General features: G+C 38.4%; 1 long non-coding RNA gene across 1 annotated transcript; it reads left to right on the top strand.

The window, feature by feature from the left end:
* Positions 1-61,657: 61,657 nt before the first annotated feature.
* Positions 61,658-120,824, top strand: LOC306642163. The gene is made up of 4 exons (XR_013758411.1): positions 61,658-61,791; positions 64,700-64,782; positions 70,814-70,928; positions 119,410-120,824. It is a non-coding gene; the product is annotated as an uncharacterized lncRNA (long non-coding RNA).
* The last annotated feature ends 23,355 nt before the right edge of the window (positions 120,825-144,179 follow it).

The following is a 144,179-nucleotide window of genomic DNA, read 5'->3' as shown; positions in this document are numbered from 1 at the left end:
GTATTAGGTTTCTAGTGAGAAAATTAAATGATGGGAATGCCTTTTATCTGTTAAAAATATCAAGCCTGCAATGAGGCCCTGCCCCTTGGCTCATCAAGAAGTACTCCTGAGCTGCAGCCTCCTGGGCTGATGGATAGAAAAGGCGTTTCTGCCCCTGGGCATCTCAAGGACACTGGTGCCCACCCCACGTGCAGCCTGGACTGTCCCACCTGCTTATCATTCCTGGGTGCTTGCCAGTTTTCTCTTCTGTAGTATGCACTGCAGTTAATTACTGAGGTGAGCAGAAAATACCCCCTCCCATGGAAATCATGGAAGTACTATCAGAAGTTAAAGAATTAATGAGTATGAACAGGTGTGAGATTAGATGCAGCTAACAAGGCACGGCTGCTTGGTACTTGTTAGAGTCATCGTTAAAGTTGCTAAAGCAAATCAAGAAATTCTATTTCTCAGGTAATTTTTCTAATTTTTTTCATATTTCCTAAGCATTTGCATTTCTTGCCCTTGTAGCAAACAATCTGATTCATCAGTGACTTTCCGCATCAGGCTCAGCTTCATCAACAGCAGCTTCGGAGAGGGTTAAATTGCTCACATACAGATTTCTGCACTGTCAATCCGAGATTATGTTAATTGGCATCATTAAAAACTGGGCCCACCAGCTTGAAGTAATTTACAATCTCATGTTTCCAATCAGTAATTTATTTATTTACAAATAAAAACTCACAGAAGTGGTGAGACTTTTTATGAAAATCTTGTCCTTTTCTACAAAACACATGCATCACTCAGAACTTTAGTGTGTGTGTGTGTGTGTGTGTGTGTGTGTTTTGTTTGTTTTTGTTGTTTTTGGTATTTGAATTCCCTCTCATCAGCTATAGAGTGACATTGTCCAATTTCAATTATGTGAATGACTTCAAAGCTGAAAAGTCGGTCACTATAAGATTGCTCACCTCAAAGGGTCATCCTCAAACAAATGAGGGGAGGTGGAGAGTGAAGAAATACTACCTTTGTACTTAGGTATATTTGACTAACTGTATGAAAGAAATCCATGTCGTGTACAAAGTGCTATGAACTTCTGGGGCAAGTGATTTATAGGAGTCATTCTTCCCTGAAGAGTTTGTGTTTGGAGTGGGGAGACAATGTTACAAATCCTAAATTTATTTTATCATCTTACTGTTGTCATAAGAACTCTGGGGTAGAGTGAGATCTGGCACCCATTGCTGGCATTCCCAGAGTTCCACTTGGGTGCTGGCCCTGAGATTAAGTAGGTTAAGGGGCTCACTTGGCAGTTCCTCCATGGGCAGTGTAAGCTTCTGCATCTACAGTTCAAGCTACCCAAATGCATAATGAAGTGGGGATTGATATATTTGGTGCTGAGTATTCCTTTATGCTGAGAAACTGAACTGCAAAGAGGATAGAGATGCCATTTAAAACAGCCTCCTATATAGACACTCTCATGGGAGGGTTCTTTCTGGGAAAAGAATGCATGCCTTTTTTATTTTATGTGTTTTTTAAAGAAACAGAGCCTTGCTATATATTGCCTAGCCTGGCTCCAAACGCAGAGACTCCAGCAATTTTCTTGCCTCAGCCTCCTAAGCAGCTGGGACTACAGGCTGTACCACCTCCCAGGCACAATGTATTTTCTATGCCACATTTCTCAAAAGGAAACATATCTCTTCAGGGTGCTGAGGATACTTCTGGACCACTGAGAATTGAAATCTGCATGCATTCAGTTGATTCCTGATGGGAGGGAAGAGGTGTGGAGGGGTGCTCAGGGGCTGAATGCCAGAATCTGGAAAATGTCCTTGACATTTGACATGGAGGAGGCTTTCCACAGCTGTAGCTGAGCAAGCTCTTAAAGCATCCATCTCTGGAAGGTGGGGAGGAGGAAGTTCTGGACACTCATTTTGAAATTAGCTTGACTACCCACATTTCTCTCAGTCTATTTAGTGAGATTTGAAACTCTTCCCAAAATTAGACAGAAGCTTGCATATGCAAATATTGGTGGAAGTGACACACTGAAATTTATGTCTAGTGAATTAAAATCGTGCTCCTGGTAAGTACGAATGAGTAAGAGCAGATTTACTTTATAAACTTTAATATAGGGAGGGTTTAGGGAGAGAGTTCTGGTCTGGGAATCTGAACACGGAGGTCCCCTGGAGGGGAAGTACAAGAGAAACCCCATTCCATGTGATGGTGGGACAGAAATGCTTGCTGGTTGATTAGTGCCAGACACAGCCTCAGTACTTAATTTTGCTTTGTTCTCCCAACACTACTATGAAGTAGGGATAATGCACACCCATTTTATGAATGAGGAAGTAGAAGCTTCAGTGGCTACACAGTGAAATTCCCTATACTTCCAGGAGGTTCCATGTAGCATTTGTCACACCAGCTGCAGGCCTTTGTAGAGTAACTTCAATAATTTATAATTTTTCTTATTATTCATGTACTTTGATACAGAGCATGAGCCCCAAATTAATGACTGACATATTCCTTTGTACTTGAGAAACCATGTGTTCATGGCAGTGAACACTAAATACCCAAAGAGAGTTGCTCATGATAAATTATAGAGATGCAGAAGTCAGAGACGTCAGCTCAGGCCACCTGGCTTGGGAGGTTCCTGGAAGCAGACAGGTATGAGTGGGGGCTAGGGAGAGAAGGCAGGACAGGGATAATTGTAATCCAGCAATTTGGGAGACTGAGGAAGGAGGATTCCAAGTTGGAGGCCAGCCTGGGGAACTTAGTGACACCCTGTCTCAAAGTAAAATAATAAAGGCTGAGGATGTAGCTCTGTGGTCAAGCACCCCTGCATTCAATTCCCAGAACCACAAAGGAGAAAGAAAAGGAATAAATCAAAGAAACTGGTGGCTACTCTGGTGTTCGCAGGGTTTGAGGAGAAGGAAAGGAGAGTATAGTATGACTAAAGAAAGTTCACACAGCCTCCTTTTCCTGATAGGAGTCAGAGTTAAGCTTCAAATCTGCCCTTTATCTGTGAGCATTGCCCCCACCTTAGGCACTCCTTTTCCATTACTTGCTTTACTTTCTTCCTCAGTACAACATGATACACTTATTTAGTTTGTTAACTGCCTTTCTCCACAAGACTGTACGGTCCACGGCAGGGGTACTTGTTATTTTGGATCCTGGCTGTATGCCTTTCTTTCTCATATGTGTATACACACATGAAGAGCATTTAGTTCTGCTCATGTAATATATATGTGTATGTGTGTGTATAAATATATAAAGGTATAAAATATAGGACTAAATGTTCTCTCTCTCATCTTAGTCCTGTTTCATATTTTACATAGTTTTTGAATTTTAAAGAAAGGGGGAAATTTCACACACTTGGTAATTGGATGATTTATTATGCTGATTATCAATAATTTTAAGTTGATATCTGGAAAAGGAGGAACAAGGGGAAATAAAAAGACTTAGGGCCTGGAGAATAGCAAAGCTCAACAAGTTCTCAGAAGTCCTTCTGGTGTGGGAGGTCCTGAGAAGTAGGAATTGAGTGATTTTGTGAAGGTTCTGGCAAAGACTGGGCCTGAGAACCCCAAGGAGCCAGGCAGGTGAAAAGTTGCTGAGCTGGTGAAACTAGCAGCTAGTGCCTGTGGCTACATGGTGGTGGAGTGCCAAAATCAGTCACTTCACCTGGCCTTGATGGAATGATGGAAAATAAACACTCCCAGGAACATATCTCTGCCAGGCTCCAGAACACAAATTAAGATCTTGGATAAGGAGAAACTGGGAAGGTGGTATGTTTCCTTAAATCTTCCTGCATTGAATTAAAGCTGCAGAGAAAAGCTTTCAGTACAAATAAGCTCTACACTTAGGTGGTATTTTTTGATCTCTCTTGTTTTCTGAGAACTGCATTTGGAATTATAAATTTCCTTTTGAGAATTGCATTTATCGCATGTTGAAAAAGTGTTTTTCTCATTGTTCATTTTTAAATATTTAGAAAATTTCTTAAGATTTCTTCTTCAAATAAGATGTATTTTGTTTGTTTCTGGACATATGGACTTTCTTTAAGCTAGCATTTTTGATAATAGTTTTACTTCTACTTCATTGTGATAAATGAACATAGTCCATGTGATGCTATTTTTTCCTATAATTTATTGAGGATTACTATATGGTCTGCACCTAGTCAGGTTTTATAAATACTACATATGTGCTTGGAAAGAACTTGTATTTTGTTTGGTGGGTATAAAATTCTATATTTCTATAATATTTGACTATTAGTCATGCAATTTAGGTCTATGTATGCTAATTTTAACAGCTTATCTATCTTTTCTGAGAGGAGTATATAAATCTAAATACATGGGAGATATATCAAATGCATCTATGTTCATGATTATTAAACATTTTTATCTACATTTTCCTTTAAAAGAGTATATGTCGTTTTATGCATATTTTGGTTTTCCTTCATTATGATTTTCATCTTGAATGTTTTTATCCAATGTTGAAAGTTATTCCATCATTTTCTACATATTCACCTGACTCTTCTTTTTCCTTTCTTTGTTTTTAACCTTTGTAGTTTGACATTTTAAGTAGAGAACATGAGTTTTGTCTCTCTAATCCAATCTGAATAACATGTTCTTTTGATTGGTGAGTTGAGCAAATCTATATTAATTACAATATTGAACAATTTTATAGTGCTTCCTGCACGGTAGGTGTGGTTCAGAGGGATTTGCATATAATAAGACATTTAACTCTCACTTTGAGAAAGATGTTATCTTCTTGTTACAAACCAAGAAACTGAGGCACAAATAGGTCAAGGAACTTGCTCAAGGTTACACAAGTAAATGGTAGAGTCAGGAGACAAGATTCAAGCACAGGCAACTGGGTTCTGTACTCACATTTAACAATATGCTCTGATACCCTGGGGTTGAAATTGAGGTCTGACTGGATTTAGTTCTTATTCATGTTTTTTACTTGTCATCCTCTTTTTAAAGCTTCCAGTCTGACATAAATTTTGTTCTCTAGTTTGATGATTGTATGTCATGTCCACCTCTTCTTGGTAACTTTAGTGTTGGCTTTAGGGTAAGAGCCAGGGGCCCAGGTTAATTTCTGTTTGGTAAGGATCCTTAACTTCTCTTCCCATTTTAATACTATCACTATTTAATATGAACCTTCTACTCTAGTCTCATTGATTACCCTATTTTCCATGTCTTTTGTTTCTTCCTTGCTTCTCCTCTCTCTCTCTCTTCTCTCTCTTTGAGTTGGCTGATTATGAAAATATTGAACAATATTTACCAGGAATTAATTCTATTAATTGCAAACACATTAAAGAACTGAATGCTTATTCAACACAAAGCACTGTGCTAAATGTTGAAAGGAGGGTGAGAAAGCTTCTTCTTTCAAGGAGCTTATAAACTAGTAAAAAAAAAAAAAGACTCTTAATCAAAAGCAATTATCTATTGACTGTAAAAGCAGACTCCTAGTCACTGTTTGACTCCCAAAACCGAGTCATAAAAGGCATTGCATCTTCTGCAAGAATTCTTTCATATTCTTCTTTTGGAAGGGGGAGAGCCAACCTTCTGCTAAGAGAACATTCTAGCAGCCCTCTGGGGAGGCCCATGTGGGAAGCACTAAGACCCTTGCCAACAGCCAGCACTAACTTGCCAGCGTGGTGTGTGAGCTACCTCAGAAGCAGATCCTCCAGCCCTAGTGGCGTCTTCAGATCCCTGCGGCCCCAGCCCACATCTGCTGCAACCTCAAGGGAGACGCAGAGCCAGAACCACCAGACGAGCTGCTTCTGAATCCCCGACCCACAGAAACTGTAAGTTGCAATTAGTGATTATTTTTGTTTTCAGTTGCCAAGTTTGGGGGGCTTTGTTATGCAACAATAGATAACTAATACATGGAGCATCTGGCATATGCCAGGTACTGTTCTGGTAGTCAGAATGGTAAGGTTAGCCAGGTCTGCAGCCTTCCAGAATTTATAATCTATTAGGGAGATAATCAGTTAAAAATAAATATGATGGTCAATGTTTATAACACCTCAACTCATAATAGCTAAATTATGTAACCAACCTATGTACCTTTCAACCATGAGTGGAAAAAGGAAATTGGTAAATATACACAATGGAATATTATTCAGCCTTAAAGAAGAATAAAATTATGCATTTGCTGATAAATGGATGGAGCTGGAGAATATTATGCTAAGCAGAAATAAACCGATCCCTAAAAACCAAAGGCTGAATGTTTACTCTGATATGTGGATGGATGCTAATTCACAATAAGGGTTTGGGGTGCAAGGGAAGAATACAAGTACTTTGAATTAGAGGGGAGTGAAGGGAAGTAGGGTACAGGGGTAGGAAGGATAATAGAACGAATCGACATTATTACCCTATGTGCATATATTATTACATGACTGGTGTGATTCTACATCATGTACACCACCAGAATGAGAAGTTACACTCTGTTTACGTTATGATGTGTCAAAATGTATTCTACTGTTATTATAACTAATTAGAGCGAAATAAAAAAATATGATAAGACCATATGTCCTATATTGACTAATAATTGAGACTGAATGTAAGAGCTTTCAAGTGAGTTCTGGCTGTCAGCTTTATGAGTCAAGAGGAGATGAGATACTGCTTGACAGGAGGAAGAAGGAGAACAACTCCTGGCCGGGGCTGGGTGGATTTGGAATGGGGTGTATGATTCAGATAGGCAAAGTACAGGAAGAGCATCTGACGCAGAGGAAGAAAAAAAGCAATGACAGAGAGTAGGAATTGCTGTCCCTGGTGGAGGGGGTGTGGTAAGTGGATCAAGCCAGAACAAGATCAGTGGTGGGGTGAGAAGAGCCTTGGGCACCCAAGAGTCAACTCCCTGGCTCAGGTAAGACCTGATCTGCAGATAACAGAAATCATTAGAGAATTTTAATTGGTATGTGGCATCATAAGAATTAAAATTGGCTTATCACTTCCATTAGCATTATTAATCGCCTACTGTGGTGCCTACCACTCTTCTAGATATTGTGAGGGACCAAATGAATAACAAAATACTACTGCCCTCAGGGAATGTAATCTCACTGGACTATACAGTCCAGGACATTGGAGATCAGAACCTCTACATGGAATAGAGTACAAGACAACAATTAAGCATTTGGAAGATCCAGGCAGTCAATAACAATGGCAAAAGCTTATCCTTGTGCTTGCCATGTGTTGAGGACTGTTCTAAGACAATTAATACAGCATCTACATGAGATAGTTAATAGTAGTATGACTGTTCGTAGATGAGGAACCGGAGACATGGAGGGTTTTAAGTAATGGCCCAACATTCCTAACCAGAGAGTAGAGAAAGGATTAACCCAGACCATCTGACTGCAGAGGCTGTGACCAGTCACCGTGCAATACCACCACTGCCAAATGATAGTTTATCACGTTAGATACAAGTGTAACTATCAGATTTTCAACAACAGGTAAAGAAGTATTATTTTTATTTTTCTTGGTTGTATCTCACAAAATTCTCTGAAGAAGATCAAAATGTCCAGGCTGCACTGAGAAAGTTCTGGAATACCACAGTAGGGCTTGTCTAGTGTTTTCTTTCCACCACCTTGTTTTGAAAGCAGAAGTACTGGAAATATTGCATAAAACCCCAGGCTGGCCAGATTACAAGGCTTATTTCTAGACCAGAGTGGTTTGGATCAGGTTGAATAAGATTCTGAACATTTGGATGTGGAGACAAAACTGAACCTCAGCAAACTGAGAAATGACAAACAAACCAAAGATTTTCAAATTATGGGATGGTTTAGGGGCTATGGGCAAATGTCCATTAGTAACTAGGATGCAATTATCAAGCTTGTTTTTAGCCTAGGTCCAAAGGGTCAGTTTTTGTTTTCAGTTGCTCTCCTCTGAAGTGCAATTCCTGCTTGCCTAGGACCTGGCAGCAACAGCAATTAGGAGAACAACTTATTTTCGTCAGTTTCCTGTTAAAATTTTGCCTAAAAATGATTACATTGGCACTAACTTGTGCTCCTTTCATCATTTTTATATCTTCCAAAATGTATAATGATGGAGGGGTTAATCATGAATAATTATAACAAAACAATGATTATATGAATTAATGAGTAATTAGAATAATTAAAATTATCTGTGATTATAATTGCCTCATAAAAGTTCTCTTGAATACCTTTCACAGGCCAGACACAGGTTGAGCACTGAGGGCAAAGGTGGTAAAGCACGGGCCCTGGCCTCAGGACCTTCCCTTGCAGCAGAGGAGACAAATTGGCAGTCTGTGGTGGTCTCAGATATGTGGTCTCAGATGGGACTGAGTACTGTCCCCACAGTGGGGATACCACAGGTCATGTATTTAGCATCAGTGAAGTGGCAGATGCTGTTCAATACACCTTCTCTCTGCCATTCTAATCCTTACCCTATAACTTTGTATTACAGTTGAGGAAACTGAGGCTCAGAGAAGTAAATGGCGAAACTGGGATGTGAATTCAAGGGTCTGTCTCCAGCTTTTCCCACTGACCATATTTCAAAGGTGTGTCTGTGAACCCAAGCCTTCCTTTTAATCTGGAACCACAAAAAAGAGAGTCTACTCACTTGCAAGACCCACTTGGGTCTTAGGAAGAGGTGTTGATTCTTTCTGCACAAAATGATGAACTGGGGAAAGCAGGAGGGTGGAGACAGGTGGGGAAGGTTTGCATTTCTCCTGGCAGGACAAACTCTGATTTCTGAAGCTGCTGGTATGTGTCAGCAGGCCAGTTTGTGCATCAGTGGTCACCTCTGTCCTGCGCAGGGAGCTCATGGGAGAGTAACATGTTACACAGTGCCATAAATTTTTAATGACTTGGACTTGAAAAGTCCTTTCAGGAGGTGAGCAAGATATGGAGTTAATTGAGCACCGCTGCTCAGCCTCCTTCTCCCAATGTAGTCTTCAAGTGAAATATGGCTGAAATATCAGCTGTCAGATGATGAATTTTTAAAGAAAATTCTATTATGCACCCAAGGTTCATTCAGCTCAGTAATGAGAGTAATGAACCTTTAGGGAAAGGAAGTGAGATCACTCTTGCCACTTACTGGGGGCTGGTGTGACAGGCATCTGCTCTGAACATGGGGCTATGTCTGGGGAAATCACAGCTGCTTGTCTTAACCTCACCCGGTAGGAAAAAGTCTACCTTACAGTGGTTTGGAGCTCTATCTGTGGCAGAGAGCTGGCTGCATACTATTTTTATTCCCTTGGCTGATTGTTGAGGTAGAATCCATCACCTGATGAATATTCAGTGGGTGCAGTTAAAAAAAAAAAAAAAAAAAAAGAACACGATTCCATCTCTCCTCTCCTGCAAAGCCCTCTGCGGCCCAAACAGAAAGAAACCACAAAGGCAAGAGGAAAGGCCAGACACATCCCCTTCCTCCTCAATATGAATGCTCCGCACAGATGCTTGGAAAGGTCTGACCCTGCGAAAGGCAAAAGGAAAGGGAATCTGTTTTCAAATTATTTCAGAGGAGTAGCCAGAGAGAAAAGAAGGTCACCTTGAAATCGGGAGGATGTAAAAAATGAGCAAGGTGAATTCCCATTTTCGCTGCTACCTCTGGTCGAATATGGGCTGTTGGGCTTTTTCCTTGAGTCTGGAATGGAGTTTGGGGCACCAAAGAAGAAAAAGGAGAACATCATGGTGCTCTAGGGGAAGGCAGCCCTGACAGCATCTGTCAGAGATCAGCAACCTTGGTGGCACCGTCTGGAGTAGGAAAATAGCACATGGTGCATTTTTACAAAGGATAAAAATAGAGAATAGTGATTTCTCTATGTGTCATGTTATAAAGTCAGTTTTGCTAGTTGTGCGACTATCTCTTGTCAGGCTAAAATGGAAATATTTGTTATTTTTCTTCATGCTGTTCCAGTAGGATCTGATGAGCAGCATGACTGTAACCAATCCCAGACAAAAGGCAGCATTCCTTGCTCTCATCATCCTGCCTGTGTTCTGATGTCCTTAGGCCAGTTGTCTTGTCCCATGCCATGCTTGTGGTACAGAAACTCCTGGTTGTTCTGGCAGGACCTCACATTTCTGGGTTCTGATGATTGGTTTGCTATGAGAACTGAGAAGTCAAGCACCCTTTGTGGATGAGTATGGAATATTTTTGATAATAAAAACCATCACAGATATTATGCTCTGTAGGTACCTGATATCCATCAGGCATATTACAGACTATTTAATTCTCAGTGGAAACAAATAGCATGTTATCATTTTCTTCATTTTATCCAATAAAGTAAATAAGGCTCAGAGAGGGTAAGTAGTTTGATCGAGATCACACAGCTTTAAAAGAAGCAGCTGGGATTTGAACCCAGACCAGTAACTCTACAATGCATGCTCTGCTTTTCTCTTTGTGGGAAACCATGTAGGTAGAAGGCAGTAATCTGGTCTTGGGGCTAGAGAGTGGGTGTCTTGCTGGGACTTCTCTCCACTTTCCTAGGACTGTTGGGGAGGTTGGAGGAAACCCTTTGTTTTCTGTCTTTGGCTTGTTGCTTCTTGGTCTTGGGTGGTCATAACCTGGTTCCTGGCAGCTATTTGTGGAATTTCAGCTGGCCAAACACACATAAGGGACAGGAAAAGGGTAGTGAATGAGGAATTTCTACAATAAAATCTACACTCATCCAGAAACAGGGTTGCAAATGGGGATGGCCAGTATGCTTTTGCAGGTCCTGGCATGCAAAAGCTGGAATGGAGGCACTGGCTGGTGGAAAAACCTGGCAATTTGATAATAGAAGCACAGAGGTTCTGTTTTCACCTAAAAATACTTAATGTAGTTTTTCTGGCCTCATAAAAATTTCTGGGTTTGTGATACAATGAAATAATGGCTAATGGAGGGAATTGAGTAACAACCATGGAGAGCAAAACGGTTTTTCCTGCCACCATGGCCCTACCCTGACAGTCTCTGCTGATGCAGCTTCTAAGAGCAGAGTGCGTGAGACCATCTGAATGGTAATTACAGGTACTCAGGAAGCAGCTACTAAGTGGCAGGCTCTTCACATGTATTCCTTCATTTCAGACACAAAACAATCCTGTAAAGTAAGAAATTTTCCTGCTTACAGAAGAGGGAACTGAAGCTCTAGAGTGTTTACTGACTTGCTACAAATAACACAGCTCCTAAGCAACAGGATAGGGACTTGAACTCACATCTGATTTCAGAGACTCCATTTCTGCTATTTTCTGATTTCTTTGCTAGGCCTGGGGATGCTGCTTTGTAGGACTCTTTATCATTTCAACCTAGGTATAAAAGTGGCACCACCATGTCTAACTCTCCATGGCTAGATTCCTACTCACCACTGTTGGGGTTCTCCCTATACACCTCCATTGCATCACAAGCTCCTCACCCCTATTTGGTGGGGCTTCCATACCTGTAGACAGGCGTTGCCTTTGGGTCCTTCCTAACATGCTCCCTATCTTCTTTGTACCAGAAGGCTTTTGTCTTCTCTATCCCATGGGGACTCCAAGTTTGCCCTCTGTGTGGCCCCTCCTCCTCTCTTCCCCAGTCACATCTTATCTAGTCCTGGAAGGGACATCTAGTTCAGCAAATGGCATGCAGTAAATCTTGCCTGAAACTTAGGATGCATTTTTCCCTGATCCTCTCCTGGGTCTGAGAAGGAAAAGTGGTTCTTGTAGTAGAAAGAAGAAAGGTAGGGGCAGAAGTGGGGTACCCTGGAGAACAATCAGATTATTACTTCTGGATAACAAGTGTGAGAACTGACTAAGCTTACTTAGTCATTCCCAAGTTCAGGATCTAGCCGTGGACTGTTGGACCTGCAAACATATTTAATTTGGGGGCCATTTTAGAGAGAGAGAGAGAAAAAAAAAAAACTCTGCAAAACGGTGTAGAAAATTAGATATTGAGTTTGGGAAGAGGTGTTCACAAGTGAGGGGGTTTGCAATAGAAACATCAGCAGCCTCAATGCACAGGTTTTAGCTGAAGTTTTGAAAAGATGTTTCAGATGGTGAGGGCTGGCCAATCCCTCATACCCTGTTACACCCCTTATAAACAGACATTTTAACCCAGGCATTGATTAGACAAATGTTCATCATAAGCAGGCACAAAATAGCTACACAACCAGATCTGCAACTCAGTGAAATCCCAGCCCCTGGTCTCTTCAGTGTTCCCACCATGGAGGGTCTAAGTAGGATTCTGGGCTTTATCAGCATCAGGCAGCCTGGCTACACTCTGTCCTGACTGCAGAGTGGTCTTCAAATGTTATCCTTTGGGTACCCGGGCCTGGCCAAATGCTCTTCTATGCCCAGTTCATGCAAGACTGAGGAGTATTTCTAAACAATTTTAGTGAATCTTTGTGCTTTAATTTCAACCATGAAAGACAAATGATATTCATCATGCTACTTAAAGTTCACTAGTTTCAGCAATGAAGATCCATTTTTGACATGCAATATACTCATTTGCAAAATGTTAGCTTTTCTATTGTTTATAAAATTGTGGTCAAGTTCATATGATACAAAATTTACCATTTTAACCATTTTTAGTGTGTAGTTCACTGATGTATACACTCATATATTGTACAACCATCACCACCATCCATGTCCAGGACTCTTCATCTCACAAAATGGAAACTTTGTATGGATTAAACACTTCCTCCCTGTTATCTCCTCCTCTGAGCCTCTGAAACCATCCTTCTACTTCCCGTCTTTATGACTAGTATAAGAACCTCATTAGGTGAAATCACATACTACTTGTTATTTTGTGACCTATTTCACTTAGTGCCATGTCCTCAAGGTTTATTCACATTGTGGCATATATCAGAATTTTCTACCTTTCTCAGATTGAAAAATATTCCATTGTCTCTATACACCCATCTTGTTTATCCATTCAGATTTGGACGGACACTGGGTTTCTGCCCCTTGGTTACCTTGAATAACAATGTTACAAACATGGGTGTTCAAATATCCCTTCAAGACCCAGCTTTAAATTATTTGGGGTACATGGCCAGAAGTGAGGTTGCTGGATCATCTAGTAATTTTATTTTTAATTTTTTGAGGAACCACCACACTGTTAAGCAAAATGTGTTTTTGGTGATAGTAATAATAACAGAAGATCTTATATTTGCTATTTCAGCAGATGGCCCTTTATGATAAAGTCCTGCCACCCCCTTCCAGACCAGGCATTCTAGAAAGCTCTTAGGAGCTGACCATTCCTAGAATGAATATGTAAACTCATTGCTTCTTCCCTAACATCAGAGTGTTTGTGCTAAGATATCACACCTTATAACTCACAGCTGTATAATATCCTGTATTCTTAAACTGAACAGGAAGTTCTTGAATGATAGAGATGGATTGAATTTAATATTTCTTCATTTTCCTTAACTTTGTGATAATCATTTGAGAAAGTTAGAGAGGTAAGAAAGCACTGATTTAAAGATGGAAAACCCAAATTCTGGTATTGTGTCTTCTCCTTCTCCTATGAGGCAATCTTGGGCAAGCTTACCATTTTCTTGGAACTGCAAAGGTCTCTTATGGGCCTCATGAGGATTTATGTGGTTCAAATGGGATAATGTGGCTGAAAGCACACATTTATCTGTAGTACACTGATACTGTCATTTATGACAGGTGGTTTTCTGAGGAAGGAGAAGATAGAACCATATGATCCTGTAAATTGCCTCCAGATGATACTGTTCCCCAGGCACCTGGGACCTATTGTTTTATGTAGTGGAAAGTGGAACCCAAGCTCTTTCCAGGGCTAAGGGAGAAGTCCTGACTCCACCCCTTGCCTTTATGTTCTTCCTTCTTTCTGAAGTCTGATCCTAAGATTTGATAAGGGGTGGGGGAGGGTAGAAAAGCAGAGGAATCAGAAGGTAGGTGGAGCCATCTTTTCTCTTTAGATTTTGAGACTGTCCCACTCTCCCTGTCTCAACTGCTTGGCTTCATCTTACTCTCTAATTAATATTGGCTCTAATCAGTGAATCAAGCTGTGTCAGATCAAGTAACAGAAATCTGAACACTATTCCTTGCTTGGCAGGCTGCAAGCTCACATTGAGGTTGGTTTACAGGGAGTTTGATTAGGGTTTTCTGGAGAGAGAGAAGAAGAAGAAGAAAAAAAAAAGATATCTTATCTTTGTTTTTAATTAATGCACTCACCAGTTTTTCATTCCAAAGCATCACATGCAGGAAATCAAAAAAGTTCTTGTGTAAATAATAATAGTAATAAAAGGTTCTATTAGTAACGGAAAACATTCTCAACAGAGTTCTGATAGACTTAACTTTCTTCAGGTGAAATCTCTCAAAAATCATAACATAAATTTTAAATTTGTCCAAGTATTTTCATGAGAATCTTGTTTTATTAGTGTCTTAAGTCAAAGAAAAAAATGCATATGAGTCTCTTATCTAGATCATAACATGAATCTTCTAATTCAAACAAAATGAGAAAAACTTTTAGTTTTTATAAAATTGGCTTTTGTTTTAGTTTAGTTACAGTCTTGAGAAGGATTCTATGAAAGATTATTCTAGGGATTTGTTTTTGTTCTCTCACCAGTTTCTCTGGAAAACTTGATCAGGGAGGTGTAAAGGATGATTTTGTTTCATTTGACCTGTCAGATCTGAATCCTCAGCTAGAGACGGGCTGGAATCACTGAATATCCTCCAGCAGTTTGCCATATTAACTGTCAGTCACATGGATGGAGAGCTATGAGCTGTGTTCCCTGTGGGGCTGGTTTCTTTCCTTTGGGTTTGTTGTGTTAAACCTACTGAAATGTGCTGGCTGGAGTACACCATCTTTAACTGCTGTTTTCACTGTGAAGTGTATCTCTAGGACTTGCAGAGGGAACAAAAACTGATATTTGCCTCAAAATGGCAATGTTGCCTGGTATAATAGTCAGCTTTCCATTGCTATGACAAAACACCTGAACTAATCAACTTAAAAAGAGAAAAGGTTTATTTTGGTTCATGTTTTCAGAGGTTTCAGTCCATGGTTACTTGGTCCCATTGCTTCAGGTCTGGGGTGGCACAGTATATCATGGTGGAAGTATGTGGCAGAGGAGGCCTGTTCATTTTATGGTAGCAGGAAAGCATAGAAAAGGTAAGAGGGAGGAGTAGGGTCCTAAGAGCACCTTCAAGAACATACTTTCAATGAGTTAACTTCCTTCCACTAGGCCCCACCTCTTAAGGGTTTGACTACTGCCCAATAGCACCATAGGTTGAGAAGACTTTAACACCCATGAGGAGGACATTTCATATCTAAACTATAGCCCCTGGGCAGTAGTTGTTATTTATCTTTTCATTATTCCAAAAGAGGTTTCTCCATGTCACCACCTCCCTTGGCTGGCCCAGGCAAACATGACTTCATTGAGTTCCTCACCTGCAACTCCTCCTTTACTTTAGCAGATTGAAGAGCAGATGAAGTGAATATGAGAGAGTGGCTTGTGGTCAAGCCATGAACCTACGGGAATGACCTTCTTTCTGCGGAGGTTATGTGTTGATCTGATGCCTTGTCATCTCATTACAGCCACGATGGGACTTGGCGAGGAGGGTGTATGCGTTTCACTCTTCTGACTTTATAGATGGAGGAGTTGCAAGACCAGCAGTAGTAAGCCAAATTTTGATGAGGAGAAATGTTCTGTTTCCTGGTCTGGGGTTGCTTCAGGCTGTGACACTACCTTTTGGAAACTGGTGTTAGAAGATATGGGGGCATACATAGGTTGGTATGAAAGCAAAAGGTCCAGGTTTGAGTGTGGATCTGGTCATTTATTATTGTGCAACCTGAGCATTTAAACACTCTGAGTCCCTGTTCCATTTTCTGTCATGTGATTCCTACTTCATTAGAATTCCTGGGGGGAATTGAATTAAAAAAAAAATAATGTTTAGTGACCCCTTATAAAGATCTCCCTACCCACCAATAAAAATTATAAGGCTATTAAAATTTTCAAGTTGACTGCATTTTGTATCTGACAAGTTCATTAATTAGGTATTCCTATGCACGGGGTCATTTAGAAGGGTGGAGGGAAGAAACCTGGGTCAAGAACTCTAAGAATACTGCTGCCTTGGTCTTGATCGTTATAGCGGTGACAAAAGAGCTATAGAAAACTGTCCATGAGGTCAGTTAGTTCCTTTATGTATAAATGAAGGGATTGAGTAATTAAAGAAAAATGACAACTGCTTTCTTAGAATGTGAGTTCACTGATTTACCCATAAATACTTATTGATTATGCAATATTTACCAGGCATGACTCCAGGGGCAAGTTATAGCAGGACAAACTTCCTTCCTCTTGTGGATCTTACAGTCCAGTGAAGACACAGAGATAATAAAAAAAAACAATGCACTAGTACACAAGAGATTACTGGTTTTATTGATGAAAACAAAGTAGGGCCGATGCTCATTAGAGGGGCTGGAAGGCTTCTTTGGGTTGGAATGTGAGAGAAGCCTTCTGTGGGAGATGGCAACTTGAACTTCATCCTGAATGATTGGAGCCAGTCATGCAGAGTATGGGGAAGAGCATAGCAGCCTGAGGGCTCAGAAAGCCTGCGGGTCTTTCAGATCTGTACCAATGGAGAGAGGCACTGAAATGAGCGTTCTGAAGCGGTGGTTAACCCAAATGTGATTAATATGTTCCCTTGAATATATTGCTCAAGATACAGCCCAGAAGGCAGGGACATTCCCTCTCAGTGTGGACTCACAGGGTGCACTCACGTCTTAGCTCAGATTTGCTCTACAGTTCTGGGTCCCGCCTGGGAAGGCAAAAGAGGTGTGAGAAGTGTGCAAACTGTTGTGTAGTAGGGGCAACCATAGTCCCCACTGTGTAGAGAATGGTGTGCTGTGACCAGGTGAGTTAGACTTCCTGAACAGGGACGATTACTGGTCTGTGTTTAGAAAGTGAAGGGCAGAGAGAAGTTGAGAAAGTAGCGTGGGCCCTGTGAAGACCCAAATCTGGCTGTAGTAAGAGGCTACAAGTTTGGGAGACAAACTGACTGAAGCAGAAGGTTTTGGAGGCACTAAAGAGATGGTCATAGTGAAGGTGTGGAAGGCATTGGAGCATGTGCTGAGGCACTTAGATTTTGTGGGATGTTTAGGGAAGAGGCTTGACAGCACTCAGAGGTGGATTTTATGTACAGAGGAAATCTCTGGAGGAGGAGACTCTGAGTGCTTGTTCCCTCTCTCCCTAGTTGTTACTCACACTTTGCACCCCCACCCCCATTCCAGTCTGCTCTGTCTGGAAGGGTGGACCTGTGCAGTTAAATATGCTCCTCCTTCGAGTTGTAACCAACCCTTTCCCTGAGCGTCCAGGTTTATAATATGAGGTTGCCATGGCAACGACATAGCAGAAATATTCCACAGAATTTAAACCCAGCCATGCTGGAAAAAGAGGTAGTTTAGAATGTCCATAAATTAGTGGAAACTAGGGACAAACCTCATGCTCCGGAAAGTCATGGAAGGTAATCAGAGTGCCCGTCTAACAGAATACCACAACACACACACACACACACACACACACACACACACACACACATGAACCAGAAACCAGAACCAGAAACTAGAAACCAGAAACCATCTAACCCTCTGCATTGGTGGACATTGGTCAGGAATCTGCTTCCTAGTTGACTTGGCCTCAGAAGTAAAGGTTGCTCTGCCCTCTTCCTTATTAGCTTTTCTCTGCTTTCTCATTTCTACACCACCTTGCACTTGTACACTGCTTTTCTGTTCTCTTTATCAATCTGTTATCCTGAGATTTTCCTGGGACAACTCAGTCTTGCTAAATTTCCAAGTCCCTCCCAACTTAAGCAGAAAAAGGAAGGGTCATTGAGCTTTCTTACTCTATTTACCCTTTTATCTGATTTTCTCTTTGCTTTTAAGCCTGAATGTTGAAATTTGGAATGAAAAAAAAAATAATGAACTATAATTACCACTTGCAAGTCACTTGGAAAATCCTGTTTCTCTCCTCTGCCATTCATTCATAAAAATAAGTGGATTGTTTTTAAAACTCTTTTGTCCTGCTGGCTCTACTCAGGAATTTGGGGGAAGGTTCTTAAAGTGAGAACAGCACATCTACATTCTACTTTGCCATGCTGTGCAACTGTGGTGACCCAATGATTATTTAGTAAAGAGGAATATGTAATATGTGAAGGCTGCTTAAGTTTTCTTAGCTATTGCGAGGGGAAATGCATGCCATAGTTCTTGGCTGTAATATGGGTCTACCTATGTGATTGTAATAGGCAGCTCCCAGTATACTAAACAATTATGAAAGGAACGGATGCTTGATTTCTGTTGATTTTAGGGAAAAGTAACTTCAAGTCAATTATATTCTATCTCAACAGTATCTAATTGTCCCATGTAAACATTTTGGTCTTAATCCCCTGACAAGACAAAATTACGAAGTAGGCTTATAATGTACCCCTCACATTTCCTTTTGTGTACTTTTCTGTCAGGTGCAGCAATTCTGTCTAAATATATCTAGTCAGAGGAATAAGTGACTCACTGATTATTCAACAAGTAGTAGAATGCATATTCCCAGTCAGGTGATCTGACCAGCCAATTCACCCAGAACTGAATATTGGTAACAAGTACATCTCTAGAGGATGGTTTGTATCCTATAAGTAGTGAAACAACAAAAATGACAAAAAAGGAAAACGGAAGGAAGAAAATGCATATATTCATAAGTGTAAACATTTGAGCATTATTTGCAGTAGTTGCAGAAACAACTCAAACTCCACGGACACAGGTGGGGATTAGTTGAAAATTATGATGCATCCACATAATAAACTAGTATAGCTATGAAAAGAAAGAAGAGTTAGTTTATATACTGTTTTGAATGATTCTTTAGGATATAGTAAGCACAATAAGGTTAAAAAAACCCCCACAACTGTGCTAGTATGTTACCTTAAAAATCCAAAAAGAAGAAAAAGAATACTACATATTCTAAAATATATATGTATACAATTATATATACCACATATACTAGTATATAATATTATATGTAAGGATACCACATTGCATAATATAACATGATATATATTTATATAATAAATCAAGAACCAACAAAAATTTACTGACTAGGGTAAGAAGGGCAGAAGGAAGAGGATAGAGAGAGAAACTGGATTTCCCTGAATATACTTGGTTTTGTAGCTGCAATTTTGAAGTCAGGTACTTGATCAAGCTATGAAACAAAATTAAATTTAGCAAGCAATTCCTAAAAGAAAATGAAAAAAAAAAAAAAAAAGTAAAAGAACAAGTGAGCCTGGCTTCATTTCAAATTGCTAGCATAACTACACAAAGAGAAATTATTTCAAATGGCTTTAAACAGAGTCATTGGTCTACACATGCCTTGGGGAAAAGAATAGTCCTAAAGGAAAACAACAGTAACAAAAACAAAAATAAACCCAATTAGAAAAAACACTTAAGTTTGTTTTTAGCACTCATATTGTTAGTACTAACGTTGGTGTTGCTAGTCTAAAGTTGATGAAGACGTTATCAGATATAGCCATTACATACTTCTGATAATTTCATTAGGAACCGTGTAAGAGAAAAGGCGTGCAGAAGTGGAGCATGGCAGCTAAGAGCCTCCGGCAGTCATCTCACAGACACACCAGTTTAGGCAGCTGTTCACACACCAAACTAACTTCACAACAGCTAAATTAGCCAGATGAGAAAGAGACTACATTGCCTGGTTTTAGTATAATAAAAATAAAAGCCTTGGAGAAGGCAGGAAGCAGCGTGTCTGCATCACTCCCCATCCCCCAACACACAACTCCTAGCGGCATAGTGTGGGGACGTGCTTCCCACTTGGGGGAGGAGGAGGGAATTAAGTTCAAGTTGAACACTTGAAAATTAGTTCTAGGTCCCTAAAATTGTAGAGGTTGAGTAAGACCGCATAATACCAACCTTGGGAGGAGCTCATGACCGATGAGTTCATTTTCACTGAGAAAGAAAGGATTCTATTTTCTTTGAGAAAGTGTAAGCCCTGGTTGTGTCTTAGGTCTAGGAACAATGATCAACTGATTATCAATGAGTGCCCCTAGTGGACAGATCGTGGTTCCTAATATCATTTCTCACATCAGGGAACTAGCATTTCTTAGATAAATGGCTGATTCCAGGTCTGGGTCAAGAAATATAAAGCAAGTAAATAAGATTTCTAAAATGACATCAAAAAGACAAGTGAGGCAACTGGAGGAGGCTACCATGAGTAAAAACTAGGACAATCTCAGTATCGATAAGAAGAGTAATTGCAATGAATTCAAATCTATCGAGTAAGTATAGATCAATGGGATCACAGTAATATTAATAGGATCTTTTATGCGTGCTGTGAACAACTAATTATTATGAAAGCTAAAAAACAAAGAAAAAGAACCAAGAACATTTGGTTTTCCAGAGGCACAAAATAAGAAGTACTTGATAAGGGGAAGTTTCTCTATGTAGAGAGAAATCGACATATACGAGAGAAATCATAGAATTAGAAGATGATTTGCAGGGCCCTGGAAATTGGCTGCGATGCCTTGATGACTGGGGTTCTGTTTGGAAATGTGGAGAAAAGTCTCCGTGCTGTATAGGAACTAGGAATGAACACCCAGAAGGACGTGCAACCCCCCAAAGCAGCAGTCAATGATATATATCTGCAGAGAATATTGCACAAAAAATTAAATAAAATCTAGGGATCCAATCAGATGCAGATGTGGATAGAGAATAATGTACAAGAAAAGAACCAAAAGATTGGTCAGTTTTGATACTCAATGAAACATAGGAATTCAGAGGCGTGTCTTCCTTTGTACTTGGATTTGACCCTTTAATGTTTCTTGGTTTCTCGCTATTGTATAGCTTTTCATTCAGCACACTTATCTTATGAATATAACTGTGTACATATGATTTCATTTTGTTTCATTTCCAAACCAAATTGTATTTAGGTATCAGTGATTTGTGTAAAGCTTTTTTGTTTAATTAAATGACTTGATTTAATTTTATTGTATTATGTGATCAGACACAAAATGAAGGTTAAAATTGCTTCCAAATCACACTTTTAATTAAAGACTTGTTAGAAATGCAGAATTCTAGAGTCCTATAAATTCTAATTAAATAAGTTCCTTGTAAATGTCAATTCTCTATTGTGAACTATTGGTAAACTCTCTAGCATTATTTGGTACAGATTAAACTGGTCTACTTGCTCTCAGTATAAAGATACAAAGAATTAAAAAATAATAGATAAAATCAGAAATGAATAGATACATAAAGGGATGCCTGAGAACTTGTGAAAACAAATTCTTTCTTCACATATACAGGGACGTATGCATGCCCACCCTTCTGAAATAAGTTCTGTGTAGAAAATTTGTCAAGGTGGAGTAGTTACTTTGAGTCAAAGACTGAAAGATTAGAAGTAGCATTACTGGAATTGGGAAAACAGCCTCTGTAAAAACTCTGGGGCAGAATGTGAACTTGTCTTGTTCCCACTTCAAAATGAAACCCGTGTGATTTAAACTTCGTCAACAGTGAGATAGGGGGAAAATATGAGGTTGCATTTTTGCCCGTGGATGCCACCAAGAAAGTGTTGTTAAAGTCTCTCTTCCTACTGCCATCACGTCTAAATCAGAGTCCCCTAAAGAGCCTGAACATCTGCAAAAACTATTCATCAAAGGGCCGAACTGAGACTGATGATAGTCCTCGAAACCCTTTTGAGTCATGGGGAACACTCATGGACTGTGTGGTAATGAGAGACCCAGACACCAAGTGCTCCAGGGGCTTTGGGTTTGTCACTTATGTCACTGTGGAGGAAGTGGATGCAGCCATGAATGCAAGACCATAAAAGGTGGATGGAAGAGTTGTAGAACCAAAGAGAGCTGTCCCAAGAGAAGATTCTCAAAGACCAGGGGCCCACTTAACTGTGAAAAAGATCTTTGTTGGTGGCATTACAGAAGACACTGAACAACGTCACATAATAGACTGTTATGAACAGTTTGGGAAAATTGAAGTTATTGAAATCATGACTGACTGAGAGTGGAAAGAAAAGGGGCTATACTTTTGTAACTTTTGGTGACCATGGCTCTGGATAAGATGGTCATTCAGAAATATCATACTGTGAATTGGCCACAATGTGAAGTAATGAAAGTCCTATTAAAGCAAGCGATGGCTAGTGCTTTGTCTAGCCAAAGAGGTTGAAATGGTTCTGGAAACTTTGTGGTGGTTGTGGAGGTGGTTTGGTGGAAATGACAATTTCAGTTGTGGAGAAAACTTGAGTGGTCGTGGTGGCTTTGATGGCAGCTGTGGTGGTGGTGGGTATGGTGGCAGCAGGATGGCTACAATGGATTTGGTAATCATGGAAACAGTTTTGGAGGTGGTAGAAGCTACAATGATTTGACAATTACAATAGTCAGTCATCAAATTTTGGACCCAGTAAGGTGGAAACTGGACTTTATGGTGCTAGAAGCCAGTAGTTTGCCAAAATGCAAAACCAAGGTAGCTCTGGAGGTTCCAGCAGCAGCAGCAGTAACTATGACAGAGGCAGAAGGTTTTTCTACTGCCAGGAAACAAAGCTCAGCAGGACAGGTGAGTCAGAGAAGTGACAGGGAAACTATAACTTGGCCCAGCCAAGCACAGTGGTGGCAGGGCCTAGCTGCTACAAAGAAGTCATGGTTTAGACAATACTCATGTGTATGGGCAAAAATACTCAAGGACTGTATTTGTGACTAATTGTATAACAGGTTATTTTAGTTTCTGTTCTGTGGAAAGTGTAAAGCATTCCAACAAAGGTTTTATATAGACTTTTTTTTTTTTTTTTTTTTTTTTGCGGTGCTGGGATCGAACCCAGGGCAGGGCCTTGTGCTTGCAAGGCAAGCACTCTACCAGCTGAGCTATCTCCCCAGCCAATATAGACTTTTTATATTTATTTTTTGCACCCATGCTATTAATTGCTAAATGTTAGTCTGATCATGATGCTGAATAAATGTGTCTTTAAAAAAAGAATATGATTTGCAACCCAAAATAAAGTAATGGATAAAAGACTATAATTGTCAATGACTGCTAATGGCAAAATATGAGAAACAAATGTCACATACTTCTTAGTGGAAGTATACACACCACCTAGAAACTATTTTTTGCCAAAAATGGATCTTGAACTTGCTCAAATATCTAGGTCTCATTACTAGTTTATAGGAAATACTGGGGACAGAAGAATACAGTAAATAAAAGCTTCAGGATGCAATCAGCAAACTCCAGAATTTGAGACATTTTACATGACACAAGATCCAACTTTTTCAATAAATCATTGCAAAAATAAATAAATAAAGAGAGGAAGGGAAAGCCTACAGACCTAAAAATGACTGAAAAGATGTACCAACCATTTGCCATGTGTGATCCTTATTTAAATCATGATTTCAAAAAATGTATACAATTATGAGATAATAAGGAAAACCTGAACACTATATCTTTGATGATATCAAAGAATTATTCAAAATTTAAAAAATAAACCTCATTTTTTAGAGCAGTTTTAGATTCACAGCAAAATTGGCAGAAAATAGAGAGGGTTCCCTTGTATCTATGTCCCCACTCATGTACAATCTCCTCCTCTACTATTGACATCAGGCACCAGAGTGGTACATTTGTTCCAATCCATGAACCTTCATTGACATATCATTATCACTCAATATCAATAATTTACATTGGGGTTTACTCTTGGTGTTGCGTATTCTATAGGTTTTGGCAAGTATTAAGTGACAGGCATCTGACATTGTAGTATTATATGGAGTAACATTGCTATAAAAATCCTTTTTACCTAATTAGTGTTCTTTTACCCTTAACATTTGTCACCCATTGATATTTTTACTATGTTGATAGTTTTGCCTTCAACCAAGGATACCTTGGTTGCTCTAAAATCTGGCAATTACGGAAAAGAAGCTGTTAGAAACATCTGTGTGCTACTTTTTGTGTAGACATGTTTTCAATTCATTTGGATAAACCAAAAGGAGAATAATTGCTGAAATTTATGGCAAGGGTTCCTTAATTTTGTAAGAAACTATCAAATTGTCTTCCAAAGTGATTGTGCATTTTGTATTCTCACCAGCAATAAATTAGAGTTCTATTACTCTCACAACATTTTCAGGATCTGTGTTTTTCAGTGATTTTGGGTTTTGGCCAGTCTGGTAAGTGTGTAGTGGTATCACATGATGGTTTGAATTCCCTATAGCATATAATGCTGAATATCTTTTCATACGCTTACTTGCCATCTGTGTATCTTCTTTGGTTATATGATATGACTGCTCAGGTCGTTTGACTTTTTAAAATCGGTTTGTTTCTTGTTGTGTTTTAATAGTTCTTTGTGTATTTTGAAAAACAGTCCTTTATCAGATATATCTTTTGTAAACATTTTTCCAAGTCTGTAGCTTGTCTTTGGATCTTTTTAATAGTGTCTTTTTCAGAAAAGTTTATAATTTTAATGATACCCAGTTTATGGATTATTTCTTCATTTCCTTATTTGATATTGTATCTAAAAGTTCTCTCTTATATCCAGAATCACATAGATTTTTCTTCTATGTTATCTTCTAGGAGTTTTATAGTTTTGTATTTTACATTTATGTCTTCGATCCATTTAGAGTCAATTTTTGTGAATGGTATAAGTCTTATTTTTATTGTGTGTGGATGTACACCTGTCCTAGCACCATTTATTGAAATGACTGTTTTTTGCTTCATGCACATTTGCTTGTTTGTCAAAGACCAGTTGGATATAGTTATGTGGATCTAGTTCTGAGCCCTCTATTCTGTTTCATTGATCTACTTGTCTATTCTATTACCTATACCAAACTGTCTTGATTATTATGGTTTTATAGTAAGTCTTGACATTAAATAATGTCAGCCCTCCAACTTTATTCTTCTCCATCAATATTGGGTTGGATATTCTGTACCTTTTGCTTCTCTATATGTGTCAGTCAGCCTTTTGTCACTATGACCAAAATACTCAACAAGAACAACTTAGAGTAGGAAAAATTTATTTTGGCTCATGATTTCAGAGGTTTAGAGGTTTAGTCCATGGTTGACTGAGTCCATTGTTCTGGGTCCAAGGTGAGGCAGCACATCATGGTGGAAAGGCATGGCAGCTGAGTAGTAGGGAGCCACAGGGAAGAAGAACTATTCCGAGGCACATCCCTAGTCACCCTCGTCCTCCAGCCATGCCCCTCCTGCCTACAGTTACCATCCAGTTATCCTTCAAACTAGGATAACTTACATCTCTCATAGTCCAATTACTTCTGAATATTCCTGCATTAACACAGGAGCTTTTGGGGGATGCTTCATATACAAACTTTAACACCATATAAAATTAGAATCAGGTTTCAAATCCATAAAATAACTTCCTGTGTTTCAGATGGGATTGTGTTGAATCTGTAACTCAAGTTGGGAAGAACTAATATCTTAACATTATTGAGTCTTCTTATCTGTGTACATGGAACTCTTCATTTCCTTATTTATTCTTTGATATCTTTCATCAGAGTTTTGTAGTTCCCTTCATTTATATCTTATACATATTTTGTTATATTTATATTTAAGTATTTCATTGTTTAGTGTGCTAATGACAACAGTATTACATTTTTAATTTCAAATGCCACTGGTTCAATTGCTGATATATAGGAAGAGATTGACTTTTGTGTTTTAACCTTATACCTAGTACTCTGGCTATAATCACTTATTAGTTTCAAAGTTTATTTTTTTTTCAGATTTTCTACACAGATGATTATGTCATCTGCAAAGACAGTTTTATTTCTTCCCTCACAATGTGTATGATTTTTATTTACTTTCCTTGACTTATTGCATTTCTAGGACTTCTAGTCAGATACTAAAAAGAATAGTAAGAGGGAATATTCATGCCTTACCCCTGATCTTAGCAGGAATACTTTTAGTTTCTCATTGTTATGTATTGGTGTCAGCTATACTTTTGTGTGTGTGTGTGGGGGGGGGGTAGGTATTCTTTTATACAAAGAGGAGGTTTTCCTTTAATTCTAGTATGTTGAATTTTTTTTTTTATCATGAATGAATGTTAGATTTTGTCAAATGCTTTTTCTGCACTGATATTATCATGTGACTTTAGCCATTGTTGTGATGGATTGCATTAATGAACTTTCAAGTATGAATCAATCTTGCGTCCTTGCATCCCCTGGGATAAATACCACTTATTCATGATGTGAAATTATTTTTATACCTTATTGTATTTGGTTTAGTAATACTGGTTGAGGATTTTTTAATGTATGTTCATGAGCAGTATTGTTGACAATTTTATTTTCTTATATCTTTGATTTTTGTATTAGGGTAATGCTGACCTCATAGAATAAGTTAGGGCTTATTTCCCCCACTTCTGGAAGAGAATGTGGAAGATTGGTATAAGTCCTTCCCTCAGTGTTTAGATGGATTCTCCAGTGAATTCACATGGGTCTACTGCTTTTTGTTTTGAAAGAGTATTTTTTTAATAGCTTTATTTTATACACACACACACACACACACACACACACATTATATATTTTCAGCTCTTTCTTTTTTTTTTAATGTGACTTTTGGTAAATCAAGTCTTTCGAGGAATTGACCCATTTTATCTAGGTTACCAAATTTGTGGACATAAAGCTATTTATAGTATTCCTTTTGTTTTTAATTTCTGTAGTGCCCATAGACTTTGTGGTGGTGTTCCTTTCTTCATTCATGCTATTAGTAATTTGGATTCTCTCTTTTTTTCTTAGTCTGGATGGAGGCTTATTGATTTTATTAATTTTTTCCCCAATAACCAGATTTTGGTTTTCTTCACTCTCCCTATTGATTTCCTCTTTTCAATTTCATTGATTTTCTGCTCTAACTTTTATTATTATTTTTATTTTTTTCTTCTAGTTTCTATATTCTGTCTATTTATATTAAAGATTTATGGTTTATAGTAAAATAAAATTTATAATCAAACAATAAGTGATTATCAGAGGGCTAGGGAATGTGTAGGGATAACCATGTGAACCTTTTTTGCAAGACATGTCTATTGGCAACAAATTTCATCAATTTTTATTTATCTGAGGAAGTGTTTACTTATCATTCACTTTTAATGGGAAATTTTATATAGAAAATATTTATATTGATATCTTTTCCCCCAGTTTCAACACTTTAAATATTTTGCTCCATTCTCTACTCACTTTGTTTTCGTGGGAGAAGTCAGGTATAATTCTTTATTCCTCTGGAGGTAAGACTTTTTCCCTTCTGAATTTTTTTTTAAATCTTTGGTTTTATGAAGTTTGAATATGATATGCCCATGTGTAGTTTTTTTGGCACTTATTCTACTTGATATTCTCTCAGCTTCCTGGATTTGTGACTGGTGTTTGAGATTAATTAGGGGAAGTTTCAGTCAGTACTTTCACTATTTCTTCGGTTCTTTTCTCTCTTTCCTTCCCTTGTAATGGTATTTCAATTATGGGTGTGTCATACATTTTGTAGCTGTGACACAGTTTTGTGTATTCTATTCTGTCATTTTAGTATTTCTTCCCTTTGCTCTTAAGTTATAAATTTTCTGTTGTCAAATCCTCAAGCTCAGGGATTCTTTCTTTAGCCAAGTCCAGTGGGTCCATTTGTGGGTCATTGTTGAACAATGATCCCATTGTTCAATTTATTTTTGGTGTGAAAATAGTATGGTATGTTTTAAAGATGAGTTTTTTTAGGGATTCTAACTGAAGTGTTCAAAAATTAAATTATATTATTATGTCTAGGATTTGCCCCATACAGTAGTGTATGTGGATATGGGGGTGGGGCAAGAATAGATGGAGATAGAGATGAACAAATTTGGGCATAATTTAATAAATGTTGAAGTTGGGTGATTCATCCATGGGGATTTATTATACTGTTTTCTCTGGTATTTGTATATATTTGAAATTTCCCATAATAAAACAGATAAAAAGAGGTTAACAGAGAGAAGGGAACAATTTAATTCAGAGAATATAGTGGTAGTTTCAGATCTCGCAGTACCTGGGAAGAATGTTTCCTGAACTCTTCAAATTATACATAAATGCCTAAAGTTGCCAGTAGAACTGCTCAGGAGCTATGCCTCCTGCAGACTGTTTTCATGGTACACTTCAGTGCTATTCTTCTGATTCTCTAAAAGCTGGTATCTGTGGCTGCGTGCACAGCCCAGGGCAAATTCCACGTGTGCTGTTAATCAAGTTTGCTAAACTGCCACCAAGTCTAGGGGTCACTGCTCCCCCTGGACTCTGCTCAGTGCTATTGATTCCTTCCTGCTGCCCTGTGGTCTCGTGACCTCTCTGAACGCCCCATGGCCTGTGTTTCCTGTCCCTCAAGGAGCACGTTTGCCTGTTCCATGGCTTCCCTTGCTGCAGGGAATACAGTGTGATGCCTAATAAAATCTACTGAGCAACAATAAAGTTCAAGGTTGGCTCTTCCTGCAGAGGAGTTTAGCCTTATCTGCTTTCAGCACCACTCTCCCTGTGGTACTAAGACTTGTTGAAGATTTTCAGAGCAATTGGTTTTCAAGCTGTCACTGCTAACCCTGACTCAAGCCTGGAGATGACCTTTCTCCAGGCTGGATTATTTATGTCTATCCTGCAGTCTCACTAGGGAAGTATGTTTTGGCCCCCAAACAAAGATGACTGTCTCCTACATGACCTCCAAATAGTTCCTGCACATGACCCTCCACTGGGATAATTTGCTGAAGTTTGCTGACTTATTTTAGTTGCTTAAGATTGTTTAATTTTTGAGATACCTGAGGCATTTGAGGATCTAGCGTACCCATTTCAAATAGGTTCAAAATACATCCCACAGATTGTGGGTATAATTTTCAGAAAGTTCCTGAAGACTTTGGGACAATGAATTATAGTGCTGACCAAGATGAAAAATACAAAATAAATTTTAGGTTTTGAAAGTAGCATGGCCTAGTGATTAACAGTATGGCCATTATCAAGCTGATGTGAGTTGAGATATTAGATCTATCATAGATGTGTAAATTTTAAATTCAATTTATTTTTTAATTGACAAATAATAATTGTATATATTCATGGGGTACAATGTGAAGTTTTGATATATGCATGCATTATGGAAAGATTAGATCAAACTAATTAACATGCCAATTACCTCACATGCTTATCATACTTGATGGTGGGAACATTTAAAACCTACTTTCTTTCTTTTTTTATTTTTTATTTTGAGACAGGGTCTCACTAAGTTGCTCAGGGCCTTGCTAAGCTATGAGGCTGGCTTTGAACTTGTGACCCTCCGATTATAGGCAGGTGTCACCACACCCAGCCTTAAAACTTACTTTTTTAGGAGTTTCAGAACATACTTTTGCATTGTTAATTATAGCAACAGTCGTGCAGTAGATCTCAAAAACTTATCCCTCCTGTCTAACTGAAACTTTGTACTTTTGACCACATTCTCCTCCCTTAGCCCCTGGTAACAAATTACTGGGTCATTTTGAAAAATCAACTAATATCCTGAAATTCTGTGCAATAGTTTGGATTTTGAATGTCCCCCAAAGGTCCATGGATTAAAAGGCTTGGTTCCCGGTGTGGTACTATCAGAAGCTGCTGGAATATTTAGGAAGTGGGGCACTGTGAGAGTTCCTTAGGCTACTGGGGACATGCCCTTGAAGGGAACTGTGGGATCGGAGTCTCTTCCCCTTCATCATTGTGTTTCTTGCCTCTTGATATAAATGGTTTTGTTTCACTGTATATTCCTACCATGATGTGCTGCCCTCACCATGGTATGCAAAGAATTGGGACTACTCAGTCTTGGATTGGAAACTTCAGAACTGTGAACTAAAATAAACCTTTTCTCTTTTTAAGTTAATTGGCTCAGGTATTTTGTTACAGTGGTGGAAAGCAACTACTCCACTTAGTTTCCTCAGCTTTACTGTGCTTCTTATCACAGGGTGGTGCTATGAAGAGTGAAAGACCGATTATGGGTATGCTCACCACATAGTGATTGTTCATTAAATGCTATTACCTATTATTTACAAAATTAACCATGAAATATAGTCATCATTCTTACAGTGACAGCATTCATAAAGTTAGGAAAAAACCTTCATAACTTTAAAACTCTCAGCTTTTCATACATTCATCTACTACAATGCTGAACATCTTTTACTGTAATTATTTTTTAAATTGTTTACAAACCTAGCCTAAATGACAGGAGCTCCACCCTGTTTATTTTTTCTTCCTAATATTTAGCAATACTGTGGTACTCATGTAGTACTCAATATTTTTTGCTCAATATTTTTCACTTGTTATCAGCATCAAATTAAATTACCTTTTTAAAGTCATAAAACAGTGTGCATACACATACTCATGTGCTTCCATATCTATGATCACAATATAGTCAGTTATGACATTGGATTCATTACCTACTTCTCACAGAAGTGGTTATTGAAGGCAGTTTCAGGAGAAGGCTGTTGAAGGCTCCTCCCTCCTCACACTGAACGGGCTGGAGTATGGAGTAAGGTCATTGCTCAGTGGGCAAGATGATGATGAGCTGTTGTTTTGTAGATGCTCATAGATGAAGGCTATTTGCCTGTGGTAGGATATTCATTTTGTGACCTTTCCTGTAAGTAGTATGCAGTTTCCAAACAATTACATTGACTAGGACTTCCCTGGATTTTTCTCTGATGCCTCTGAGTTCTGTGTTCGGTTCTTCAGGGTTATAAGAAATGGAGCTCACTAGGTTAGAACAATGCCATTTGCAGTGTAATGTAGGCAAATGGAGACACTTACATCTGGTTTAGATAACTGAGATGACTGACAGATAAAGATGCTTTGATTTAAGTTTTTTCTACCTAAGTATAACTCTGTTAAAATAGTATAACAATCAATCCTTAGTTAACTATAGTTACATAGTCATTCACTTATAATGATGACATTATTAGAAACAAGTTTTAGGGAAATTTACTCTTTCTTCTCACACTACAAGATTGTAAAGGCCTACTCACTGTATTTCCAGACCTCTCTGATTTTGTCATAAGCCTTTTGTTATCCAAGTTCCCTGATTTGACCTTGATTACCAGTCACTGAACAGCCTTCACTACACATGGGAGAAGTTCTTTGAGATGGGTTTGGGTCAAATATTTCTTCTATTTGCCATAAAAATGAAAACAACAAGGCGAAAATATTAAAACATAAAGAAAAAACCTTCATAACTTTAAGTTCCAGGCCCACTGAAAATTTTAAAGACTTATTGTCTCAACCTATTCCTCTGTCTGTAGTCATCTCCTTTAAATAATTTATCTTTCTGGAGGAAACTCAGTCTTCCTTGCAAATTCTTTCTTTGTGCATCTACATCTTTCAACATACACATGGGTCACACAACAATAAAATAGAGTCTCGAACGTTTTGACCATTTCTTGCTGATGCAAATCAGCAACTTGTTGGATAGAGACAGATTTTCTTAAAACCCAGGAAGTTGGCATCAATAGGTTCTTAGCTCTTTTCTTCTGAAGATATGAGCCTTATTAGTTTGTCACTTCTATATTTTCTACATAAATACTCCTGGTGTATGCTAAACATATGATTTTAAAAGTAATAATAAAAAAAAGAAGCTTCCCTACTGCTTTCTCCGAAGTGGGTGAGGAAATAGAACGTGCGCATGTAAACTATGATATAGATATAATCTTTATTCACAAGCCCAAGTTACTACTTTAAGACATTGGAAAGAACATCCAGGGACAATATCCTGATTAAACATACTCAACTGAAGTTAGAGTTCTCATAGCTTTATTAAATATATATTTATAGTATTGATTTTCTACTTTAATATAGATGAGAATAAATTACTTGCACTGTGTCTCATCCAGCCTTGAAATGGAATTCCCTTAGTGTAGGGAATACCAGAGTCAGGACGGCCATGACCCTGAAGAATTGTGAAGCTTATTTTTTTTGCTACCATCTTGCCTTCCCTCTCCTCCAATCCTGATTTCCTGCAGTTCTTCCTCAGGCTCTATCCTGTGTCCAATTCCCCAAGGCTTCCTTGCTGTCAGTTAATAATAGCTTTCAATGCTGTTATTCTCAGTTTTTGCATTTTAATAGGACCCCCAGGGATTAAAATGCTTCCAGAACCAAAAGAGTGAATCTCTAATGGTGAAATTCTAGGTACTAGTGACAGGTGTTGTGGGAAGTTTTATGGGGGGCTTCTCTCAGAAGACAAACACCCCAACAGCCTTCAACTGGACTGACTTGGTATAGTTGGCCCTTCCAAGGAACATGGAAATGTGAATTAATTAACAATGAAATACTGAACTTCTTTAGAAAAAATATCTTAGCCTTTGATGATTAAAACTTAATGTCTTATTTGGTTTTCCAGTTAATGAATATGTGGGAATATTGGAGGTATTTCCTGGCTGGGAAATTTATGCAATATCATAGAGGATATCCTCTGAAGTGATAACTCAATAGAGATTGTTGGGTTGGAAATGTTTTATAATCTGTGTTCCAGGTCTTATCCCCTTTCTGAGGGAAGCAATCACATTGATATAGAGGAGAAATGCTGGATTAACTCTTAGGTACAGGCATGAAATGAAAATAAGCCCCATACTGAACCGTTGTTTCCATATACATTTTGTACATGGACAAAAAAAGAAAAGAAGCCGAGATAGTCTTCTCACCATTGTTCAGCAAGAAAGGATGTCAAATTCCTGCACTTTATCTGGACCTCTCTATCGCTCTTTTTTTCTCTCCCCCTGCTAAGTAAACAGTGGAGCTTCATCCATTATTCAGCTATCAGAGACTGTCAGGATTTTCTGGCTGTGGAACTTGGGAGTTCTTACATTTCTTTAAAACTGTGGAAAAATGTATTTGCAAAACTGCTGGAAAGGGAAATGAAGAAAGATATCAACTCCTACAATATAATTAATCCTGTGAGCATCTCCCCCAGAGGGCTAACTTGAGTTTTTCTTTAGTAATGGGAATTAAATTTTATTTCTTTTTTTGGTTGTCATTATTCACACTTAACTACCTGTGGCAAGTACTGTGGAGGAGAAAGAGACTGTTGTAAACAGGTTTGGGGCACACAGGAAGGAAGGGCTTTGAAGTTGTGCCCCATGAGAAAATGCACAGAGCCGCTGTGCAAGGCTCCACTATAAAGCTAGTAAACACACAGCCCTCCCCACCAACCAACTGCTACAAATTCTACTTTAATAGCTCTTGGAAGGCTTTCTGCCATCTTTTCCATGTTGAATGCTGCAGTTAAAAGTCATCTTTTGGAGAGGTTTTCCATTTCAAAAGTTGCAGGTATAAAAATTTTGAAAGGCGTGTAAACTCTTGTGTATGTGTATAAATGTTTTGTAGCTTTCATCTTTTGAATCAAGGATGGTGACCTCTGCACTTGGAAGTAGAGTGCAAACAGTACAAGGAGGAAACAGACGGAAAGGCGAGGAGTTGATTGCAGGGCTGCCTGAACACTTAACATGGACTCCATTTCCTCTTCCAGATGATGGCATCTGTAGGCCTCCAAACAGACAGGAACTGAACTGTGGTCTTGCTTCTACTCTGCTGTGGTGGGGTGAAATGCACTTACATAAAAATGAAAGACCTGGTTCAAGTTCAGTAATTCCATTTACCTTTTTTTTTTTTTAAATTACAAAGTACTATTAGAGTACAAGGTATTAGAATGATGGAAATTCATCATGGTCCACATGAATCTGAGACTATGTGTTATTAAATGCGGTAGAGAGTGCTCAGGAGAGAAATGACTGATCCTTGTGATCCTACATTAGTGCATAATAAGAGGGTGTAAACTCAATTCCTTTCTTCTTTCTTTCATAATGTGATTACTGTTGGAGTAGTGTATTGCCATACCCTTTATGTAATTGTGATTTAAAAAATCATTTGAAAAGTTCTTTCATGGTAGAATGTAGGTGCTCAGGTAGAAAAAATGATAACAATGACAGCTGACACTTAGGAAGCACTTCTTATCTGTAGGAAGAAATGTTGAAAGAAGTAATCTAGTTAGAGAGATCCATAGCTTTTGGACAACTGTATATCAAAAGTCACCAATATTATCCTAAAGTAAAGAGAGTTGCAGGAGGAAGTTATAAAGCCTCTTATGTTCTAAAACATTTGTCAATGTCTGCATGGAGACAAAGAACAAATCTGCACAAATCCAATAGGAATAGCTAATAAGATTGAGGACTCTTTATGAAGGTTTAAAACAGAATATTGGGCTGGGAACGTAGCTTATTGGTAGAGTGCTTGCCTAGCATGCCCAAGGCTGCCCTGGTTCACCCTCAGTAACACACACACACACACACACACACACACACACACACACACACAGATTTAACACAGAATCCAATGAAAACAAATAAACATTCACAATTCAGATAATGGGAGGGTGTATAATGACAAACATATTGGGGATTCTCAAAATTTAACTGGGAGAAAAATAAACAACTAAAGTAAGTGGCATATAAAAGATGTGCACTTATGCCTGGAGTTGAATCCCTGTTTTCACATGAATTTGGGTAATATCAAGAAAGTTAACACTTAATCTCTAAAAATGTTGACATTATTATCTATAAAATCAGATAAAAAGTAGTACCCCTATAATTGGACTTCATAGGATAGTGCATGTCAAATACGTAGCATGTAGCATCCAATGCATTTTAGTCATTGTTATCATTACTATCTTCATAGTTATTATTTATAAAGATAAATACTATGATAGAGATATCTGGTCAGTAGATATTACAAATTTAGTGAAGAATAGTGATGAATTTTAATGCTTAGTTTAAATAATAATTTGTACAAGTAAGGATTGGCTAAGTTTTGTTTAGCAAATGTTTGTGTGAAATGGAGTTGAGGGTGTTTGTTAACACTAAAGCTTCATTTTTAGCAGTAGTGTAAATTGACTATTTAAAAAGACTGAACTGATTAAAGCATATCACTCAGGTCAAAGAAGTTGGAAGTCCCTTGGCATTCTAAAATAGTCAGATTCACCATGAAGGACTGCGCACAGTTCTGAACAGCTGATTCTGAGATGATGGGCTACAGATGCTGTGACAGTCTGGAGGGACATGATGAAAGATGTTAATGAAGGCCACAGAGCAAAGGTTTGGAAGGCGCAGGGTAACAGCTTTAAGTGGGTGGTCAAAGATTGCACACATCAGTTTTAATTTATAGAGCTGACTGAATGACAAGATGGAGAGGCTCATGTCACTGAAATAAAATTTTCATTAGTTATACTTCCAGGGAGGAAGGACAAGGCATGTCACACAGGACCATGTGAGGAAACACCAGTGTTGGTCAAGAGGCAGAGATCAGGTCACAGTCTGATCATATTTTCCATGGGATAGATAAGGCAAGCCAGGGGAAACTGTTTAGCATTGGCAAATTTAATAATTCCAGTGGATTTTGTGGACTGTTCCTAGTTGTCTGATACCTGATCCTGGGTTGATTTATGGCAGGAGAAAAATTTGGCATGATATGCAAGAGTTAGATGAGAGAGGTGATTGGAGTATGGTCTCAGGATTCATTTGGTTTATGTACAAAAGGCATTCGTGCAGGCAAGTTGTTCATTATCTTATGAATTAGCTACCCCAGGGAGGGGCAATCTCTCCCCATTCAGCTCGATTCCCCAAGATGCCAAAACAGAAAATGTAGAGAATAAAAATATGATTAATACATTAGGGTACAAGCTGTAGCTCCAGGGGAAGAGCTAAGAACCATGCGGAGAAATTTTAGGAAGGCAAATTTTGGGGGAATAAATCTTTTTATGAAATAGAGCCATCTTAAAGTGGATTGGATGCCTTTGTCATTCTGAGGATGCCTGAACTCATGAGTACTTGGGACGAGATAATCAAGTCATTAATGTTGTAGGTGGGATTCCTTCAATGACTAGGAGGTTAGAATAAGGTATAAGTCAGAGATCCCATTATTCTCTGGTTAATGGAATGCCTTGTGTGGGAAGGAAATCAAATGACAGTTATCTCTGTCTTCATTCTCTACTTCTCAACTTCTTAGGAGGAGAACCAACTAAGAATAAAATTCAGCACTGGGAATAAATGACCTTTTTTTTTTTTTTTTTTTTTTTTTACATAGTTATAATAACTGGGGGCTCTGACAGAGAGGATTGGAACCAAGCCACTGGAAAAAGAACCCCCCTATTTTAGTGTGAGTTAAGTGGACGCCAAGTGGCCAGATGCCTAAGTTAAAAACAATGGAACTGACCTTGAGTTCTCTTGAGAAACCAGGGACTTCTTGGTTTGTATTGGCAAAGTCTTTCTATGTAGTAATTCTTCCACCAGAAATACATTACTAGCATTTCCCTGTCCACTGGGGACTTAAGTGCGTCCTAGGACCACCTTTTAGAATCAGCTCATTTGTCAGTTATCATTTTGAGCCTGTGTTCCCATTAAGTACGAAAAGATCTTACTACTAGTAAGATGCTCAGTTTCCTATTCCTTAAAATGAAGGAACTATACCAGAATGATCTAAAGTTATTCGTCTGATCTTAAAACTCTTGGATTCTGTGATGGTATTCTTTATGGGATTCTAAAACTTTGCTTCTGGGATTGACTCAAGTCCCATGAGCTCTTCTTCATTGTTGGCAGTATGCTGTATGTCTGTCTAGTGTTATTCTGGGTGCCCCAACTGTTATCAGGAAGGTGTATACCCCCATTTTATAACCAAAGAAGCTTCAGACAGATTAAAAATTTGTCCAAGATTATGCAGCTAATGAGATGATTACAAAAACCCAGCCTGCCTATGTAATTCTTCCTGTTTTATTGATGAGTTCTGTATTATAATGCTGAGCATCAGTCAGAGAATTCATAAAATGATGGTGGGAATACCAGTCTTTGTTTCCCAGGAAAGTCATTGCTTTCTGGCTTGGCAGTATTTATTTCTGTATCTGAAATCTGAGATTTGAAGATGATAACTATGGTTCCTTTGCCTTCATCCCCAAACAAGAGTTTCTTTTTATTTCTGGTAGGGGGGTAAGGGAAGAAAAGCAAAAAGAAGAAAAAATATACTTGAAAAATTATGGAAATATTTTAATTTTTCTTTCATTGAGTTAAACTACATTTTTTTTCTTTACAGATTTCATACCAATTTTCATTGGCTCCAATTCTTCTTAAGGAAAGAAGAAAATTCACTTTCACTTAAAAAACTCTGTTTGGATATGCTAGAACAGGCACCTGCTTTGTTTATAAAATCTGCCTGACTCAGGATGTCTTTTAAAATGGGATATTTTATGGCTTCGAAGATTGTTTGAGAATCCTGGACATAAAGGACTCAACGAGGGCACTTGAACTCTCATCCAATGCTAGGAAAAAAAAAAAAAAACTATTAGCATTTCTGGATGCTTCTTCTTTTCTTTTTTCTTTTGGTAGCAACCCAGGAGTGCTTAACCACTGAGCCACATCCCCAGCCTTTTTTATTTTTTTATTTTGAGACAGGTATTTGTAAGTCACTTAGGACCTCGCTAAAGTGCTGAGGCTGTCTGAATTGGCAATCCTTCTGCCTCAGCCTCCGGAGTCACTGGGATTACAGGTGAGCACTGTGCTTAACTGAATGGCTTCTAAATGCTCATAGAAAACATGAAACAATCCTTCCTTCTCAAATATGGGTTGCAGGGTCCCCATTCATTTTAATCAACCATGTGGCCATTGTAACGGAAAAAGAGTTATTGCCATGAAAAACATCAATTCTACTTATTTTAATACAAACCAACTATTGGGGGTATGGTATTTTGTAATGCACAAAAAGTCGGGAGTGGGAAACTCTGTCAATGTTATAAATTCATAATGTTTAGACTCAAACATCTGTTGGGACTTTGTTGTCTGGATAAGAGATGCTAACCGACTGGGCTTAACAGTTGTGTGACCATCTGCTCAGAATCAAAACATGGAGGGAAGATTTAGATTTATCATTTTGCAACTTGGGGAATTAATATGTAGATCTGCTTTTACTGGGTATATCTCAAATATTTGGAAAAATTTTTCGCATCTAGTTTCCACTACATATTTGTGAAAATAAACTTTAAGGGGTTTGTATTTGTGGCATGTGGTGTGTGGCGTATGTTTGACACAATTTGGAAAGGGTCAGGGAATGGCAGGTGAGACTGTTGGCAAAGTGATAAAACATATAAGCTCTATAATTAGATAACTTTTGTGTGGAAATACCTCAGTTTTCTCAACTGTAAAATGGAGTAATAAAATTCCTTATTTAAAAGGTCTTATAAGGATTCCACAAGATAATTAATGCATGCTAAGTACTTAGTACAATACCTGGCACATAGTAAACACCCTCTTACTATTAGTTACTCTTCTTCATCAATAGTCATCATTATCATCATTGGGAGCATAATCATCTTTCTCATCTTATTTTGAAACACAAAATTGATTTTAAAACCTTCAGGAATACCTTTCTTTCTTAGATTTATCTTCTAATATGTATCCACTGCACCAGAAACAAATTAATTGGTGTGTGTATACAAGTGTGAGCATGAGTATTGGTGTTTTGTGTGTGTGTGTGTGTGTGTGTGTGTGTGTGTGTGTGTGCATTCCACTTTTTGAAAACTCTGTTTGATCCACTTTAATTAATTGCTTCATTCAGTGAACTAATGTCTGGAATTAACATAGAATTATTCCTTTCCCCCTTTTATGTATATGTACACACTATTGAGGATGTTGTTACAGCGAATGTTCAAATAATGACTAATACACAAGGGGCCAATTTAGCAGGAACCCTTAATCATGGCTTCCTGCAACCAGGCCCCTGATGGAAATATATAATTACAGATCAGTAATTGTAGATAACAGAACACTGGGAGATTGAGCACAGTCCAATAGAAACCAACCCCCAAGTTTTTTCAATATAGGTTTTAAGAAATTGGAGTTATCTTGTGTATAATCTTGCTTTGTCTTTGTCTTTCCTCCTCTACCTCTTGGCCTTCCCACTTCAACCTCACCATCCCCAACCACCAAGTCCTAATGGTAAGAATTATCCTTGTCTCCCTCACACTCCCTGCCTTGCTCCCACAACCCCTAACCCTTTCCTGTTTCTTCCCTCCACCACTTTCTCTTCCCTCCATTCTCTTCTTCCAGCACATAAACCAGGCATACACTATGCATCAAGCCTTGTGCTACATTAAGTGGTAAATAAAACCGGTAGGTATTTTCTTTGCTTTTGTGGAATTTACAGACCAGGTATAAAAAAATACTGGAGTGATTAACTTTAATGTTTATAAGGACTATGAAAAAGAAGTTCACAAGATATGAGAGTTTGTATCAGGAGCCTGATTTGTTCTCTGATGGATGGGCAAGAAAAATGGTTCCCATGCTTTGCAAGGCTTAAAATTTTGTATGATTAATATTACATATGACATTTGAGCATGACAGTGAAAGAGGAGTCTATTAACTGAAGGGGGCTAGGCAAGCATCCTTATTAGAGAGAAGCACAGATTTTACAAAGTCCGGGAGGAAGACCAAGTGAAAGACAGGAGGGCACTGAGAGTCTGGAAAGAAAGGAGCTGGGAAGAGAGTGGCTGATGTAGGTGAAGCTTGGTATTTTTATTTACATGCTAAGAACAGTGGACAGCAATGGAATGCTCTTCAATGGACTATGTTGAAATACAGTATTTAAAAATACCAAAAGTTAAAGAACAGAATAGAATAAACAAAGATCTCTGAATTTCTCACCCTGCTTTATTAGGTTTAAAATTGTGCCATAATTTCCTCCTTTTAAAAGTTATTCAACATTCTAGATATTCTTGGAGTCTTTGTGCTTAATCTTTCTAACTTCTTTCTCTTTTCAGAGATAACCATCCCATAGAATTTATATTCATCATTCACATTCAGGTTTTTATACTCACACTAAAGTTCTATGAAGCCATAAGCAATATACACCATTGCTTTGCAAGGTTTAAAATTTTATATAATTAATATTATATACTCTCTGTGATCTTGCAACTTGCTTTTTTCATAAAACTGTTTTTATTTTGGTTTTCACATTTTGGTATAGCAGGTTATTTTTAACTGCTACATAAAATTCAAGTGTGTGAATATAAAATCAATATAACAAAATTTGTTAACACATTTTCCATTTAAAAGTACATAATGGGCAGTTGCAGAGCGAGCTGGCAGGTGAGTCAGGCCACCTGCACCACGGTGGTAGCAGGTGGGCACCCAACCTGCCTGCCTTGTGGAGCTAGGCAGTGGGCAGCCTACCCACCCAACCATCAGCCCAAGCACAGATGCCATCACTGAGCGACCCCACCTGACCACTAGGCTGAGGTCTGTTGCAATCTCCAAGCAAGCCAGCAGACCAGCCAGCCTGCCTGCATGGCAGAACTAGCCAGAGGCTTCTTTATAGGCTGGTGCAGGCATTTCAAATTATCCCCGAGGGCGTGGCCATTTTCATTAGAAGGGCAGCCTCCCTTTCTGAGACACCTACAGGAGGCTGGAGGATCTTTGACAAGACCCAAGAGTCAAGGAGGTATTGAGAGACTTGGGACCAACTCAGAGCCACCGGGTGAGTCACTCCCACTGGTCAGGCTCCCTGGATGGGGCAGTAGTCCCGAAACACAGGGAACTTTGTGGAGTAGAGTGGCCCAGTGAGACTCCCCTGCTGGAGCCGAGAACCCAGTCAACCGGGAGCATTGCAGAGGAGGGCTGCACAGCGAGAGGCTTGACGCAGAGTGAGGGTGCGAGGCCCAGGCGGTAGCTCCGGTCCCCAGGGAACATAACAGAGGAGGGCTGCTCAGCAAGGGAATCCCTCACAGGGACAGGCTCCCCAGCCCAGGCGGTAGATCAAGACCCCTGGGAACATCACAGAGGAGGGCTTCCCAGTCCAGGTGGTAGTTCTGGACCAAAGGGAACTGCTCAGAGGAGAGCTGCCCAGCAAAACTTCCCCGCCGGGTGAGTCTTCCCTGCTGGGCAAGGCTTTCCCACCAGGGCAGTAGAACCAGAGACACAGGCCCAGATCAGATGTGCCCTAATCTGCAGTCTAGTCCCCCTTTGGCTGACCATCAGTCAACAAGTGGAGGTGCCTCTGCCCACTGACAGGGAATATACCACACCTGAACGTGCCACCACCCCTAGAGGGGCAGCTTCCTAGTGGAGCACCACATTATCAAGTTCCTCCAAGACTTCAGGTTACTGCAGGCTAAGAGATGAGTTATTGAAAATCTACAGAGACAATATTAGTCAATAGAGGAAATCTGCAATATCTCAGAGTTTCTCTACTAGAGGGGTAGATTCCTGAAAATATGAGAAAACAAGGGAAGAAAATGTCCCAAACAAACCTAGATGATATAGCAATAAAATCCAATGACACCATGGCAGAAGTAATGTCAGAAAGGGAGTTCAGAATGTACATAATTAAAATGATCAGGGAAGCAAACGAGGAGATGAAAGGGCAAATGCAGGCATTGAATGATCGCACCAATCGACAGTTAAAAGAGCAAATACAGGAAGCAAAACATCATTTCAATAAAGTTAGAGATATTGAAAAAAAACCAAACAGAAATCCTTGAAATGAAGGAAACAATAAACCAAATTAAAAACTCCATAGAAAGCATAACCAATAGGATAGAACACCTGGAAGACAGAACCTCAGACACTAAAGACAAAATATTTAATCTTGAAAACAAAGTTGACCAAACAGAGAAGATGGTAAGAAATCATGAACAGAATCTACAAGAACTATGGGATATTATGAAAAGGCCAAATTTAAGAATTATTGGGATTGAGGAAAGCACAGAGAAACAAACCAAAGGAATGAACAATCTATTCAATGAAATAATATCAGAAAATTTCCCACATCTGAAGAATGAAATGGAAAATCAAGTACAAGAGGCTTATGGGACTCCAAATACACAAAATTACAATAGACCCACACCAAGGCACATTATAATGAAAATACTTAACATACAAAATAAAGACAGAATTTTAAAGACCCCGAGAGAAAAGAATCAAATTACATTCAGGGGGAGAACAATACAGATATCAGCAGATTTTTCAATCCAGACCCTAAAAGCTAGAAGGGCCTGGAACAACATTTTTCAAACCCTAAAAGAAAACGGATGCCAACCAAGAATCTTATATCCAGCAAAACTTACCTTCAGATTTGACGATGAAATAAGATCCTTCCATGATAAACAAAAGCTAAAAGAATTTACAAAAAGAAAGCCGGCATTACATGGGGGAAGGAAGGACTGTATAGAGGGAAAAGAGGGGTGGGAGGGGTGGGAGGGAAAGGGAATAAAAAAAAGTAACAGAATGAATCAAACAACATTGCCCTATTTAAATTTATGATTTTTAATTAAAAAAATAAATAAAAAGAAAGCTGGCATTACAGAACATTCTCAGCAAAATATTCCATGAGGAAGAGATGAAAAACAACGATGTAAATCAGCAAAAGGAGGAACTACCCTAAAGGAACAGGAGAAACGAAGTTGTGTCAAAAAAAAAAAAAAAAAAAAAAAAAAGAGCCAAATGATCGGGAATACAAATCATATCTCAAAAATAACCCTGAATGTTAATGGCCTGAACTCATCAATCAAAAGACATAGACTAGCAGATTGGATTAAAAAGAAAGATCCAACAATTTGCTGCCTGCAAGAGACTCATCTCATAGGAAGAGATTCCCACAGACTAAAGGCAAAAGGATGGGAAAAAACATACTGTGCACATGGACACAGCAAAAAAGTTGGAGTATCCATCCTAATATCAGATAATGTGGACTTCAAGCCAAAGGTAGTCAGAAGAGATAAAGAAGGACATTACATACTGCTTAAGGGAAGCATAAATCAGCAAGACATAGCAATCATAAATATCTATACCCCAAACAGTGACTCAACCATGTACATCAAACAAATCCTTCTCAATCCCAGGAATCAAATAGACCACAACACAATAATACTAGGTGATTTTAACATACCTCTCTCACCACTGGACAGATCCTCCAAACAAAAATTGAACAAAGAAACCATAGATCTCAAAAAAATACAATCAATAATTTAGACTTAATGGACATATATAGAATATACCATCCAACAAAGAGCAGATACACTTTCTTCTCAGCAGCACGTGGATCCTTCTCTAAAATAGAGCATATTCTATACAAAGCTAATGTTAGCAAGTACAAGAAGATAGAGATACTACCTTGTATTCTATAAGATCATAATAGATTGAAATTAGAATTAAATGACAGAGTAAAAAATAGAAACTACTCCAACAAATGGAGTTTAAATAATATGATATTGTATGATGAATGGATAAAAGAAGACATCAGGAAGGAAATTAAAAAATTCTTAGAGGTAAATGAGAACAAAGAAACATCATACCAAATCTCTGGGACACTATGACAGCAGTACTTAGAGGAAAATCTATTTTATGGACTGCATTCAACAAAAGAAGAAAAAAATCAACAAATTAATGACCTAACGTTATAGCTCAAAGTCCTAGAAAAAGAAGAACAGAGCAACACCAAAAGTAGTAGAAGACAGGAAATAGTTAATATCAGAGCTGAAATCAATGAAATTGAAACAAAAGAAACAATGCAAAAAATTGACAAAATAAATAGTTGGTTCTTTGAAAAAATAAACAAAATTGACAAACCCTTAGCCACACTAACAAAGAGAAGGAGAAAAAAAACCCAAATAACTAAAATTTGGAATGAACAAGGAAATATCACAACAAACACGACTGAAATACAAAACATAATTAGAAGCTATTTTGAATATCTATACTCCAACAAAATAGAAAATCTCAAAGATACAAACAGATTTCAAGAGACATATGAATTACCTAAACTGAACCAGGAGGACATACACAATTTAAATAGAACAATTTCAAGTAATGAAATAGAAGAAGTCATCAAAAGCCTACCAACAAAGAAGAGTCCGGGACCAGATAGGTTCTCAGCTGAGTTCTACAAAACCTTCAAAGAAGAGCTCATTCCAATACTTCTCAAAGTATTTCATGAAATAGAAGAGGAGGGAACCCTCCCAAACTCATTCTATGAAGCCAATATCACCCTGATACCTAAACCAGACAGAGACACATAGAAGAAAGAAAATTTCAGACCAATATCCTTAATGAATATTGATGCAAAAATTCTCAACAAAATCTTAGCAAATTGCACACAAAAATGTTAAAAAGATAGGCACCACGATCAAGTGGGTTTTATCCCAGGGATGCAAGGTTGGTTCAACATCCGGAAATCAATAAACATAATTCATCATATCAACAGACTTAAAGTCAAGAATCACATGATTATTTCTATAGATGCAGAAAAAGCATTTGATAAAATACAGCATCCCTTCTTGCTCAAAACACTAGAAAAAATAGGGATAGTGGGAACATTCCTTAACATTGTAAATGCCATTTATGCTAAGCCCATGGCTAATATCATTCTAAATGGTGAAAAACTGAAAGCATGCCCCCTAAAAACTGGAACAAGGCAGGGATACCCTCTTTCACCACTTCTATTCAACATTGTCCTCAAAACTCTAGCCAGAGCAATTAGATAGACCAAGGAAACTAAAGGGATATGAATAGGAAAAGAACTCAAACCATCCGTATTTGCTGATGACATGATTATATATTTAGAGGAACCAGAAAATTCCACCAGAAAACTTTTAGAACTCATAAGTGAATTCAGTAAAATAGCAGGATATAAGATCAATGCTCATAAATCCAATGCATTTTTATACATAAGTGATGAATCTTCAGAAAGAGAAATTAGGAAAACTACCCCATTCACAATAGCTTCGAAAAAAAATACTTGGGAATCAATCTAACAAAAGAGGTGAAAGACTTCTACAACGAGAACTACAGAACACTAAAGAAAGAAATTAAAGAAAACCTTAGAAGATGGAAAGATCTCCCATGTTCTTGGATAGGTAGAATTAATATTGTCAAAATGGCCATACTACCAAAAGTGCTACACAGATTCAATGCAATTCCAATTAAAATCCCAATGACATACCTCACAGAAATAGAGCAAGCAATCATGAAATTCATTTGGAAGAATAAGAAACCCAGAATAGCTAAAGCAATCCTTAGCAGGAAGAGTGAAGCAGGGAGTATCGCAATACCAGACCTTCAACTATACTACAAAGCAATATTAACAAAAACGGCATGGTATTGGCCCAAAATAGACAGTAGACCAATGGTACAGAATAGAGGACATGGACACAAACCCAAATAAATACAATTTTCTCATACTAGACAAAGGTTCCAAAAATATGCAATGGAGAAAAGATATCCTCTTCAACAAATGGTGCTGGAATAACTGGAAATCCATATGCAACAGAATGAAATTAAACCCCTGTCTCTAACTCTGCACAAAAATCAACTCAAAATGGATCAAGGATCTTTGAATCAGACCAGAGACCCTGCATCTTATAGAAGAAAAAGTAGGTCCAAACCTTCAACTTGTTGGCTTAGGATCAGACTTCCTTAACAGGACTCCCATAGCACAAGAAATAAAAGCAAGAATCAATAACTGGGATAGATTCAAACTAAAAGGCTTTCTCTCAGCAAAGGAAACTATCAGTAATGTGAAGAGAGAGCCTACAGAGTGGGAGAATATCTTTGCCACTCATACTTGAGATAGAGCGCTAATTTCCAGAATCTATAAAGAACTCAAAAAACTCTACACCAAGAATACAAATAGTCCAATCAACAAATGGGCTAAGGAAATGAACAGACACTTCACAGAAGAAGATGTACAAGCAATCAACAGATATATGAAAAAAATGTTCAACATCTCTAGTAAGAAGAGAAATTCAAATCAAAACTGCCCTAAGATTTCATCTCACCCCAATTAGAATGGCAATTATCAAGAACACAAGCAACACTAGGTGTTGGAGAGGATGTGGGGAAAAAGGTACACTCATACATTGCTGGTGGGGCTGCAAATTAGTGCAGTATGGAGATTCCTCAGAAAGCTTGGAATGGAACCACCATTTGACCCAGCTATCCCACTCCTTGGCCTATACCCAAAGGACTTAAATCAGCATACTACAGTGATACAGCCACATCAATGTTCATAGCTGCTCAATTCACCATAGCCAGATTGTGGAACCAACCTAGATGCCCTTCAGTTGATGAATGGATAAAGAAAGTGCGGCATATATATGCAACGGAATATTACTCTGCCATGAAGAATGATAAAATTATGGCATTTGCAGGCAAATGGATGAAATTGGAGGATATCATGCTAAGTGAGATAAGCCAATCTCAAAAAACTAAAGGACGAATGATCTCGCTGGTAAGCGGATGAGGATATATAGTGGGGGGTGGGAGGGGGGCAACAATGGAGGAAGGAGGGACTGTATAGAGGGAAAAGAGAGGTGGGAGGAGTGGGGGAAGGAAAAAAATAACAGAATGAATCGAACATCATTACTCTATGTAAATTTATGAATATGCAAATAGTATGCTGTTACTCCATGTACAAACAGAAACAACATGTATCCCATTTGTTTGCAATAAAAATACATTTTAAAAAAATTTCCTCTATCCCTTTATCCTCTACAACTTTCAAAACAAACAACAGCTATTTGATATTCATTGTTCTTTTGCTTGGCTGAATTGCCAGTGCTACCAGAAGAACACAGCTTTTTATTGCAAATATAAAGTATTTTGTTGTAAATGCGTGGTCAAATTATGGATTAAATTTAATGATGGATTAGATGGGGGAACTGACCTTTGTCAATAAATTGAATTTCAAGCATTTTAAGTTCTGAACAACTGACAACTAATGAAATTTTTGGAACACAATAAATATAACCTGTTTATAAGTAAAAAAAAAAAAAAAGTTACTTTTTTTTACGTTTCATTTTTAATCCAGTTAGAATTAATTTTTGGGTAAATAATATTTTTGCAATCTCTTTTTATATATTTTTTTCTTAAAATGTTTATTTTTGCCTGGCTTTAAATTATTGTAATAAATTTGTATTAAAAATAATTTGCTTGGCCCATTAGTCTCCTTAATTTGTAATATTGTACTGTCTTTTGTTGCACATGTTTTCTTATAGCATATAGGAGTGTTTTTAAATTATGAGGTAATTTTTACCTTTAAATAGATAGGCAAATCCTTTTACATATATTGTAATTATTGACATATTTTTTACCACCCTATTTTGAATTTTATTCAGACCATCCTCTTTTATCTGATTTCTTCTTCTTTCTTCTATTCTCTTTTCAATTGGTAGTTTTCTAGATTTTCCCTTCTTAATATTTACTAATTTGTAAGTTACAAATTGTATTTTCATTTTTTTCATCATTTATTCTTTAAACCAATTTACTGGTTATAAATTTCTCTAACAGTATGTATGTGACATGGGCACATAACCATCAATAGAACATTCTATCCATCTTATCTTTGAACATTAGTTTTCTCTTTAAAATTTTTTTTATGTAATAAATATGCTTGCTAGAACATTTTATTTTTTTCTCTACTCATCTTTATTTTTTAAAATCTATATCTACTCTCTGAGTTTTTCTTTTCCCTGAAATAATTCTTTAATTTTTAAAATGAGGATCTATAGACATTTAAATGCTTTTAAATTTTCTAAGTCTAAACACATATTTCTCCCCATAAACTCTCTAACGTTTAAAGACACTATTTTTTTCTCATCAAATTGAAGATATTATTCCGTTGTTTTCTGTTATTTGATGTTGCTGGTGCGTTTCACTGACTTTCTAACTGTAGCTCCTTTGTAGACAATGTCTTTTCTCTCTGGGAGCTATAAACCCTTCATTTTTCATGTTTTGCAGTTTTAGTAGGATAATTTGGAGAATGGCTTTAATATTTCTATCCTGAATTGTACTTAGAGTGTACCTTCCATCTGAGGATTCATGTCTTCAAATCTGGGCAAGTTTAAATTCTGAATAATGTCCTTTCACCATTTTGTCCATTTCCTTCTTTGAGTAGTCCTGTTGGGCATTTGCAGCTATCAGTCATTCTCTGTGTATCTGAATTGCCTATAGTCCTGCTGTGCGACGTTGGGAGGGATTCCTTGCAATGCTCTCTGTGTCAGGTCTGGGCATGTATCATCCATTAAGGCTTTTTTTTTTTTTTTTTTTCAGTTGAGTATCTTTATTTTTTTCATTTATGTCTCTTGTCTGTTGTCATTTTAAAGTTTCTCACACTTTAAAAATGGAAGTTATTCATTTATCTCATTGGGCAATGAAACATACCTATTTTTAAAAAGTTTTGCCACATGGTTCCAGAAGCTTAGCTTCCTCTGGGGCATATTCATGTTTTGAAAGTTGATTTTATTGGCTTTCTTTCTCAGTATTAGATTTCCTCCTCTGTTTTGGAATTTTGCTTTGCAGGCTTATTTTGAGTGGGAGCTTTTTGTGTTTGTTTTCCTTCCTTCTCTTTCCTTCTGTGTTCAGCCCTTCTGGACCAGTGGTTTTGTGGTCACCTTTGTCTAGCTGCTCAGGGCTCTCTGCCCTAAACCTGTGGGGTTAGAGGGCTTCTGTTCCTAAGTGGTATTGGGGATATTGTGATTTGCCCAAGTCCTGCCTTGACTGAGGATTAACTATCTTTCCATCTTCTTTTTCCCTTTTTCCTTTCTGGCCTCGTAGCTTCTTAAAAATCCTACCCACCTGGGGATAGTTAGCCACGGTTATTCTTTTATGGGTTGGTGTTGGGAGTGGAGGACAGGAGTTGGTGAGTGAAGTTAGCCCCAGCTGCAACCTGGAGTGGAGTAATTTTGTCCTTTTTACCTCTCTGGAACCAAACTGTCACCTGCCACAGCCTCCTTCCAGCAGATGGGTATCCAGCAGGCCTGTGGCTCCAGCAGAGCCCACTGACTTGTGTTTCTTTTCTATTTCTGATTTGTGGGGGAGATTATTCGGTTTTTTTTTTTTTGTTTGTTTGTTTGTTTGTTTGTTTGTTTTGTTTTTTTCCCTCATTGTGCCTTTAGTTTTCCATTTTATCTATTTTATCTGGTTTTGCTCTGTATTGGATTGGGGGTGGCACATTCCATCAGTGGGTCTTCATTAGGAAGTGACACTGTTAGAATTATGTATTTAAAAGAGCTGTTTGTGTAAGGCAGTTTGGGGGCCCACCTGGTAGTCTGGGAGGCAGGTCCTTATTCCAGGTGAGTTGACCTTGACCTGATCCTGGGGATTGGCAGTGGAAATCACAGAAGTTTGTTCCTTGCATTTAGTTGCTAGGAACCACAGGATTTTCTCATCGAATGAGGTAGTAAGTGTCTGCGTCCAGATGTCCCTCCATTGGCATTACAATAGTCCCACTTGAATTTTCCCAGGGTGTCTTCCTATCATTTGCTTCTTTCATACTTGACTTTTTATTTTAAAACATCCCTTCCATATTCTCCTGCTCTATCTTACTCCCCAGCATTCACTGGGCTATTGAGTTCTTGTGTTTAGAAGTAAGCCCTGACAGCATTCTGGGGAGGGGTCCTGGGGGGCCACTGGTATTAGGAGGGCCATGAGAGTCTTTTCCACCTCTCAGCCTCTTCTCCACTCCCTGTCCTCCAAACCTCCTATGCTATCTAAGGCCAAGTGGGTTTGGGAATTGCTGATGAAAGACAGGGGTGACCCATAAGCAGACAAATGGAAACTTTCTAGGGCCTTCTCACATTCTCAGTCTTAGCAAAGCCAGATAGGGTCCTATTTGGGAAGTTAGTAATGTATGATATATTCCAATTTCAAGCCAATACACGGCCTTCTATCCAAATGTCCTTTCCAGGGAGTATATGGAGTGTGACATCTGGTCTTTCAAAGGCTTCAGAAGAGCTACAACTGCTGTATTTGGGGAACAGGAAAATGTAGAGGCACGTGGTTCCATTATGAGATTACCAGTGGCAGTTAAGGACCACAAGCCATTTGCACCTACCTATAGATGCTGGGAAAGGATGAACTAAGTTTTGGGGAAAATATTAGCACAAAAAAGTGACATTACAGTGTTTCCTCTAATTTAGTATAAAATCCGAAATCTTTACCATTAGTTGTAAATGGACTAAGAAACAACAATACTTCTTTCTTACATCATGGTTTACAGAGTCCCCTAGCATACCATTTTCAAGAACCCTCAGAGGGTCCCCAGGAAGAAACAAAGGCACATGCTGTCATTTCACTTTTGAAAAACGAAAAAACTTGGTTTAGTGAAATGTTCAAAGTCATAGAAGAAGACTGTACCCTCCATGCAGTGCCCCTGAAAGCCTTCCTCAATCCCTGTCCTGCCACCTGATCCTGGGGAGTCACATGTCCACTGCTGTGATTTATATTGATACTCACTCAGTGAGATGCCCTATTTTGGCTAAATTCAAATCTGGAATTGTGGGACAATCTAGCTGCCTTAAGGCCAGTAACCCACCCCCAGGGAGGCTGGGGAGAAAGGTTAGAGTTTATATTCAGGGATTTTTTTGGTGTGTATTTCTGGGTTTTTAAAAAATTATTGTTGGAGGGGCTTATGCTCAACCTATGTTCTATTTCAGTGCCAATAAAATTTAGGAAGACTTAAAAAAAAAAAAAAAAAGAAGTTGCCTCTGGAGTGTGTCTTCACTCTTGATCTGATCTTTCAGATCAGTTCTTTTCTTCTTTTGGAGAGGCTTAGGTGAGTGAGATTTGGGAGCATGTGACAGAGTGATAGGAGATCCAATTCTTTTTTCCATGAAATCTGGGTAACTGGTGTAGTAGCAAATGAATGAACAAATGAGTGAATGAATGAATGAATGCAGAGAATTGGACCATTGCCTGTCTCTGGATCTTTGTGTTCAGTTTGTTAGTAGGGTCTAGTCCAGTGAACTTCATACCTTGACAGGTCACAGGGGCTGCCTGCCACGGGGGAGAGTCACAAGTATCTCTGTGAGTGAGGATGGCTCCTGAGCTACTCATGTCCATTGGGGCCAGCAAGGGGAGGTTTTGTGAAGGCTCCCGGGCTTTCTGCTCCAACCTCAACATTTTCATCCAGGAAAAGCCAGAGGGCAGGTGGGGAATGAAGGAAAAGTTGAATTGTGAAGGGTAAAAGGAAGCCCAAGGGTTTGCTTGTTTATCCAAAAGACATCCATGAAATGCATGCAAAGTGTCAGAATCCAAGAATAATCAAGAAATAGGCCCTCTGGTTCTCAGAGTCCATAAGTCCTGGAGAGAGACACATAGGTAGACACAGCCAAGACAAGGTATTATGAGCAGCGCTTGCCCTCTCATGGCAGGGGGCCTCATGTGCTGGAGGAGGGTACTGTTTCCAGGACCAGCTGGCTGGGAACACTGGTCTCTTCCCAGCTGTCTCCCTCAGCAGGAGATTCAGGCTGGAGGCAAATTTTGGTCCTGAGCCAAAAGTGGAGAGCAAGCTTTCTCAGAATTATGCTTCAGTTTTTGGCAGTACCTCCTTGTGACAACCAAAATCAGCTCCCCTGGAGGTATTTCTTTCCTGATTTTCTCTGTTACAGGTAGAAAAACAATAGGGGAAGGGGAGGGAGTCTGAGAGACCCGGAGCCCCAGGAGAGGCTGGTCTCCAAATTCAGTCACTAATGACATTTACTCAGCCCCAAGCAAGTGCATAGAATGATAGAATGTTCCTTATGTTCACACAGACCACAGGCCTTTTCCAAAAGTTAACACTAAGTGGGGTTAAGAACACTGACAAAGATATATATGTTTATTTCTTTCTGTCTGTCTGTCTGTCTATCTATCTATCTATCTATCTATCTATCTATCTATAAAGTATGGTAGCAAAATAGAGCTTTAGAAAACACTGAAAGACTGAAAATAATTGCAAGAATGGCATTGCAGGAATAACTTTTATTGTACCTATGCTCCCCTCCCTAAGAAAGGAAAAAAAGAAAAAAACAGAAAAAGAAAAAAAAAAAAAAATCACCCCAGTGGCTATGAATATCTTTGCAACTTTTAATTTTGAATCAAGTATTTTCTAGACTGAGTAGGTTACATGAATCCGTAAAATCCAAGTTAGTTTTGACACTACTAAACATGGTTAAACATGGTTACTGTCAGTGTGTATTAGGTTTCTAGTGAGAAAATTAAATGATGGGAATGCCTTTTATCTGTTAAAAATATCAAGCCTGCAATGAGGCCCTGCCCCTTGGCTCATCAAGAAGTACTCCTGAGCTGCAGCCTCCTGGGCTGATGGATAGAAAAGGCGTTTCTGCCCCTGGGCATCTCAAGGACACTGGTGCCCACCCCACGTGCAGCCTGGACTGTCCCACCTGCTTATCATTCCTGGGTGCTTGCCAGTTTTCTCTTCTGTAGTATGCACTGCAGTTAATTACTGAGGTGAGCAGAAAATACCCCCTCCCATGGAAATCATGGAAGTACTATCAGAAGTTAAAGAATTAATGAGTATGAACAGGTGTGAGATTAGATGCAGCTAACAAGGCACGGCTGCTTGGTACTTGTTAGAGTCATCGTTAAAGTTGCTAAAGCAAATCAAGAAATTCTATTTCTCAGGTAATTTTTCTAATTTTTTTCATATTTCCTAAGCATTTGCATTTCTTGCCCTTGTAGCAAACAATCTGATTCATCAGTGACTTTCCGCATCAGGCTCAGCTTCATCAACAGCAGCTTCGGAGAGGGTTAAATTGCTCACATACAGATTTCTGCACTGTCAATCCGAGATTATGTTAATTGGCATCATTAAAAACTGGGCCCACCAGCTTGAAGTAATTTACAATCTCATGTTTCCAATCAGTAATTTATTTATTTACAAATAAAAACTCACAGAAGTGGTGAGACTTTTTATGAAAATCTTGTCCTTTTCTACAAAACACATGCATCACTCAGAACTTTAGTGTGTGTGTGTGTGTGTGTGTGTGTGTTTTGTTTGTTTTTGTTGTTTTTGGTATTTGAATTCCCTCTCATCAGCTATAGAGTGACATTGTCCAATTTCAATTATGTGAATGACTTCAAAGCTGAAAAGTCGGTCACTATAAGATTGCTCACCTCAAAGGGTCATCCTCAAACAAATGAGGGGAGGTGGAGAGTGAAGAAATACTACCTTTGTACTTAGGTATATTTGACTAACTGTATGAAAGAAATCCATGTCGTGTACAAAGTGCTATGAACTTCTGGGGCAAGTGATTTATAGGAGTCATTCTTCCCTGAAGAGTTTGTGTTTGGAGTGGGGAGACAATGTTACAAATCCTAAATTTATTTTATCATCTTACTGTTGTCATAAGAACTCTGGGGTAGAGTGAGATCTGGCACCCATTGCTGGCATTCCCAGAGTTCCACTTGGGTGCTGGCCCTGAGATTAAGTAGGTTAAGGGGCTCACTTGGCAGTTCCTCCATGGGCAGTGTAAGCTTCTGCATCTACAGTTCAAGCTACCCAAATGCATAATGAAGTGGGGATTGATATATTTGGTGCTGAGTATTCCTTTATGCTGAGAAACTGAACTGCAAAGAGGATAGAGATGCCATTTAAAACAGCCTCCTATATAGACACTCTCATGGGAGGGTTCTTTCTGGGAAAAGAATGCATGCCTTTTTTATTTTTATGTGTTTTTTAAAGAAACAGAGCCTTGCTATATATTGCCTAGCCTGGCTCCAAACGCAGAGACTCCAGCAATTTTCTTGCCTCAGCCTCCTAAGCAGCTGGGACTACAGGCTGTACCACCTCCCAGGCACAATGTATGTTTTCTATGCCACATTTCTCAAAAGGAAACATATCTCTTCAGGGTGCTGAGGATACTTCTGGACCACTGAGAATTGAAATCTGCATGCATTCAGTTGATTCCTGATGGGAGGGAAGAGGTGTGGAGGGGTGCTCAGGGGCTGAATGCCAGAATCTGGAAAATGTCCTTGACATTTGACATGGAGGAGGCTTTCCACAGCTGTAGCTGAGCAAGCTCTTAAAGCATCCATCTCTGGAAGGTGGGGAGGAGGAAGTTCTGGACACTCATTTTGAAATTAGCTTGACTACCCACATTTCTCTCAGTCTATTTAGTGAGATTTGAAACTCTTCCCAAAATTAGACAGAAGCTTGCATATGCAAATATTGGTGGAAGTGACACACTGAAATTTATGTCTAGTGAATTAAAATCGTGCTCCTGGTAAGTACGAATGAGTAAGAGCAGATTTACTTTATAAACTTTAATATAGGGAGGGTTTAGGGAGAGAGTTCTGGTCTGGGAATCTGAACACGGAGGTCCCCTGGAGGGGAAGTACAAGAGAAACCCCATTCCATGTGATGGTGGGACAGAAATGCTTGCTGGTTGATTAGTGCCAGACACAGCCTCAGTACTTAATTTTGCTTTGTTCTCCCAACACTACTATGAAGTAGGGATAATGCACACCCATTTTATGAATGAGGAAGTAGAAGCTTCAGTGGCTACACAGTGAAATTCCCTATACTTCCAGGAGGTTCCATGTAGCATTTGTCACACCAGCTGCAGGCCTTTGTAGAGTAACTTCAATAATTTATAATTTTTTGTCTTATTATTCATGTACTTTGATACAGAGCATGAGCCCCAAGCATTAATGACTGACATATTCCTTTGTACTTGAGAAACCATGTGTTCATGGCAGTGAACACTAAATACCCAAAGAGAGTTGCTCATGATAAATTATAGAGATGCAGAAGTCAGAGACGTCAGCTCAGGCCACCTGGCTTGGGAGGTTCCTGGAAGCAGACAGGTATGAGTGGGGGCTAGGGAGAGAAGGCAGGACAGGGATAATTGTAATCCAGCAATTTGGGAGACTGAGGAAGGAGGATTCCAAGTTGGAGGCCAGCCTGGGGAACTTAGTGACACCCTGTCTCAAAGTAAAATAATAAAGGCTGAGGATGTAGCTCTGTGGTCAAGCACCCCTGCATTCAATTCCCAGAACCACAAAGGAGAAAGAAAAGGAATAAATCAAAGAAACTGGTGGCTACTCTGGTGTTCGCAGGGTTTGAGGAGAAGGAAAGGAGAGTATAGTATGACTAAAGAAAGTTCACACAGCCTCCTTTTCCTGATAGGAGTCAGAGTTAAGCTTCAAATCTGCCCTTTATCTGTGAGCATTGCCCCCACCTTAGGCACTCCTTTTCCATTACTTGCTTTACTTTCTTCCTCAGTACAACATGATACACTTATTTAGTTTGTTAACTGCCTTTCTCCACAAGACTGTACGGTCCACGGCAGGGGTACTTGTTATTTTGGATCCTGGCTGTATGCCTTTCTTTCTCATATGTGTATACACACATGAAGAGCATTTAGTTCTGCTCATGTAATATATATGTGTATGTGTGTGTATAAATATATAAAGGTATAAAATATAGGACTAAATGTTCTCTCTCTCATCTTTAGTCCTGTTTCATATTTTACATAGTTTTTGAATTTTAAAGAAAGGGGGAAATTTCACACACTTGGTAATTGGATGATTTATTATGCTGATTATCAATAATTTTAAGTTGATATCTGGAAAAGGAGGAACAAGGGGAAATAAAAAGACTTAGGGCCTGGAGAATAGCAAAGCTCAACAAGTTCTCAGAAGTCCTTCTGGTGTGGGAGGTCCTGAGAAGTAGGAATTGAGTGATTTTGTGAAGGTTCTGGCAAAGACTGGGCCTGAGAACCCCAAGGAGCCAGGCAGGTGAAAAGTTGCTGAGCTGGTGAAACTAGCAGCTAGTGCCTGTGGCTACATGGTGGTGGAGTGCCAAAATCAGTCACTTCACCTGGCCTTGATGGAATGATGGAAAATAAACACTCCCAGGAACATATCTCTGCCAGGCTCCAGAACACAAATTAAGATCTTGGATAAGGAGAAACTGGGAAGGTGGTATGTTTCCTTAAATCTTCCTGCATTGAATTAAAGCTGCAGAGAAAAGCTTTCAGTACAAATAAGCTCTACACTTAGGTGGTATTTTTTTGATCTCTCTTGTTTTCTGAGAACTGCATTTGGAATTATAAATTTCCTTTTGAGAATTGCATTTATCGCATGTTGAAAAAGTGTTTTTCTCATTGTTCATTTTTAAATATTTAGAAAATTTCTTAAGATTTCTTCTTCAAATAAGATGTATTTTGTTTGTTTCTGGACATATGGACTTTCTTTAAGCTAGCATTTTTGATAATAGTTTTACTTCTACTTCATTGTGATAAATGAACATAGTCCATGTGATGCTATTTTTTCCTATAATTTATTGAGGATTACTATATGGTCTGCACCTAGTCAGGTTTTATAAATACTACATATGTGCTTGGAAAGAACTTGTATTTTGTTTGGTGGGTATAAAATTCTATATTTCTATAATATTTGACTATTAGTCATGCAATTTAGGTCTATGTATGCTAATTTTAACAGCTTATCTATCTTTTCTGAGAGGAGTATATTAAATCTAAATACATGGGAGATTTATATCAAATGCATCTATGTTCATGATTATTAAACATTTTTATCTACATTTTCCTTTAAAAGAGTATATGTCGTTTTATGCATATTTTGGTTTTCCTTCATTATGATTTTCATCTTGAATTGTTTTTATCCAATGTTGAAAGTTATTCCATCATTTTCTACATATTCACCTGACTCTTCTTTTTCCTTTCTTTGTTTTTAACCTTTGTAGTTTGACATTTTAAGTAGAGAACATGAGTATTTTGTCTCTCTAATCCAATCTGAATAACATGTTCTTTTGATTGGTGAGTTGAGCAAATCTATATATTAATTACAATATTGAACAATTTTATAGTGCTTCCTGCACGGTAGGTGTGGTTCAGAGGGATTTGCATATAATAAGACATTTAACTCTCACTTTGAGAAAGATGTTATCTTCTTGTTACAAACCAAGAAACTGAGGCACAAATAGGTCAAGGAACTTGCTCAAGGTTACACAAGTAAATGGTAGAGTCAGGAGACAAGATTCAAGCACAGGCAACTGGGTTCTGTACTCACATTTAACAATATGCTCTGATACCCTGGGGTTGTAAATTGAGGTCTGACTGGATTTAGTTCTTATTCATGTTTTTTACTTGTCATCCTCTTTTTAAAGCTTTCCAGTCTGACATAAATTTTGTTCTCTAGTTTGATGATTGTATGTCATGTCCACCTCTTCTTTGGTAACTTTAGTGTTGGCTTTAGGGTAAGAGCCAGGGGCCCAGGTTAATTTCTGTTTGGTAAGGATCCTTAACTTCTCTTCCCATTTTAATACTATCACTATTTAATATGAACCTTCTACTCTAGTCTCATTGATTACCCTATTTTCCATGTCTTTTGTTTCTTCCTTGCTTCTCTCTCTCTCTCTCTCTCTCTCTCTCTCTCTCTCTCTCTCTCTCCCTCCCTCCCTCCCTCACCTTTTTTTGGTCTCTTGCCACCTAGAATTTCCTCTTCTCTTTTTTTCAGTTATTGAAATTCTACCCAACTTTCAAGTGCACAGTCCAAATTCCTTCTCTTGTTATAAAGTCTTCTTTGACTACATGTGTCAGGGTTCTCAGATTCCCTCTGGTTTGTTTAAGCAGAAAGAGATATATTAATGAGTATTAAAGAGTTTACAGAATTCCCAGAAAGTTAGAAAACCAGGTCTGAGGGCTGGGGATATAGCTCAGTTGGTAGAGTGCTTGCTTTGCAAGCACAAGGCCCTGGGTTCAATCCCCAGCACTGCAAAAAACAAACAAACAAACAAACAAAAAACAGGTCTGGATGTCCCACAGCTAGTGACCCTAGAAGATGTAGGGATAGATGAAGACCCATTGCTACAGCCATTGTCCATTGTGACACATTGTGACACACTGTCACTTAGCATTTATGACACTGGGGGATAGACATGAAAGTTTTAAACAGTGTTTTCCCGGGAATTCACACCTATGCCACTGTGTTGTAAGAACAGCTCAACTGTATGAATGATTGCTTCTTCACAGGGAAGATTTCTCTTGTTGGTATAGTTTGGCAAAACCTGCGCTATATCCAGAACCCATAGCTGTAAAGAAGTCTGAGAAATGCAGATTGTATCTTTAATGTTCTAGATGACATTTGCAAAGAAAGTTGGGCAAGTCAATCCTTACTTTTTTACTGTCTGCTAGATTTGATTATTTTACTCTTATGACCATAGCCTGTTGTGAAGTCCTAGGCATCTTTTGTTCTGTAACATTTTAAATGCATTTTAACTTTTGTCATATTTTATTTTATTTTTTAAAATTTTTTCTTTTAGATATACATGTCAGTAGAGTGTATTTTGACATAATATGCATGCATGAAGTATAACTTATTCTAATTAGGTTCCCATTCTTGTGGTTGTTCATGATGTGGATTTTCACTGGTGGTGTATTCATGTATGAACATAGGGAAGTTAGGTCTGATTCATTCTACTGTCTTTCCTATTCCCATCCTCCCTCCTTTCTCTTCATTCATTCTGTCATATTTTAAAAGCATATTTGTTATTCTTTCAACCAGACTATTGAAATTATTTGAGGACGTTTTGACTTTACAATATTTGGAAAAAGCATCTTAAAATGTCACTTAAATAATAAACATTTGTTGACTAAATAATGTGATTTCAAGAGTGGATTTATAAAGCTATGTCCTGTTTTTTTAATTTGTAGGTAAGACCAGAAATTTAAAAATCTGAATACGCATATCAAGAATGTTATTATTTGCTTATAAGATAATTCTTTACCATCAAGGAAATTTTAAAGAAAGAAGGTGTAGTACAAGTTCCACTGAAAGAAACACACCCTGAGAAGACCTAAAATGTAAAACATGGCTGTCACTTATAAAAAAATCTTATCACATATGACACGTAAGTAATCCATTGTACATAAAGCACAATGTGCCATTATTATAATGAGTAACTAGATCTGATAAGTCCTCGTATCTGCCAAGTTCTGACAATAATATATCAGATAAAATGAAAAGAGCATTTTATTTTTTTGAAATTTTATTTTTTTATTAATAAATTTTCATTGATAAATTTTTTTGGAAATTTTTTTTCATACATGAAAAGAACATTTTAGAATGACCTGAAATCATAAAACCATATGAAAGGTGGTTGCTTATATTATTTATAGCATGTTCATATCTGATCTTAGAAACAATTTGCAACATGGGTTATCAGGGAACTTAGCATGATATTTCTACCTATTGCTCTGTTCTCCATCTGGATTGGTGGTGTGGTGGTCTGTATGCACCTTTCATGCAACATGTAGAAATTCTGTCTACTGTGCATCTTAGCTCTATCCCTTCTCTCCCATTGTCACTGCCAATTGCTTTAGTATAACCCCTCTTTTCATTTTTTAAAAAATCTTTTTATGGCTTGGACAAACACATTTCTCTTCTTTTCTTTTTAGTTGTGTTAGGGAATGCTTTTGGCTATGAGTTATAGAAACATTTTACCTATGTGATTTAAACAATAAAAATTTATGATTTCAAATAACTGAGGGTTCAAAGGTAGAGTATATAAAGAATGACAAGAAGAACCAGGCTTGCTTTGTCCCTCCGCTTTGTTCTCTTCAGGATCAGGTTTATTATGCTGCTCTCTGGGGCAGCTTATAGTAATGGAACTGCATGTTCAGTAGAAAGAAAGAAAGTGAGAGAAGAAGAGAGATTCAGAGAGATCTCCTTTAAGAATGCAGCATGCATCATTTCTTTTAGGCTGATCAGCCCAAACTAGGTCTCTCATCAGTCCCTGAACCAAGAGTCCTTGTCAAAAAATTGTTTATATTGGTTGGCTTAGGTGAATCATGATTGCCCTTTGGAACTGGGATGTGGTAGCAAGAAAGAGTCTCTGTAGAAATCATATGGCATACTTGATTCCAAAGGAATTACATGAAGGGACAAATTACTGAGGATAGGAAAGTTTCAGGGATCTTAAAAAAAAAAAAACAATGGTGACACTCCTTGGGATTAGTAATTGTGGAAAGCTACAGCTATCCCTGAACCTGAGAGGCATGAGAAGAAAATGAAGCAATGAGGGTTGTAGCCATGGCATGCAGAGACATGTTTAAGTAGCCCTAAGATGGCACCTGGCGATGAGCCAAGAGGTGGCGCATAATTAGTGTTAACACGGTGTGATCTACTTTTGCCTGATTAGTTAATGTCTCCTCTGTGCTAGTGGTCAACAGATGTTCCTCATTCTTAATTGGTACCGTGGCACATGCTCCAACCATGCTACTTAATCCTAAGCTGATTGGCTGCCTTATTGTATATAAGACATTCTCTTCACCTGGGAGGAGATCACAGAACGTGGGACTAAGAACACACCTCTAGGTCGCGGGTCGCAGGTTGCAGGATGCAGGCCGCATGCTGCAGGCTGCACCCGCACCTCCAAGAAGGGACCTACCTTTAAGAAGCAGTAGACCTTTGATAAGCGTCGCCTCTCTGAAAGAGTAGCACCTCTAAAATTAAGCAAAGTCTCTCTTCCTTTAAGCAAATTCTCTCTTCCTCTAAGCAAAGCCTCTCTTCCTCTCAAAGCCTCTCTTCCTCTAAAACTAAAAGTAAGCAAAGCCTCTCTTCCTCTATAAACTAGTGAACAAGCAAGTAAACAAGGAAGCATCTCAGAAATAGAAGTAGTTCATTCCCCGTCCACCTCCGATAAATTCCTACGGGATTGTTGCTGCGGGCAGCAACAATGGCAGATGCCAGCAGACAGATGTGTGGTCAGAGAGGGATACAAATCTATACCAGCAGGGAAACTGTTAGGGAGAAGTACCCTAAGATCTCTCTTTTCTCCCATGCCAGTGCTTCCCAAAGTTGAACCCAAACAGAAGGTAGAGGTCATGAAGGTCATGGGGTACAAAGAGCAGGACAAGAAAGCAAGGATGCTAGTTCTGGAGGGGCAAATGCAACTAATCAGCACAAGCATCAAATAACTTGTTAGGAATGAGGAAGGAGGAAATAGAAGAAAAGTGGCAACCTGTGTCCAAAACACTCTATTTTCTACCCTGGGGGCAGAGGGATCATTCTAAAATACAAATGTGATCATGTAAATTTCCTGGTTTTTATAATTTTTATTTTTTTTAAAAAATACTGATACCTAATACTTTATGTGGCACAATACAATTTAATTAGATATAGGTATGAGGTGTGTCATACTCAAATCAGGCTAATCATCGTCATCTCCTCTAATATATATTTTTTCTATGGGCTGGGAACAGGTGAACTCTTTTCTAGAAATTTTTCTTGCTTTAAAGATTTCAAAGTGTTCTCTGTACCTTTAGGATAAAATCGTTAGTGTGCACACAAGGATCTGCACCATGTGGATCTGCCTCTCTTTCCAACCTCATTCCTCATCCTTTTTCTTCAGGTACCCTGAGATCCAGTAATATCCTATTCTTTTAAGTTTAGCTTGCTTGCTACTTTTTACAGATTGTATCCTCTGTCTTCTCACCATGTAACTGGACAGTCACTGTTCCTCTAGGATGCCTTGAACATTACCCTACTCTAGAAATCTCTGTTCCTGACTCCAGGTTGGGACACCCTTTCCTGCATCCTCAAGACCCTGGGATTTATTTTGGTCTCAGTTGACTATATCAGGGGTTGACATTTCACTGCTTTTCAGTTTACAAGACCTGGAGCCCCCTTCAGAGTTGACCTTTAGTTTTTCATCCTCATATCAATGAGGATCTGTTGAATATATTATTTCATTTAAGTGAATATTGATTTTATTCTATCCAACAGCTTTTATCAAAGTCAAAAAGAGAACATAATTTAGGTCTGGGATCATGCCTTAGTCTTACCCTACAGATTTTGCATGACCTTGAGCAAATCCCTCACCTTTTTGAGCTTATTTTGTCATTGGGAGATTAGAGATGAAAAAAAAAAACTTACAAGAATGTTTTCAGACATAAAGGCAGTTGTTCTTAATTCTTGTTCTTAATTCTCTCCACCATTCAGTTCCCAAATTACCCCAATCCAGCATTCATACTATAGACTCTCTGTACTAGACAGACATCTTGACTATGGCCCCAACACAGCTAGGCCCACTTCCTACCTCTGCTGCCTCTGGAAAACCCTCCTCCACCAGACTTCCAGGTAAGATTTTCCCTTTTTTCTTTGTATTATACTCAGTCTCAGAATTTATGGACTAAATCAGAAAATCAGTTGAGAACTTATATATAAAACAAAAGGGTATCTTCACCACAGGTGAATTGTTATTGTAATTTAACAAAAATCCTAGTTCTGATACTTTTGGAAAACAAAGAATGAGGCTCTATTCAAGATTTTTTTGAAGAACCAGTAACTGTTGTTACAAAATGATTGTAAAGATCATTTTTATTATTATCTATGTTAACTTCATTTTGATATTTTACCACAGTCACTTAAAAAGTGAAAGAGTTGTTAGTCAGTTTTTTATTATTGTGACAAAATGCCTGAGATATACAATTCAATAGAAGGAAAGGTTTATTTTGGCACATGGTGTCAGAGTTAGTTGGCTTCATTGCTTTTAGTCCTGCATTGAGCAATACATCGTAGTGGGAAGATATGATGGAGGAAACAATTCAATTCATAGCAGTGGGAAGGGAAAGAGAAACAGAGAGGACTCCAATATCCCTTTCAAGGGCACCCCTAATGACCTAACTTCCTTCTACTAGACCCGACCTCCTGAAGCTTCCACAATCTTCCAGTAGCTCCAAAAGCTGCTTTAGGGAGCACTTATGCAAATGTATCAAAGAGTAATAAATCTATAAGTTATTAATCTTCATAGTGGCCAAGACCAGCTGATCTGATTCCCCTTGACTGTGCACGATGACCCACTTGTCCCCCATCCTTCCTGAAGTTGTGTGCCTCTCCCTTCCCCAGTATTGTCAAATCATTCACTTGCCTTTTAGCTTTTGCTTGTCTCACTGAAGTAACTCTAGTTAGGGATCATCATTCTGTACAAAATTTTTGTAAAACTGGATGATAATATGGAAGTCCCATTCACTTCACTCTAAGTTTCAGAAAATGGAGCAGAAAAGAAAGAGTCCAAATTATGATATACTTAAATTGAAAAAAGCACCCCCATCCCCCACCCCCCAATTCTCCAACTAAACACATAAATAATCCAAGTGAGTGTAATCAGACAGGTTTAGTATCTGTTCTCTCACAGCTGTATTAAATCTAGGGAGAGCTGCATAATGTATTTACATAATTGCACAAACTAGACATACCTTAAAATGCAAGTGTTCCCACTGATTACAAAATTTGCTGGTTACAAAATTATGAGCCTCCCATAGCTCCGCAGTCTCCTCTCCCTGGGCCTTGTCCAGTGAACAACAGCCCCCTTCCTGTCTGGAAATGACTTTCCGGAGGCACCTGAACTGGAGGCCTTTCCAGAGAAAACAGGAGGCCCCACAGGGGAGGCCCTCAACTAGGCTCACTGACCCATGCACTCCCCCAGCCCAGGTGGCTTCAAGGGAGTAGACACAGGTGGCCCTCCCTTGCTCTGTGTATCTCCCCACACCTCCACCCTCAACTACAGAGCCTGCAAAGTGAGAGCCAGAGATTAGGTGGAATCTTGGGCAATGTATTTATATTAGGTATCTTATCTTTCCCTAACTTTGTTTTAAACTGTCCTGTAAAAAGTTCTAAAAGGTTAACTGCTCTTGAAATGATTTGCAGAAAGCAACTTCTGCACTTTGAAAACAGTTAATTTTTGAAAGTTTTTCAGCAGGGGTAACTCATTGAGATTCTTTGGTTTAGTTTAAGGAAGAGTTTGTTTCTTCTTTTAGAAGCATCAGCTGGTTTAGTGAAAAGATAACTAGAATAAGAGCCTGTGGACTTGGTTTTAGTTGCTGCCCTCACGCTGACCCATTGTGTCTTCCTTCAAGTCTTTGCTCCCTAACTTGTTTTCCCATTTGTCAAAGTGTAAAAATATAGTGTCTGCCCCACAGACATTATTAATAAATTATATCAATATTTCAGGTAATTGCTGTTATAATCAAATGAGACAACTTTTTATTAATTATAAAAGAACTTTCTATTAATACAAAGAATATTTGTAATATTTTAGCCAGAGACGCTGGATTTAAGTGCCAGCTCTGGCCTGTACTAAGTGATTGAATGCAGTTCAGTTTACCAGTATGATCCAATTTTTATTTTAATTTTTAAAATGAAGGTATTAATAATATTTGCCTCACCTACCTCAGGTTGATGCTGTCAAGATCAGATGGGACAGCTTAAGTACAAGTTCTTTGTAAAATTGCAGTGGTAGCATATCACATACAAATCCTCACTAGGTGACTGGAATTCTTGTGTGTTCTTTATGCACTTATTTGATTTTCCAGTTAGGAAATCGAGGGTAGGAGAAGTGAAGTCATACCCTGATCAGTGGAGCCAACTTTTCAGCATGTCTCTTTGACTCGGGAGCCTGTTTTTGATCACTACCTATACAGCCATAGGTTGCTGTCTTGATGCTTTTATTGTTTGATGCTCTTTTCTCAGAGATGGGGGTTCTTATGGTGGACCTGTAATGTTTCATTTAGCAAGAGATATTAAACAATATTTCCTCAAAAGGCCATGAGAAAAAGGTAGAGGAATTTCTTAAGCTTGATTCTGCCTCTTTGCAAATAAGCTTCATTGCTGATTTATTCTTGCCAGATATGAAAATATGGTTCTGCAAAAATTCTAAATTGAGATATTTGGGAAATGAGTTGATCACTTTCACGATTCCTACTTTAGGATAGTAAATGATATCTACTTTCTGGGCCTTTGGTCAATTGTAAAAGGAGGAGGAGAACAAAAGGAAACAAATGTATTGTGCCAGGAGGTCTGGTAAAAAGATTTTTGTCAAAGATGGCTGAATTTCCAGGTTGAACATAGGTTCTTATTACTTTTGTGTGCATTTACCCATTTATTTGTCCTTTTTGGTTTTAACATGTTCGCTTTCCTGTTATTACATGATAACTTTTAGAAGAGAAATTGGTCAGTCCTCCTGTTCTCATTGCACTTCCTCTGATAGCTCTTGTGGACCAGCAGGGGATGGTTTTCTATGTAGAACAGGCCTGATGATTCAGCATAGAGAAGAATAAAGACCAGAAACAGGTAAGTTGGTGGTAAGAATGAAAATGATTTAGGAAAGAACTGTGGTTCAAGCACCCCTGCATTCAATTCCCTCTACCAAAACAACAATAACAACAACAAAAACAAAAACAAACACAGAAAGAAGAGTTTTTATTCAGTAGAATTATGTCTGAAGATTGATCAGCCAACCAACCATTTATTGAATACCATCAGCATCAGCTGATGCTATGGTTTCATAGGGACATGAAAATTTCTTGGTTGGAGTTTCCTTCCTAGCTAAAAAATGGTCTTAGATTGTGGGTGGGAAGGCTGAAGTGATATAAATTACTCCTTGGCATCAGATGAAGACAAATGATGGTCAAGGGAGAAGAGTGGAAACCTCTTGCACCAAAGAGATGTTTAGTTGAATTGTTGCAGACACTGGAAAATGGTGGTGGCCAGAGGTAGGAAATCAGTAAGACATCTTCCTCCTGAGGATAAATAACATCCTGCATTTATTATATGGGCTTAAAATTAACTAACTTGAAGGTAGTTAATATCCTGACTCACAGTCACATCCTGTTATGCTTTGAATCTAGCATGTCTCCCAAGGGCTCCTGTGTTGAATGAAGGCTTAGTCCCTAATGCAGAAATGTTCAGGGGTGGAGCTTTTGGGAAGTGATTGGATTGTGATAACTCTGATCTCATTAGTGGATTAATCTATTGATAATTTCATAGCTGAATGGGTTAGTAGGAGGTGTAGCCCAGTTGGAAGAAGTAGGTCACTGGGGGCATGACTTTGAAGGTTGTATCTTGTCCCCGGCCCCTTCCTCTCTTTGCTTCCCAGCTCCATGCCCTGTTGACATGATGCTCTGCCTCACCACAGCTTCAAAGCAAGGGAGCCAGTCAACCATGGACTGCATGTGCCAAAGATAAATCTTTCCTTTTCTAAGGTGATTTTCTCAGGCATTTTGTCAGAATGATGGAAAGCTGACTAACGCAATGCTTTAATGAAGAAAGTCTGATCAGAATAGATCATAGCTGTAATGTTACTTCATTTGAAGAAACCAGACTTGGGCTGGGGTTTGGGCAAATGGAATGGTGGTTACAAGTGTGACAGCCACAAATGTACTATTGAAGGCAGGGAGCTCTGTTGCTTCCGGCCTTGAGCCAGTCCATTGACCTTCTTTCAGAGGGTATGCCTCTGACTTCCAAGAAGTGTTCTTACATCACAATTAATATCAAATAATAGCTCTGGTCTGTTGTTCCTTGATGAAACTGATTTTGGGAGAAAAGTGAGAACTGCCAAACAGTTCATTTTTGAGATCTTCCTTCTAACATTCTGCAGCTGCCTCTCAAGAATTTGGTTGTTGTTTCTAGCAGAGAAAATACACTATCAGCTTGGTAGTCTCCGTTATTCTTGGTTTGAGTTTGGTAGTTGGTTATGGCTTCATGTCAAGAAAAATTCCTGTCTCAGTTTATCAACACATTGAAGATTTTTTTCAGAGCAAATGAAGGAAGTAGAATTTTAAGATTTTGCTTTATTTATTTATTTCAGAGATTTCTAGCTAGCAGTTTTCTTCTCACTTGATTTAACTTCAAACCTGGGGTGGGCACGATGACCGCTTTCTGAAGTTATGATCAGTCACTCCTTATGATCCCGTGATGAGATGTCTCCTGTGATCCATGATGATGAGATGTTTTGAATAGTCTCATGAGTAGATTTTATCCGAGCCCCTGCTTCTATAGCCCCTGGTCCCACCTCTTAAGCCCATCATCTGGCAGTCTCAAAAGCTTCCTCAAGTACTGTATTCAAGCACTCCTCCACAGCAAGCATCAGAATTAGGGGGAACTGAAAGTCGTTTCTCATCAGAATAAAAGTTGCTTTAAACTGAAGGGAGGACAGCAAAAAAGGAACTAAAGCTCCTTGAAGAGCTCATGGATTTCACAGCTCTAGCATAGACTACTTGGAGAAATAAACACTCAGAGCTACTGTCTCCATTTAAAAACTGATGCAGAAAAGCAACTAATTTCAGTTCCTACCCTTTTCATTCCTTCTTCTTTCTTCTTACCTCCACCTCTTTTTACCTGTTCCATTTGTTGAATGCATTGATGGTCACAGGGTCTCAGAGAAGAATACATTCATTTTTCTAATTTGTTCTCTGAAAAGCAGTAGTATAGTCATGTATTGTCATTATCATTTTCCTTCTCAACATAGGCTAATCACCTATAGTCCTGAAGTGTGTGCATGGGTTCATTTGTGTACTTCATTTATTGAGCACACACAGTAGTCACCCCATATCTCTATCAACTTTCTGTGGTTTCAGTTACCTGAATCAACTACAATATGAAAACAAGTAGTATAATGAGATGAGAGAGAGCGAGAGAAAGCACACATTCACTTAACTTTTATTGCAGTATATTATTATAATTGTTCTATTTTATTGTCTTTTATTATTGTTAACCTTTTACTATGCCTAATTTATATAATAAAACTTTATCATAGATATATAGGAAAAATGTTAGTGTAAGTAATGTTTATACTGTCCGTGCTTCAGGATCCACTGAGCATCTTGGAATGTGTCTCCCATGGATAAGGGGACCATATACTTTGTTCCAATCCTAGTGTTTCCATTCCAAAAGAACGAAAGCAATTATAACTAATAGTTATGGAATATTTTCTATCGGTAGGTCCTATGCTAGGGTTCAATATGTGAAATACATTAACTAAATCAAAGTGGTTTGATGATAGACTTCAGTCTTGCTCTATGCTCTCTAGGAATGGTTTGCAAACTTTAGCCACATCAAAATTTCCTGGAGAGCATTTTAAAACATTCATTTCTAGGTTCAACTTCTCTTATTCATAAGCCTGAGAATTTGCATTTCTAACACATTCCCAGATGATGATAATTGACCCCACTTTGAGAACCACTGCTATGGGCTACCCTGCCTTTCTAGCAGCTCTTCCCTGGGGTCTGGTTGCTTTTGGAAAGGTGAAGTGTACTTTGCAATTAGCCTGGGGCTCAACTTCATGCTACCTGTGAATGGAAGAGCCGGCTTTACCAGGTAGGTCTTCCCCAGTGCAGCCTTTCTCCTGTTTCATCATGGCTGTGAAGCTGCCTCTGGTTCTACTACTCCTTTGCTGCTTCCCAAGAAAACAGCCTGGGGAGAAAACTTTTCAAATTGAGGTGCTGGTTGCTCTTAGTGTCTGTGTGAAGAAGATAAAAAACGTGTCCCAGTGTGCTGGTAATAGAAGTATTGCAAACAATGTAGACATCTCAATAATCTCCAACTTCACTTCTGCTCAACATATTAAGGTCAGTTAGTTGTTTTAGAACACCATCCTGAATCCTGAAAACAGATAGCAAAAACAGCAGCTGTCCATAGACTGTTTATTTATTTAATCCCTCATGTAAACACAGTGAGGACGATGAGAGATTGTCACTTGGCCTGTCAACATGACTGTGCTCAGCGGGGGCCTTGTCCTCATCTGAGCCCTCTGGCCTGTTTCCCATGTCTGCAAACAGTGGCAAAGCGGAAACAGAAGGGAAATAGGAGTGAGGAAATGGTGTTGAGTTGCAAAACATGGATAGAACAATTGGCATTTCAATTCCCAGGACAAGCAGGATCCACCGGATTATGGAGGCACAAACTCTGGAGGGGGCAGTTTTGTTCTCTGGCACCAAGGGTATGCACTTTTTGCAGCGTTGGATTCGTCCTGCCTCTGAGGAAGCTATTTACAGTTTTGCACAGTGGGATAGTTTTATGAGCCAACCCTCTCATTTTTATGAGGGTTCCCGGGGTAAAGCAGTTATACAATCTTACACCAGCACACTGACTTCAGTGAAGTACAAACAATATAAAGTAGGCCATCCAGACCCATAAAGCAGGCAATGCCAAGCAGTCGTGATTTAAGTTCAGTTCAGGGGTGACCTGGCTTATTACGATAAGATAGAGGAATGAATACAGCCTACGCAGGGAGAGTGAGCGAGAGGGAAATAAATAATTCATTGGGTTCTTTCCAGAAGCTGTAAGTTGAAGGAACAGAAATCTTGTTATCAGAAACGGGACCAAAAATTCAATTGCTAGGATGTTCTCTCAAATTACTTTTCAGATTTGTTGGTTGAAGGAAATGACACCACCTTCAGCCAAATATTTGGTCAGCAATCCATCATCAATACAACAAGCCTTTCAGATCTTAATATGGCTTTCTGTGACAAACCAACTTTTCCCCAGTGAACCTGTCAAGAACAAGGTCTCTGGGTGTGCTTGTATTTACAAATGAGTTTGCTAAGCTTGGGCTTCATAAGAAGACAGGGTTAATTATGAACTAAACTACAGATCTCAAATTTATCAGCAGGCTAAGTAGCTGGTGACTGCCCCAATCAGAGTCAGCTTCAAGGAAATGAAAACGGGACTTATTTACATTTAGAGTGATGCCCTGCTTCTTAATCACCTCAAAGCATTTAAAAATTAACTTCACTCCCAGCAGTTCAAGAGGCATAATGAACCCAGGGATGGCATTTGCTACTCTTTTTCCTTCTTTTGAGCTGCCTAGTCATTATTTCAGCCTGTGTTCTTTGCCTGTGCCTTTTTGCTAAACCTTGGAAAGTTTCTTTTTGATTCAGTTCTTCTAAATAATCTTCCGTTTATTTAGAAAGCTTTCTGATAAAGCTCTTTCCTAAAACCTTACCAGAACTGCTAATGGTCACCAAGATAGCCTAGTATATAAGCACAATAGGGCACTAAAATCATTTTGGCAAACTTCGATATGAATGTTTTAAGTAAAGTGGTTGGTTAAAAGGGGGTATTATAGGTTGTTATAGTTTGGATCTTGAACAACCCCCAAAGATCTATGTTTTGAAGGTTTACTCTCCTGCCTTTGACACTATTGGGAAATGATGAAACCTTTAGAGGTGAGGCCTAGTGGGAGGAAGTTAGGTCACTAGGGCTATGCCCTTGCGAGGAATATCAGGACCTTGGCCCCTTCCTCTTTCTTTCTCTGCTGCCCAGCTGCCATGAAGTGAACAGACCTCCCCTACCACATGCTTCTGTTGTACTGTGTTGCCACGGGTCCAAAGGATCAGTGATTATGGATTGAAAACTCTAAAACCATGAGCCAAAATAAACCTTTTTCCTTATTAAGTTGATTATCTCAGATACTTTATCACAGTGATGGGAAGCTGACTTACACATGGGTTATACATGTTGGACAAGAGGGGTGACCCCCAGACCTCAGGCTATTACTTCTTATATGACTATGGGATCGCCTTAAGGTGAACACTGGTAATGATTAGATAAATTTTGTACTAGAAATTTCTAGGCAGTCAATAAAATTGATGCATGTATAAAAGGCACTTTCTGTCACATTTCAGTTGATAGTCTCCAATTTAAGTTAAAATTCTTATTATTTGTATCCGTGGTCTCAAATCATTTCATAGTTTTTACATTTAGCAGAAGATAATCAAATTTGTCGGCTGAATATGAGTGATAATAATGTCTTCCTCAAAAGAATAGTTGTAAAGATTTATACTATTTTTGGTCAACTTAAAGGAGCTATACCAACATAAGATTTCTGGGTTTTCAATTATTTAAGATTTTAATAACAAAAAATTTTAATATGCATCATTTTAGTTTTAATTTAAAGTATGTTAAAATACCATAACTTTAAAATCATTACTTTTTTCTCTTTATGCAAAAAACTACCATGTAAATATTTTATTTTAAAGAAAATTATTTTCTTTAGAAGGGTTAATGAAAAAAAATGGGCCTACTTAAGGAATTATCAAGAGTAATTTTTGGGTTATAAAATGAAGAATGAAATATTTGAAATTAAAAAATTTGACAGGTTTGTATTTAGAAATCCATTATGGTATGAATTTGGGTAGAAGGGAGGCCCATCCTCCTTGCTAAATTATAGCAGCTAAGAGGCCAATGGGTTGGTTCTCAGGGTTTCAACTTTGACTGTAGAAGCATGTTTACCTGCTGTGGCAAAAGGTGGGCCTCTTGGGTTCCAAGAACTCATTCTTGAAACATGGGCAGAAACCTATGACTAGCTCTATTTTTATTGCAGGCAGAACATCCTGTGCTTTACAGTTCATTTTGTGCCGAGTCTGCTGGAAGAAGATTGGCGGCTACACCTCTTGAGCTTTCCCATAACAAGACGTTCATCTCTTGAGGCTATCCTGGTGAGCCAAGCCGTACATAAATCCATTCTAATTAAATATGTTACTCTCTAGGGGGACATGCCTTCATTATAGGGACTTATTTCAGGGAAATATAGATATGTGCATATCTATATTTTAGTGATAGACACCAGTACCTGTTTGCAAGCAAGTGCATATACCATCCCCCCTTCACCACTCTCAGCTTACATCTTACTATCTAGAGACTCACACAAAACAAATCCCTTGGGGTTGAACATACTTTCAAATGTGTGAAGCTAAACCCTTCGTAGACACAGTCATCTTTCCATTATAAGTACAATGAGAAGCTTTCTACAACTTGAAATTTCAGGGTGCCACTTCTAATCCAAGCACCTGGCTCAATTAGATTTAATGAGTACTTTCTGATGATGAAGTTAATGAGAACTTATAGCCACAACCAAAATGCTTTATGTGTTTTTAAAAAAATGTAGGCCAGAGAAGAAAAGCACATGTAAGTGGTCCAAACATTGTCTTCCTCTTGCTTGTTTTTAAAAGTGAAAAACGATTATCTGAACTGAGGTATCAAATCTTACACAAAAAGTTAGGCTCAAACTCTAAACCGATTCATTAATCAGACTGTGCTAATGAAATAGAGGAACTATTTCTAGAAGAACTTAGAAACATGTCAGACATAGTTTCATTACCTATTCCTCCCATTCTTCTGTATGAAGATTCATCATGTGTAACAAATGGCAAGAATATTCAGGTCAGGGTTGTTTCCTTTCCACTTCCCACTACATGATGAGTGAAGAAGAACAAAATATTGTCACTATACCTTTGGAAAACAATATCACCCTCTAATTCAAGAATTTTGTTGTGATAGATCCTAGCTACCTAATAAGACAGAGATAGAAATCAAGGGGTACACATTTTTAAAAACTCTACATTAAACCTCATAAAACTTTTGAGTTAACAAAAGCAGATTTTGATATTGAGAACAATTTACTTTAAAATATGTCTTTTAAAAGTCTTTATGCTTTTAAATAAATTCGTATATATGAATTATATTGGAAGAATGTGTATGCAGCTGAGGAAAATTGATTACTGCTACAGTGATACCCAAGAAGATGTTTAATGAGTTGTACACCTAAGAGAATGTGGACCTTCTGTTGTATTATTTTTCTGTTTTTCAATGAAACTTATAGTTGATTTATCTGCCTTGCACTGATGATTTTCCTGCTGTTATATATTCAGATGGTGTGTAAATTCTTTGAATTTTTTTTCTGGAGATGGTACCCAGAAACTGTGGTCAAGATGGACTTTAGTTAATATTCTCATGTTGGGATTTGCTTGGGGTCACTCATTAAGGGGATTTTCTTTTGATCAATTGAGCAGATACTTCTGGGTCCTTGACAATAAGGACGTACAAATTCTACTTCAAATTGGGACAATGATTTTTTAGTTTCACATGTACCTTTACTTTGCCTCTTTTTTAAAAAAACTTGACTTGTTCTTTGGAAATAATATCTTTTTCTCTCAATTAAAACAATATCTTACAAGAATTTCTTTTTTCCGAGTAAGAAATAAGTGAAGACCCAAATAATCAGTGTGAAATGACTTAGGTGAATTAAGCTTTTAATTCACCTTAGGGAATTAAGCTTTTCACCAATACTTAATAATGGTAGTGTTGAATTTCTTTGACTTTGTTGATGGTATGTTAAAAACATTATACTATACCCTAACATTATAAAGACCTTTAGCTCTATGCCTTACGACATATAGTATATTAAAGTGTGTCTTCAAAATTCACATTTGGGGCTGAGGATGTATCTCTGTGTTATAGTACTTGCCTAGCATGCAACGCAGACACACACACTAAACATTTTTTAATTTTTGGAGGGCATTTTTATGCCCTTTGCTAAATTCCTTGAACTAACACATTTATGTTGTAAATTCTAAGATAAAGACTGCCATATTGTTGATGGACAGGCATGGGTATGAGCATAAATGTGTTTTAAAAAATGATGATAACACTGCACATCATGAAGCTTTGGTCAGAAGAAACATGGGAACAAGTTAATGATAGAGGCTTGTCCACAGCAAACTTCTCCTTTACTGACCAGAGCAGGGATGGCACAGGGCTCTGCTACTGATTCCAGTTTCAGGGGCCTCCTTTCCGCCCCCTTCACTAAGGAATGAAGTCTCTCCCTGTGTGATTTTGGTGGTCAGAGTAGAAGCATCATTAGGGATACACTTCGGTTTCAGAAGTGATGCATTTGTGTTGAAACTTCAGCTGGCTTTTTGGAAATGTTATGAAAAAAAATTATTGAACAAAATTCTAGCTCACAAACTGCAAGCCATACCCTACCAGGTTAAGCAAATTAGGAATACTTTTTAATTCAGTTGGAGATTGGGAATTACCTTAGTGAAGCTAAGCAAAGAAGAAAATGATTTAAAACAGAAAAATGGTCCTTACCTTTGAGAACTCTTGTAATCTAATGAGGAGTTGAAACAGCTTTGGTTGAAGAGCATGGCCAAATAAAGTCAGTAAGTAAAAATATGTTTAATGAGAACCAAAGAATTATAATGACTTCCCATTCTAGCAGAGGAAGTCTGTGTTCTGCAATCAGTTTGATTCTAAAAGGTAGTTGAGTTTGGATCTGAGAGACAGGCATACTGGATACTAATCTGGTCCTCATTTCTTGCAAGCTGGGTAATTTTTTGAAGTTTCTAGACTTTCTAAATCTCAGGAGTTTAAGAAATATCTGGTTTAATAATAGTCTAAAAACAATAGTCTCTCTTTCATAGGTTGTTATACCTATTTACAAACTTTAAGGATGAACACAGAGGATGCACACATTTGCTTCTTCTCTGTGATTAACTGGAGGTACCAGTTCTAGGCTGAGGTGATCAGAGGCTCAAAGAGAATCAGGTTTAACTGTCTGGCAATGTGTTCAGACCAGGTGCAAATGAAACTCTCAGGCTTCCAGGAGAGTTGGGGGAAGCGACTCTCTGGAAGCAACTGCCTCTCCTTGCAGGGACTCTGTGCAGAGCATTTCCAGTCTCAGCCCCGCCGAGTGCACAGAGGAGAGGTTGTCAAAGCAAAAAGGATGCTTCCAGGCCCTGGAACCATCTATAGTCCAGGAAGTGGGTTGACATGGTTCAGTTGAGCTAACCAAAGGTGAGATATCTAAGAGAAGCTGCTGATCTGGGGCAGGTGCTTCTTTCCTCCTGACTCCTCACTCCTCATGTTCTACTAAGATGTTTGACCATGAGGGTAGAGAACACCACTGAATTAGCCAATTGCCAATAAAGGAGAAAAATGACAAAAGGCACACTGGATTATTTTTGGATGTAGGGACACAGACATACAAAAAGTCTGCTCTAACAACAACAACAACAAAAATGTGATAAAGATTTCTTTCTCTCAAACCTGCTCTTTTCCCTGATTAAATGATAGGATGGGGGTAACAAATTGAAGGGAAACAGAGGCTCTGAGTTAGGGTCATGACTGACCAGTGAGGCTGCCTGAAGCAAGACGAGGACACTATTTCAGGGGGATATTACAAATAGAGTGGTAGCCTTATTTAGTGGGAAAAATTAATCCTTAGACCTCACTCCAGAATAGTCTCCCTCTGAGAAGCAGCTGTCTGTGGGAGGCATCAGGATGCTGCACAGCAAAGACATCTGGCCCAGTTTTGCCATGGTCTAACCTCAGTGTGAGTTGTACATCTTCTCCTACTGTTTGTTTCTTCTTTTGCTCACTCTGCTTAAATGATAAATCAACTTGGCAGGAACATTATGTTTCTATTCATTTGCTAGAGTGCCTGGCTCACAGAGCATACTTGATACATGCTAAATGATAATACTGTGACAATAAGGCAAAGACTGGAAACCAGAGGTGGCATTTGGAAAACCAGTGGGAAATAGGATTCTGAAAATATATACAAACTTGGGCAAATCACTCACCTTTGCCATTAAGTGGTTTCAAAATATACTGTATCCTGTGACACATTTGAATGGGGGCATTATTCATGAGTGGTAAAGTATGTGCAAATTGTAGTGAAATCAAGCTGTGAGCACAGGAAATAGCATTCAGAAAAGCCTGGCAGTGTGGCAGCCAATGAACAGCCTGACAGTGTGATGGTTCCCAGAGGCAACTCTGAAGCTGCCAGCATAATTATCCCTGGACCTCATCACCTTTGCCAGCTTGGTACTTGGGCGGTGACTGCAGGTGGAGGATGGAATGGGATCACCTAGTAGATACTGTGTTTTCAGTGCTGCCCCTTGTCCTTTGTTTATTCTTATCCTGGGATGAAGGATGGTGGCTTTTGTCAATCAAATCACAAGATAGGAAAGTGATGATTTTTAAAAGAGATCATTTTGATTAGACTATGAATTTGCTGCCATTAAAAAATAATCAGTAATTTGAAAATGCTTGCTTGTATCTTCTAACCATTTGGGTCATTTGCCCTTGGGAATTTAAAAGCAACACATGGAGAACAACCAGTCCCCAACAAGTTGTAGTGAATATCTCTAAAGGCCTGGTATGCATTCTTTTTAGGCTCCTCAGGAAAGTACTAACCAGAAATGGCCCACAGTGCTTTATAAGCTTCAAGATTGCTTGGTCATAAAACAGGAAAAAACAGGAGGGCTGACAAAGTGCCTGTGGTGGAGCCCAAAACCCTGGAATCCTAAAGATGTTGCAAAGATCCCCCTTCTGTCCTGCCTTCCTCAGAGAACTCCAGATTCTACAGTCTAGAGGGAGCAGCCTTGGAGGAATTTTTGAGGAGAAATTGAATGGTAGCCTCACAGTGCCTGGTGGAAGACAGGCTTCCTGGCTTATGGGGTGGATGGAGGCTTGCCATCTCATGACCTCCTGGGGAAGGCTGCATGGTAGGGATCCTAGTAGGACTGAAGCATAGGGTCTTCCCTGGGGTGGGATGCCCTGCCAGGTACCTGGCTTCAAACCCTATGAACTCAGCTTTGACCTGGTTTCTTGGTTTGCCAATCATATCCATGAACTGAGGAGCCACCAACGCACAAGTGACCTTCCGAAACCTGTGGATCTTGGGTTCTTTTGACCTGTTTCTCATAGCTGCCACATTTTAGCTCAGCTTGCAGTAGACAATAATAGTCCCTTACATTTGAAGAGAGAGCATTTTAGAATTTTCAAAATCCCCTTACACAAGTTATTTGATCTTCATGGCCAACTTTTATGGTAGATATTATGTCTGTTCTAAAGATGCAGATATCAAGATAGGGAGAAGAGAGATAACTTTGTGTGTTTGATGTGAGCCTGTTGTGACTTGAACCTAGACTGGCAGCTGGCAGCCAGGATTGTTGCCTGAAAGGCCTTGGAACCTGGAGGCCTATGTAGTGCAGCTTGATAGCCAGGATTGGGCTTTACACTCAGGCTGTTCTGTGAGAATCCCAACTCCACTACTTATTACCTGATTAACTAGAACCAGTGTGCTCAGCCCTGTGCCTCAGCCTCTTTATCTATAGAACGAGACTAGTGCTCATTATCTAGTGCTTGCCTAACACATGCTGGTTAGTGCAAGTCAGCATCTATAATAATAACTGCTGCATTTTGGTGCTTATTATGTAACTGGCACTGTGCTATGCATTTAATGGGCATTAATTTATTTAATCATCACAGTAACCCTGGGGCTTTACACTTATTCCCATTTTAGAGATGAAGAAGCAAAGGCACAGAGAGATGAAATAATTTCTTAGAAGCAGAAAATCTAGAGGTCATCCTCTTAATCACATACCAGACTTCCTTTCAAAGCAGAGCTTGGGTCCTTGTAAGTAGTCAAAAAATGTTGGCTGCCACTGAGGTTGTTCCAAGCATGGGTGGTATGATGTCAGGGCCCCACCACCCCAGATACCTCCCTTGAGAGTCCTGTAGTTGGAACACCATGGTCAGGACTTCAGTTTGAATGAAGAGTACTTTGGGTCCCTATTAAAAGACAAGGGCCCCCTCTGATTGTATTGAACTTCATTAGATTCTAAATCTTTATGACAGTGATTTTGGAGGCTGTTTCTAAGGTCAGTTTGCTAGAGGAGAGAGATCCCGAGAATGCAGCTTGGAGAGGTAATGAAGGATGTTATTTCTGTGAGGATGTGTCAGAATGAGGTAGAATTATGTAAAAAAGAGTATGAGGACTCATCTCTCTTACAAATTTTCCCAGTTGCTAACATTTTGAGATCCTAGGACCTCAGTAGAGTTCATTTTCTGAGCACCCTTTTCATGAATTTTTTTAGTATTACTATGTGTTGGGAATTGCAAGCTGACAGAGCCCCTTTAACAGTTGAAGAATTCAAAATATGGAGAGGTCACAGGATTAGATTGTACTGAGCCAACACTGGCACCCTAGAATCCTGCCTCCCTGTATGAATACAATTTATTTTCCTATTCTCTTATAAACTTTAATAGGTGATATTTCACATGACCTTTGCAATATACTTTAAAATCTCACTGTTGAGTTTCTTCCTTGACCTTGGCTTAGGAGTGAGAGTCAGGAGTTCTTTTGTGCTAGTTTTGACACCAACACAGAGTTTTTTGGTGGAGGGCTTGTCATTCAACTTGTAGTTTCCAATCTCTTCTCCTGCAACCCAGGTTTTATGATGCTTCCCCGCCTTCTAGGTATGTAGTGAGGGTTAATTAGATAATGTTTGCACAGGACTTTGAAGATGAAAGCACCATATAATTGTTATTACATATCATCTCTTCCAGAATCCAGGAATGCTTCTACTTCAGGGAACACTTGAACATGTCTGAACTCGTATTGTTCACTTCAGTATAGAACTTGTCAGGTGTCAGTGAACTAATGATACCATGTAGAGTACTGAGGATCAAACAGTCAAAACAAACAGCAAGCACTAAGAAATTCTTGGATCCCCAGGAAGCAGCTGTCAGTGGGCCTGGTGATGGAAGGAGTCAATTGACCCATTCAGTTGAGAACTGCCAGGAAGAACTGCCAATAACTGGATCCCCAGCACAAGACATCAGGGGTCATTAAGAGAATGTCATGGCTCCATAGACTAGAAAGGGCTGCAACAGATAGGGCAGACAAAAAAAGGGTATTTTGGAGGAGCTGAGGTGAGGGGCATGTCATAGGGAAGAGGATAGTTGAATGAAAGACTTCCTAACTCTGGTAGTTATTTTAAGTTTCCCTGTGTCTGGTGTGATTCCAGTACATCAGTCCATGTTCCTCTGATTGTCAGCTAATTGTATTTCTAATAATGACAAATCTGTGACTTGTAAACCTTCAAGACCCTCCTCTTACCTAGAAAATGAAGTTTAGCCCTTTTTAAACCCTTATTGTGGCCTTTAAGACTCAATTGTCTGCCTCTTGTTTATTTTCCTATTCCTTTTCTTCACATTTTTTTCTTGCATGGGAACTGTCTCCCAAAGGAGCTCATGTAACCCTATCACACTCAGACTAAAGAAACCTCTCCTCTCCAGCGCATTTTACTCACACCAATCCTTGGCAGTTAGCCCAGTTCTAAGTTCCTTTGTTTTTCCCCTGATTGCAGGTCCCGAGAACTTTCTTTAGTCACTTCTGTTGGCTATACACTTACTTTTAGCACTTATCTGAATTTCTTATATTAGCATGTGTCTGTTTAAATGAATATTTGCTATTTGCTATTTGGACAGCACAGTCATGGAGACCAGGGCATTGTTTCTTACATTCTCCTGGAGCACTGGGTCAGCAAGTTTAAACTCCCATAGGGGAAGGGTGTCTCTAATATCCATCACACCATTTGACATTTACGAGGCACTCATTCTAGTTGTCTCTTACTGTGTGACAAATCACACAACTCAGTGATGTACATTAACACAATTATTTATTATTATTAATGCTATTATTATCTCACCTGGATCTAGGATTGACTTAATTCAGATAGGTGGTTCCTGGCTAGCATCTCTCTTGTTCTTGCAGTCACATGGTATCCATGCTGCATTCATTTTCAAGCTTCTTCATTCACATAACTTTGGCCTGGCTGGGAAGACTCAAACAGCTATAATAGCAGAGATTCCTTATGTATATCTCTTTATCTCTATTTGTTCTCTCCATGTGGTCTGTCCAAAATGTCAGCTTGTGAGTAGGTGAACTTCTTACATGGCGCCTCAAGGCTTCAAAGTCATATGTTCCAAGAGAAACGTCGGCAAAACTGCATGCCCTCTCTAATGCTTCCTGAGGTTTTGAGCATCATCATTTCTACTGTATTGTGTCCATTCACAATGTTATATGCCAGGTCCCATTTAAAGGGAGAGAAACTAACCTATGTGATGTGGGGAAGTGTCAGAGAATTAGTGGACAATGTTGAAACCACCATAGAACTTAGTACATGCTTGTTACTGACTGATGAATAGATAAACGAGTGCAGAGTCATTCTTTAGTATTTTTCAATATTGAGAGAAAGCAGTATAACAGTAGAGTGAAACTTTCTTACTGTTTCCTTCAACATTCCAAAGTTATTTGTTTATTTTTAAAAATGTCACAACTTCCCTATACTGGGGACATATGTGTTTATTTTGTCTTCATAAAACCAATTATTTTATTGACTTGAATTAATGGATGTAAGCTTCATTTTTTTAATTCGAATTATTTATTTATTTTTATTTTTACAGACTGCAGTTTGATTCATTGTACACAATGGGGTACATCATTTCATTTCTATGGTTGTGCACGAAGTAGATTCATACAATACGTGAAATAAGCCAATCCCAAAAAAACAAAGGACTTCATTTCTTGAGATATTAATGTCCTTCTGTGGTTACTCGAGACATCTAATTGCATGAGCTTTGTGAGCTCTTGCTGCCACTGAAAAGAAAGTGTGATGGTCTAGTGTCCCTGGTACCTCTGATCTCTTGTTCTTCTCATATTCATGTACCATTTACTGGGGCAGGTAAACAAAGTTCAGAAACTTTATTAAAGTTTCTAATTGCTCCGAGATCCCTTTACAGGTAAAGAAATCAATAAAGAATGAAATTTTGATCTTGAGATGATCAAAGTCCTCTCCACTGCATATCACCTTCAATCTTCCATGTCTGTGGTTTAGACCATTGTCCTTAATGAATCTCTAGCTTCAGACATTGTACTTGTGACCAAGTGAAAAACTTCCTGAGTCCTGATTTCTAGGACCTCAAAACTCTAACTTTTCTGTTTTTTTTTTTTTTTTTTTTTTTTTTTAGCTAAAGTAGGAGTCAGTAGAACATGAGAATTTCCATCTGATTCTTCCTTTCCCTCTCTCTAAACTCAAGCTAGCATTCTAGCCATGTGACTGAAGTAACAGAGGATAAATCTCTGGCATTCTTCATTGAGACAGTAGTATTTCTTATTTACCTATTCTGTGCCAGGAAGGCACAGAATATTCATATCAGGAAGTTTTCATATGGCATAAATGTGATTGATTTTTTGGAATGAGGTGGTTTTTAGCCCCCAAAGTGGTAGAGATTGATGGCTGTAACATGTTAGTCTAGGAGGAGGAAATTGCCATGGATGAATTATGAGAGTGTGATGAGGACTGAATTCATGTGAAGACCAGTGCCTGAGGAAGGAGAAAAGGGTATTGTTATTGTTTGTGTCTGGAATGTTCCCCAAAGGCTCATGTGTTGAAAACTTGGTCCCCAGCTAGTGGTGGTGTTGTGAGGTGGTAGAAACTTAAGGAGTTGGGGCCTAGTGGGAGGAAGTAGGTTATTGGAGGTGTGCCTTAGAAGGGTTTATGGAGACAAATCATTCTGGTAAGCTTTCTTTGATTTGAAATGTTTACTTGGAGTGGCCAGCTACAGTTATTATGGGTTGCTATAGTTTAGATCTTGAACTGGATCTTTGAGGGAAAAGCCCATGTGTTAAAGGCTTGGTCCCCAGTCTGTGGTGGTGGAAACTTCAGGAAGTGGGGCCTCATGGGAGGAAGTTAGGTCATTGAAGGTGTTCCCTTAAAGGGGACATTGAGACCCTGGCTCCTTTCAATCTCTCTCATTTGCTTCCTGGCTAACACAATGTGAGCAGCTTTACTCTACCAAGCTCTCTTTGCCATGATGTTCAACCTTGCCACAGGCCCAAAGTGACAGGACCAAGTGACCATGAGCTGAAACCTCTGAAACTGTGAGCTAAAATAAATCTTCTCTCCATTTAAATTGCTGATCTCAGGCATTTTTGTCACAGTGATGAAAAACTGATTAATAGGTATGGAGGGATAAAGACAGTAAATGAGGCCAGAGGAAGAGGCTGGAATCAGCCTTTGCAAGGTCTTTAATATATACTCAGGGTTTTCTTCTCTATTCCTTAGGAAATAGGAAACCATGTCAGATGGGAAGAATTTTTACAGGGAAATGATATGGATCACATCTGGGATTGAGAATTGTAACAGCAGCATGGAGAGATGGGAGACTCTCTGAAAGGGAGAGAAAACAGAGTGAAAGATACCATTCAGAGCGCAGTTTAGTGGTTTAGTAAGAAGACAACCAGGCCTGAACCTTGGCTGTAGCACTAGAATCAGAGACAGAAAACAGAAGAGATTGGGAAGGCTGACTCTTCAGCCCTGGGTGTCTGGTGTGGAGATTGAGGGAGAAGGTGGAGTTGAGAATAAATTTGCAGTATTTGGGTGGCTGATGATGCCACTAACATATCTAGACAGATGGGGAAAGGAGCAGGACTGTGGGGGAAAATGAAGAGCACAGGCACAGGCTGCAGTGGATGAGTTCTCAGCACCTGAGGACAGACATCTTGCTGAGGTGGACTGTACGGTTATTTACTTCCTAGTTTCCCCATCAGTTAGTCACAGTAGAGGAGTTTTGCCACCTATTATCTCCTGCTTATTTCATCTGTTTTTAGACTTAGTTGCTCAAAGTGTGACCAGACCATCTTTGAGGCCCACACCTGTGAGGTGATGTTGTGCAGGCTCCACCCCTCCTCAGATCTGCAGAGTCAGAATCTGCATTTTAATTAACTCCACCTTAAAGGTTGAGAAACACCCCCTCAAAGCTCTCTGGTCTCTCTCCTCTCCATTTCCTTCGTTGCCCACATCTTAGTAGCTTGAAATGTTGAATGTAAAATAATCTTTCGACACAGTTGAAGGTGCTCGGTCCTGACAAAGCATTCTGAGTGGCTACCATGGATGCACTATTAAAATGGGCCTGAGTTACCTGCTACTGACCCATCTAACCCTGTCCTAGAGGATTCAGGAAGAGGGACAGTCTGTGAGGACATTGTGCTTAACCATCATTTCTTCTGATAGATGGCACCCAAGGAGCAAGCCCTGGGGGCAGGAGACTGCTCATTCTTAAGGAATCTTTTGCTCACTAGACCTATTTACTCCTAAGGGAATTTCTGCCTATTAATCCAGATAAAATTGGGGCAAAAGCTGCTGCAAAGAATGCCCATCATTTACCATATGTCTTGTGGCTTACAGAATGCCTTGCCTTTATTTTTGTCTTCTGTAAGTACTTTTAAATGGTGTGGGCTGGGCTGAAACCTGCGAGGTTTAGTTTCTAGACAATATTATTCTTTACGCAGTTTGATTTTTTTAAGATTCTTGGCTTTTCCTGTCTTATGGAAATGGATGTGTTGCTTTTTACTAAGGAGTTACTTCTATTCACAGCATTGACCTGCAGACCAATGGGGTAAGTAAAAGTATTTTGACTGTTAGATAGGGGATCACTTGCTTGCAGGATGGTAGGTGGAGGTAAGACTATTGAATGTCATCCCTGAGGGCTACCTGGGAATGCATTATAGGGTCTCCTTTCCTCCAGTACAGCTGAGAGGTAATTGTTTGTTCTCATTTCAAACACCCACAAATATCCGGATCTGAGATTCTTTATATGCCAGTCACGTTTTTGCTTGATTATTTTTATTCTGCAACATATCTAGCAAGAAACTTCTAACTGGAATCCTAGTCACTTCTTTTATACATAAAGTCAATGAATGTGGTGATTTCTCCCTTGGTTAAGAGATTTGGATATAATAAATGGTTTTACTGGTCTGCTTTCATCTTAACAAATGTTTTATCGTGTATCCTTGCAAAAAGCAAAAACTGGAGTTTGTTATTTTTAGAAGAATTTAAAAAATATATAAAGATAAATTCTCTGTGCAAGTTATGTTATGCTTCTTAATAACACATGCTTCTCTTTGGAAGAAGTTGGGTTGCCTAAAAAAATTAAACAATGTAATTCTAAATTGCTCAGTATAACTCAATTCAAATTTCAAACCACTTCTCCTTTTATGACATATCTAGCTATTAGAATTTCATGATTGCTTCTTAAAGCAATGGCTTAGGATCATTAATCAAACAGCATTAAAAAATAGTTTAAAACTTGAAAAAGAGTATAAAAATTTAACTGCTCATATTGCCACACCACACAAAAATGTACAAACACACACGTGCATGCACGTGCACATTTTGACTCTCACTCCCACTATCACCCACAAAGTTTAAATCTGTGACTGGCAAATTCTCTGTGTAGTGATTTAGCATACAGTCCTACTTCTTACATCTGTTTGGACCTAGTTCATTTCCCTGGTGCTTAAGCTGTTAGCTTGCATGCAAATGCCTCCTTCTCCAGGCACGGAGGCCTGTGCTGCTTTGGGCCTAAATTGATTGCTGAAGTTACAGGACTGAAATGCCTCAGGTAAAAAATTCAGTCAAAAGAAAAACATTAAGTCGACAGCTATGTAAAGCATGCTGCCTGACAGCCAGGGATGCTCCGGGGATGGAGGAGCTACTGCAAATAAGGTCAGTGGAATTAACACTCAATTACCCCTTGACTATGAAAGGGCTATCACAGGGGCTTGCCACTTATCCAAATACATTTCTGACTTCAGTGAATTTTAGGTTAACCCCTTTCTTTACTTTAACTGTCTATAAATTAAAGATAGGTGATTTATTTTTCTATCCTCACTCCAACCCAGAAATGTTCTCTTTATTATTTATAACTGTTTTGGCATTTAAGTGCAGAAAATTGCATTAATATGACCAATGCTACTCCTTGGTTTGTGCCACATTAAAAGAATAATTCTAGTCTCAGATACTTTTATTTCTCTTCCCCTTGTCTTCCAACCTCATTACCAATAGTCTGACTCCCCATAGGGTGCTCATTCCCATCTGCTTACTGAGCATCCACCTTCAACATATGAATATCTGAAAAATAGACAAATGCTGGTTTTCTATATTTCTGCATTTGATCTAAATTTATCGTGTAGTATACAAGGTTGAACTGCTTATTTATGTTTTTCTCAACAATTTGTTTTTTACTGTTTTTCATTTTCCTTGATAATCATCTTATATTGTATGCATAAATCACACAATATTTTCCTCTTATTTGCTATTATAACATCTTCTTATATGTCTGTGTTTATTCAAAAACTCCTGTTATAGATCATGTACTTAAATGATTGTAGTATATATTGCTGGATTGGTCAGTAATGTGACTGTACAAATATTGCAGTTACCTGTACTCGTGAAAATTTGTACTTCCCCACATGCTTGCCAACAGTGGCTAGTATTTTAATTCATATTTTTTTATCAGTGTAGCTATAAATTAATGTCTCTAATTTGGAAGTCTCTGATTACCCATCAGTGAGGACACACATCTGTTTATATCAGCTACTCAGCTTCTACTTCACCTATTGGAGCATTCATACTCTTTGTCCAACTTTCTTTTGGGTTGCCTCTCTAGTTTGTACTGATCTGTAGGAGTTTTAAATTATTCTGGGTATTAATTTTTTCCTGGTTATACACATTGGAACTGTCTTCTCTCCATCTGTCATTTGCCTTTTAGCTTTGTCTGCAGTGTTTTGTGGAGCAGGAATCTTTGATGTTTGTGTAATCGGATCCTTCCCTTTCTCCCTTTACTGGTACTGTTTTTTCTGACATACTGAGGAAATCCTACCTGATCCCAGAGTCATTAAGCAATTCTCCCCCTCCCCCACCCACTCCAATATCTTATTTTATACTTATTTTAAATTCATTTTGATTTATTTTTGTTTATAGAGTGAGGTAGGAATATAACTAGAACTTTTCATTAGATGAGCTAATTTTCTAAATGCATTAATTAAATGATCCATTTATTTTCTCTGCTTATTTGTGATGTTGCTTCTATAATACTTCACCTTTGATGTGAATTGGGGTCTGCTTTTAGACTCTCCATTTTGTTTCATTGCTCAATGATCTGTAACTGGACCAGAAATATGATATGTTAATCATTATGACATTAGCCATGTCTTAATATGTGGTAGGATAGTTCTAACTACATGACTCTTGTTTCTCACAATCTATCTGGGATTTTAACTGTAATTAAACAGTGGTTTAATATAATCCTTGATAGATTTTTAGCTTCTATCTCTTCACTTGGAGAATTCTGTCTTCAAATATCATATAAACTCAGCAAAGTTAATTTTTAAAGGTCCAAATTTCTAGAAAAGGAATAAATTTCTGTGCTAAATCAAGTTTTCAAATTCTTTAGTTGCATACTTATGATGAAGGTTTTGAGAATCTTCTTTCTTGAGTCCTCATTCATATATGAACTCTCCTACTTACAAAGCAACAATTGAGCACCTATTGTGTTTAAAATTTAATACTAAGTGCTGTCAGTAAACATTTCCAAGTCTCTCCTTCACTCACATGTTTTAGATGGACAATCTATACTCCTTTGTCTTTTGTAGACTTTCTTGCTTGAAAAATGAGGCTTTGAGGAATCCATTTTGTGTCGTTTAGTAAATGATACTAACACTGTGTGTCAGTTTTTTCATTGCTGTGACCAAGATACCTATCAAGAACAACCTAGAAGAGGAAAAAGTTTTATTTTGGCTTATTGTTTCAGAGGTTTCATTTTATGATCAGCTGACTGCATTGCTCTGGGCCTGAGGTGAGGCCAAACATCATGGAGGAAGGGTTTGGCAGAGGAAGGCTGCTTAGCTCATTAATGGAAGCAGAAAAAGCAAATGGCCAGGGGAACCAGATATAATTCTGAAGGGTATGCTTCAGTTACCTACTCCCTCTAGCTACACCCTACCCACCTACATTACCACTCAGTAATCTGTTCAAATTGTCAATACATCAGATGGATTGCCCATTTATTAGATTATACATTACCCTGTAATAGTTTCACCTCCTGCATTAACCCAGGAACTTTGGGGGCACACCTCATGTCCAAACCATAATACACTGTCACAGGTTAATGTCAGATTTGAATAATGCTGGAAACATTTTATGGAGTCCTGGTCTTTAGTCTTTATTCTTTCACCAACCAGTGGGTCAGTTAAATGTTCTGAACCTACATTCTTCACTTATAAAATGAAGACATTAGGTCTAGATGGTTTCTATATTCTTTCAATTCTAAAATGATTTTATAGTTCTTGGCCAGGTAGAGTGTGGAAGATCTTTGATTATACATGTAAGAGTCCCTGTGGGTGTTGATAGAAAAGTGATTGACCAGCATTGAAGGCAATAACTTCCTGAGGGAGGGAGATACCTAGCAGAATTTCAAAAGAGAGAAGGTTTATGGGTTATTGAAGAAATATAAGGCAGGGTTTAGGCTGAAAATCAGTGAGAAGTGAGAGTGCAGTTGTTGATAAACCTTAAAAGAATTAATAACACCACTATTATTAATAATATCATTATTTGCAATAACAATGATGTTAATAACAAGTATCATTTGCCTACTTATACAATATAAAGTGAAGCATATATTATCAATTTGATATTAAGAATTCCATCCTTACATATATTGAGTATTTTTAGCTTTATTTTGCACATGAGGAAACTGAGGCACAGGAAGTCAAATAGCCTACTAGCTTGTCATGGTGGGGCCATATGTCTCCGTCTTCTGACTTCAAAAGATTGATAACTTTCACTTCACCACAGTGCATAGAACAGAGTGTCAATTTGATAAGCTGAACATACTGAAAGGGCCTATGGCTATTTCTATACCCAGGGACTGAAACCTTGTGGGTTTCTTCAGCTTTCTTAAGCAACCAGCGTTCTGACAGAAGCCCCCTTGATTAAGTAAGAATTACCCCTGTGATTAAAAAAAAAAAAAATTCAATTTGATACCTGTTTTTCAGAGAGATCCTGCCATCCCCAGGGCTTTTCAGGCTCCTGTCTGACCTCTGCAGATCAGATAGTTAGTCTGAAGTGCAGCAGAGGAAAAAACAAGCCCTGGATTCTTTTCTTCATATTTGCGTTCCTGAACTTCGCAGCTTCCTGATTTCATAGCATAGAAGAGTTCAATTAGTCAGTGTATAATTGACACATTTTTGAGCTGAATGGCAAGATGGGCTCCTATTCTTAAAATAGCATTTAAAAAGTAGACGGACATGACCTCTGATCCTGCCAAGTCTATCTCAGTGTCTGGAAAGCCCTCATTGTTAGGCAGGCCTCTCTGGGAGCTGGAGGTCACACACCTTGTAGCCTTTATGCTGGGACTGAGGGCTTTCTCCTGATGTACTGAGGATGGTTTTGATAGTGCTTTCCTAGACCTAGCAGGGATTCTGTCTGTATTCATCAGAACTTGAGATGCCTTGAGTATAGTTTTGATTTTTTTAAAGATTTCATTTTCTCTTCCCTTAATTCAAGCTCTTTTCTTTTTTTAACCATATTTTCAATATCTTAAAAATTATTTCCCAATGAAGTGAAAGTGAAAAATAAGAAAGATTCCATAATTTCTTCTTTAAATTTCTCAAATTTGTTAAATTGATTGTAGCCACTATTTGATTTATTTTTATGTTGTCAGAATCCCACAGGAGGGGAGAGAGAAAAATGTGTGACTTTTGCTTTCTGTTATGGTTTATTATATAGTCAAAGTGCAATTATATGACTGGTTACATGAAATGTTTCTGTTGGCAAAACTATAGACTTTTTGTACTATCATAGGGTTTTGAAAAGTTATTGATACCCATCAGTGGAAATTTTGATTTATTGTTATTAGAATACATTAAGTGATTTGAATAAATGACCAGGATTGAGAGCCATTGATACCTGGACCATTCGTGGCCTAAAGATGCTTATTTTATTTTTAGGAGCCAGGTTTGAGATGTAAGCGGAACATTTTTGATTATTAACAAATTAATATGACTCCAGCTGGTTGCAGTGGCAAGGAATTTCCAGCTTCTTGAGAGACTAAGACTGAAGAATCACTTGAACCCAAGACCTCAAGCCAATATAGCCAACCCTGTCTCAACAACAACAACAACCACAACATCCCCCCAAACCCCGAAACACTATGACTCATATTTTATTTTTTTAACTAATGGAATGGCTTTAGATTTACAGAAAAATTGAGCAGCTAGTATAGAGAGTTCTCATATACCCACTCCTGCACATAGTTTCTCCTATTAACATTTTTTTTTTTTTATTGTAAACAAATGGGATACATGTTGTTTCTCTGTTTGTACATGGCGTAAAGGCATACCATTTGTGTAATCATAAATTTACATAGAGCAATGTTGTTTGATTCATTCTGTTATTTTTTTCCCTTCCCCCACCCCTCCCACCCCTCTTTACCCTCTATACAGTAGTTCCTTCCTCTATACTTGCCCCCCTCCCTAACCCTAACTCTAACCCTTCCCTCCCCCCCATTATGTGTCAACCTCCACTTATTAGCGATATCATTCGTCCTTTGGCTTTTTTGAGATTGGCTTATCTCACTTAGCATGATATTCTCCAATTTCATCCATTTGCCTGCAAATGTCATAATTTTATCATTCTTTATGGCTGAGTAATATTCCATAGTATATATATACCACAGTTTCTTTATCCACTCATCAATTGAAGGGCATCTAGGTTGGTTCCACAGTCTGGCTATTGTGAATTGAGCAGCTATGAACATTGATGTGGCTGTATTTCTGTAGTATGCAGATTTTAAGTCCTTTGGGTATAGGCCAAGGAGTGGGATAGCTGGGTCAAATGGTGGTTCCATTCCAAGTTTTCTAAGGAATCTCCACACTGCTTTCCATAGCGGCTGCACTAATTTGCAGCCCCACCAGCAGTGTATGAGTGTACCTTTCTCCCCACATCCTCGCCAACACCTGTTGTTGCTCGTATTCTTGATAATCGCCATTCTAATTGGGGTGAGATGGAACCTTAGGGTGGTTTTGATTTGCATTTCTCTTATTACTAGAGATGTTGAACATTTTTCCATATGTTTGTTGATTGCTTGTAGATCTTCTTCTGTGAAGTGTCTATTCATTTCCTTAGCCCATTTGTTGACTGGACTGTTTGAATTCTTGGAGTAGAGTTTTTTGAGTTCTTTATAGATTCTGGAGATTAGTGCTCTATCTGAAGTATGATTGGCAAAGATATTCTCCCACTCTGTAGGCTCTTTCTTCGCATTGCTGATAGTTTCCTTTGCTGAGAGAAAGCTTTTTAGTTTGAATCTATCCCAGTGGTTGATTCTAGCTTTTATTTCTTGTGCTATGGGAGTCCTGTTAAGGAAGTCTGGTCCTAGACCAACAAGATGAAGATTTGGACCTACTTTTTCTTCTATAATCTGCAGGGTCTCTGGTCTGATTCCGAGGTCCTTAATCCATTTTGAGTTTAGTTTCGTGCATGGTGAGAGATATGGGTTTAGTTTCATTCTGTTGCATATGGATTTCCAATTCTCCCAGCACCATTTGTTGAAGAGGCTATCTTTTCTCCATTGCATATTTTTGGCCCCTTTGTCTAGTATGAGAAAATTGTATTTATTTGGGTTTGTGTCCGTGTCCTCTATTCTGTACCATTGATCTACCTTTCTATTTTGGTACCAATACCATGCCGTTTTTGTTACTATTGCTTTGTAGTAGAGTTGAAGATCTAGGTATTGCAATACCCCCTGTTTCACTCTTCCTGCTAAGGATTGCTTTAGCTATTCTGGGTTTCTTATTCTTCCAGATGAATTTCATAATTGCCTGCTCTATTTCTGTAAGGTACGTCATTGGGATTTTAATTGGAATTGCATTGAATTTGTATAGCACTTTAGGTAGTATGGCCATTTTGACAATATTAATTCTTCCTATCCAAGAACATGGAAGATCTTTCCATCTTCTAAGGTGTTCTTTAATTTCTTTCTTTAGTGTTGTATAGTTCTCATTGTAGAGGTCTTTCACCTCTTTTGTGAGATTGATTCCCAAGTATTTTATTTTTTTCGAGGCTATTGTGAATGGGGTAGTTTTCCTAATTTCTCTGTCTGAAGATTCATCACTTATGTATAAAAATGCGTTGGATTTATGGGCATTGATCTTGTAACCTGCTACTTTACTGAAATCACTTATGAGTTCTAAGAGTTTTCTGGTGGAATTTCCAGGTTCCTCTAAATATATAATCATGTCATCAGCGAACAGGGATAGTTTGAGTTCTTCTTTTCCAATTCGTATCCCTTTAATTTCTTTGGTTTGTCTAATTGCTCTGGCCAGAGTCTCAAGAACGATGTTGAATAGAAGTGGTGAAAGAGGGCATCCCTGCCTTGTTCCAGTTTTTAGGGGGAATGCTTTCAGCTTTTCACCATTTAGAATGATATTAGCCATGGGCTTAGCATAAATGGCCTTTACAATATTAAGGAATGTTCCCACTATCCCTATTTGTTCTAGTGTTTTGAGCATGAAGGGGTGCTGAATTTTATCAAATGCTTTTTCTGCGTCTATTGAAATAATCATGTGATTCTTGACTTTAAGTCTATTAATATGGTGAATTACGTTTATTGATTTCCTGATGTTGAACCAACCTTGCATCCCTGGGATGAAACCCACTTGATCATGGTGCACTATCTTTTTAATATGTTTTTGTATGCGATTTGCTAAAATTTTGTTGAGAATTTTTGCGTCGATGTTCATTAAGGATATTGGTCTGAAATTTTCTTTCCTTGATGAGTCTCTGTCTGGTTTAGGTATCAGTGTGATATTGGCTTCATAGAATGAGTTTGGGAGGGTTCCCTCCTCTTCTATTTTATGGAATACTTTGAGAAGTATTGGAATGAGCTCTTCCTTAAAGGTTTTGTAGAACTCGGCTGAGAACCCATCTGGTCCCGGACTTTTCTTTGTTGGTAGGCTTTTGATGACTTCTTCTATTTCAGTACTTGAAATTGGTCTATTTAAATTGTTTATGTCCTCCTCATTCAGTTTAGGCAATTCATATGTCTCTAGAAACCTGTTGATGTCTTCGAAATTTTCTATTTTGTTGGAGTATAGATTTTCAAAATAGCTTCTAATTATGTTTTGTATTTCCATCCTGTCTGTAGTGATATTTCCTTGTTCATTCCGAATTTTAGTGATTTGGGTTTTCTCTCGTCTTCTCTTTGTTAGTGTGGCTAAAGGTTTATCAATTTTGTTTATTTTTTCGAAGAACCAACTATTTATTTTGTCAATTTTTTGTATTGTTTCTTTTGTTTCAATTTCATTGATTTCAGCTCTGAGTTTAACAATTTCCTGTCTTCTACTACTTTTGGTGCTGTTCTGTTCTTCTTTTTCTAAGGCTTTGAGCTGTAGTGTTAGGTTGTTTATTTGTTGAGTTTTACTTCTTTTATTAAATGCGCTCCATGAAATAAATTTCCCTCTAAGTACTGCTTTCATAGTGTCCCAGAGGTTTTGATATGATGTTTCTTTGTTCTCATTTACCTCTAAGAATTTTTTAATTTCCTTCTTAATATCTTCTGTTATCCATTCATCATATAATAGCATATTGTTTAACCTCCAGATGTTGGAATAGTTTCTGTGTTTTACTCTTTCATTTATTTCTAACTTCAATCCATTATGATCTGATAGAATACATGCTAGTGTCTCTATCTTCTTGTATTTGCTAACATTAGCTTTGTGGCATAATATATGGTCTATTTTAGAGAAGGATCCATGTGCTGCTGAGAAGAAAGTGTATTCACTCTTGGTTGGATGGAATATTCTATAAATGTCCGTTAAGTCTAAATTATTGATTGTGTTGTTGAGATCTATGGTTTCTTTGCTCAATTTTTGTCTGGAAGATCTGTCCAGTGGTGAGAGCGGCGTGTTAAAATCACCTAGTATTATTGTGTTGTGGTCTATTTGGTTTCTGAAATTGAGAAGGATTTGTTTGACATACATAGATGAGCCACTGTTTGGGGCATAGATGTTTATGATTGTTATATCTTGCTGATTTATGCTTCCCTTAAGCAGTATGAAATAACCTTCTTTATCCCTTCTGACTAACTTTGGCTTGAAGTCCACATTATCGGAAATGAGGATGGATACTCCAGCTTTTTTGCTGAGTCCATGTGCATGGTATGTTTTTTCCCCATCCTTTCACCTTTAATCTATGGGTATCTTTTTCTATGAGGTGAGTCTCTTGCAGGCAACATATTGTTGGATCTTCTTTTTAATCCAGTCTGCCAGTCTATGTCTTTTGATTGATGAATTCAGGCCATTAACGTTCAGGGTTATTATAGAGAAATGATTTGGTTTCCCGGTCATTTGGTTCATTTTTAAAATTTTGTTATTTATTTGTTTGACACAACTTGTTTCCTCCTTTATTTGACAATTCCTTTAGGATAATTCCTCCCTTTGCTGATTTGCTTCTTTGTTTTTCATCTCTTCCTCATGGAATATTTTGTTGAGAATGTTCTGTAATGCTGGCTTTCTTTTTGTAAATTCTTTTAGCTTTTGTTTATCATGGAAGGATTTTATTTCATCGTCAAATTTGAAGGTAAGTTTTGCTGGGTATAAGATTCTTGGTTGGCATCCATTTTCTTTCAGGGCTTGAAAAATGTTGTTCCAGGACCTTCTAGCTTTTAGGGTCTGGATTGAAAAATCTGCTGATATGCGTATTGGTTTCCCCCTGAATGTAATTTGGTTCTTTTCTCTCACAGCCTTTAAAATTCTGTCTTTATTTTGTATGTTAGGTATTTTCATTATAATGTGCCTTGGTGTGGGTCTGTTGTAATTTTGTGTATTTGGAGTCCTGTAAGCCTCTTGAACTTGATTTTCCATTTCATTCTTCAGATTTGGGAAATTTTCTGATATTATTTCATTGAATAGGTTGTTCATTCCTTTGGCTTGTTTCTCTAGGCCTTCCTCAATCCCAATAATTCTTAAATTTGGCCTTTTCATGATATCCCATAGTTCTTGTAGATTCTGTTCATGATTTCTTACCATCTTCTCTGTTTGTTCAGCTTTGTTTTCAAGGTTAAATATTTTGTCTTCAATGTCTGAGGTTCTGTCTTCCAGGTGTTCTATCCTATTGGATATGCTTTCTATGGAGTTCTTAATTTGGTTTATTGTTTCCTTCATGTCAAGGATTTCTGTTTGGTTTTTTTTCAATATCTCTAACTCTTTATTGAAATGATCTTTTGCTTCCTGTATTTGCTCTTTTAACTGTCGATTGGTGCGATCAATCAATGCTTGCATTTGCTCTTTCATCTCATCATTCAATGCTTGCATTTGCTCTTTCATCTCCTCGTTTGCTTCTCTGATCATTTTAATTATGTACATTCTGAACTCCTTTTCTGTCATTTCTTCTGCCATGCTGTCATTGGGTTTTATTGATGTAACATCTAGATTTGTTTGCAGCATTTTCTTTCCTTGTTTTCTCATGTTGTTCAGATATCAGTGGACCGCTGAGATATTGCAGATTTCCTCTGTTGATTTACAATGACCCTGAAGATTTCTATATATATCCCCTCTTAGCCTTCAGTAGGCTGAAGTCTTGGAGGAGGTTGATAATGCGGTGCTCCACAAGGAAGCTGCCTCTCTAGGAGTAGTGGCCTTCAGGTGGGGGTATATTCCCTGCTAGTGGGCAGAGGTGCCTCCACTTGTTGACCAATGGTCATCCAAAGGGGACCTAGGCTGTGGGCTGAGGCAAGGCCTGTTTGGGCCTGAGCCTCTGGTTTTACTGTCCTTGTGGGAAACCTCACCCAGCAGGGAAGACTCACCCGGTGGGGAGGTCTCGCTGGTCAGTTTCCTCCTAGAGGTTCCCCTCAATTTACATCTACTGCCTGGGCTGGGCTGCCTTCCTCTGCAAAGTTTCCAGGGGCCCGGCCCTACCTCCTGGGCCTGGGAGCCTCACCCTTCGCAGATGAATCTCCTTAGGCTGCCCCTCCTCAGAGAATTTGCCCATAGGCCTGGAACCTTCGCTCCGCCCTAAGCCTGTCTCTGTGCGGCTCTTCCACCCAGAAGCCTCCTAGATCCTGGGACCCTGTTCTGCACCTAATCGCCTGGCTGCGTGGCCCCTCCTCTGAGCAGCCACCTGTGGCCCCGAACAATCGCTCTGAGTCCCAGAGACCCGCCACAGGCCTCTTCCTCCAGACAGCTGCCCAGTATGCCGGTGCGGTCACTAGGAGTCCAAGAAACTCACTTCGTGCCTCCTCCTCCCACCAACCACCCGTAGCCCGGGGCAATCAATCACTCCGAGTCGAAGTGACCCTGCCCGTTCCTCCTCCTTCTCCAGATAACCCCCGGGTGTTCAGGAGCAGTCCCTCTGAGTGGCTCTGAATCCACGTGACCCGCTGCACGGGTCCTCTGGGCCACCGCCCGGAGCTCTGGTGTGGTCCTTCAAGACCAAGCGTCCCACCACGCTTCTCCTCCAGGCAGCCCCCCTGTGTTCAGGAGCTGTCACTTTAAGACCAAATAACTCACCACTCGCCTTCTCCTCTGAGCAGCCGCCTGGAGCGCTAATGCAGTCACTGCGAGTCCAAAGGACCCGCCGCGCTCCTTCTCCTCCTTCTCCTACTCCTCCGGGCAGGCCCCGGGGTTCAGAAGTGGTCAGGGTCCAAACAGCTCGCCACGCAGCCCCTTCTCTGGCAACCGCCTGTAGTTCCCGTATAGTCGCCCGAATCCAAGCGGCTGCTCCTCTTCCTCCTCGTCCTCAGGGCAGGCCCCGGGGTTCAGAAGCGTCGTTCTGATTCCAAACAGCTCGCCGCGCGGCTTCTCCTCTGGCAACCGCCTGCAGCTCTGGCGCAGTCTCTCCGAATCCAAGTGGCCACGCTCCTCTCCTCCTCCTCAGGGCAGGCCCCGGTGTCCTGAGTCCACACAGTTCTCCCCGCCTCTCCTCCCCCGGGCAGCCGCCGGAGCCCAGTGGCTGCTCCGAGTCCCAGCGCTGTGCCGACCGGCCTCCTCTATGGCGCTCCAGCGGGGGGAGGGGCGTCTCGCCGGCAGTTCTACTTCACAAAGTTTCCTGCGTTCCGGGACCCCCGTCCCATCCGGGATGCCCCCCCAGGGGGTGAGAGTCACCCGGCTACTTTGAGTTGGTCCCAAGCGTCTCAATATCTCCTCTCTTGAATCCTGAGTTCTGGAGCAACACGTAATGCAGCCACCCTCTAGGCCGCCATCTTGAAAACCCCTCCTATTAACATTTTATGATAGATTCGCTTTAGAATTAATGAATGTTTTAGTCAGCTTTTTCACTATTGTGACTAAAAGCATCTGACCAGCCCAATTATAGACGAGGGAAAAGTTTGAGGACTCATAGTTTCAGAGGTATTAGTCCATACAAAGCTGGTTTGATTCCTTGGGGCTGAACATCATGGCAGGGAGAGTGTGGCAGAGGAAAACATCTCACATTGTGATCAGGAAGCAGAGAAAGAGAGACTCCACTCTCCAGATACAAAATATATACTCCATAGCCACACCCCCAATGAACCAATTCCTTCAGTCGTACCTCACCTGCTTCCAGGTACCACTCAGTTAATCCCATCAGGGATTTATTCACTGATTAGGTTAAGACTCTCACAACCCAATCATTTCTCCTCTGAACCTTCTTGTATTGTCTCACAGGGGAGTTTTGGGGGGACACCTCACATCCAAACCATAACAATGAACCAACATTGATACAATTCATTTTTAAAAATATTTTTTGTTTCAGTCAAAAGGTATTGGATGCTGCCTCCCTTTATTTTATTTTTATGTGGTGCTGAGGATCGAACCCAGGGCCTCACACATGCTAGGCAAGTGCTCTACCACTGAGCCATAACCCCTGCCCTTGATACATTAATATTAACTAAAGACCATAGGTTTACTCAGATTTCCTGAGTTTTCTGTTTCAGAATCCCATTCAGGACACCATGTTCCTTTAGGCATCATGTCTCTTTCCACTCCTCTTGGCTGTGACAGTTTACTCAGACTTCCCTTTTGTTTGATAATCTTGCAGTTTTGAGGACTACTGGCCAGGTATTGCAGGATGCCCTTTATGGAATTTGTCTGATGTTTTTCTGTGGTTAGACTGGGAATAGGGATTGGAGAAGAAGATCACAGAGGTTAAGTGCCATTTTGACCACATACATATCAAGGGGACATGATATCAATTATTGGCACTGACCTTGATCCTCTGGTGGAAGTAACCTTCATCAGTTTCTCCTGTTAGAGTTATTCTGCCCCTTTCCCCTTTCTAACCTATATTCTATGGAAGAAGGTTATGAGGGAAGATTTAAGAAAGGGAGAGTTATGTTCCTCCTTCTTTAGGGTAAAGTATTTACTTAGGATTTTTGTGCACACAAGACTTGTCTTTATTTCTCTACTTATTAAAATATTAAGTTATTTATTTATATTTACATTGATTTAAGGATATTTATTTTACACTTTGAATTATAACTCAATGCTACTTCATTTGTTGTTCAAATTGTTCCAGCTCTGGCCATGGGAAATTCTTTGAGTTGGCTTCTGTCCCTTTGACAAACCCCATTATTATGGAATTTTTTTAACTTAATGTTTTAGCACTTTTAAGATGCTCCAGGCTCATCTTGTATATTTTCTGCCTCAATCATATAATCAGTCATTTCTTCAGGTAACAAGATTACTTTTATTGGAAAATGATATTAGAATCCAAGACCTAAGAGTTTATTTATTAAAAAATTGAAATTATGTTGAGAAAAACTCTAATTAGCCTGGCCTGCTAAATTGTTCGGGTTAACTGAAAATTTGTATTAACTTGGATTAATATATTCTCATCACATTTTAGAGAATTATCTTTAATTACTCTTAAATTTTGAAGTATGAATCATAATATTGGGTATGACATGCCCTCAAACATGTTCAACAAGTGAAAAAGCTTAGCTGAGGTCAGTTATGTAAAAGGCTCACTGTATTATTTATTTTCAGGTTCTTCATCTATATAAATAAAACACATTATTTACCTGCCCTTCTTCCTCCTCCACTATGACTATTCAACCATTATACCAAATAAAAGGAAACCACATGAAATTCTGAGATCTTTGGTTTAAAAAGCCCAAAATTTGTGGTACTATTTTTGACACTCAACCCTACATTTTAGTAAAAAGAGAAATCACATTAGTGCAATAAGTTATGCTCAATGTTTGATCATAACTCTATGAAAAGTTATGCAGAGGACTTGAAGAACACATGTAAACAAGTTAAGAGGGTAGATTGGTTTCCGATATAAAGATAATTTTTTCTTTCCATTTTTAGAATTTTTCAAATTTAAAAAGAAATGAGTTATAAAAATATTTGAGAAAACCCTCTTTACTATTAAAAACGTACATGAGAACACTGTGGCCCTCCTGCTTTCCTGGCAGCTCCTGTCTCCCACTTTGCCTTCAACACCACATAGATCTCCACAGGGCTGAGAACTGATGGTTAACTTCAATCTTCTCAGCATAATTTTGCACTTTAAAAATGGAATTTTCAAATAAATTATTGACTCACTAGTAGAATTCCTAAAGGAAACTCATGATTTAGCTGGGAGTCCATACCGTTGCTATCCCAGACCCCAATCTAGAGGAGTTTACGTCAGGTGTTGTCATTGACCCCCCTTTGACCTTGAACAAATATTTTAATCACTGAGCTTTTGTTTCCATACTTTGAAAAATTAAAAGGTGAGCTTTGTAGGTCTCTAAAATCATTCCCATATTAAACATGATGTGGAATTTTTTTACATCATTTCTAAATTAATGACTATCACAAGACAATTTTGGTGTGAATATTATTTTTCTCTTTCTTTGACATCCTTTCCTTTGTGTGTGTGTGGCGGGGGAGGGTATTGGGGATCAAACCCAGGGCCCTCACACATGCTAGTCAAGTGCTCAACCACTGAGCTACATCCCAGTCCTCTTTTTCTAGATTTTTGATGAATATTTCTCATGATTAATTTGTCTCTCACCAAACGATATATAATTTTAGGCTTTGATTAAGGGTAAAACCACATATTTACTTTTGTTTTTACATTATGGACTTGTTCACTTGTCCTTTTCTAGAAAATAAATGCCCCTCGTTAAGATAAACAAATGGCCTTTTGTCTTCCTTAGATAGAAGTTTTAAAAGATTTTTGATTCAAGGACCATGCTATTGCCATTAAAGACTCAAGAGAGGCAACTCATGAGGTATATGTGAGTCAGAAAATGGAAAGCTTCTCGTGAATTGAAGTGAGATGATAAATACTTGATAAGCTATTACTTTATACCAAGAACACCTGTAGGACCTTAACATTTAGCAATTAATAATAACAAATGACTTGACAGATGAGAACTTAAAGCTATCGACTTATCTAATCTTATGATGAGGGAACTGAAGCTGCAATTTCCTCATCTATAACATTCTAGAATTGTTTTAAGATCATAGAATTGGTTAATAGTGAAATTCTTGCAAGCTAGGCTACTTCAGTAGTGGAAAATTATACACTAAACCTAATAACCAGTTTATTATGGACCCTGAGACAAGGGATACATGCTATTGTTATCACTATGTCCCCATTGCTTAGAACATTGTTTAGCCATGCTATAAAGAGATCAAGTAAGAATTTGTTAGATGATCAACCCTGAACAATGATCCATAGATCACTCTGTCTAGGATTTAACAAATTCATCTTTGTAATATAGCATCCAATATTTATTCTGTTAGTATTTATGGACCATACAATACATGTCAAACATTGTGCTGACTGCCAAGTCTAAAGAACTGAACAAAAGCAATACTGTCTCAGCTTTTGTGGAACTTAGAGACTGTCTGGGGAGACAGAAGAATCACAAAAATACAGGTGGAATTACAAATGAGATAAATGCTACGAAGATCAGGAATATATCTGAGGACCCATATAGAGGGATCTGACTGGTCAGGATCCATATAGAGGGATCAGGCCAGGGAAAGCTTCTCTGAGGAGGTGACCTCTGCCCTCAAATGCCAGTGAGGAGGAAGCACAGACTAGGTGAAGAGAGGGAGGTACTTCTTTTTATGCTTGTGTGTGCTGGGAATGAAGATAAACATTGAGGGGTTTTGGGAATGTCTGTATGCACACAAGTGACATGATCAAAACTGATTTTAAAAAGAATCTACAGAATCCTTCCCCCTATGGTAGGGTGAATAGTTTTGGGGAAATTATAGAGTGGATTAGATTTGCATGGGTGCTGAAATAGACATTGCAATGTAGACAATGTAGTTAGAAGTATTTGGGAGGCCCAGGTATGGATGAGAGTTAATGGATGAGAGAAAGAGGTATTGAGGATTCCTCCTTATTTCTGGCTTGTCACAAAGGATGAATTATAGTGCTTTTCCTTTTCCAGGTCTAAAAACTGTGTGGGATCAGAGTGAGGAGGTAGATATTGAAGACCATGAAATTGATGCATTTAAGATTTTCTTGAAAAGTTACTTAGATTGCCCTAAAATATTTTAAATTTGACCTAAAGGTATTTTCAGACATTTTACAGAGTTACACACAAATTCCTTATATTTGCACCAAGGCCACTGCGTACAATTACAGTGTGAGACATGTGGGAGACAGATAAGAGAGCAACCTGTTCATTTTAGAGTTGAGAAAACCAAGTCCTAGAGAGCTAATGTGATATTCCTCAGGGACCTCAGTGAATTAGTGATAGAATTGAAAGCAAAACCCCAATCTGTTTCCTCTGAGTAGGGGATCTTTTCACTGCCCTAACTGCCTTTAATCTCCTTGTTCCTTGTCACTGAATAAAATCTGAATTTTTAACATTAAGTATTTGGGTTGAGTTCAGGTTTGGGAAAATCCAATGAAAAAATAGAGAAAAAAAGAATCCTACACTGCTCGTTTTTATTGAACATACTTAAGCCTCTCTGGGGAATCTGGAGGTGGATGAGAATCTTTTTAGGCCAATATACCAGCTCTGTCTGGGGCCACAGGACTTTAATTGGAATCTAGTATTTTATCTTGTGTTTCATATCCATACTCCAGAAATGTATCATGTCAGCATGTGGTCTCTCGGCAAAGACTCTGTAAAATATTACTTAACCATGGAGGAGTACCTAGAAATGTTCTCTTTTGCTAGTATTGTGGAAATACATCTATATTCTAGAATTTAAAAAGAATTCTTATGGTATTTGTATTGTTTGCTTAGTCAAATTATCCTGCTGAAAAGACATACTTATCGTTCTCTTTGGCCCTGTCTGAATTGGCAGAGCAGGGACAAATAGAGAGGTCAGGCAGTTATCTGGGTAGTTCAGAGGAAAATGTATTTTATTTACCCAAAGTTGAAACATTTCATATTTACCAAATATAAATATGAGAACATTTTTTTTCATTAGTAGTATATATTAAACCCAAGGAGACTTTTGATATATGGTTGATCTGATTATTTTAAGATGGATTGACCCAATTCAATTATTCACATAATGGAATTTAAAAAATATCACTCAGATGATAGCTGATTTCATCATGTTTGTGCTTTACCTTGGCCAAAAGGAGAAGGACCAGTATAATAGTTACAGATTTCATTTGAAATATGTGAAAGTACAAGTGTTCCTTGAGGATTCTCAATCTGGGCCAAGATCATGCAGGGGCAGTGTACACATATTCTCCAGGGCTAATTGCACTATAGGCTAACAAGTAGTTATCTGGAGAGGTGAACTGAAGGGTATTGGGGTTCCCAGACCTCAAATATCTTCCTAATTTTTGGTCTCCAGGATGGCACTATTTATGTTGTGTGTGTGTGTGTGTGTGTGTTGATCTTTAAGTAGAACCTAGAGGACTGAAATTGCATGCCTTTATCAGAAAAATGGAAGGTAACACCTATACTAAAGAATAGCAAGAAGTGGTTATTGCTGTGTGGGTTCCATAGGTGGTAATGGGTGCTAATACCCTGATAAGGCAGCAAAATATAAATTTTCACCTAGATAAGGATCGGTAAAACCAAAATGTATTCTTCCTACTCTCATACACCACTTAACAATTCTTACAGCAGATCTATGGTAATTGTTTCCCCAAATACCAACTAAGCTGTTCTTTAGTGGACACCGACTAGGTATCCTAAAATTCAATTCTGATACTATCTACCTGGAGATAGTGTCAGAGCCTATGGGATAAGAGCTCAGTCCCACAAAACTGTCCCCAATTCAGATGCCAGTCATAGGACTGATGGGACTTCCAAAACTTTTAATCATGGACATAAATTAGAGGTGCCCATGACTCCCTCCTCAGGTTTGATTAATTTGTCAAAGCTGTTCACAGAACTCAGGGAAACACTTTACTCATGTTTAGTGGTTGCCTGATTAAGGGATATTACTAAAGAATATCAATGAATAGCCAGATAAAGTGATACTTAGGATGAGATCTGGAAGGGATTGAGCACAGGTAGTTTTGTCCCAGCACATAACTATGTTCATCAGTCCAAAATTTCTCCAAATCCAGTCCTTTGGGGTTTTTATGGAAACTTCACTGTGTAGGCATGCTTGGTTAAGCCACTGTTTCTTGTGATCAATTCAAACTTCAACCCTCTCTTTTCTTGAAGTGGAACGAGAGTGGAATTGAAAGTCCCAACTCTCTAATGGTACTTTGGTCTTTCCATTTAGTGACCACTCCCATCACCAAGCTATCTAGAAGCTGACATCCACCAGTCAGGTCATTTCATTACCATTCCAAAGATACTCATCTCTCTGGAGGATTGGAGGATTTTTAACTGTGTGCCAGGAAGCATAGGTCAAAAATCAAATATTAGAACAAAAGATTCTCCTAGCACCTCAAGCGTTTTAGGAACTCTAGTGTCAGGAATGAGGGGTAGAAATCAAATACATATTTCTTATTATACAACAACATTATATCCTACCTCTTAGGTTTTCCTAGCATGGGAAAACTAACCCTACGACTAATGCTTTAGTTTATGCATTCATATTGGTATGATGCCAGAATCATAGAAAAATGCTTATTTTTTGTAGGGGGATTTGAAAGTACCTGGTAAATATGTTTATTATTGCAGGTTCCAAGTAAAGCTGGGGGCACTTGTCAATTCTATTGTAATTCAGTGTCCTAAAACTTTGGCTTTCTCAATCATGTCACCATTCATCCTTTTCTTTTTTCTTATCTCATAATATCTCATTTTATTGTTATAGTTACAATGAATACACATTTTTAAATATCCAAATGGGGTAGATGGTTTAATAATTGGTCTCAAAAGAGAACAGCATATTTGAAATACCTTAGAACAAAATGTGTTCAGATGTGAGCAACAGAAAACTCAACTCAAGTGACTTAACAATAAGGAAAAGTTATTACCCCTCATAAGAAGTTTTCAGGAAGAAGTTAGTTAGGTCCATATAAAGTTAGTTTAGCAACTCGATAGTATTATCAATGACCAAATTTCCCCCATCTTTCCTGTCTGCCCTTGTTTTAGTCAGCTTTTTTGGCTGCTGTGACTAAAGGATCTGACCAGAACAATTTTAGGAGAGAAAAAGTTTAAGGGCTCATGGTTTCAGAAGTCTCAATCCATAGACAGCAGGCTCCATTCCTCGAGGCTTGAGGTAAGGCAGAATATAATGGTGCAAGAGTGCGGCAGAGGGAAACAGCTCACGTGGTGATCTGGAAGCACAGAGAGTCAACTCGCCAGATATAAATATATACCTAAAGCCACACCCTGATTCCCACCTTCTCCAGCCACATCCTACCACTTCAGTAACCTCAGTTAATTCCTATCAGGGAATTAAATCACTGATTGGGTTAAGACTCTCACAACCCAATCATTTCTCCTCTGAACCTTCTTGCAATGTCTCACATGTGAGCTTTTGGAGGATACCTCACATCCAAATTATAACAGCCACCTTCAACATGGTATCTTTTGTTCTCAGATTTACTACTTCATAGTGGTAAAATGGTCTTCCAGTGACCTGTCCTCATATAACATTTTTCAAGGGCCAAAGGAAAAAAAGATAGCACATTGCTTTTCATGTCCAATTTTAAGAGAGATGAATATCTAGAAGAACTGCCAGGAATTTTTGTATCTCATGGGCCAGAATTGCAATTTATGTCTTTTATGACCCTCTCATTAGCTTACTGAAGGCCTATCTTCTCTAGAGTATATGGTCACTCAGTAATGAGCTGAACTGGGTTTCCTGGAGTGAAGAGTAGGGTGGAGCAAGTACTGTTTGGTGGGCAATCAAGTGGTTGTGCACATACTTCCATCCTGGTAGACTTGAGAATTCCACACTCTGCTAAGTTTTCAGGTGATGCGTAAGTGCCAAGAGTTTTCTTTGAAGTCATTCAGGAACAGAACAAGGAAGCAGAGCGGGGACCTGGAGTCGTTCATGAAAGTCTAGTCTCAGGCTAATAGGTCAGAAAGACAAGTAACTCTGGAAAATGTGCATCTGGATGATGAGAATACAGACTGGTAAAATTATGATGCAGTAATAAGTGGGTTTGGAGTTTTAGGAGATAAATGGATTGAATTCTCACTATTTAAGTGGAATCAATATATATATATATGTAAAATTTTCATATTCTTTCATCACTTTTTCCTGAGAGAAATAAGTCTAAATAGCAGAAATAGGAAAAAGAAAAAAAAAAAAAAAAAAAAAAAAAAAAAAGAGAGAAAAAGAAAAGAACCCCTGCTGTTCCAGTAAAGGAAGTGTGCAACAAGTAGTTACAGAAATGTCTATAAAGTTTTTAATTTTGCAGGGTAATGGCACAAATTCCCAGACACATTACTTAATAATGATTATTTTGGATAGAGTCAGGTTTTTCTTGTCACCATTTGCTTCTTTCCAGGGCATCTGGGGAAAATATTTTTAAAGGGATCTTTTACTTCCTAAAAATACTAAACAGATTTCATATCCCTTTTAGTTGTTGATATTAAGTAAATACACATCCTTGACATTGCATCTGCCATTGTACTAGAGTCACATCTCTACATGAAAGTGTCTTTGAAAATGATTATTTGACAAAATCTATTTATTAGTATTTGAGCATTTAGTAAAATGTAGAGCAACCATTTAACTACATACCCAAATTTTCAGCTTTCTCTGGGAGCTCCACATTATAAAGTGGTCGATATCTATATAAATATAATAGACTGTAACAATGGAAGTGGTTCTTAGCATAAGTTAAGTCTAACATGCACCAGCCACTTAATGAGTGAATAACAGTTCCAAACAAAGATAAGCCTCATCAAAGTTTTCAGGAATATATGGCACTGTAAATTGTTTTAAGTTTACTTGTGAGACTATTGGCTCAAATTTGGAGGATACGATGCAACTACTTGAACCACTAAATTCCAGGTAAAAGAGAAGACATGACCGCTATCCTATGGACAGGGGTCCTGCAGTATATCTGAAGGATGCTACAGCTGCAAGCCCTTTTGCCACTGCAAGATTTTAGATAGACTACCATAACCACCCAGATATCTTTGCACAGAAGTTATGTAGCACAAGCCAAAACCATGTCAAAATTAAGACTAGAAACACACAATTCACAAATATTGCCTTTACATGTTGTCAATATAATCATTGATTTTTGTTATTATAGTGCTAGGGAGCAGGGTTCCAAGTTCTGTAACATTCTTTCATTCTAAACCAACAAAAATGTTCAAAAGTTGATAAGACATTACATTCTCCTTTTCATTTCTTATTCAATAAGTAACTGATGGATTTCTACTGGGCAAAAATCAAGAACTGACCAAGATGCTCTTATCAATTAACAGTGTTATTAGGAATAAAAAAATGATTTTGTTAAAAAACCTGTTATTAAGTTTTTCTGAGATTTTATGATTTTCTAACTTAGAGAGTTGAAAAATAAAAGAAAAATAATGTCTTTGTCTACATAAGGCATTATTTTCCCTGAAATAATTGTTTGAATGCCATGAGCAACAAGAAAAAAAGCGAAAACTAATATTTTAGAGTCCATTTCAAGTCAGCCACTCTCAAATGCATTCTGTAGGGTACGTAATGTTATCCTTATGTAAAAATGAGGAAGGTTAAGCTCAGTGTGGTTTGCCTAAATTCTCACTATTAACAAGTAGCAGTCTTGGGATTGAACCATACTTGCCAAACTCTAAAGCCTAACTCTTTTGACATGCCATTTAGACAAAGCAGGGCCTGGGTTCAACCCTGGTACTGCAAAAGACAGGGGGGGGGGGTGGGAAAGGAAGGGGGTTGGGTGGGCGGGGGAGAGAAAGGCTGAGAAATACCTCCTCTGTTGTGAAAGAAATTCAACTATAGCTACTGTGTAGTACTTTTCTTCCAGGAATCTCAAGTTACAGATGAACAATCTGGTGTGATTGTTACTATCTCATGCTTATTAAACAGAGTCACACAGACTTTCAGGCCAGCCAAGAGAGGAACAATGCAGAGCCCAAGCACATGACCAAAGAACATTAAAGACATTCCCAGAAGCAAGTTTGAAAGGAAGATTATGTAGCATCCCTACTTTTCAGCAGTAGAGGTACAATTTTTAGCTCTAACAGTCGCCCCTTTCAGGCTTTTCTGAAGTTGTATTTTCTTCCAAAATATAAAAACTTTATAATGCAGTGAGAAGTAATTTAATCTTTCTTCATGGACTGTGAAAGTTTCTTTTCAAAGCATGATGGGGTCTGACAGGGCAATGCCCAGCTGTCTAATTTTGGCTCATGTGAAAGAGTAGAGAAATAACAAAAACAACGTGTTTTTAGTGTGCAGATTAAGCTACGGAGTATGATAAGGCTAATGTGAGATGTGTGAATCAGTTTCCTTTGTGTTTGTATGAATCGAATGCATTGTGAATAAATTCACCAATCTCACAGTTGTAATTTGTCATCTGTGAACATTTCAACCACCTTCTCTAGCTATTACTGTGTGTTCGTATGTATGTATATATGAGCGTGTTCGTGTGTGTATGTGTGCAGGTAGTAGGTTTATGTATTTACTGTGTACATGTGACCTTTGTAGTAAAAGTAACAAATGATAAATGATTATTTCTTTAATGAAAATTACTAGCAAAATATGGCATATTCCAACTCTTATATAAAATATGAATTAGAAATAATGTAGGACCACTGAAACAACACAGTGAAGATATTTTTGTTGCACAATATTCATTGGAATATATTTTTTCCAAGATTTATATGAATAATGGAAGGTATTTTTTAAGATTTCAAATTCTTCACAGAAAAAAAAAGTCACATGGAAATTGGCTGCTAGCCACTGTTGGTAATAGAGATAATTGGAGGTATTAACCATTTTTTAGCACATTATATGTCAACATACAGGTTAAATAGAGTAGTATCTTGAAGTTATCTAAAAATTCAAACTTTAAAAGTAACCTTGCAATACAGGTACTCTAAAAATATTAGATTAAAATTTGATAAATTTTTGAGAAATTAATTTAAACACCGCGTAAGAAATGTTTATACCACAATTGTCTAATAATTTAGGCATACTTTTTTTTCCAATTTTACAGATGAGAGTTGATAAGTTGAAATCTAAATTATGTTGCTTGCTTTGACTGCTAAGAATCTTGGCACCTGATTAAAACCTCAACTGATACCACAGTTATATTTGTTTATTATTCATTTTGTTCATCTTTTCTTACATTTTTCCATGCCTATATTATTTCTTAAACTATTGTGTGTGTGTCTGTAAATCACTACAGTTGACTAATCTTCTTCTTTTTTTAAAATTTTCTTTTTAGAGGAGAAAAATTTAATTAATGATTAAATGATCTACAGGTTGAGCATCCCTAACCAAAATAATCCAGATTCTGAAATGCTCCAAAATTGAAACTCTTGAGTACTAACATGATGCCAAAAAGAAAGTTCCATATCTGACCTCATAATGGGCCAAAGTCAAACTGCAGGCCCAGGAAAAACATTGTATAAATTTATTTGGGGTCACATGTATAAGTTACATATGAAACGGAAAATTTAGTTTTGTGTTAGACTTGTGTTGTATCCTCAAAACATCTTGTATGTGCCTACACTGATTTAAAAAAATCCCAATCTGAAATTTCTGGTCCAAAGTATTTCAGATAAGGGATACTTTGCCTTAACTATGGTTTTGTTTTAATCAGAGTGAGGACTAGAACCCAAATTACCTTGCTTACCCTAGAGGACTAGATTTTCAATAATCATAAAAGTATCAACTGGAATTACTACTTTTAAAAAGTTCTACTCCACTCTCAAACAATCCATGGACTGATTGGTGAGAAAAAGAAAAATTAAAACAGAAAATAAGCATAGTAATGGACCAAGAAAACATTCAAGTAGCAACAGGAGTCAAGTGAAAAGGATCCCAGGCTCATTCTCTTTCCTTCCTTCTCCTGTCCAAGTCCCTTGAAGTTTGTAGCCTTGAAGTTGAACCAGACCCCACTTAAATACAGTTAAAGGAGAAAAGGCAAGTCTGGCCAGGCAAGGCTCCAAATCGGAGGGAGTTTCTTTTAAATGGAGTGATTTGGTTAACAAGTGGCACTTTTCTAGACATCAAAAGGCAGACACACATGGAAGTGAGCGCCAAGTGAACCTCACCAACCTCCTTGAACATGTTTTGTAAACAACACACAATTGTGAGGCCTTCTGCTGTAGACACCAGCTATGTCAGGCAGCAACTTAGCCAATGTAGCTGTACCCTCAGATTGTGTGAAGATTAGAGTAGTGAGCTGGTTTCTGAGAGCCACACCATGGATCCAGGGTCACCATTTGCAGCCACTTCTCTGTAATTTGCACTTACAAGTTTATGCAAACCATACCTATAATAGACAAAATTATTTTCAGTTTATTAACATTCCCGAAGTTATAAAAAAGAAATACTTTAAAAAGTGACTTCCACACGGGTGTTTATTTTTTGTTAAGTACAGAAATAAGCAAATGAATGAAAACTCATGAAGCAAATGAAATTATACCTGATGAAAGAATGTTGTACAATTGTTGTTTGAGAGAGAGTTTCCTAATTTGGTTAGAAGTACTACTGATCCTTTTAACACTGATGTGCTGTATAAAGAGCTTTAAGGTATGTAGGAGGTTGGAAAGCTATGACCTTTGAAGTTATTTTTTGTTAGAGATAATCAACATGATGTGGAATAAATTTTAACACGGAGAATATTAGCAAATAATCATGAGCTCTGCACTTGAAACTCAGACAAAGCAAAACTTGCTTGATAATCAGAGGAAATTCAGAGCAGGAAGCATACAGTAACGGTTGAACTAACTGCATTGCTTGAAAATCGGTAGAGAGTCAGAAAGGTGTATGTGAGTCATAAAATAGCAGGTAGCATCTGAATGGAGCATTCAAGAGAAGAAGGATAAGAGGACATTATAAGAAGAACATTTTAGGGTCATGGCAGGGCAAAATTAAAGGAAAGACTCTGAGGAAATAATATAAACTAAATAATAGAGGAAGTAGGATAAAATCAAATTGTAGTGGCACTATTATGTTTTGCTGCAATGCCATCGACAATTTGAGAACTGCAGGCAGGGTGGAAGGCAGACTGTTAATAGTGCCACAGCCACGTCTTTGTTACTTTAGTAACATGAAACCGAGAAAGAAGTAAAGGAATAGAGATCTCTACTCCTGATTTTGAAAGACAATTTTTCTTCCATGTTGACAAGTTTTCTTAGACACAATAAAATCAATGAGTTCAACCATCATTCTTTTGTTCATGCTCTCCTCAATAAGATTAAAGAACCTAGAAATTCTAGAATGTAGAGGTCTTGGAGGAGGGTTGGAGACAGGTGGCAAGACTGGGAACCTGGAGAAAATAGGGTGAAACCAGAGGACATTCCCATAACCCACCATCATCAAATTAGTGCCTTTGATTCACATATTAATTTCTTCTTTGTTGACTCATCAGATACTTATTTTACTTTAACTATATGAATACACGACTCTAGTGTCTACTAAGGATATTACAATGAATAAAGGAAGAACTTTCAAGCGTGCTAGGAATTGTGGGACAATTGAGATACATTTGCTTATTTTTCAGGATCACACAATTGCTTACCCAGTGGAATACAGAAACTTTTTAGGTGAATTGACCATCTGTGGCAGGTAAGTTAACCAGGTAATATAACCAGAAAAATGTTGAGTGATTTTCACTCTTGTAGGGCCAGAAATTCAGACCTTGCTTCCTTTCTAAACTCCAACTAGACTTCCCCTCCCCCACTAATGGCAGGGCCACTCACCACCCGCCACCTTCTCTTTTGTTGTCCTGGTTGTTGATTTTAGAAGAAAGAGTAATGAAGACTTTGAAGGGCTTATCATAGTGGGCAACAGGAACTACTCAATGTAATCTGTTGTCTTTTCCCTTAATTTTGAAATTATAATTCTTTCACTTCAAATGGACTTTGATCTTTTTTCTAGTCTTGCAGAAGTACAGTCTGGATAATTGTGTCTAGTGTATATCCTATTGATACAAATGTCAGGTGTACGTACACCCACTTATTGGGTTAGCCTAATTTATCATTACCGGATTTTCATGTCTAGCCTAGGGCTGGGTTTGTAAGAGAGACAAAGTACTTCCACATTTCTTCTGCATGCCAAAAAAAATTTCTCTGAGTTATATTATGTTGAAGCTTTGATTTTTTTTTCCAAATCTTTTTTAACTGTGAGCTGAATTCTTTTGGTATGTTTATATCCATTTGTTCTGAAAGATGTTTTAGAAAGTAGCCTTCATTTATTTAGGGTTTGCAAATTATTTAATGCAGTGTTCTTTAATCATTGCAGTTTTTTTTTTTTTTTTGTGTATTAGGAAAACAGTTTATTTTCAAAGGAAAAAAAGATACATAGCCCATTGTATTTACTGGTAAACTCTGGTCACACCATCATAATCATGAAGTAAATGAAGACCATAGAGAGAAATCCTGGTCCACCTTTTAGGGGCAAGGAAAAGGACACATGGGTATCTTGTGACCTGCTCTTGATCATGGTGCTGGCTGAGTTGAGTTGGACTAAACTGTCTCTTTCCCAACATGTTCCTGTGTTATGCTTATGCACCTTCAGAGGTTGCTGTCTTTGTTTTGATATGACTTCTGTAAGTTCCTGCTTTTTCTGCTCCAGCAACACTGGCATTGGATCTTTTGTTCCTGCTTGGTTATGGTAAAGACAGGAGCAGCACCTCAGGGATGCATGAATGTGTCCTGGGAGGCGCACAGGAACTCCCTGTCCTATAAATATATATTTTTGTGTGTGTGTCCCACAGAGATGTTTTTAAAGATTGCATCTTATCTACCAAAGCTCTGGGTTTACCTCTTATGTGGGTGCTGTCCAGTGACACAAACTTCCCATCCTGGGGATATGTATCCTTGCCCCTCAATTTCCCACTGAGGCATTAGGTTGATACATTTTCAGGGAACAGAAAAAGGAAGATTCTAGAACCCATCAAGGAGGCAAGTGTGGTCCTGCTATTCTCTGAATCATATTGGCCTCAGGTAAATGGCCAAATGGTTAACTGCAAATCTGATTTATATCCCGAATGAGGCTGGGGTTTTTCCAGAATTGTGAGTTATGCTTTGTGTGTTTGTCTCCCCAGCAGGGCTGACTTTCCTGACTTGATATTTTTGTCTTGACTCTATCTTTACTCATCAAGTGGTGACCTTGCAGTCACCCAGACTCACCCTTGTGTTGCAAGACCTTTCTGTCTTTCTCACCCCAGGGAATAGCATTCCTTGGCTCTATCTACAGTGTTTTACATCCTTATGACTCGTGTAAAATTCCTCATTACTTCTGTAATTAAGCGATTTAGATTTTTTAAAGGATATAAAAATATATAATTTTAATAGAAATAAATCTCATTAAGCCCTGTGTTTAAAATCAAAACAAAAAATCAGCAATAATTGTTTTGCATCAATGACTTGTTGCTAAGGTTTCCTTCAACCAAATTATGGATATGTAATAAACTAAATGTATCTTAGAAATACTTATTTGATAAATGTGTTTTAAGTATATACATATGTATAATTTATTCACTGAGAATTAATGTAGCATGTAGATTTCTATATATCCTTTTGCACTTGACCTATTTCTGTAATCTCTGTTGGGGTTGTTTGTGTACCATGATGGGATGTAGAGATATATTTTCTGTAGCTGTCATCTAGCTCCTCACTTTTGATTGGTGGCAGTTCTTGTTGTGAACATAGAGAAGGTCGAAGAATGTGCTAATGACTGTTACGACGTTTTGCAGAATAATTCTGACACAAAGATTCCCAAGTAAGGTGTGAATAGTGGAAGAACATGGCACCTTGAGTGATGCTGTAGTCCATTCAGGGGATCACAGAAGACAAGGGCATTCTGAATTTGAAGTGCGCTGTTCAACGTGAGATCATTCCTTTGCACAATTCAGTTGAGCAAACATTCATGTTTACTTATGTTCAGGGCTGGATTTATGGGTGTGGGAACAGTGTTATTGCATGGCATTCTTTACTTTGATAAGGCCCATGCTTAGTTTAATACTCTACTGTTACCTTCATGAAATTTTAAATAATTTTTAAACACGGGTCTTAATATTTTCATTTTACAATAGGTCCCACAATTTATGTAGCCAGTCTCACTTATATTCATTCATTCACTTAATTTATCTTTTTTGAAAGTTTACTAACTATGTGAAAGGATACATCAGTGAAAGTCCTTACATTTTGGGGAGAATATGTCAGAAACAAGTTGCAGCATATCATGTCTGCAAATGATAAGTATTATGGGAAGAAGTAAAGTCAGGTAAGGTAGCTTGGGAGTTTTCAAAGAGGGGTTTCAATTTAAATAAGGGCAGGAGCTGCAAGATAAATGACCTTTTTAAGTGCTTGCTGTCATTAGCATGATTAGTATTGTAACTAGATGGTTTCACAAAATCACGAGAGATGAGCATGCAAAATCCAACTGGGTGTTCTTTTACTATCTTTAAGAATTGTAGCTTTTAGAAGAAATTACTATTGAATCCAATATACCCAAATCAAATGAAATATATTACAGTCCAAAGGATCAAATGAGATGCCATTAAAACAATCTTTAGAGTCAAACAGAAGGAAATTAAATGTTATGGAAGAGTAAGAAAGCAAAACAAACCTCCCAAATCCCAACAAGCAGGGAAGGACGTTAACTGTGCCAGAAAAGGGAAATGGACTCAAATCAGGGAATATCTAAATAACATGGAATGTCAACCTAGGGATGTAGTCTGCAAGGTCCACACTTCTGTATTTTGGATCCACTGTTATATGGCTGAGTGAGAGTCAGCAAGTCCCATGAGATTCTTGGACAAGAATGAATCCTGAACCTCAGCTCCAAATTTTTCTGGTTCATAATATATAATATTGGTCCAAGAAGTTGGAAACGCCCACTTGCTTGGTATATCATAAGCATCTTTTAACCCTGACAAGTTATAGAAAGTTAAATAAGTGATAAAGTACATCTGACCCACAATATCCTATTTAGGAATTTATATGTGTATGTTTGAACAATTTAGTAGCAATTTAAATAGCTGCAAAGTCAGGATATCTTAAAAAATGGGCTTCATGATTCAAATTTTAAATATGGTTAATGTGCTTTTAAATCAAAAGTTTTGAGAAGCTTAGTAAGTATGTAAACAATATTAAAATATTAATGAAACTTAAGATTTGTCAAATTTATGCCTTTAATTTGTTTGACTTACAAAAACTTGTATTTTTAAAAGGTTCTTGTTCTTAGAAGCAATTGAGGTATATAAAACAAATCGGATACACTAAATTTATGCATGCAATTTAAGGCGCTTAAGGGAATGAACTAAGTTTGTAGAAGACCCCTTATAAATAATTATTAAATTTATTAGATTATAAATAATATAATATTATAAATAATTAAGACATGTAAGAATGAATCTTTTAAAATCTTTATAAAATTATGAATTAAACTTAAAACCTTAGGTAAATAAAGTTGTGAATTAGTAACTTTAACTAATCATATTGATTTTAAAGTCCAAAGTAACTATAAATAATTTTTCCTGTGCCTGAAACCCACCCTGCCATTGATGACAGGTAGTGATAAACGTCAACAATTTGGGAACCCAGCTAGCAGCTTTTTAAAAAAGGCCTAACTTGTTCTTTGTTAATTGCAAAACAAACAGAATTAAAATGGTGGAGTTATCCTTTTTCTTTCAAGATGCATATTTTATAGGATGGTTACGAAGGATTTTTCAGAAAACAGAAGATTGATTTTATCCAAAGAAGTAAGAGTTACCAGTGCTTGATATTCATATAACTAAAAATGCATTCCTTGGACACTGGTATCCTTGTCCTAATGGGTTGTTGGGGAAGGAGGTATAATCATGACAAAGAAATAGTACAGAATAGGATACCTACTGGAAGAAAAAGCTATAGAAAATCGAGAGCAGAATTCTGTGTGGGAAGAGAAAGGGAAAGAGTTTCCCAGAAAGGATGGATGTGAGAGGGTTGTAGGGTACCCCTGTTTGAGATGGGTTGGAGGGTAGTCATCTAGTCAGACCAGTGTTATCAGAGCTATGGAGACTGCAGTGTGCAAGGCATGAGTGGGGAATTAGGAAAGAAGGTGATGGAGCCAGATCATTGTAAGAATAGGAATGAGGAGGGAAAATGAGACTGGATGATTTTTCTTGTCATTAGTCCCTAAACGATACAGTAGAACAACTATTTACAGAGCCTTCACATTATATTAGGTAATCCAGAGATCATTTGAAGTATACAGGAATATGTGTATAATTCATATGCAAATACTGTGATATTTTATATAAGGGACTTGCATATCCATGGATGTTAGTGTCCATGGTGGGCTCCTGGAACTGCTCTTTTTATTTCTGCAATGAGACCGTAAACACAAATGGGAATGATGATACCTACTTTGTTCCCTCTTTGGTTCAGTCACTTATTTATTCTTTCAGCAAACATTCATTGGTTGTCTATCATCTTCTCTGCTGATAGATGCTTTTCTGTATAAGCCTACATGATATATTAGGATTTTAATAGAGAAATGTTAGGAACTCACATATTTGTTGACTGAATGTTAAGGAACTCTGACGTTATCCCAGGTAAAAGTAAATGAAAAAATTTCAACGTTTTCTTCTTCCCACTCCCCGTAGAGACCAGACTTAAAATGCAATAGAAACAAGGGTCATATTGACTTAACTACCCATTTATGAATAAATAACTGGTCCTTCCCTTCATTCAGGCTTTTCTAGGACTCGAATGAAGATGCCACAAGGTAAGTCTAAGGAATGGGAGGAGTGATGCCGGATACAGAAGGGGAGGGTTACCATACTTAGGTAAATGCTTTTCACAAGAGCATGGTGGAACACTTTGTTTAGGAAATGACAAAATGGCCTTCCCCATATCTGCCCTTTGCCATTTCCTTGTCTCTATAGGGCACACCCAAAATCATGGTGAAGAAACAAAAATGCCATTACTGATATTTACACTTCTTTTCTCTCTAAGGTTACCAGTTCTGCCAGACTGTTCATCTGGAACAGCATGGCTCTTCTGACAGATGGCCCCTCTAGATTGAGAGCCTTAAATTTATTGTGCTACGATAGGGATCATGACACCTGATACTTGACAGTAAAGCCATAACCTGGAAGGCTCGCATCATTGGATTTATTTACAACAGAGGAATGCAACATGTCAAATAGTTGCCTTATAGATTAATGGAGCCAGTGAGGAGGGAAACTCATCTTTTTTTTTTTTTTTTTTTTTTTTGTGCCTGGGAAAATCTCAGCCCTGCTGGCCTATGTCTGGGAAAAGATTCCTATTCAGATTCCCCGCTGCTTGGAGGGTTGGCCTAACTCAAGACAGAATTCAGCTCAGGTTATGTGGGATCAGTGCACAGAGACCAGGTAAGACAGTGTCTGTGGGACTCCGCCCAAAATCTGGAGTCACATACCCAAGTTGAAAAAAAAAAAAAACGAAAAAAAAACTAAAACTGCTCTTTTTCACCAGAGGCGTTTCATGTAATCAAAACCAAAGGCTTTGTGGTTCTGCTCAGAATGGTGTGCTACTTGTCACGATGTGTTTGCAGTCAGAAGAAGCTTGAATGAACATGTGTGTGTTTAATTCCCTGGCCAAGTCCAGCTCCACAGCAGGGGCTGAAACTCAGTGTGATATTGGTTTTCACCAGCTGTTTGGGGAGCGAGACACATGACAGGTGGTTCAGGCTGGCAGACTCAACAGAGTGCCTTCTGATTGCCAAGTAGATGGGTTAGCTACAAATGGGCTGGTCTGAGGAGCTGGATGCCTTTTGCACCGCAAAGAGGTATGGCCACCCTGATATGGCAAGACACCAGAATATCCTGGGTGCACTTGGGTGGTCCTGATTTCAACTACTGTCCTCAGTGTTAGACCATGAGACAGATCAAACTCTGTCCCTGTACATCAGGGAAAATGTAGAAGTTGATTAACAGGCAACAAGCAACACCTGTTTCCTCCAAATTGTACTCAGTTGTCACAGAGTCTGAAATTCCATCATTAGGAATTCAGTACTTGGGTCTTGAAGCCTTTTGTAAAATTTTCAGGAGTCCTCATTAAAACAGCTGACTTTATAAGTAGTGACTACCTAAAAGTAAAGCTCTTGTTACTGGGTGAGTAGATATCAGGAGAAGCCATTGAAGCCTTGGACAATGGAAGAGAAACTCAATATCAGAGCCTGCTTTGTGTCTGCGCATCACACAGGGTCCTTCAAATTTATTTGTTGACCTCACTCAAATGAATAGAGTATAAAAATGTTGTTACTGAGGTCATGTGAGATCTTGTTCTATTCTGTTGAAAATATTTTATATTATGTTTAATAATGTTAGACCATCCATGGCACTTTTTATATTAGAAAACAAGTAGGGCTCTCTAGTCTACATAATGATTGTAAGAAAATTTCTGGGTCCTTAGAAGAAACTTAAGAACTAAAGATAGGATGACTGATTGGGAGGATATAATTGTCTTACCACACTTGATTTCTGCTGTTACCTCATTTCTGCTTTTCCTCCTTTGTCACAAGGTAAAAAGAAACTATGTTAGAATCAGAGTGCTCAGAAAATGGACAGACCTTCACTCAGTTAAAAGTGGATAGGTCTGAGAATGTAGCTAAACAGTGAAGTATTTCCCTAGCATGCAGAAGGTCCTGTTTTTGACCCCAAATACCTGGGGAAAAAAGCAGTTAGATCTTGCTTCTTGGACATGCTTGATTAAGGGCTAAGTGGAAGCTCTCTGAAAGAGGAAGGGGGAAAAAAAAAGCAAGGACATCTCACCATTGACTATATCAGTCCAATAAAAATGTCTTAGTTGAATCAAGACATTTCCTAATGCCAGGGTAAAGGCAGATCAAAATGAAATATCACCATTTTTAAAATTAATAATTGGAGAAAATCAGATTGTTCTGTCTCATCACACTTCATTGAAAGCATATAGATTGTCATTTAACATATCCTACATTTTCAATCTAAATAACATCTACTCACCTCTGAACTTCGATTTTCTCCACTGATTACACATTTTGCTTTCCAAGAAAAATATATGGCTATTTTCAGAAATACAGTGTTAACTCCCTCCTGCCCAATCTTTCGTCTCAAAGTTATTTATCATATCATGGATCTTTTCTCTTCTGCGTTGGAAAAAAAATGTAACCTTTTCCTCCTGTGCCTTCTCACTTACTTTCTTCTTCTCCTTCTTCCCCCTCTTTCTTCTTCCTTCTTCCTCTCCTTTCTTATCATCTGAACTTATGTTTTGGCTTGTTTCTAGCTTTCTGATTGCCCCTTGCCTTGTTTTTTTTTTTCTTCATAAGTGTTCAGTAAAATCTTATCTGTTGGTTTCTTTTTCTTGGTTCCAAATATGTTCAACTCTTTCTTCCTAAAATCATTCCCCTCAAATGTGCCTTGCCTTCAAGGCATTAGCCTAAAGCCCACTTCAGAACTACTACACTTTTGGAAAGTGGATCCTACACTTAACTGTTTCCTCAACTTCCAATCAGCCTGACTTGGTAATCTGCTTTGTGCCTTATCATTATGTTGATGCTAGTTTTGCTTGGATCACTCAGCAATTGCCTTTTTTCCTGGTTCTCATCATCTTTGATCTCTCTATAGAATCAGACACTCTGGACTGTCCTTCCCTCATTGTTTTAGTATATCTTCTTTCCTTTTTCTATTTAATTTAACTTACTAACTTTTTAGTTTTTATTTTTGGTTTTGGACATGCTTTGCACATGCTAAGCATGTGTTCTACCACTGAGCTACCGGCTATCCCCAATAATTTTCCCATGTTTTTATCTCTGATTTTTCTGCCATTTCATCTTATGTAATAGTTCCTAGGGCTTCCATAATGAAGTACACAGATGGGGTGGCTTAACAACAAAAATTTATTTCTTCAGAGTTCTGCAGGCTGGAAGTGCAAGGTACAACCTTTGGGTTAACTCTGGTGGTCTCTCCTGAGGCCTGTCTTTGGTTTCTTCTGGTGTCTTCATGTGGTTGTCCTGTGCATATCTCTTTCCAAATTTTCTCTACTCATAGGGACATTTGTCATATTGACCCATGCATATAACCTCATTTTACCCTAGTTACCTCTTTAAAGGTCCTGTCTCCAAATATAGTCACATTCTGAGGTATTAGGAGTGAAGACTTCAACAAACAAAGTTTGGAAGAACACAGTTCAGTCCACAACAGTTTCTATTGTTGGATTCTCCTTCTCTGCTTCTTTCATCTGCTGGAGCTCTTGGGAATTGTCTCAGACATAGCCCCATGTTCTGTCTACATTAGTTTCTCAAACTATGATTCTGGACATCTGGTTACAAATAGCCATCCCTTACATCCCTGACCACTCGAGTCAGAATCTTCAGGGAAAGGTCCAAGGAGTATGTCTTTTAGTAGCCTTCTTAGATGATCCTAATTCTCTTCAAAGTTTAAGAATCACTCTGTATGATGCCCGGTCATCTTATTCAGTGCTGTGGCTTCTGCTCCCATCACTTTGTTGATTTCTTCGAGTTTAGGACTCTTTACTTGATTTTAAAGTTTCAAATACACATTTCCAACCATCACATGGATCTATCCATCTTGCTCTCTAGTTGACAGCCCACATTCTGCATGTCTGAAGGGAAGTGCTTTCTCATTCTCCCCCAGGTCACTTCTAAATATCAAACCTCAGCTAATGGCATTCCTCTCTATATACTTCAGAGTCAGAAAATTCAGGTTTTTTTTCCCTCCTCTTTATTTACCTCACCTTCCTCCTCATAAAATTCTAGTGCTTCTTCCACAGAAGTGCCCCTGTACTCTGACCCTTCTCTTCCCCACAGACACACACCTTGGTTCAGACTCTGAGCACTGTTCTCTTTCATACTTAGGTCACCTCAATAGCTAGCCAGTGATTTTCTCATTTTCTCCTCACTACCCCTCTACTCTATTCTGCTGCAGGGGTTACTTTCCCAGAATCTAAATGCAAACACATCACTTTCCTTACTTTAGACTCTTCTGGGAACTCCTCTGTTAGATGATGGCAGTGCTTCCCAACGTGGCTGGTCATCAGAGAAACCAGGATAGTTTTTAGCAGCTCAGACTCCCAGGCTCCAAGGCTCTCCTGATTCATCAGTCTGGGCTGACATCCCGGTTATTCTGAGGAGTAGCCAAGTCTGAGAACACCTACCAGCTGGATTCTAGCCTGCAGGATAAAATATGAACCCTTCAGCCTAGGTGCTTCCTCAAAGGACTCAAGCCCACTCCCTAGCCCGATCTCAGTCCCTTCCTTCATGTCCATATAAAATAGGATTTAGGCTTTTCTAAATATGACCAGGTCTCTTATCATAACCTTACATATTCTTTAACCTGAAAGTCCCTTCTCTACTTTGCAACTGGCAAACTCCTGTTCATCCTTAAAAATCCAATTACCCCCTTTTGGTCAAGTTTTCCCTGGATTCTGGTGGTGGTCAGTTAATTGTTTATATTTCTATAGCACAATTATTACATTACAATGCAATTTACCTGTGGACATAACTGTTTTTTTTTCCAAAGACCAGGAACTTCTCAAGAATCTATTGACAAATAGCAAGAGCCTGGTAAACATTTGTTGGATGAATTATTTCGTACTGATCTTATGAATAATTATGGAGGCCACTAGAGATTTTTTGCCATGACTGGAATGCACTTCTGTTTGAAATAGGATGTGGGTAGGATCTGGGGTCAAATTTATTCTCTGAGGGACCGGGTGCGGGGGCGGGGGGTAGCCAGCCAAAGTCCACCAGGTTTTGACTCAGGCAGGACTTCAGATATAGTAGAGTACTAGTGTCCATCAGAAAGTGGATTAAATATCACAGTTGAAGGATGTGGATACACATAGCAGAGGGTATCACCTGACATTGTGGTGTATTTAAAATGTTCACGAATCTTTGAAGCTCCTCCCACTAAGAGGTGGATCCGTTTTACCATACCTTGAATTTGGACTGACCTTGGAACTTTCTTTCCACAATAGGACACATTGGATGTTATACTGCCTGACTCTGGAGCAAAGCCTCATCAGAACACTGTAGCTTCTGCTCTGCTTTCTTGTAATGCTTCTGTGATCCCGAAAAAGATGTCCCTGTCTAACCTACTGGAAGAGGAGAGGCCACATGCAAGAGAAACAAGGTGACTTAACCACCTGCCCCAAGCAGCTGCTAGTCACGTGAGTGAAACCAGCTGACCTGCCAACAGATTGTGAGTACAGAAAGAAGCCCACCCAATGCCATATGAGCAGAGACCAACTGTCCCTGCTGTACCTCACCCTCACTGCTAATGCCCAGAAGAGTGACCAGATAAATGCATGGTTATTTTGCCCCACTGAGTTTTGAAGTGCTATGTTATGTAGCAGTGATGACTGTTTTGCGGGTTGATAGGCATGGTAATGACATTAAGGAATGTTAATTACCAAACTAAGACATCTTTCTAAACCTCCATGAGATGGGGCAAGCTCTGATGTTCCATAAGGCTTGGAAGGATTGGCTTAGGGATCAGGCGGCATTGAACCTGAAACTGACAACCAGACTTTATTGGCAGCCCAGCGATGCTGGGGAAAACAGGACCTGGCAGGAAAGGAGAGCAAACAGGGAGCACTGTAAAACCACACAGCCACATTTTCCATGAACACCTTTTGCCTGGACACGTGATGTGTAGAAATGGAGGTTGTCACTGTCAGATGCACAAAAACAACTGCACCTGTAATGGATTCTTAAAATAGGATTTTCCTGAGAACTCCTTAAACATCATATACTTTTCCAAGTTGTCCTTTATAATTTTCCTGCATTGCTGTTTCAGTTTCCAAATGCTGCATAGACCTTGAATCCTGTGTGGCAATGATCTCTATTTGTAGCCTCATCTCTCTGAAAGAGAATTCCTCTAAAATGTCAGTTCTGTGTCTCCATGGCTGACACTGATGACCTGAGGACTAGTGGTTAAACACAGTGACTTGATCCGGAAAGGTGTGGTGGCGTTTGGCATGAAGTGCCTCATGCTTTCCAGGACCCTGCTTTTGGACAGGTGTGGTGTAATACCCACTGTGATTAACCCCTGTGATGGCTTGTGTCTGTCATCGTATCCCAGTGCCTTTCAGAATCCAGTTTCCCTTGTAATTTTTTCACTCTTCTCTTTACAAGATTTCATGACATTTTCCATGTTTTAATCCAAACAGCCCAGTGCCAAAAAGAAAGAAAGAAAAAAAAAAGTACAGCTGTGGTGAGTCATTAAAGTGACTCTTCCAGCTGTTTAACTATTATGTCTGGCCCCACAGCAGCCTCTAAAAGGCTAAGAAAATGTTCTGCTTCGACTTTCTAGGGCTGAGAGTTTACAGATCACTGATTTTTCTAACATTAATAAACCCTTATTACCAACCTCTTGGCGCACAGGGAGGAAACAAAGGCTAAAAATGTTTTAGTATAGTAATAAAAATCTCCATCTCTGGAGTGGACAGACCTGGGTTTACATTAGGGTCCAGCTGCTGATTAGCTCAGGACAGTGATCAAGCCATTTAACCTCTCTGTGTCTTAGTCAATAATATAAGGATATTATCTACGTTATAGAGTCATTCAGAAGAGTAAATAAATTGATAATTGAAAAAAACAAACAAACAAAAAAAAACAAACAAGAAAAAAGAAAAGAAACTCAGAGAGCCAGACTTGGTGGCTTCATGCTTGTAATCCCAGCAATCTGAGAGGCTGAGGCAGGAGGATTGCTTGAGCCCAGGAATGCGAGGCCTGCTTGGGCAGCATAGTGAGACCCTGTTTGAAAAGGAAAAAAAAGTAGAAAACCTACTCAGGCAGTCACTGTGGCACAATCAATGCTTCAGCACCGTGGCTGTGATTATTTTGCTGATCTAGAGGCCTTGCCTGCTGCCCGGGCTTGTCCTTCCTGTGGAGGCACTGGCTTTGCATTGTGTTTCCTCCAGCAGTTGGGATGTGGAGGAGGAGCTCACAGCAGGCTGCGGTGCTGAGCCAGATGGCCCAGGTGTATTGCTTTCATGAAATTTACAACACAGGGGTATTTACACCTGTCACAGCTGTCACTCATTACAGACAGATCAGACAGTGTTCCCTGAGAGCTGAACATGGATCTGTCACAATCTAGCTATGCAGAAAAGCCTGCTTCTCTTTCCTGCCACCTCTAGAGTTGGGAATCAGCTTTCCCATCCAGTCAGCAGCTATACCAACTGGGAAGTAGGGCACCGATTTGCACTGCATCCTTGGGGGTTTAGGTGTGGGTTGGAGGAGGGTCTTCCTTTGATTGCCAGACATGTAAGAAAATAACCTAGGAGTTGGAAGGTGGGGCACAGCTGGGGAAGGTCTGGAATTGGATTCTGGCACTAGAGCTGTGATTGGGATTCTGGTTAGTGATGGATTGCTCAGCAATCAGGTTGTTTAACTTTTTCAAATGCAAGGACTTATTTTTGTGATCCAAAAAAATAATGCAAATTTTGAAAAAAAACATAACCTCTCAGAAACCAACTGTCTCTAAATACTTCTGACTTTTGTATCAAGGAGAACTCACCCTAAGTTCCTGAATTAGAATAAACAAGAAGAAGAAAGGAGATCTTAGTGACACATTGATCATTTGACTTTACCTCCTGCTTCTTTCCGAAGTCATCTTCAGTTCATCAAGCTTTTTTGATTTGCAGTGGGAGACAATTGAGGGAAATCCAAATCAATAACAGTTCTTAACGGGAGCTTCAATCCTTTTGTCCATTAGTGGGAAGCAAAATGTATATATGCAAACCAAAGATGAATATAAATGGTAGTGACGTACATATTCAGAAAAATTATAAGATTTTTAAAATAGGAATTGAAGTTAACAAAAAGGGAAACACCTTTATTGATTAATTTGAAAAAGAATAAACTCAAATTAAATTTTGATCATTGTTTTATCTTAGAAGAGAATATATAACAATTATATTACAAAGAAAGCAAGGTTCCCAAGAATTCTTGACCAATCATACAGATTTGAAGAAGTCCAAATAAGGTACCCCAATCACCTCAATAGTTGCATGTTATTGGGGATTCTGACTAGGAGAAGAGAGTTAATTCTAATGATTGATAGGGATGTTATTTATTATTATATTTTATATCAGACTTTAGGAAAGAGGTAGAAGATAAATCTCCATATTAATCTTTAGAGAAAGGGTTAAAGCCTAGAAGTTGTCGTTTTAGGCTGTGGTTTAAAAACTGTCTGAGCTCATGAATAGAAGGATGTATAACAATGTGTGAATACATAAAACTCATTTATCAATACCCAGGTCAAATAGTATCTCCAGCACCTTTTAATCCTTAATTTTCCTAGTGTCCCATGGTGCTGGTGCCAGATATCAGCTGGTAAGGTCCTCCAAATAGGGTAGCTCTGATATCATTTTAGAAATCATACTGAGGCTTGGCCATGAGGCTGTCCTAACTTCCCCTGTGTTCTGGCAGGATGCTGAAATATCATGTATTTCTTCTGGTCCCTTTGCTCCAGCTTTAGGGACACATTATGACTTAGAGGATCTTGTAAAACATTCCTTCCTTCATCCCAGAGTAACTTTTTATCCAATACAAGGTTAGATACATCTCAGGAGAATAGCTCAGTACTCATGGCTGCTACTTCTTTTATTTTTGGGTTGGCTTTAAATAAAGTAATTGATGTACTAATACATTTGGTGTATTTATATTATTGTATCCCTAGGTTTCCTATAAAATAAGGTACATACTATTTTGATCAATGGAGGAATAAAGGGGACTTCTAATTAGTGATGATTGTTGTAAGGTAATACACAACTGTCATGGAAAAGTATACTAATGGCAATTGCTGCATTGGGGACAAGGCCTTCAACACATGAGCCTTTGGGGAATATTCCAGAGCCAAACCATAACAAATAGTTTAGATACCCAAAAATATTTCTAGGCATTTCCCAATGCCTAGAAATTTTTCCTGAGGGGAAAAATTCATTTCTGAAAAGGACCACTAATTTAAACAATGTTAATTTGATAGCATGCAATTTCTTAGAAATTGTTTTCAAATTATGGCATCAAGACTTTGTAGTGTTTAGAAAAATATTTTTAAAAACATGGAGGTTTTTTTTTTGTCAGCACCATCATGAAAATAAGGCATTGCTTTTAAATATTTATCCAGATTTTGTCACTGAAACTTGCTACCCTCCTGCTCTAAAACTCCAAGCACTGGATGTCTATCAGTCAAGAAAACTAAGACTCATCTTGTCAAATCTTTGGGCTTTTCTACTTCTTTAGTGGTTTCTTTTTGATTTTTGCTTTCTTTAATTTTAAATATTATTTATTAACATTGTCAAAGTCAATTTCACAGCTCTACCTTTTACTTCAATTTATTGCTTCACATCACTGAAGATAAGTGTGACCCACTAGAATTATCTTCAGCCTAAGCACAGAGACCCTTAGTAAGTGTTTGAGGCCCTGTCTGATGAAGACCATGCAAGAGCTTTAGGCTAGGGATTTGAGGGAAACTCACTAATGGCTAGGAAGTCTTTATAGATCTTGACTCTATTTTGAAGAGTTGAAGTGACTGGGTAATAAACTTGTGGATCAGTAAAGCTGACTGGCCAGAGCTGACTGGTGCTTTGAATTTTAAGAGATTCTCTTGAGTTCAAATTCCCAATAACTTTCTAATGTTGGGTTATCTGCCAATTTTCACATGGGTGTTTCCATGGTGAGCAGCTAATACTGTGATGGCCCATGTCTTGCTATACCTACGAGGCTCCAGGACTTCTGTTTCCTTTAGACTTTACCTTTTTAAATAACACTTCACTGTTTGACAGGCTGTTCTCTCTTCTAGGGTTGCCTTCTCACTGTTTTGCATAGAAAACTCCTTATATTTCAAAGCCAAACTCATTTCTCACTTTCTATGTAAAATGATCCTAATATGTCTCTAAGATATATACTCCTCCTCCTCCTCTGACTGCTTACAGTCTTTCAGCTCCTTCGCACAACTCATTTACTCTTTTTGTTTCATTGCAAAATTCTCTCCCCTTGCAGGCTGGACACTCCTAGCACCCGGGGATTTCATCTTTTTCAAATTGGGTGACTGTAACACTTTGTAAATGCTCCCTGTATGGGACTGTCCTGATGGTATACACACGGCTGGCTTAAAGCTTGCCAGTTTTACCTATCTGCTATTCAGGGCAGGGCAGGGTCCTCATAGTGATTCATGTATTCACTCTTGAAGGAAAATATCCATGTTTGGCAAGTTGTACAATGTTACAATAACTACTTTCATACTGTTTGATTAAAATAGAGGTAACTGTCCTCTTCCATTCCTTTTTAGAGACTATTTCTCAGTAGAAGAGAAGTCATGAAGGAATTCCAGAGTGACTGTAAGCCCTGTTAGCAAAGGTTAGTCTGAACCAGACCATCACGTTCTGTTAATCATAGTGATGGAAAGAGAAAGCCTGTGATCTACATGTTGGTGCAAACGCAATGAAGCCTGGGAGCAGAAAGAAGCCCATATGCCTCTAATTGTTTGATCCTTTTCGAAATTTATCAGGGACAATTTACCTTACTTTTGAACACAATCCGAGAGTAGATCTGGAAGAAAATCTAGTCAAAAAATAAAAAAGAAAATAAGAATAAAGAACAAAAGTAAATAAAAGCTACATTGTAATATAATCATTGATCTTAGCCCAAAAGAGGATCATTCACAGAAAAGAACATTTAAAATGCCAGAAAATGCAGACATCTCTGTTCATGGAATATGGAGTTATAGCCACTGACCAAGAGTCAAAAGGAGACAGAATGACAAATACTGAAATACATACCTGAGTTGTTCTCTTGGAGGCTTTAACTTTCTGGCTTCACTGACATTTCAATTGCTCGGTAGCTGTGGCTCTCGGCTTGTAGGGAGGAGGGAACTTTGGGGATATTGGAGAATTGGGTAAAAACTGGCAACTAAGCAACTTGCAGGCTTCAGGCTTCTCCTTTTTTCTTTCCTCCCCAAAGGGAGTCCTGGACAAAGGAATGTGCTTTGGCTGGGGAAACCCAAGCTAGGTCTGACTTGCTTCTCCTTGTAATTTCAAAGGGCACTTCTTTCGCTGTGGCTTGGCCCTAAGGCCAGCCTTAGACCTAGTTTGCTTGAGTCTGTATAGGGAATGGAGCTGTCACACCACTAGGGAATGGCTGTTTTCTTCACAGTTGAAGTAAAAATGCTCACATTTTCTCAATGTACATGGATCTTAGTGAGTGTTAATGCTAAATGATCCAACTCACTCTTAAATTTCAGGGGTCGATTAAACATCAGGAATTTGGAGGTGCTTTATGGCCCGGTACAAAGACCGTGGGCTAAGTTATTTTGAATGAAAATACAAGTGTTTATTTTTCTCATAATTTAGCTCTTGCTCCACCACATCATCCTATTGAATTGAGCCATCTGTGGCCTTCTACCTTACATTCAGTTCTCCTTAATAGAGTAAAAAAGCACTAGTCATGGAGACAAAAAGAAACAGAAATCACCCTCTACCTTGCCTCTCACTTCACTCAACAGTGTAATTTTTAGGAACATGCTTCCCCAAAATGGTACCAACTGCAATATAAGTAAGTTTAAACCAAATAAGTAAAATTGATGGATGGTTCACAGAGAAAAACTAAGAAGAGAAGCTCATTGGGCATATATAGTTGACTGCTAAAGAGAATCATGCCTCACCCAAATCTTCTTCCATGAATGGTAGAGATAGATTATTCAGTTGATCCCATTCTGAACTTAGAACAGCCTTGTTTTTCCCTTGTCCTTGGGTTATTTTCTACATGTTGAGTCTTGAGATGAAGTTGCCCTGGACACATGAGGGGTCTTCTCATTTCCTGGCTTTGAAAAGAAGTTGATTGCTTGGTGGACTGGAGTCCACACTTTATCCCTACTAGCTCTCAAAGCATCATGTGCTTCCTCTACTTTGGTATACATCACAGCTTATCCCAAATGCCTGCATGATTGTCTCTGTCCATCACTACACAGGGAGCTCCATGAGGCAGAAGAATTGATCTTGCTTGCTAATAATTAACCTATGGACAAGTTTTGGGACCTAATAGTTGCTTGACAAAATTTGTAAAATGAATGAATCCAAATTTCCTTGTTGCCTTGGAAGCTGCTATATGCTGTTTTAGGGACTGTGCCTGAATTTGGTACATGGACTGAGGTGTTATACTGTTAGGATACTTTCTTAAGTACCAGATCATATCTGGGACTGACCTTCAACTTAACAGATTATCAAGTTATTTTTTAGTGGTGTGTTTAAGTCGATATGCTCCAATCTCCAAGTAGCACACAGATTGGAACGTTCACAAGAGGTTAGAAAGTCTGTATTGGAAACTGAGTAGTCTTGGGAAGCTGGTGTATGAGGACTTCATGCCACCAATCCATCTTTTCTTCATTTGTCTCTTCTAAGCAACCTACAGACAAACAGCAGATACGTAACACAGTAGAACTATCTCCCCTTTGCCTAATTTTGTCACCAATTTTTACTTTTTCCCTCAAAAAGTAACTTTCAAGACCAAAGAACTGCCCCAGTGGATGGTGATGTGAAGGCATGGTATGTTTAGAAATTGCCACTAATAGTGGCTGCATTTGAAGTGCTTCAAATGTACACTGAGATTAGAACACATAGGGCTCACTAACTTGGGCAATTTCCTTTCCCACCCCCTGTCCCAAATGAAAGGGGATTATTAGAGGCAATACTTTGCCTTAAAGAAAGAGTGACTGTTGTTCAGTGTATTTCTATCAAGCACATAATACACACACACACACACACACACACACACACACACACACACACACACACACTTGCAGAGGCCAAGCAAGTCCTGAATACCATCTCTCAACTGTTTGATTCAATGATTGTTATTAAGCAGTAAAATCTACACAACTGTGCAGTTATTGTGCTTCTGAAAAAATGTAAATGTCACTTTTTTGGTCTTATAAAAATTATTAGGCAGAAAAAAAGATAGCAATTTCCAGTGTTTGCTTGGATGGTAAGATGCTGGAGAATTAGCATTACTCTTGAGAGCTGCCATTGGTTAGCTGGAGGGAAAAAGGATATCAATTATACATAATCTAAGAAGCCTCTGCATAATAATCAGGCCCAGTAGGGGCTTTGGGGCAGCTTCGTTATTCTCTTGTAAACACAAGAGCCCAGATAGACATGTCAGTCAGGAGTAGCGGCAGCAATTCTTCCTTTTTAACACCTTCACATTCTATTGCTTCAATATGCAAACAAGGCTGTTTAGCTGAGGGTAGAGCCAGTGCTAATGAGCTCCCTGCACTAACCCTGAAGTAAAAAGGTTCTGTTTCACAGCTGCTCAGAGACAGCTCCTCTGGGCATGCTCAGGTATTGGAAAATAATGCCTTTTAAACAGAGAAATGCCAATCAGGATTTTGTGCATGCTTTCCCTTTTCTCTATGTGCTAATGCAATTACCTCATAACTTGTGAACTTCTAGTGCATTTGTCTGGTGTTTTCTCTCCAAATGATATATTTGGAATGTGGATGTGGAAAGAGAATGTGTGGAAAATGCAGGAACTGTAAAAATATGCAATCTCCTTCATTCCTAGAGGATGATACCTCAAAGCCAAGCTCACATTTCCGTCTGAAAGGTGGACTGTTCTTTGATCTCTTGGGTTTTCCCCCCCAAATATTATTATTCCTCCTTTTTCCTGGGGTCACTTTAATGACCTGAATGGACAATGCAGATCAGGACAAGCTTCTCAAGCCGGAGGGTTTGTGCCCCAACCTCTGTGGTTTGGGAGCTGTCGTGGGTCCCGGGCTCCGGGCATCAGTACAACAAGGCAACTCCATAATTGGCTGAGCAAAGACACACAGGACCAAGGAGAGGGGGCCAGGAGGGAGGGGGCTTCACATATCCGTTGACAGTTTCAAATCAAGATACAATACATGATGGTTTTTCAATATCCAATTATTCTCATGAATAAAGAAATCTTTTGCACAGAAATATTCTTCCAATCCCCACTGGGTTAATTTACCATCTACAGAAACCACTCAGCTTTGCTGGCTAAATAGCAGAGTATGTGATTTCTTGTGTAATTATAGGACATCCTCCTTTCTCACCATTAATTCAATCTCAGGGCCATGCCTTCTAGGTGCCTGACATGGGAGACAGGGCCTGTCCATTGTGCCCGATAAATGGATGTTAAGTACAAGCCCTAATATCCTCAACTCTTAACCGGTATTTTAACTCTTTCCCATAAAAAGACATGCAGCATTTCCCATCTCTTACTTAACCAGTCAGTAGGCAGGTGCCTAACCACTGTCTCCATTTATGACAGTACATTCAGGTACTACACAGTCAGCAGGAAAGCATTCCTGCTGCAATATTTCAGAATTTAAATTATTTATTATGTTAGCTTTATGGCATATCACAACCTATTTGAGACAGGTAGAGTGAACTCCCTTCTGCCACATGGAAGCTCATTAAATGGCCATCATGACTGGTCAGACTTAATTGCTTTACACTTGATACTTCTCTGTCATGATTTAAATCCCTAGCAAAACAGCTGACCCCAATTCTCAGGGTGATTTGATTCACCCCTAACTTGGAAAATGAGAGCAGGTTAAGAGTTTGCTTGTACATTTTGGCATCTGGTTGAAAATATGTAAGCTGGTAAGTTGATGTAGGAAACAAGTCGTTGGTAATTGCACATGAAAAAGGTTAATTGAAACTTCTAGTCATTGTTTAATTTTGTTAATTTGGTTAAAATATTATAGAATTGCTCAAATTATTTTGAAGGAGACACATATTTATAAAACTGAGTTATGTAATAAACATGTACACACTCATTGCTTGTGATTAGAACACAATGTGAAGAACCAGATTAATGATGCTGTTGTTTTCAAATTCCAGTGCCAAGTCCTCTTGGCTATGATTGCTTATATATTTGACTACTATTTTAAGACCATGCTACTGGTTCGGAGTGAAATAATAAAGATGTTAAAACAGGTGAATTTTATACTACTTTAGCATAGTGTTTAGTTTTTTCTTCTGCTTATTATGAGAAACAGCTTAGCATATGGATTAGAATGTAGACTTTTGAGCCATCCTTTTTTTGAATTCTGGCTTTGTGACTTATTGATGTGTGATCCTGGTCAGGTTAATTAACTTGTCTGCACCACAGTTTCCTCATCTGTAGTATGAGTGTAATAATATTGCCGACTTCATGGGGTGACTGGAAGGAATAAATTGGTGAGTATACAAAACTTTCATAATTGAATACATGTGAGCCATTGTTGCCAATGGTTTTCTTCATTGCTGTGGTATGCAATAGCCCTATGGCCATATGAATGGTGTTGACATCTCGGTTTGTGTTCTCATGTGACTAACACCAAATAGTAGTCTGTACTTATAATATGTTGATCAAATGACAAATCAGCAGTTTGTTATTCTGCAATAATTTATCCAATTTTATTGTGTTTAATATTAATACTTACCAATCTGGACTGTATTAAAGTTTGTGCCCAGATGAAGCATCTGCTGATAGATTTGTGATGGCTAGAAGAATCACAAACTTTTCCTATATATTTCATATTTAAATTATTCATAAACCTGAAATACTGCTAGTTAGGCCCTAAAATGTACTATCGATATAATTAAACAAATAGTAGCACTTTTCAATGACTTGATTTCCCCATTGTATTATAAAGTGAATTTACACTCTAATCACATGTTCTGATTGAAAGACACTATTAGCAGAATAGTAGTTAAGGCAATATACAAAAAAAAAAAAAAAAAAAAAAAAAAAAAACCACAAACAAAAACCCCCTCAAGTCTGCTTTGAAGAAAATAAGCAATTTTTTAAGACAATGTAATTTGAAAGAGTTGTTGCTTTACCTACATTTGCCATTTCCTGAGTATGACTAAGATGCAGAGATGAATCTTGAGTTAAAATTGTTAAAAAGTTATTCTCATTTTTCATGAAACTGCCACTTGCTCTATAATTTGAGGGGTTGTTAGACCCATACTGAATTTTGGGAGTTCAACTGCCTTCTCCATAAAGGGAAGTCTCTGACAGCCTTATAATTAATTGGATGGTAAAGTAAAGGTGTGCTTAGATTAATACACTTTATTCCAACTACCAAAGGGATGGAAAGAGGGAAAGAAAAAGATGGAAACGCTTCTGTTTTGCATTTTAATCAGCTCAGAGAACTTTTCTTTAGTTAGAGGGTAGATATAGCTGGAGGTTTGAAGCATTTAGAGTACAAATGAATATTTTTTTGTTTATTCATTTTTATGTTTTTTTTAGTGCATTATAGCTATACATAATATTGGGTTCACTTTGATATAATCATACATGCATGGAATGTAATTTGCTCCACTTCAGTCCCCGATGCTTCCCCTTACCCTCTTTCTCTCCCAGCCTCCCTTCCTCCTGCTCCTTTCTCTAGCCTACTCAATCTTCCTTCTATTCATGTGTAGTTTTTTTTTTTTTAAATTGGTGTTGTATAGATATACATAATGGTGAAATTCACTGTGGTATGTACATAGCATAATTTGGTCAATTTCATTCCACTGTTCCTCCCTTTGAAAGACATCTTCAAAACTAAGTCAGTTGTATTGAATAATTTGGAGATCTTTTTTAAAAAAATCTGTAAATTAATCATCTGTGAAAATTCCACAGGTTGATTCCTTAGGTTTACTCTTCTAGTGGGTGGTATAAAAGTTGTCCTCTAGCATAACTGCAACCAGGGCTGACTTCACAGGTGTGCAACCTATGTAGCTGCAACTTGTGGACTCATTGGGCTCCTGTGCCTGGCTGAATGATCTTCTTCACTGTCTTAAACTTCTCAACAATGTTTGAACAAGGGGTCTCACATTTATTTTGCACTGAGCTTCACAAATGATTTAGCCATGTTGGGTTGCAATCAACCTTCATTAAATGCAGTATCAACTGCATTTACTTCATACATGTTCTTTTTCTCAAATGGCAGAAACATTATTTTGAAATAGGTGCTGATTTACGTTTTCTTATATTTAAGCCAGTTTCTCTCTTTGTACCTCTTCTTCCATGAAGGATAAGTCATGAGACAGGATTTGGATAAAGAGAAGACACAGGGAAGAGATAAAAGAAACCTGTCATTTCAGTGAGTGGTGGATTATGGGGACAGTAAAGTGGGTAGCACTTTTAGAAACATTTGTAAAAGTGTGAAGGTTCCCTAGAGTACCAGGTGGATGTTGGGGAAGGTTGAGAACACCTAGGAAGACCTTAGCCTTTGGGTCTAGCCTAGTGTGAAATTGAAGTGTAGAAGTAAGATTGCACTGTTGGTTCCCCTGGAATGTACTCAGTATACAGAGAATTCAGACCCACTGAGGTGATGGTGAGTTTCTGAGGGGCTACTGCAAAAATGGAGGATGGGGGTCAGAATGAAGGGGACATATGTGTGTGAAGGACTCTGAGGTTGGAGGCCAAGGATTGGGAAAACGGACTTCACCCATAGGAGCCGTGATGCTACTCTGCAAGCGCATATGGTACATGGTCACACAACTTAGTGGTCAGATGAGCAGATGGAGGAACTGACCAGAACAGGGTTAGGGTCAGGGCCAAAGGTTCACTGCTGATCCATTAATAGGTGTTTGGATTCTACACCATCATCTCCTCCATGATCCTAAGGATCTTATGAGCCTACTAGCTTATAAGGACAGGATATTGAGAAGTGATTTGACAAAGAGATAGCTACCAGAAGGAATCTTTTACATACCGAATCATTTTGAATGTGTCTGATTTGTCTAAGTAGATCCTACTTTGTCCACTGTCTACCTCTTCATGTCTTCAGCATGGAGGCTTATATGGAAGATTTGATCTGTCATAAATAAATAAATAATCAATAATGAAGCTATATTCTCTCTGTATACTTTGTGAGCAACTGTGAGACTCTGAGGTATTTATTGTAGTTGATGTTAATATAATGAGTTCCGGTCTCTACTAAGAGTGTCTGCAGACCTCTCATAATATGTTGTGTTATCCCTTCTCTTTTCTCTTTCTTTCCTCTCCAACCTCTTCCTTTGTCCTCCAGTGCTCTCAGTGCTGGGAATTACTCTGGATGCAAGAAGGAAACCCATAATCTTTACTTATTCCTCATTTCTGAAGGGAAATCAGCTTCACTGTATTTGTTTGCAGGTGGACTGTTGTAGAGGAAAGATTTGCATATATGATTGTTTTGATGTCTTCCAATTATACCCTCAGGTATGCCTGCAGTATTTCCCCCTGTACACCTGGGGCAATAGATGTATGGAATTTCACAAAACCACTTGTTCTCAAACTGCTGCACATGAGAATCACCTGGGGAGCCCTTAAAAGTACAGATGTCCAGGCTTTGTTCCATTTCAATTAAATCAGATCATGGGGTGGGGAGCAGGCACAGGCAACAAGGATTTTTAAAACTTTCCAAGAGATCCCAATGTGCAACTCAGCTGAGAACAAGAGTTCAAGTCAGCATTGCTTTCCAAGCTCACTTGATTGTAAGAATTTTAATCACACAAAATACCTGGTCTCTTCCATAGAAATTTGGATTCACTGGGTCTAGGTTTGGACCTGGGATCACATATTTTTAACAAATAAGCAGAAAGAATTGGAGCAAGAGTCTGTTTAGTGTAGACAAGAGAACTTTTGGGGGATTAGAATTTCTAGAGTTTCTTAGCGGGGAACTAGATAATTAAGGAAGACAAAGAAATATAATAACTGCAGCAACAAGTCTTTGAGTTTGAATTCCCTTCTTATATTCTGAGAAAAATCTAGGTGAAGGATTGGGGTTATTTTGCAATATCTTTTGGAGGTAGACTCTTTTAATGAATAAGATCTCTCTCTCAAATTGGACTGTGGGTAAATGGATCTCTATGTTTAATTGCAAATATTAAAAAAAAAAAAAAAAAAAAAAGCAGCCCGAGTTTTCACTAGATGAAGAAGAATCTAGGGAGGTGGTTGAGAGCTTGAGGAATCCTAGAAAAATTTGGAGTAGCTGTCATGGAGAATGGGAAAATCTCACCATAGATAAAGAATACGGTTGTTCAATTGGGTGAGATAATAATGATCAAGATGTTTTGCCATTAGTTTCCAGTTGCCACAATAATGCTGCATCACAATAATGCTGCATCACAAACCACCACAATCCCCAACTATAAGCATCAGCAAGCTTTTGTCATTCATGTGTCTGGGAGGTGGGTTGGTGGTTTTGCTAGTCTTGCCTGAGGTTGTTCAATGTCTGGAACTTTCTGACTGCCAGCTGCCCTCATGTTTCCTCAACTGGGATGACAGTACCAAAGGGAAAGGGAGAAACAAAGTTACATGGAAAGAGTGTGGACACAGGACAGGTGAAGCATTGGTGCCATGTTTGTAGTCTATCACAGCAGCTGTCAAATGAATTTTTAGCATCCATTGAAATCACCAAGGGAATAAATGCTTTGTGCATACAAGACAAAAAATGTGGAAAATCATTTAGATGTTTTTTCTTTAAAATGCTTGATATTACTGTTATTACTAATGAAGAGAATCTCAAGCCTCATAAATCACTGAGCAATTATACCCAGAACTACTAATTTTCCATTTTTCTTTTTCTGGTAATTTGGTGGCCCACATTTGTACCTACATATTTTACTGATCTCAATCAGAATTCATTAAGCATTTTCAAGATATAAAACGAGAAAGTTAAAATTAGATTCTGCCTCTATAAAATTATTACTAGCATTAAGTTTCCTTCAGGACATTCCTATTTAAAGAATTAGTTAAGACACGCAAAATAACTTTGTACTTTGTCTTCACTATAAAAGTGCCTGGAATGAACATTTTCTCCACTCAAGCTAAATTGTTGATTAGTTCAAGGTATGTCAGAGATATGATCTTGGAATTTTTGGTTAACAAATATTTATTAAAACAGTAGTTGTTATGATTTGTATATGAGGTGTCCCCCAAAAGTTCACATGTGAGACAATGCAAGAAGGTTCAGAGGAGAAATGATTGGGTGGTAAGAGTCTTAACCCAATCAGTGAATTAATCCCAGATGGGATTAACTGAAGTGGTAGGGTGTGGCTGGAGGACATTGGTGTTGAGTCCTGGCTTTGCCGAATGTATTTGTATCTGTAGAGTAGAGACTCTCTCTCTCCACTTCCTGATGATGTGAACTGCTTCCCTCTGGCACGCTCTTCCACCATGATGTTCTGCCTCACCTCCATTCCTGAGGAATGGGGGCTGCCTTCTGTGGACTCAGACCTCTGAATCCGTGAGCCCTCAAATAAACCTTTCCTCTTCAATAATTGTGCTGGTCAGAACAGTTAGTCACAGCAGCGAAAAAAATGACTAAAACAGTAGTCATTTGACTTGATTACATTTGGAGGGGTAGAACTGGCAGGTTAGGGTAATTTTAATGTGTCAGCAAGATTATCATTAAAGCATTTGGTAAGAGTAGACAAAAACACCAATGCCCTTTTGATCAGAATTACTAAAAGTGTACTGTCTCATCTTAAGACATGTTCTTTGCTACCTTTATATGCACATGTAGCTTCTCTGAAATTGACATTTTTGTTTTCAGGAACTCTGTTATTTACCTTCATAACCCCTACCCTTTTTCTATTATAGAAATTGCTTATAACATTCTGTGTGGTGATAGGACTAGTTTTCCTTCTGTGCTGGATAAAGAGATCCATGTGGGCAGATTCTGCAAACTTTGCTTGCTGTCACTGATATCCTAGCAGCCAGCACTGAGTAGATGCTAAGTGTATTTTGTCGCATGATCTAATACCTTGAGGCAGTCCTCTGCAAGAACAAAGTAGGTAATTTCCTCTTTGAGTGATTTAAAGTGGTCTAGGACATGCTTTGATGCTTTTAAATATTTCTATGGTCAGATCCCAACAAAGATATTTGTAACATTAAGCTCTGGGACCATTTGAGAGGAGACTAGTTGCTCAGTATTTCTGAAAAATAAGCAAAATCTTTCCTCAGGCCTAAGGTGCTCAACTTAGTTCACACCCCTCCCCCGCAGCTTCCATTTCTTTCTGCCTTGCTGAAACGGAAACTGGAAACCTTATGGAATTTTTTTGCTGCTAGTTCTTATCTCTAAGGGTAGATCTCAAAAAACCTTTCCCCTTCTCAGTTTGTAGTTCTGAAAAGCCCATCAGAATAAATAGAAATAATTGGCTTCTCTAAGGTCTTGTAACCTGGGTGCATGCCGTTTATGAACCTTTGCTTCAAGGGTGTATGGCTCCCTTGCAGGGTGCCCTCTGAGGGCACTGTCTGGCAGGATGGCTCTGCTTACCAGGGCCCTAGGGATGTTCATGTGATCAACATTGCCTGAGTTCTGTGATAAAACAGAGTGTCAGGGGTTTTATTTTGTTTTGTTTTTATCCTGCCTTTGCAAAGGGAAGAAAAACTATTTTCCCCTTGTGCTTTATCAAAAGATATACATACATATATTTTTAGTTGACATTTTTAAAGGAAGGGAAGAGAATCACCTCTTCCCACAAACTCTTAGTTTGTAGACAAGGCCTTTTTAATATCCATGCTTTTAAAGACATCAGGAAACACGGAGCTCACTGACAGTTATTTCAATTCTCAGATATCCTTTTGCTAATCTGCCTCTAGCACTGGCCTAAACCTTCTCGGAACCCTGAGTGAACATTACCTGAAGCCCCAGGAGACAGTCTCCAGCTAGGCCTGCATTTATACAACTGCTGGGATTCTGCCTTCTTTAAAGTCTTAGATCAGCCATTGACAGGTTTGCAAAATGAAGCCATGATGTTACTCTCCTAGGTATTCAAACCTGGAAAGAAGTAGAAATAAACAAAAGGTGTTTTAAGGCAAAAGCACCAACTTCAAGCTAAACTGGAGTCAATTTTGGTGAGTTTTTTTCTAGAATCTTCCTTAATGATTTGGAGAAGGTCAAATACTTTCAGATCTGCATGCTTTCTTTCCTGATCTTTATAAATAGGGAACATCCAAATGGTATTGAGACTTCCTCTCAGCTGTAACTGAGTAAAAGGGCTGAGATGGAAGTTTTGTGTTTATATTCCTTTAACCTGTTTTTAGACAGATTTCAGTGTCTTCATGGTTAAAAGTTCAGAGGGTAATTTTATCCTCTTGGTGCTTGGTTGGGGCAGATAGTCTGGAAGTTGGTAGTGAAGTTAGAAACAGCCTTAAATTATTTTCCTCCCTTTCTTCCTTCCTTCTTGCCTTCCTCTCTTTTGTCTTTCTTTCCTACTTACCACCTGCTGTTTCCCCCAAATCATCTCATTTGTGTGTGTGTGTGGGGGGGGGCATTTAATTACCTGTCTTTAATGTTCATATCAACAACAGCATGTCAAAGGACTGCCTACCAAGTATCTTGGTTGAGATGACGTCAACATCCTGAATTCCCTATGTTATTACCATAAAATGCACTAACAGCTTATAAAATATTTATTATATATTTACTATAATAGTCGCTGGGCCCTTTAGGGAATATGTAAGTGAATAAAATGCAGTCCCTGCCTTCAAGAAACTTCTAATTTAAAGAAGAGAAGCAATACACATATAAAAAGATTCCTGTACCAAGACTGTTGGTACAGATGGTCCAGGCAGGAAGCACTGTTTAAGGGGTGACATAAGACACTTGCTGCTCTACTGACTATTTTTCTTTGCTTGTGATCACTGACAGTCTGTGGCCTGGAGCTTCTGTAAAAGTGTTAATCATAAATATCACATTCCTGTTTGTAGCAAAGCTGTGAAATTCTGCACTAGCAAAGTATTTCAAAGTTCCAAAAGAAATCCCTTGAGGTACCATGTGAAAAGGACCCATATTTGCTAAAGCTACTTGGAGTGAAATTCAATGTCTGGCAAAAGATCCCCTCTGGGTGAAGTATGGGAAGTGTTCTCTCGTCTCCTCTTTCTTTTATTCTCATTCCCTTTTTGTCTCACCTCTCCCTCATTTCCCCTGACCCTTTTGCTCATTTTAGTAGCTTTCCCAGTCTAATTGGGTTCCCCTGCAACAGAGGGTCAGATAAGGCTGGAAGAGAAAGGAGGGATATTTTGAACAAGGAAGGCAGGATCCTATTACAGAGGCAATTTGCCCATAAGTGAAATTTTATGTCTAACAAATATATGGCCCTATTCCAAATTCACTGCAATTAAAACTCAACTACATGATCTGGCTATACCAAGCTAAGTATAGTAACTCTTGGGATGTAGTTTTGAGTGTTCACATTATAATTGCTAAATCATAAAATCAGTCAATTCACACTGGGTCTGTAGAGCATTAATATCTAATAATGAAGTTCTACCATGGTGGGAATTCCACTCAGTTCTTTTTCCAAGGAGCAAAAGCATTTCCATTAACCCTGATGAGTGAAATAGATGAGCCTCAAGGAGTCAGATTCTCTGGTTCTTCTGGATGCTGGGTACTTGTGTACAAGGTAACACTTGATTAAAGTCATTGGGAAATACTGCGGTGTGAGTGGAAGAGGTAGAAGGATAAGACTGGATAGTTGTGGGCATGTTAGATGCTTCATTTTGATTTCAAAACGTTGAAAACAAGATGGTGAGGCAGGAAGAAGGAAAATGGATAGGTATAGACCTGCAAAAAGGATAAGACATATTTTGGATGACTTTTGACAGGCAATTTATAAAAGTTAGACTTAAATTTTAACTCTGAAAGTTTCAGTAATCAGGCAACTAGAGGGCAATTAAATATAAAATATGACTTTTTTGACCCCATTTATTAGGTTGCAAATAAAATCCAATATTCTTTGTTGGAGATATTGGTAATAAAGAGGTTGGTTCTTCTTACCCATCTTTTTCTTACCCTTTTCATAGTTATGGGACAAGTATGATAGTTTTTATTTTAGAGTATGGAGTTAATGGTGGTATAGTTCTCAGATTCCCTGGGAAGGAGTTAGATATCTTGGCACCAAATTATTCTTCATGAAGATCCTAATTGTTTCCAGAGCTCTGGGCATAGGAGAGGCCATGGTGATCTCTGGCCCTCAGCTGTGAGTCTTTACCATTGAAGTTGCAAAAATATGTAACAGAGGAAAGCATAGGTTGTAAGATTATCAGGTAAATAAAGAATATATGCATGGGAGTAAATGCATTGAGTGGCATGAAACAAATGCAGAAACAAATTTTTCTCCCAGAACAGTTTCAGTTTAAATTGCTGCATCAGGTCAAAAGCTACCTCTATTTGCCTGAGATGAAGTATTTGCCCTGTGTATGCTAATGTAATGTACTTTGCCCTCATAGGGTTGTATTTGTGAATTTGGGGTTAGGACTAGTGGTCCAGCCTCAGATCATTCTCTACCATGAGCCTAGCATCCATATTTGGGTGGGGTCACATCCTCTGAGGATCCAGTTATACAAAGTTCTCTGAAGTAAACTAAAATCCAAGGCAGTGAATAAGCAAAATACTCAGTTTCTCCTTTCACTGTTGTTCTAGTCCTTACAGAATTAACATAGGAGGGCTTATCTCTGAATTTTCCTAGGCAACTGATTGTGCAAAGTTGGGGACAAAGGCTTAACCACAGCTCTCTTCCATTCCTGTTGTTCTTTCTAAAGTAAAGCTCTGCTTGAACTTGACCTCTTAAGAAAAAAGTTGGAAGAAAAGGAAGAAAAGTCTTCTCATCAAAATATCCCACAATACCCAATATAAAGTAGCCTTGACATCTACAGCATGAATTCTTTCAGGAGTGATATGTCAAACTTCAAGTGGGAAAATTGGTTCTTCAGAGTAGACCAAAAAAAAAAAAAAAAAAAAAAAATATATATATATATATATATATATATATTAATGGTGCACAGTCCTTCAAGGGGCCACAAAAGCTACACAGATATATATTATATTAATAGCCTTCATGTGTTATGGAGATGTAGGGTTGTGATTAAAAAAAAAAAAGATATCTAAAGAGTTAAGAAACATCTCTTTAGGGTAAGGTATGATTTTTAAAGCCTTAATTTGGGAATACTTCTCTATGGAGCATTAACAAAATTCACTATGGTTTAGAAAGAAAATAGAACCTAGGAATTTTTGATATTAGAATTTTTGATATTAGATATCCAGAACTAACAGAAAGACATTCCTTTAAAAAATAATATTATCCTTGGAGTGGAGAAAACTTACTGTCTGAAGTTTTCTCTTGAGCATGTTTAAGAAGGGGACAATGTTCAGATCCAAGAGGATAGGCAAAAACAAGTACATATAATTCTCACTGATGTGTGAGCCATGAGGATGAAGAGGAGTCCAACTGTCTTGAAAAAGGTAGATTTCTGGTGCACATATTTTACTGAATAGGCGTATGAAAGTACATAAACATTGCTGTGGACTTAATCATTTAACCATATTTTGGTAAATGTTGAATGTTGAGAATAAAACTTTTGTTTTTTGGTGTGCTTGCTGTATTCCAGGAAATTTGATTGTGACATTTACAGTTCCTTTCAGTGGTAACTAGAATAAACCCTTTGAAAATAATACCATCTACTTTTCCCAGAATGCCATGGAAATATCATGGAAATATCATGTACCACCTAAATTTATAGGTGGTATTCAAGCTTTCTAGATTTTATTCACCATCTAGTATTTTGCTTATACAGAATAATAGAATTGCATTAATGTAAAGCATATTCAAAAACATTGGAAATGGTTTTGTTTTTATAAGAAGAGTATGAGTGTTTTAATTTTCATTAAAACCTTGTATTACTTTCTTGTGAGAGTGATGCTAATGTAAGAGAACAGTATTAAAAGATGAAGAGCTATATACACTGTGGTTCCACCATGATTTCTGAAGTTGATATGGAGAGAGGCAAAGAAAGACCCAGAATAACCAACTAATACTGAAGATGAAGAAAAATTTTGGGGACTGATAAATACCTGACTTCAAGACTTACTATCTATAATTGATTGATTACTAAGCTATAGTAATCAATACTTTGTGATATTGGCAACAGAATACATAAGTAAGTCAATGGAACAGATTAGCCATCTGAGAAATAGACCCACAGAAATATCATCCACTGATCTTTGATAAAGTAACAAAAGCAATACAATGAGCAAAGATATTCTTTTCAAGAATGGTGCTAGGACAACTGGACATCCACATGCAAAATCCTGAATCTGGATAAACACTTTATACCCTTCTCAAAAAACTAATTCAAAATGGATAATAGGCCTAAATGATGAATGCAAAGCTATAAGACTCCTAGAAGATAATTTGGGAGAAAATCCAGGTGACCGATTATGGCAATGAATTTTTAGCTATAACCCCAAAAACATGATCCATGAAAGAAATAATGTATAAGTTGAATGCCATTTAAAACTTCTTCTGTGTAAGTGCACTGAATTGCACTGTAGCAGGGATATTGAGATGCTCTGAGGGTATATTGTATACCTTCAAGTTTTCTTCATTTATGAATTGAATTTTCTTGATGTTGGTCTCCTTCATATCACCTCAAGGTTTTGACTTATGAGGGAAAAAGAACAATGAGGATAAGAATCTTAAAGGGAGATGTATTGTATGTAATCAGGAGGAAAGATGTACTTGTCCATTTTGATACTTTGCCATAGGTGGTCAGTTTGTTTCTCAAAGGGAAATCTGAACCACCTATCATATTGGCTCCTAAGGAACTGCTCTTGTAAGCAGCTCATCAAGAGCTGATTATCATATAGCCTTGTTTGGGAACATGGAAAAAAAAGGAAGCCACAGGACTGCCCATTCAGTCTTGGGACGATCTGGAGGATTTAGCACAAGCAAAAATGACTTGAAATTTATTTATTGACACACCTCTACCAATCTATCTTGTTGATGGAATGCAGTATGATAACCCTTCTCCAAAGCAGGGTGGCATGTTCTGGTTTCACCAGATTTTATAAACTCATTTCATTTTTGGAATCAGTCTGTAGATTCCAGATTCCTTTTGTATATATAAACAGTATTCTTTTTCTTTTTTTAAAAAAAATAATTGTTTCATTTTTAAAGTCCTTGCGTTAATCAATGATTCATGTTCAGCATTATTTGAACCATTTGCCATTACAGAAAGAGAAATACATATTTGTGTTTTAAATAAACTTAGCAGAGGAAAGTAAAAACAAAATTCTGCTATGCAGAAGACATTATCAAGATAATGAGACAACAGACCACAGACTAGGAGAAAATATTTGCAAAAGACATATCTGCTAAAGGACTGTTATCCAGTTTACACAAAGAACTCTTAAAGTTTAACAGTGGGAATGTTCTGGTCAGCTTTTTCACCACCTTGACCAAAAGACCTGAGAAGAACAATTTTTGAGAAAGAAAAGTTTATTTGGCACTTATGGTTTCAGAGGTCTCATTCCACAGATGGCCAACTCCATTGCTCTGAGTCTGAGGCAAGTCAGAGCATCATGGCAGAATGCTGTGGAAGAGAACAGCAGCTCAGGACATGACGATCAGGAAGAAGAGAGAGAGCTCCGCACACTGGGGACGAAATATAAACACCAAAGGCAGCCCCCAGTGACCTACCTTCTCCAGCTACACCCCACCTGCCTAAAATTACCACTGGGTTATTCTGTATCAGTAGCCTAATCATTTTACTCTGAACTTTCTTACTTTTGTCTCACATTTCAGCTTTTGGGGATACCACATATTCAAACCATAGTAAGGAAAATAATTCAAACTAAAAAGCTTTTTCTCAGCAAAGGAAATAATCAACAATGTGAAGAGAGAGCCTACAGAGTGGGAGGAAATCTTTGCCACACACACTTCAGATAGAGCACTAATCTCCAGAATCTATAAAGAATTAAAAAAACTTTACATAAAGAATACAAGTAACCCAATCAACAAATGGGTTAAGGAAATGAAGAGACACTTTGCAGAAGAGGATCTATAAGCAATTAGCAGATATATGAAAAAATGTTCAACTTCTGTAGTAATAAGAGAAATACAAATCAAAACTACCCTAAGATTTCATCTCACCCCAATTAGAATGTCTATTATCAAGAGCATAAGCAACAGTAGGTGTTGGTAAGGATGTGGGAGAAAAGGTACACTCGTACATTGCTGTTGGGGTTGCAAATTGGTGCAGCCACTCTGGAAAGCAGTGTGGAGATTCCTTAGAAAACTTATAATGGTACCACCATTTGACCCAGCTACTCCACTTCTTGGCCTATACCCAAAGGACTTAAAATCAGCATACCAGAGTGATGCAGCCACATCAATTTTTATAGCAGTTCAATTCACAATAGCTAGATTGTGGAACCAACCTAAATGCCCTTCAATAGATGAATGGATAAAGAAACTGTGGTATATATACACAATGGAATATTATTCAGTTATAAAAAAGAATAAAATTATGACATTTACAGGTAAATGGAGTTGGAGAATATCATGCTAAGTGAAATAAGCCAATCCCAAATACCCAAAGGCTGAATGATTTCTCTAAAAGTGGTTGAGGATACATAATAGGGGCTGGGGGAGGTAAGGGAAGAATGGAAGAAGGATGGATTGTGTAGACAGAAATGAGGGGTGGGGAAGGGGGAGGGGAAGGAAAGATAATAGAATGAGACAAACATCATTACCCTGTGTACATGTATGAATACATAAATGGTATGACTCTACTTCGTGTACAACCAGAGAAATGATAGTTGTATTCCATTTGTGTATAATGAATCAAAATAAAAAATTAAACAACAGAACAAGACAACAACAACAACAAAAAAATGGGCAAATAAGTTTAAACAGATACCTCACCCAAAAAGATATACAGGTAGCAAGAAACCATATGAAATGGTGCTCAACATCATTGTCATTAAAGAATTATAAACTAAAACAACAATGAGGTACCACTAAATACCTATTAAAATGACCAACATCCAAAACACAGACAACACCAAATACTAGAGAGGATGTAGAGTAATAGGAATAAATGCTTTTTCATTGCTGTGGTAGTGCAAGATCGTACAGCCATTTTGGAAGACAGTTTATTACAATACTCAACATACTCTTGTCATATGATCTAGCAGTCTTCTTGGTATTTTTTGAAATGAGTTGAAAACTTATGCCCATACAAAATTGTGCACATGGACATTCATAGCAACTTTTTTCATAATTGCCTAAACTTGGAAGTAACCAAATGCCCTTCAATTGGTGAATAGATAAATAAATGGTAGATCCAAAGTAATCTTATTCAGTACTACAAAGAAATTATCTATGAAAAGCCTTGGGAGAAATTTAAAAGTAGATTACCAAATGAAAAAAGCCAATCTGAAAAGTTATGTACTGTATAATTCCAAATATATGACACTAGAAAAAGGCAAAAATGATGGAAACAGTAAAAGAATCAGTGGTTGCAAGGGTTTAGGGGTGAGGGAGGGATGACTAGAAATAGCACAGAAGATTTTTAGGGCAGTGGACCGAATTAAACTGCCAATACTATGATGTCACCTGGAGAAGCGTTAGGTAGTGGAACCAGATTCTACTATCATTTCTGAACTTATAGGAGTATAAGTACATTAGTCTAATGAAGGGAGTGGAAAAAAATGTCTCTCATTTACAAATTTGATCATTAAAATGATCTAGAGAAGTTGAAGATCTTGATTAGTGGGGGAATGGTCCAGTAATTGACAGAATAACTATGTCTGTAAAAATCCACAGAATGTACAGCACTGAAAGTAAATATGCAGTATGAACTCTGAGTGATAATGATATGTTAATGTACATTTGTCAGTTTAAAAAAATGGACCACTCTGATGGGATATTAATAATGGAGGAAGTTGTATGTGTGTGGCAACAGAGTT

This window comes from Sciurus vulgaris (assembly GCF_902686455.1).
Source record: "Sciurus vulgaris genome assembly, chromosome: 12".
Classification (NCBI taxonomy): Eukaryota; Metazoa; Chordata; class Mammalia; order Rodentia; family Sciuridae; genus Sciurus; species Sciurus vulgaris.
The sequence above is the reverse complement of the archived record's forward strand: the minus strand, read 5'-3'. Positions and strand labels throughout refer to the sequence as shown.